This window comes from Simochromis diagramma, unplaced genomic scaffold (assembly GCF_900408965.1).
Source record: "Simochromis diagramma unplaced genomic scaffold, fSimDia1.1 OVJJ01000344.1, whole genome shotgun sequence".
NCBI classification, from domain to species: domain Eukaryota; kingdom Metazoa; phylum Chordata; class Actinopteri; order Cichliformes; family Cichlidae; genus Simochromis; species Simochromis diagramma.
In genome coordinates, this window is record NW_024387375.1 from 6,078,462 (window position 1) to 6,195,492 (window position 117,031).

Below are 117,031 nucleotides of genomic sequence, written 5' to 3' on the forward strand. Positions count from 1 at the left end.
ACTTTTTCCTCCCACTGTTCAACCCTGTTTTCTCTTCCATCTTCAGCATCCTTTGTCCAATATATCCACTATCCCTGATCTGCACAGGTCAGCCATCAGCTATCTCAGCATTGCCTCTCTAACTTTGTCTTCTTCACTCCAGTGAAAACCACTTCAGCTCCAGTTCCTGTCTTTTTTTTGAGGGGTGCCAGAATTTAATGATTAGCATTTAAAATGAATGAAAGAGTTGAATTGTTGCCTGTGATGCTTTAATAAAAACCCTGAAGATAGAGACGCATTTACCAATTCGTTGCCTCACTTTGTATAACAGCTGAGGGTCTGGCTGTTCTTGTTATAATACTGAAAATAATGCATTCTTTCTATATACATGACTTCATCACAATATCTCAATATGTTTTTCATTTTTGGCAGGTGTGGACTGCAGACAGGCCAGTTTAGCACAGACACCGCTAATCTTAAGGAGCCATGCTGTTGATCATGGTCTCGAATTGTTTTGCTGAAACTGACATCATCTAGATGGCTGCATATATGCATATCTCTATCAGCTTATTGTATATTATACAGTTCCAGTGGTGCCTTCACAGATGTGCAGCCACATGCCCCAGTTCATCCCCATACCATCATCCATCATCATCATCACAGATTCTGGCTTTTTAACTGTGCACTGAGAACATCTTTTTTTCTTTGCATCATAGTTGCATCATGTATTTGAGGATGCACTGACACATCGTGTTCACAGATGATGGTTTTAAGCCCATTCAGGAATTTCTACTAATGAACAGTGTCTTTTTTCAAAAAAAATCTAGTGCTGCCATATTATTTTGAGCACAACTCCACAGAATCAAGTGTACAACTGCACCTGCAGTGGACGATACTGCTTCAGTGATTTAATGCAGATGTGGATGTGCATGTTGTGTTGTGTTGTTCTGCCAAATCAGCCAGGACAAAATGAAACAGCATTTTAAAGAGCAGGTTACAAACAAGCTGGACTTTAACAATATTCTGCATTTCTGTCATTCGGGTATTGTGTCAATACTATATAACGGATGTCATTTTTAATGGATTAGCTGTATATTTGTGATTAAGTTTGATGCTGTAGAGATGGAAGTCATAACTAAAACTGACAGTATGTTGTACAAGTTATTTGAAGCAAAGCTAGCAGTACAGCTAGCAGTACAGTTGGTCCTCCAGTTCTCCCGATTTACATCTTCACCAGCCTCTTTCACTCTCTGTCCTCTTCTACCCTCGCCCCTTGCTCTCATTTCCCAATTTTTTATTTTAAAAGCCATATTCATATTTTAATCATATATTCTTTTCTTTTTGGGTTAAAACCCTTTTTGTTCTCAGTTTATTGTTTTGTTTGTTTGTTTGTTTGTTTTATTATGACATATTCTTTTTTGTGTGTTTGGAAATATTTGTCTTTCATTAGCTTCCCATTTCAGACCAGCTCATCACTTTGTCTTCTAGCATCCATTTACTAAATTTCCACCTTTGTGTAGTCTTCTACAATATTCCCTACTCTCTCTGAACAAATATAACAGAAATTGTCTGACACTCAAGTCCTGCTGGCTATTTTTAGAGTTAGTGTACATTTCACTGGACTAGCATGACCTTCATCATTTGCGCTGTCACGCGTCCAGCAGCATTTGGCTCTCCTTTTTCAGTTTTGCTGGTCTGGACAAGTGAAACAAACACTTAAAGAGTTTAACTGTGTGTAGGACTGACCATGCAGCAAAGCTACTGCACTAAATAATAAACCCAAAACAAAGCTGTGTGGCTATCTGCCAAGGCCTGATTGTGTTTGTTGTGTTCGTGCCTTTGAGAGCATGTGGCTTCCTTGGTCATATTATTATATTTTCTACTGTCAGAACATCCAAGAGGTCTGTGTTCAGTTTTTCCAGGTGACTGAAATTATAGTGATAGAAAAAAAAGTATAATTTATACTTATGTTAATTTTAGCAAATTTCTGTGTTTGTGTGATGCATATATACAAATCTATGAATGCAACTTGCTAAATAACTTCACCCATTGATCCAACAACTGTCTGTTGTTGTTCCAAAATAAAAGCCATGATGCCTAACTCGAGGTTTTAAATGTAGGTCACAAAGCAATAAGTGACGTCCATTTTTATCTAGTTTAGTTTTGACACACATAGCAACATAAAAAAAGTAAAGAAAAAACATAATATTGTTACAGACTAAAAAATCTGGTGTAGTTTAAGTTTGCATTTAGAGCAGAATTGGTGAAAAGTTGCATCAGATTTTTTGCTTTTCAAGCATGGAAAGAACATCAAAACCAAGACAAAAAGCTTAGATGGTGCAGGTCTCAGCTGTGCGCTAACTCTTTGCTTTTCTCCTTGCTTTCTCCCTGTAGCAAAGATGATAGCAAAAAGGAAATAAAGGGACAGATAGATGGACGGAGGAACAGGAAAGGGGGAGATGTGTATACGTGCGGAGCTGCACTAGTCTGCGTTACATAGTCTGGGGGATTCCAGCCAGCTGCACTGGGAGCACTGACCTTGGCAGCTATTGCTCTGTTTTTCAATCGGCAGGACAAACCAGCGTTAGATGTAAGTGTCAGCTGGTCAGACAAATGATTTACTGACATTTACTGACACAGACTGGAGCTTAACAAGTCAGCGCACGTGTGACCGGTGCAGAAAAATAAATCAAACGTGTTTTCTGAATGTACTAATGTGCTGTTTTCAGCCCGATCATTCACTTCTACCTCACTTCGTTATGCAAGCACTGCAATACAAGTTATAAAATTCTCTGTGCCACTGCTACAGGATACAGGATGGGAAGCTGTCGGGGTTATTTAACGGTGCAGGTGTGTGAATGTGTTTGTTTCCATTCTTGTTTTTTCCTTCCATTTTGGAGCTGCTTTGCTTTTGATCTCCTGGGAGTCCAGATTTTATTTTTGAGGCGAGTTGTTTTCGCTGACAATAACTTTTGCACTGATTTATGGAGCCTGCATGCGAGGTTAACCATTTATGCACTTGTTATATCACCATCCTCTGTATGTCCTGCAAAGTCTGGGCTAACTGTTCAGACTCTAGGAGCAAAGCAGGAACTTGCTTACCCTTTACCCTTTATAGTCAAAGCCAGACAATGAATCATCCTGCATCTATCACTGCTATTAAAGCTGTAAGCTGACTGCTCTGGTTGCTTGCCAGCAGCAAATCTTGGAGGGCCCGTGTTATTTTGGTGTCAACTCTGCTTACCATGTAGGCTGTAAGATTTGAAAATCACCTAATTAAGACGGATGCTGAATTGTTAAGTCCCATTAAGCACATGTCTATAAGATTAGAGTTAACCTCACGGAAAGTCACACGCTTCCAATGATATCTTGTTTTTCCAACACTGATAAAAATGTCCCACAACTCCATGATGAGCAACAGCAAAACATATTGATGGGCTGGTCAATACGACGACCTTTCACCCTTACTTTGTGACAACTGTGTGAACAAAAACATGATCGACAGACAACAACTGGAACATTTCCTAAATGGTTTTCATGTTGAGCCTAAAAATATTGGTTCTTATTAAATATAGTGAGGCATCTTTTTATAGTTTTACATTAGCCTGTGAGCTTTTAACAGCCAGTTAGATTAATGTCATGGAATATTTCAGACTTTAAAGGTATTCCATTACTCGAAATATCGTACATCAGGTGTTTTTTATTTATTCTGCCTGTTTGATTTTACATAATCATATGATGTACATGTATTGTGTTGTGCTGCATGTTTTCAGCTATGAATAGAGCAAATTTCCCTGCTGTTATATAAGCTGGTTATGACCTGAGTCTTCGACAAAGGATGCTCTTTTCGCCTACACTTATGCAGTAACAACAAAATCTGGAATTCAGTTTTGATCTCTGACTGCGAAGTGTTCTTTGCTCAGCCGAGTTCAACGACTCGGTAAATATGTGCCCAGACGCAGTTGATCAAAAGCGTCACGGGTCGCGTTGTAACCTTAACCTGTTTAACTTCATCAGTCCTTCATCATCCGTCGCAGCGTGTGTGCTCTTCCCCATGAAGAGTGCTTAAATAAATCTATTTTTTTTATTTTGTTTTTCTTTCAAAGAAGTAGACAAGAAGCCCAATATTGATGTCATGTTTGCACACTGACGAGATTATCTCCGTCTGAATTTTATCTTAAAAGACTTTACACAGGAGGCGACAACAAGACTGACTCTGTCTACAGGTAACAAAATCCACCCGTCCATCATCTTCAGATCCCACTAATCAAGCGTTTTTTTGCTGTTTTAGAAATTTTGTGTGATTAATGTGGACACAATCAAAGCACTGAAACAGGTTTTAGGTGGGTTTTGTGGTTTGCTTAAATCTCATCTGCCTGCCTAAGAACCTTGGAGTGAAACCAAGTCTTCAGTAAACACAGAGAGCAGTTAATTTAATCTAAGCTTATCCAGCTTTTGATAAGAAAGGAACTGGTTGTATTTCCCACAAACTTAAAGCTAAGATGCTAAAACTCACAGTAATTGACTTTGTTTATAGTAAACACACACACACACACACACACACACACACACACACGTATACAATGGACACTGTTTTGCATAAACACAGGTATACGCTCATGTGAAAAAGAACATTTTTATAGGGCTCTGCACAATCCTTGGACAACTAAGAACAACGCATTACTCTTATTTATACTTAATTAACTCTGTCTCTCATTCCTTGCTTTTGCACATTTTGCTCTGTTTGCATTCTTATTCTTGTTGGCTACAAATTTCATTTCACCCCATGAATGCATGGAATGGCAATAAAACCCACGAATCATTATTCACTTTCTTGCAGAGCCACCTTTAGCAGCATTAACTTGGTAAAATCACTTTCTGTATGACTTTATCAGTCTCTCACATCATTGTGGGAACATTTTCTTCTTACTCTTCTTTACAAACTTCAGTGTTTCAGCTCATTGTGATTTGTTGCCTTTCATTTATGCACAACTCTTTTAAGATCCCGCCACAGAATTTCAATCATGTTGAGGTCTGGACTTTCTCTGTGCCCTTGAAGCACCTTGATTCTTTTTTCAGCCCTTCTGTTGTAGATTTGCTACTGTGCTTGGGTTCATTGTCCTATTGCATGACCCAATCTTGGCCAAGCTTCAGCTTTCAGACAAATAGCCTCGCATCTGACACTAGAATATGTTGTAATTACATAGGAGTTCATTGTCGAGTGATTGTAAGGTGCCCAGGTCCAGTGGCTGCAAAGCAAGCCCAAATCATCACCGAGGCTTGTAGAGACTGTGATGTAGCTCTGCAGTTGTTTTTTGTTTGTTTTGAGCATCGCAGGATCTGACCTTAGAGGGAATTTGCTGGGATGTTCACTCCTGAAAATATTCTGACATTCTGCAAACAGGCACCAGAATCTTCCAGACTAGTAAACTGTCAAAATGTCTGCTTTTATAGAGGTGCTAACACTTGCTGATGATCAATACATTGACTGCATTTGATTAGCAGCATCTGGCTGCTACTTACAATCTTATTTCATATTGAAGACATAGGGGTGTTTTTCACAGGACTGCAAATCCTGTAAATACTCCTGTAAAAACTGCAACTACTCTACTGCATAAAGTTGCATCATTTTAGATGCATACGTTCCAGCAGCTGTAAATGTGCTATTAATAGTCTGTTATGGCATCTTAAGACTCAGTATGGGTCCATTAAAAAGCCATTACACGTCTTTGTATGTGCATTTACATAAAATGCATAGCTGCTGATATTATCACGAGCATTTCACATGGCTGCTCTCCAAGTCCATACGATTATATAGGGCTGCACTTGAAACACAGGATGCATGCGGCATGCCAATGCTGTGTCAATATGCCCTGCCCCTAATCCCTCAGGGTGAGGTGTTAATCCAGTGCCCTTACCCTTGACCTGACCTCATAACAGAACATTACCTAATTTCCTTTTGCTCTGCGATTAAATGAACTATAAAAAGTCAAATTAAATGCAAATTAGATTAAATTCAGGCAACCCCCCACCCCCACCCCCCACCAAAGTGTCTAACCAAACCCATGATGACTACAGATTGAGAACACTTTGTTCAGACTTTGCACTTCTGACTTTTGCACATCAGCCTCTGTGTCATGTGTACAGATGTGTGCCTAAACGTATGCAGACTTACAGTGATGTGAAAAAGTTTTTGCACCGTCCCTGATTTCTTCGTTTTTTGGCATATTTGTCCCACTTACATGTTTCACATCATCAAACCATGTTAATGATAGACCAAAATAACCTGAGTAAATACAAAATTTGTTTTTTGAATAATAACTTCATTATTTAAGGGAAAACCTCTATCCAAACCTGCCTCTCGCTAACAACTGGTTTTGAGTGTGTTTGACTGTGGAATGGTATGATGTTCGTGAAATATTGTGTTCATTTTATGCCAGACAAGACAAGACTCAAACCTTCCAAAAAGTTCTATCTTTGTCTCATCAGCCCACAGAAGATTTTCCCCAAAGCCCTTGGGGATCGAGAAGGCATTGGCAAATGCAAGATGAGCCTTTTGTGTTCATTTTGGTCTGCAGTGGTTTTCTCCTTAGAACTCTTCCACAGATGCTGTTTTTGCTCAGCCTCTTTCTTATTTTTGACTCGTGAACATTGATCTTTACCGAGAGAAGTGAGGCCTTTACATGTTGTTTTGGGTTATTCTGTGACCTTCTGTATGGTAGGCTGGCCACTCCCAGGAAAGTTCACCACTATTCCAACTTTTTGAAAATAATGTGCTGTGCTGTGGTTCACTGAAGCCTTAGAAAAGACTCTGTAACCTTTTCCAGAATGAGAGATGTCAATGACTAGGTTTCACAGGTTTTTGTTTCGATTGTGGCATGATGTGTCATTTTTTGACATCTTTTAGGCTACTCAGCTTTGTCAGACAGCTTCTATTTAAGTGATTTCTTGATTCACCATGTCTGGTGGGAATCGGGCTTGATGAGGCTATTAAAATTGAAATCAGATTCTCATTAATGGGCCTAATCACAGTTAATCAATGATTTAACAAGAAGGTAGTTATGTTTTTACACAGAGCCAGGTAGGTTTGGATAGTTGTTTTTTTTTCTTTCCCTTAACATCTTAAATTTCCAAATTATTATAAACTCTATAGCAGGGATGTCACATCATTTGACTTCTATCTTAGGAGGGCTGAACCAGTGAAACTTCTCTTTCTCTCAGTGTAAAGACGTTTAACCACACGTTTAGCAGTATGATATCTAAACATAAGCAAAAGAAGTGCAGTTTCAACATGCAGTCTCTGTTTTTGTACATGATAATGCTGCTGTAATAAATAAATGAAATCTGGCAGCATAACCCTTCAGTCTCTTCAATGATCTGGGCTTAGATTGTAAGAAATAAATGTTATTTATGTTATTGCCCAGACTTCCAGTTGTTATTTATTTATTTATTCATTTATTTATGTTACCAACTGTAAAACAATAATGATAATTATAAAATGTTATATTAATGTTTAACTATTAAGTGTGTTAGTGTACTATGAATAGCCATGGAGGAGGTCTTTATCTGTAGAATTAGTTTTGAAACTTTCCCAAAGCTGTCCAGAGGACTCGGTTCAAATGTGTGCCGGCCTTGGCCTTGTGTTGACACCCCTGCTGCTGAGCTGCTGCGGCATCAGCTGAGCTTATATTGATGTTTTTATGATGTTTTATATCAGTATATAAGACGTGGGAATTTGCAGAAAACTATAAAGCCAGCATCTGTGTAATATGCATAGTATCTATCTAGGTACTTGATTTACAAATTGCATGCATTTTGATTCTTCTGCTTCAAACGCATGCAGGTTATCATTTTAATAATTATGTAAACCAGAAAAATCACGTATTGATAGACGGATATTCAGTTTTGCAGATTAAATATTCCAGCGTTATTTTGTGAATATTTGCCCGCGACCAGTACAGTGTAAAGACAATACGTCTGATATTTATCCTACGTTTTTATACTTTCGAGTCAACTTTTCTACATTCTGGTATTGTTTAAATAAATATTAAAATCTTTGAATAACATAAACGCATTATTTTCTATAGTATTTTTCTTTCCTCTCACGGGCGGTTTATGTTATTGCTGCTGTAGGTCGGCTATAGTAGCAAGTAGTCACATGGCCGGCTGCATGCATGTAAACGGCAGTTGGAGCGAGACACACAGAGAGAGAGAGCTGTGGGAGGAGGCGAAAGAGAGTAGGGGTGGGGGGAGGCAGACACAAACTGGGGGCGCTCACCGACACAACGGGGAGCGCTTTTTTTGGGTGTTTTGAGGGCGCCTGGCGGATCTCCGGGCTCCTCTTTTCGCCCCTCCGCCCGGTTTAATGTGTCAGGCCGCCGTTGGCTGCCCTCGCCACCTGGATATTATTTATAACCGACAAGAAAATTGGATGGGACGGACGCACGAGCTAGACAATCCCGGAAATAACATGCGTACTCTCAGCCTGTCACGTACGCTCGCCGAGGATTTGCATTGCTGTAGGCTGCCGTAGGTAAGCAGTGGATTGTGCTTTCCCGGCGAGAAATTTCAACGCTTTTAGACCCCATAACCTGCATATTTAACTTATTTAATACTCTGTGGGACGTTTTTCTTTTTTAATGGCGTTCAATAAACCGGTTTAGTCTTTCACTCTTTTTTTTCAAGGGGCACTTAACAATAGTGGTGCTGCTAAGTTGGTAATGAATGGCAGACAAAGACGAAATATAAATAATTTAATTGGGGTTTCGTCAAAATTTAATACACTTCACGATGTCGAAGCTTATATTGAAAGCTCCTTTTATAGTGCTCATTTTATCCTATATTATATTTTTATTATTTTCGTGTCCATTGTCAAGGTGGTATAGCCCAACTGTGTGTAAAAGTGACTTGTTTTGACCTTCCTTCTTTGTAATGACTAAAATTGGGTATAAAGCTGCAGTAAATATTAGCCTGCACATTTTTTCATTTTCTTTACACTGATAGCATATGCTTAGGATTATATTTTTATAAATGTATAGGCTGCACTGTTTTCTTGCTCCCACTTAAAAATACTACGAGTAGGCCTATAGAAATACCGCATATAGCCCAAACTAGGAGTTTGTTGCACCACATAAATATTAGGAATTATTTACCTCAGCTCGCTGTGACAGGTGGTCTGCACTGTGCTATTAATAGGTCTAAAGTGTATCGTTTTGCTCTTCACAGAAATGCCCAACACACTCCCGGAATGTATATAAGACACGGAGACAAACAAACACGCTGCTTCAGAGTATTTAAACCGGAGAAATGGGAGGAATCAAAGGCAGCAGAGGAGGACTTAGTCATGAAACTTCCATCGGTTGCGCCAGGGATCTTCTCCCCCAGAGAGAGCAGCAGCGGCTCAGCTAGAAAATGAGTCGAGGACGTGAAGTACGTGCGCATCCAGCAGATGACGAGATGAAATGGAGAGTTTGGAACAGACGGACCTTGTAAACCCAGCCCGCGGATCCGTCGCAGTTTCACACTCGCAGGACAGAGGAGCGAACAGCAGGCAGTTTGTCAGCGGACCGACAGAGATTCACCACACGCACCGGACGGACATGGGGCTTAATGGCTTATGTGCGGCGCCGGTCGGCAGTCCAACCGCGGAGGAGTTGCTCGCGGATCTAGCCTCTCAGACTGACTCCCCGGGAATCACCACCCCAACGAAGCAATGCAAAACCGGCGTGCCGCTCTACAACGGCGGGGTGGTGTCGCCTTCTGCAACTGTAGAGGGCAACCACTCAGGCGTTTTGGCTCAGACGCCAAATGGTTACCCTGCCCAAGTAACGGGGGTGGAGGGGCAAACGGAGGGCCCCGGGTACCCCCTCACCAGCAGAGCCTGCCTGATGGAGAACGGGGACTGGACTGCTCATGAGAAGCACCCGTCAGTAATGCGGAGACTCAATGGTGACTTAAAAACCAGACAGGCACAACAGCAGAAAAAGAGATGTGGGGAGAATCGGGAGATTGGGCCAGAGACTGTTAACAGCCAGAGCGTGGGGTCACCTGGACCAGGAGGTTCTATGGACCCAGTATTCGCTTCAGGGGACTCGGACTGGAAGCGGAGAAGGTTGGTAGATGGAGGCGTTGCAAGCAAATCCACAGAAACCAGCAGAGTGGCTCGAGCAGTCGCCCCTCTCTCAGTTGCTGTCAACTGTGGCAACAGTTCCCATTCCAACCAGTTGGCTTCCTTAACCCACGCTGCCCCTCATAATAATCAGCACAGTGGGCACAGTAAGGTGGCTTCTTCAGGCCTTTCAGCTGCACCTGGGGTACATGCTGCCCGTAACCCACCACTTCCTGCAGGGACTGGCTGGTCAGCAGAACGCATAGCCAAGCAGTACATCGTCCCTTGCATGAGGTATTATGGGATTTGTGTAAAGGACAACTTCCTGGGCTCCCAGCTGGGCGACAGAGTCCTGGAAGAGGTGGAGACTCTAAATCAGAATGGGAAGTTTCGCGGTGGGCAGCTGGTGAGCCAGAAGAACATTCCCTCCCTTAACATCAGGGGCGACCAGATCGCCTGGGTGGAGGGGAAAGAGCCCGGGTGCGAGAACATTGGAGTGCTGATGGCTCACATAGATGAGGCCGTCATGTACAGCTCTGCCAATGGACAGCTTGGGAACTGTGTCATCAACGGACGCACTAAGGTGAGAGGAGTGGGGGAGGGGGGTGCGGGTGAGAGGTTTTAAAAGAAACGTGCCAGAGAAAACTGAGGACAATAAAGGATGCCAGAGTAGAGCGTCAGTCTGACCTCATTCAAGTTGTGCTAGGCTGTCTTGTCTGCCCTGCTTTACCTTCTGTGATGCCGACATGTGGGTAGGCAAACACATACCATCGCACCACATGGGGAGAGTGCGCAGGGCTCCTGCTGATAGGATGTCAAGATGAGTCCTGTGTTTGTGGCACAGGGAGGGGCGAGAGGGAGGGGCTGCAGTCCTACTCGCACTAGGTTTAGGCCTGCTGAAGTTTATCTCCCCGTCCTAGTCCCTGCCTTCATACCTCTGGCACCCTAAAGAAGAAGAAAACAAACTCGGGGGCTGTATCTCCTCTGCCATCGCTTTATCTCTGCCAGAATTTTCTATCATCACTTTGACCCACACAAACATGGCACTGGCATGGCAGAGGAGTGTTTGTTTTCATTTCCCTTATCTTATATCTCATGCCACGTGAGCAGCATATTTTTTCCCCTTATTTTACTTTAGCATCACTACGTGACCCAGTTTTTCCATTGATATTTTTCAGACACAGTGCACAATTATCAGAGTGCGGCCCTTAGGAATGAGCCCCAAAATTACAAAATACTTCCCCAATAGTTTGGGAAAAACATTGTAGAAGAGCAAAGAAAAAAAAAGAATTGAACTTTGTTAGTCTTTTTCCATGTGTTTATCTCTTTGTATATCTGTTAGGGGCACTGTATGCTCTCCCCCCTGTCTGTGTTTTACACGCCAGTCTAGGCTGGGTTTTTTTCCATTTGTTTTTTTTTTTTTTTACTCCTGTTGAAATGCGCAACCTGTTTTATGTGGAAAAGACGTCCAGGATGGCTCTTGATGTTGACCAAATGTGATGTGGTCTGAAAAAATAGACACATTAGTGCTCCGCATTGGAAAGCTGTTGCCTGCAAGCTGGCAACCACACAAGTCTTTGCAGCGGTGTAGCAAATTAGCCAGCATTTATCTTTATGTCTATGCAAAATACAACACACAGATGTAAAAAGTTGCTTGAAACCATGTCAAACAACTGTTTTGTTGTTTGACATAATAAAACATGGATGGCTGGATATTCTTTTTTTCACCTCTATTTCCATAGTGCTTCCTCCACAACCTTGCTAACTCTGCTCAACTGCACATAGCACCCTGCCCTAAATGCACGTCTTACCATTTACGTCAGTTTGAGACGGTGTTTAAACGAGGTCTGTTGTGCTTATCTCACTGCAGCCGCCTTTGCTCACTTAGACTTGGGCCGACAGCGCTGCTTCAGTAAAGTGAAGCCACTTTAACATAATGCCTGAGCAGAGCTGTGTAAGGGTAACACATGCCCAGTTTTCCACAATTACCCCCATCCCTGCACTTCAGAGTGCAAAAACAATAAACGGTAAGGTCTTGTGCATTGCTGTTGAATGGCATTCTGCCGTGTAGCCTGTCTCACATTAGAAAACACTCTTTATCTTTTGACACTTTAAGCTGCAGCTTACTTTCATGACATAAGTGGATTTATCTTTGAAGTCAATAATGCATCGAAGGTGTTACTTCGATCTTGAAAACAACAACAACAACAAAAAAAGAGCAAGCACTTAACCCTGGAAACAGTATGCAAATCTTCAATGCAGAACTTTAACGCTGTAAATGTAAAATGTGCTGATTCCAGTTTCTGCAGTGCCATGAAATTAGGAGGACAGTGAGTCCATCTTGGTTGATCATTAGATCCCACTGTTTTATTGTGAAGGATAATACATCCTTCACAATGTATTGTGTTAACTTTTACCTACTTGGTCATTTATTCTCTCTTAGATGGGATAACAAACCGAGTGACCCCTTGGTGAAAATGTTCGAGACCTAAACGGCAGTTGTTCCCAGGCCAAAATCACATTGTGCGCTCTTGGTGCATAAAAATAAAAGGAAAAGGTCTGTGCCGCATAGTACAAAATGTCCTGACGGGGTGTTTGTGTGGATTAGTGCGAGAGACAGCATTGCAATAGGTGCAATTGTGGAGTGAGCATGAAAGAAAGAGGAAGTGATAAGGAAAGGAAAAGAGGCAGTACAGATACATGGAAGGGGCACCGTGTGGGTACTGTGGGGTACGTCCTCTCGTCTCATTGTCCAGAGTGGACTTGTATTTTTTCCTTCTTCTTGGTGTTCTGCTCTTCTTCTCGTCTTTTCCTTTTCTCCACATTTTCATTTCCCATGTCCTTTACTCCCTTTCTCCTTTCCCGTCTTATCAAGCCCCTTATTTGCTACTTGGGCAAAATATTTCCCTGCCGTTACCTTGGTAACAGGCCCATACAGAGTAGAGCTGCGCATTGTGTATGAAAGAGATGAGGAGAGGAAAAAGAGGGCCTGGCAATGCCCAAAATAATGCCGCACCAGCAGTAAGTAGCACTTTTTTCCCCCCAAGCCTGTCTACTGTTAGTCAGCAGAAGGCCGGTTTCGCTGCCTGTGAGAACGTAGGGGGGGGAGGGCAAGGATTATAGTGTTAACAAAAGGAATAGTAATGTAGTTTACATGACCCAAGGTGATACTGGGAAAGTCTCAAAGATAAGGGATGGGTTAGAGGAGATGTGAACGTGCAGTGGATCAGGGGGTAAAGGGAAGACAGTGATGAGTAAGCGAGAAAGGGCGATGCAGCAGAAGCTTGGCATATTAGGACTGTCTGTCTTCTGCAGTAAAGTGTCCTTAGATGCCCCTCCTAGAGCTCAGCAGTGCCACCGTGCAGGCAGGAGCCAGAAGTCATATACTAACACGCAGGCTAGTCACGCAGGCTAGTTCCTAGCATGGATGGATGAATGGTTGGATTTTTAGTTTTTAAATCAATTTAATTTCCTTTCAGATAATCTATGGTAAATAGAACCAGATTTTAGGTTTAACAGTTAACATTTGGTTTCCCTTTGATGACAAGTTGGTGTTTATAAGGACGCTCGCCTATCATTTTGAATGCATCTTAATGTGATGTTATGCAAGGTCCACTACTCTAAAGGACACAGGCTTGGTGCATAATATGTGGACACTGCAAGTGGAGCTGCTAATTTTTTATTAAAAAAAAAAAGAAATAGTGTATCGTGTACATGCAAATGCTAACACCTACAGAAATAGTCGTTTGACTGTGTTGCTTAGGCTAATATTCAGGGATGACTCATACATAATGAGTGCAACTGTGGCTATAGTGTGACTGACTCATAAGGGCACAGCCTATGATCTCACCTTTTTTTTTTTTTTTTTTTTTTTTTTTTTTTTTGTTTCCTTTGTGTTATGTTCACACAACCCCCAGTAATATACTGTTAACACTAGAGGCTGTTTATTATATTTGAATTTGATTGTGTTTCTAACCATTTATATCTTGTCATGCGGCAATGTCTCCAAATGCAATAGTGCTGTGTTGATGTGATTCAGCTTTAGAGGCTCACATTTTGTAACCTTTATGACAAATTTGTTTTGTTTTTTTTAATTAGGCGAGGGAAAGAGGGGTCTACCGCCTCTTTCAAAACACTCACAGAGTTACAGTGAATTCAGAGCCTGGGCATGTTAGCAGATATTGGCTATTCTTGAATGGGAGAGTGACGCTCATTTGGATCACAGTATTGCTGGTTACGATATGCTGCTAGGGAACAATTATAGAGTTATTGTTTGAACTCACCTAGTCCAGGTCACGCCATTTCTCACACACTCTAAAACCATCCTTCAGCTTATATGAGCAGCAAACTAGATGTGAATCTGGCTAAGCAGCGGGCCGTGACATCAAACTGGAAGGACGGCAGAGATATGAGCTGGGAGTGGCAGAGCAGTTCAGCCTTATTCCGTTTTATTCACCCGGGCTCTTATCTCATTCTCAATTTGGAAGAAATTAATAATCTCTTTTTCTGCCTTATATGAAATCTCCTGATCTCCCGGCTGCTTCTGAGTAATCAGTTTTGAAAATGGAGCAAAAATACTGTGCTGCTTGACAGTTAGTGACTCAGCAGGTCTCAACTGTAGAATTGAAAAACATTTGTTTTACCGAAGAGTCCTTGAGCAGCTCCAAACATTCACCATCAAGGACTTGTTGACTTTGATTCACGCTTTCCATTCATCCGAAAGGGCTCAGGGCTGCCACACGGCAAAATGTGGTGGAGCTTGAGGACTTCTTTTGGCCTGCTAACACACTTCTCTTATGTTTTCATAGCATAGAGTTTGGGAGACATGCACAAGGCTTGTGGGATCCGCAAGGGACTTTAAAATAGTAATGTTTGCAATCGTAAGGAGTAACCGATCTGTGCAGTCTATATCTGTTGCAGCAGATGAGTAATATGACTCAAAGAGGATTTTAAAACAGTTTACTTGAAGGTTAACGAATCCTGAAATGTTTATAGAAACATAACTACCACCAAAACCCAGACTGAAAACTTTTTGTTTCTGAAATTCTCCTTAGCGTTTGGAGTCATCACAGTCAACTTGCAACATTTTCGCTGCTGTGCGTCACACGCATAAAAATGCCTTCCCTCTCTTTTACTCGATCACCTTGGCAAACGGCAATGCCTGTATTTGTTCAGCCATCCCCTCACTCAGCCCCACCCCCACCTCCACCATAATTCTCTTTATCTGAATATGCATGTGGCATTGGAGTTTATTTTTGTTCTCCTCCAGAACAGCTTGTTCTGCCTGCCTGCCCGTCACCTGGGTATCTACCCAGAGCTGCCATTAGAGCAGTAATGCTGGTCCCGGGCAGGCATGTGGTTGGTGCCAGTTAAGACTTGAACTTACTGAGGGCAGAGATGAGGAGGTGAGGAGGGCCAGAAATGACAGATAGGATCAATTTGTGCTGTTTAGCTGACCGAGTATTGTGTGTCTGTGGGTGTCTATGCAACTGACAGGTGTAGACTGATGCAATGTGGATGTATATGAAACTTATTTGAATACTATCGTTGTGTTAGAAAACTTTTTTTTTTCACCTCAGGTGGGTTTAAAGTAAAAAAAATAATAAAATAAAATAAACCAATAACTCATCTTCTAATTTATATACCCTTCTTGTGTACGCTTTGATAGCCACAGTGTATCAGTGTGTGTTTAATGTGTTTATGCTTCAGGGCTAGGCCTGAGGTGCCTGATGTGGCATATCGCATGTTAATTGTGGTTAATTACAGCTGTTAAGACAGTTTGTGGGCATTTATGGGGGAAACCATACTTCCTCGAATACATGCACACCCAAAATATTTACACTCATTGTTAAAAAAAATCAAATTTGTCATTGAGTATCAAAATGTCTGGTATGCCATTTTCCCGTTCTCAATAGCTGCGATTCAGATGATCACAAACTGCCTACCAGAATCCACTCTGCTTCAAAGATAGCTGCCATTAAAATAAAACTACTTATAAAAATTATACTCATAAGTATTCTAAACCTGAATAGTTTCCTTTTTGAATTAAGTCAAAACCAAAGTATACCTTTATACAGTTTGCTGTCTGTTTAATGACAGAGTGCATATTTATCCTTTGCACAACAGAGCAGCTTCTTGTCTGCACAAAAGGGCACGTACCCCCACAAGACCGATCAGCTGTTATCACTGTGGTACAAGGTCAGCAGCAGAAGGTAATATGTGAACTTGACAGTGACAGCAGGGTGCTAAAAGTAGACTCCTGTCTGGTATTTTCTTCTTCTTGTCACTGTTTGGCATGAAGATGTTGCCAAGTCAACAAGTAGAGGTCCTAAGGGTTAGCACATCAAAACAAACGATCAGTTGTTCAAAAAAAGCCGAAAATGACCAATTATAAGGCAAACTTTTTTTTTTTTTACTCCTCAGCCGTAAAAGGCTGACGGGCTATTGTCACTTCACTGGATGGGTGGCTTGGACAACTTAGTTTATGACTGCGATAGAATTCAGAGAATTAGAGGCGTCATAGGAGCTTGAAATGATGCCATAAGTATGTCTACTGCACGTCATGGATAAGTTTGAATATCAGTGACCTCAACCCCAAAGAGTCAGAGGTCATATTTTTCTGAAAAGCTTGTAAATGCAATAACTAAAAAAGGAAGTCACCTAAGATTTTCAAATAGATACTTTAGGTCTATCTACTAAAAATCTCGGACAGGTTTGAATCTCACTGATCTCGATCTCAAGGTCAGAGGTCAGGTTTTCTTAAAAAAGTAAAATAAAAATATCTTGTGAATGCAATAACTCACGAACAAGGCGACGTATGGTTTTGAAAACAATGCCATTGGTACATCTAATAGAAATCTCAAGACGAGTTCTAATCCTGGTGACCTTGAGATCAAAGTCAAAATAACCCAAGAGAGTGCCTGGTTCTCCTGGAAATTTGTAAAAGGGTGTTGTTGTTGTTGTTGTTGTTGTTGTTGTTGTTTTTTTCTCTTCCCACTGTCATCGAGTACTTGCTCATAGGGGTCATTTGATTGTTGGGAGCTTTTTCTGTATTATTGTAGGGACTTTGTTGAAATAAATTCTAAGTAAAGCGACACTTCTGATGATCATAAGCAACACACCCAAATATCCGTTTTTCATTTTGTACAATTAGTCTGCTCATTTTGACACGGACACCGTTTGGCAGTCTGAGTCGAGAAGAAGAGGTCTAGAGGTTAATGAGCGCTAACTCTGAGCACTGGTCAGTAATGAGAGCAGACAATTGTTGCCAAGCAGAGTCACACAATCAAGCTCACTTTTCCATGAAGCCCAGCAAGAGGAGCAGGAAAGCATGCATCAAAGCTCTCCTCCACAAAGTGTTACAGTCACTTTTGAGTTTCACAAACAACACTAGGGCAGGTGTGTTTGTCTTAGAAATCTATGTGAGCAGGCTTTCATTTCCTAAGGGTACAAGTTACACACTGTAGTACAAGAACTTAAACGATAGCATCAGCTGAGTTAAATCGATACTGCGGCATTGCAGAAGCTGTTAGCAATGAATAATAGTATTGCTCAGCTGAGCTGAAGTGATGCGCTGACTCGTATTGTAAGCTTTGCTTCCCATGCAGAACAGTATAAGTCAAGACAATGACAGTATCTTCTTCTGTTGTCAACCTGGAGAGATAATAATGAAATCGTTACTTTACACGCTGCCAAATGCATCAGCCACAATCTCCGCTAGCAAAAGCTGATGTCAGTGAGTAAGTGAATCAGCTATAGATTTTTCATATATTGAGGAGACTTAAAGCCAGAGGAGACAGTTTGGAAAGTTACTGAAGCACAAATATGCCCCAGTTAATCTGAAGAATATGTCACACAGCCTTGTATGTATCATATTTTGGCACAGCTCTATTTTTTTTAGCCTACAGCCACGTGGCCCTATAGTGGCCCTCGTCTGGAATGCGCATTGAACGAAGGACTTTTCACGCAGGTCTCAGTTCCCTCTGTCTCCCCAGAGAAAGCAGTGCTCTCCTGCTTCACAGCCTCCAACTCTCAGACGTCAAGCAGGGGAAATACCAGCGTGAAACCATTGTTTGCAGATCGTTTCTTTGCTGAACTCTGACATATTTCTTTGCTTTACTGCGCTGCCCACTTAATAACACTATGGAAAATATTAAATATTTAAATAGTTTTCGTGTGTGTGTGTGTGTGTGTAGATAGATAGATAGATAGATATGGTGGTGTGGTTTACTGCAGAGGGTTCGAAAAGCCAAATGTAAGAGATGATTAGAGCAGGAGATGAGGAGGAGGGTAGCTGCATCATTCCTGCACTGCATCACTCGTATCTTCTTCTGCTAGTGGCCGACCTTTCAAACAGTCCTGCCTCTACGTCGCAAATATGGCTGAAGAATAAAAATCAAAAGTTAACTCTGTGTTTTTTATTATAATGGTGTATCAAGTTATAACTAATGATCCCATTTCTTCTGTTTTTAGGCCATGGTTGCCTGTTACCCAGGTAACGGGGCAGGGTACGTGCGCCACATTGACAACCCTAACGGTGATGGACGGTGCATCACCTGTATCTACTATCTTAACAAGAACTGGGATGCCAAGGTACATTTTTTCCACTATTTGTTTCACTCAGTTGAAATGAGAAAAACAAGTTAATCATCATTAGTTCATATGTGCATCTAATGTTATTGCATTATTATTATTATAATTTTGTATTTGGTAACCCGGGTAAACCCTCAGGGATTCACATTATGTACTTTGGAAATAAGTTTTTCTGTTTCTGTTATGCATTTGTCTTGTTTGTAGAAACAAGGTGGGTTGCTGCAGATCTATCCTGAAGGCAAAAATGTGGTAGCCAAAGTTGAACCTCTCTTCGACCGGCTGCTCATCTTCTGGTCTGACCGCAGGAACCCACATGAAGTTAGGCCAGCCTACTCAACTCGGTTAGTAACACGTGCACATTAATTCATGTAAAATCATGCAATGGGTTATTGGCAGCTAACTGTCTTCTGTTGCTCAGTTCTATAAGTACATCATAATTAACATACAGTTTAGGCTTTTTGTGCAGAAACCAATATATGTTTTTATCAAAACTATTCCAGCAGGTTAAAAAAAGATTAATTTATATTTTCCCTTCGCTCCCCTCTCTCTATTCTCATTTTACTTCAGCGTGGTCATTGTTGGTGTCTTTCTACAGTTGATTACGTGTGTATAGAAAACTGGGTTTCACATGGGTTGAAGTTTCCTTGATGCTCACACGAGATAATTCGGACCCACTTTACAGACCGACGTAAGCGTTTGCATGTTTACAAGGTCACGTGGCACGTAGCCTTTTACTCTCCCATCTCCTCTCCTCTGCGTCTTGACTGCTGGGGGGCAAGGTGGGGCCGGAGGCAGGAAATATGTGTTTCCTGAGGAGGTCGGTGGGAGGGAGTGGGGAGGAAGGTTCGATTGCAGGACTCGTGCTGGAAAGGCAAAGACATGAGAGACAGGAATAAACAATGCAGCCCCACAGGAGAGATGAGAAACAGCAGGAATTAACCCTATGCTGCCTGTGACGTCTGCGGCCTGGTTGACTTTAGTTTTTATTTGTTTCTTTTGTGACATTGTGACTGTTACGACCATTGTGTTCCTGCTTTATCAATTTATAAAATTCACAGACAATGTCTCTTTTTCTTCTTCTTTTTTTCCCCCCTTTTTGAGCCATAGTTCTTTGTCCATAAAAAGATGAGCTTTTATTCTTATTTCAGCCTTTTTGTCTCTTGCAGCTATGCCATCACAGTCTGGTACTTTGATGCCAAAGAGAGAGCAGAGGCTAAAGAGAAATACCGATTGGGTGAGTTTTCTTTTTAGTTAAATGCCTGTTTTTACTCTTCTTGGTTGTGAGCAGCGTTACTTCTTGTTTCATTTGGTGTAATTTGTTGCTGCATGACGATTAATATGCCTTTTCTGTTCTTGCATCCATAGCAACAGGACAGAAAGGTGTTCAAGTGCCTGTCACTCAAAACAGCAGGACATAAATCTCATCTAGTGACTGGAGAGCACTCTCAGAGCATTACGTGCCTTCCTTAACTGTTAATGGACGTTGTGATCATTAAGAGAGATCCCGTTAAGCTATTCATCACCGCAGCTCTTCAAGTGTCAGCTGTCAGAGTCACATCACAGTCCGTGATGTAATATTTTTGCTGCCCTATGACCGGGCTGCTGAAACGTAGAGCACAGCGAGCAGGATTGTATGGCAAAGGTCGTATTTGCACGTCGTGGCAGAAGAAGAAGGAAAATTACTCGAGCTTCTCACTGAATCGCCTATGAACACAGCAAGCTGAAAAACATTATTGCAGTTTTTGCCTGTTCAGTTATCAGCGGTGTATTGAGATATCAACGTTTTTACTCTGCTCTCGTGTATTTTTTTCCCAAGCGAAACACAAAGAGCAAAAGTGGTAAATCAATGGAAGCACAGTAGAAATCAATGCCATGAGATTCTTTGCTCCCTCTCAACTGTAAGACAGTGCCCTTGTCTCATGATGTGGGCAAGACAAAAGAAATGGGCCATGACAACGCAAAGAGTGGCTGTCAGCCACGATGCAGTGGACAGTCGTGCCGTGGCACTCATTCGGTCCTGGCTGAAGGACTAAGTCTCGCATGAGGACAGCTCTACGCCGTAGTTTGACACTGTATAGCACACTATGTAGGGTTCATAACGTGTGGGCTCTTTTGCAACAGCCTCTCAAAATGTTAGTGCAGTAAAAACACAAATCCAGCATGAACCTTTTTTTTTTTTTTTTTTTTTTTAATCTTTAGTAGATACAATGTGTGTGTAACAGATTTTCAAGAAGTAAAGCTGTTCTACATACTTGATGGAGAGTCCTCTGTAAATGACTGAAATTCACAGCTCACATATGAGACAAGAGGCAAGATGTTCACTGACAGTGGACAATACAGGGTTTGAAGAAACAGACTGTGGTGTGTGCGTGTGTGTGTGTGTGTGTGTGTGTGCAGATCCAGCTTGATTCTTAATTGTTCTTAACAAAATGGAAACAACAAGTTACCGTCAGTGTGGATGCTGTTGAACAAATCTACCCACCCCCTTAAAAAAAAGAGGCACACAAAAACAAAAGATGGATAGCAAAAAGAATCGGATGACTAAGTTAAACTTAGCAGTAATTAACAGAACGATTAATCTCAGTCAGTCTGTGTGCTCGAGACCTTTTCATATACAAAGCACAGAGTAAACATACACTGTATAAATGAACAAACAGCCAGGTGAAAATATTGCCTACTCGTGTGTGGGATTGAGTATTTGTGTGTAAATGTGCACGTGTCCGTCAGATTCCACTGTCTTGAAGAGGGCTGCAGGTATTCTCTGTGTATCTTAGATTGATTGAAGAGAAGGTTGGTTTTTTTTTTTTTAATTTAAAAAAAAAAGCACTTTATTGTTTAAAATTGCCATGTGTGAATGATAGAGGGGAAAAACATGATTACAAATGTAGATTAATGACTTTATGCTGTGTATAATATGATTCATTCAAATGCAATAGAAACTAAAACGATGAGAAAGAATGGAAGCTGTCTTTTTAAAAAAAAAAAAAAAGTATTTAATTAAAATGTTTCTGTTTTGTACACAAAAATTGTAATTGATCTACTGGGCGGGGGAGAAAAAAAATTCTAACCTGAATTGTAGTTTAACTTGCTTTCTCTTCATCTTAGATGAGAGAGCAACTTCCAGTACATTTTTAAATAAACATGTTTTCCAATGCAGTAATCTCATGTGAACTTTGTAAAGCATTGTGACTATAACAAGTGACTTGTTCTCCAAATATCGTATAAATGTGTGCTTATATTAAAATAAAATGTCAAGCTCTTTTTTCAATGTTGCACACAATGTTCCAAGGCCAGTTCACCAAAGTGAGTATCTGTCTTTACACAGAGAGCATCAGGAAACCGATAACGTGTCGGTCCTTATGATTCATAATAAAAAATCCTAACTAGCAGGCTCAGTGTTGCAGATTTAAATGTTCATAGGCAAGTTGTTAAGGGTACGCCTGATCCAACAAGCGTCTCTAATTAAAGTTTATTATAAAGCGTCTTTTACAAAGTGCCTGACACCAAAAGAACCTTAAATAGAAGAAAAACGGCTAAACTGATGCTCAAATGGTACAAGGCCAGAGATATGATTACCCAAAGTGTCTTTAGCTAGAGTTTTTTTGTTTATTTGTTTTTAAAACATTCTGAAGCAAAATTAAGGGAACAATTAGTCAAAAGGTTTGGGAGCCTCCACCCCAAAACCCCAACCTCCATGTGTTTTAAGTGACTATATGGGACCAGCAGTAGCAAACAAAGGCCTAAGGGACCAGTTGGAAGAGTGGGTCGATAAAAGCTGTGCGATGTACTGGGGTGTGTTACAATTCAAAGCTTTAATAGTTAATATGAAACTGACAGGAAGCCAGTGAATAGATTTTAGAATTTGGGAGATATGAGGCCTTCCCCTTGAATCGGTTAAAAGATGTGCAGCTGCATTTTGGGCAGTTGGCAGTATAAAGATGATTTGTTGAGACGGTTAAATTGGGAGTTTAAATAATTTGAGTAAGAAAAGATAAAAGCATGAACAATTTGATCCAACTCTGCCTTGGAAATAACACACATTAACTTATCAGTGTTCCTTGGATGAAAAAGTGACAGATGAATTATCTTCCTGGCATAACAGTTTGAAGACAGGGAATTGTCCAAGACAACCCCAAAGTTACGTGCAGCACTGTGCGCTCACTTGTTACCTTATTTATAGTTTGGACTTGACCAATACAGCTCTCCAGTATTTCCGAGGATCTTTCAGGTTTTTTTTCTTCAAACCTTAGGACATGTTTTTCTAAAAGTCTGTCACAAAACACATTTGTTCCCAATTCCTCAGTTGAATCTAATGATAAAACAGTTTAAGTTAACAGAAAAGGAGTAATTCCTTGTATAATTCCAAACAACTTTTTGCCAAAACCTAGAGATATCTCGGTATGGTGTGCAGTATCTGACACAGGACATAGAGATGCATCTGGCACATCAGGTAATCCTTGTACTGCTAATTGAGGGAATCAGAATAAAAAAAACCTAAGATCTGCCAAATTACACAGAAAATCAGTGGCAACAGGTCTAATGGAGAGATGAATCCAAATTTGAAGATTCTGGTTCAAATCCTTGTCAATATATGTATATATATGGAGGAGGTCAGTAGAAAACATGGTGCATTTTTAGCCCATGGTGTTAGGGATCTTATCACAACTGATGACATTGATTGGCATTTTAATGCCAAATACTGTGCTGCCAATATAGTAAAAACGTACCATGATAGAAAAACACTATCAGCCATGGACTGACCTCCTCAGAGCCTGATCTCAACTTTACTGAAGGAGTTCAACATCAATAATTTTTTTTTTCAAATCCTTGAAATTTGAGAACAAAGAAGTGTCTCTATGATGTAGTGGCTAAGACATTCACCAAAATCCCCAGTTTAAGGCTGGGAGGAAACAAATTTAACCTCAGGGGGTCACAAGCTAAGGTACTCCTATTTCCAGTCCAAGCCTGGATAAATGGAAGGGTTGGATGAGGAACTGTGCTGTATGAAATGTGTGGATCCATTTGCTGCGGTGAACCCTTTGGGAAATAAGGGAGCAGCGATGAGGTTGGTATCACAATGTTGTTATAAATTAGAACTTTCATGTGCCATAATATGTTCAGACCAGATATCTACCCCACATGGGGATATGACCCATGAAAACTTACCCCATCCACTTTTTAAAGTTTCTCAGAAAACAGATGTAAGAAAATCCAAGCCTAACCCTAACCCTAACAAAAGCTTGTTTTTGTTACTCAGGATTCAAAGCTGTCAAATTTCTGCGTCGTTTCTAATGAAACTATTGATAATGATGCTCAAAGTTGATTACAGGGGAAAAAAACAATGATACAGCTATAAATGTTCTTGAGCTATTGTGCATAATAATCTTTACATCTTATACCGACTATCTCTACATTCACACTAGTGAAATTGTGCATTCAGGGTCACAGTCATTTATACATTACGAGATAAATAAGTGTTTTTTTTACAAGGATTAAGTAAATTTTTGTAAAAACTTACGTGTAAAAACCAAAGAAGTGACATTTCCTTAAATATTTTGTTAAAAATATTCATATGAATGTTCAAGCTCATCTTGAATCCAATCTGTTTTTTAAATCAGACAGAACCTTTGTCAGCCTGTACTTTCAAGTACAGTGATGACTGATAACTACCTTAACCTTTTTTATTTTCTCATTGTTATGAGATTCATTATCGTTGTTCAATGCAATAGCTTCTGTTAACACCCCGAGTACCCTTCACAGAGCTGGAACACACTGTTGCCGGAACATTAGGGAATACTAATCCCTTTAGATTTTGATATCCTTTGATGTTTAAGTGAGTTTTCATGTAAAAAGCCCAAACATGTGAGAATATCATTTTGAATTTAATACCCTTAGAATCTAAGCTGTGTCAAACAGACCAAACGGCAGCAAGTTGTCAGATTCTGTTGCACGTATTGTGGTGTATGATTAAAAGAGTTGGATTTTATTTGATGACATTTCAGCTCCATTAGCTCATCATAGTCACGTGTAAAACACATGACAGATTTTAGGGCTTCACTATTGACATGATACCTGATAGGATCACGGATAACTCAATTTGTTTAATGTAGAAACACAATGAAGGCAAGGAAACAATAGCAACATTTTACACAGGTCATCTCGACCGTTTCGGTTATCGCCCTCACGACAGTGTAACCACGTGATCTGAATAGACTGCCGGCATAACTACCTCCTGCTGTTGGCAGAGAAACCCTCCACGGTGCTTATCAATGTTTTTACATAAAAATATTTTATGAATGTAGTACAATCTCACAATCTCTGCCATTATGATCCTAGTTTCTTCCAAATTATCTTGAACAAATGTCAAAAATGAATAGTAAAATGTAACCAAACACTTGCTCAGACAATGCACTTTTATGGCTCTTGTTTCTGTTTGGAAGCACTGTTACAATTTCCTCTTTCCTCCTGCACAGTCCTGGAGGCTCACCTAAACTATGATTTGTACTTTTGTCGTTTTTAATTTTTAAATTCACTGTTGTACAGTGTCCCTTCTGAATGTGTGTGATACTGGATAAGGAAAGATTTAAACCCTACCCCTAATTATCTGATTAATTGCAACAAAATGTGCTTTATACTATATAACCACATGTCCACACTGTCCTTGCCAGCACCTTATTGTTGGATGTAGATGATTGGTTGTTTTTAATATTCTTACTCATTGCACATTTAGAGAGTAGAGGTTGCAGAGATTTCAAGGATTTCAAGGGGTTTGTGCATCAGTCTTCAGCTCTGTGTGACTGGGACTTAAGATTTTGCATTTGATAACGTATGTCAGAGGGAAAACTAACCAATGACGCACATATAAGTATATGAAAAAGTTTCTGCAGCACTGAACATTCCCAAGGTGGGGATGCTGCCAAATAAAAGTTGCTTTTATGGTAAACTGACCAGATGGACATTCAGTCACTTAATGACTCACAGAGAGCCATTATAGAGCAAGTAATGTAAAGATTTATAGCAGTCCTGAGTCAAAACCTTTCTTGTCGTGTCTAGAATCTCAGGTTACAAAGCATACCATTGGAAACATTTCTGAAGTGACTTTGGAAAAACTCTGTTAAAATCTTGCAGCGTATCAAGTCCTGAAGCCAGATAAGCACCTCCTCATGCAGTGATTGAGCTTAGATATCTATGTCATCTATATGCACCCAATTACTTCTGGGGGGGGGAGCAACACCTATGAACTAAGATCTATGAACTAATGGAACTATTTTGCTTGTTCACAGAGTTTTGTATTTTCTGTTGTTTATTTGCTAAATCTTCAAATTAGCACAGACAGCTTTCCTTGCAGCACTGCCACAGTATTTGTATCTGCTGGTGGGGTTGCTCATGGGTTAAAACAAAACAAAAATAAACCAGAGTAACTTTTTAAGCGTATATTTTCCAATGTGACAGCATGTGTTTCAACAGCTTTGTGGCAAACACGTTTATTGCTGTCACATTGTGCCACCTTGTGGTTTATTTCCCTTCACAGACGAACCGTCTACTTGGTTGTAATGTAATGTGTAACCACTAGGTGTCAGCACTAACTATTCAAAGTTTTCATGATGCCAACCTCTCCCTGTAAATGGCGCACTGTGGAGTTTGGCCTGATGTAATATTCTCTCACAATTTCGCCTTTCCTCTGCCACCTTTGTTTGATGGAGTGTATTGGCTGTGATCAAACACACCCAGATATATGTAGTACTGATTAAAACAAACCTGGGCCTTTGTGATGACACTGTAAAAGTGTGTAAAAGTGGATTTATAGTAACGATCTGTGCCATGGGTGAGGGATAATTCATAGTAGTACCTTGTAACTGATCACTTTATAGTAAAAACATTGCACATGTGCTACATTATTTGACAGTTTTGACAAATTTAAGCGTTTTCTGTCGGGTTTACCAACACTTCGCATGTTCAGTCTAGTAACAGATGTACAATCTGCACAGGCAGGGCAGCATATGGTATTAAATATGCACATTTTTTGGGTTCTTGTACTTTATTTTTGTGCTTTGGTTGATGACGTGATTCTCCCAAGCTATTCGTCCTCAACTGTTTGAAAGTTACTGCTGACTCAAAGTGGTCCCTCTCACTGCTTTTATCAGCTGGGATCTCCAGTGCAGGTTTAAGGTAATGACAGCAGTGTTTTGCACTTTGACCCTTTCAAAAGCACGTGTTTTTCTTTCACTTTTGCAAGCTTCAAAATCACTTCATTTGACCCATTACTGTTGTTGTTGTAATGTGATGTTCCACTACTCTGAGAAACTACTTTCCCTTTAATTGTTTTTCTTTACTTTTGCTGGGTTTCACGGTGTCACATTGCACGTCCATGCAAATGTTTTATTAGTGTCCAGCTGTGTCTTAGCAACCGTATCCCCATATCTCACAAAAATGACTCTTACTTTGAAGTGAATACAGTTCCTGTCAGATATCGTGTATTTTGTTCTTTATCCTTTGAAATACTATAAGTATCAAGAAAACATGGCACATGATTAGAGATCGGACTTCTTATAGTGAGTACACAGTTAACATTTCTGTAGTCTTATGTTCAGTAAAAGCACATGGCTGTGACAAAGCTGTTGGTGGTATCATAAACAGGAAGGTGGCAGTTTCCACGCCATGTAAACTGTTCAAATCGTGCTATTTTAAGTGCATGGTGTATTGCCTGCTTTATCTTAATGCTAAGATGTTCCTTTGTCCCTCAGTTTCAAATTAATATATTATAAATATTCCAATCTGATATTTTAAAAAAGGGAATTCGCAAGACACAGCAAGAGGAAAATGGGGCGCGACGAAAGCTGGCACTTCACTTGATAAGAAGAGCGAGTACCATTTATGGTGATGATTTACTATACAGTGAATCATTTTTTGTGAGAAGGAGAAAGAAGGAAGTTCAGTTCTGAAACGGTTTGTGAGCCGGCACACCAAACATAAAAATACTTTGCTCTAAATAGCTTTTCTCCTGACGTGCTTCTTCTTCTTCTTCTTCTATGTATTTGTGTCTGTGTATGTGGTTGATTTTATAATAATAATAATAATAATGGATTGGATTTATATAGCGCTTTTCAAGGCACCCAAAGCGCTTTATAATACCACTATACCATTTTAAGTGATCATTGAACACTATTGTCTTTATTGAGGAAGTCAGGACCATATTAAATTATCAAAGCAAAGGCACCAGGAATGCTGTTATCAAGTATATAACAACATGCTTTCCCCCCCTGCAGTCTCTTTCCCGCCTCTCATTTGACCTTGGAATGTAGGCGCAGGTGGAAAATAATAAATGGAAAATTTTATGGGATATTGCAGAGCGTCCAGTCGATCCAGCCAAGATGGCCTTTCTGTGATAAACAAACAAACAGCAAAGTTTTTCCCATAAATTGTGTTAAAGAATGAGAAAAGTTGGTAGCCTGATTTTTTTTAGATAACAAATATCAATTCATTAAAAGCAAGCAAGCTGGTCATGGTGGTCCACTTATGCCTCTTAACTTAATGTAGGAGTCCACTGAGATAGTTTTCACTATTAAGACTTGGATCTGACTTTTAAACTTTAGCCTGATTTTTGATTTGTAATGTCACCCAGTGAAACTTTCTTGTACAGCGATTAAAGCTACTTGAAAAATTGCAAACGTGATGAAATTACGTGATTATGCACCAAAAAAAGAAAGCAAAGCTCAGTGGAGATTGAATGTTGGATTATTACTGGCACATCGGTGTGGCTCAGGGATGGGGAGCACGAGGCCATACTGACAGATAAAATGAGCAAAGAACTGTACTTTGAGCACTAATTTATGATGCACTAGCATTAATTATTCTAAACCACACACAGTTTAGTAATAACATGTAAGGACAGGGTCAGGTTCTTGTTTCAAAAACTAAGAACCTTATTTTGAGTGCAGAAGATGACTGTAAAATCTTTCAAAGTGGATACAAAGTATCAAAATTCATGTGTTTGTCCCTGTGGAGCCTTTGATTTCAACAATCCCATTATAGCCACTTTCCTTTTCAAATTGGTCACCAATTTGACCATTTTGACCAATTCCAGACACAGGATTGATTTTAGACTTTTTACTCTTGATTTATATTTTTTGAAAATGGGGAAACCAAATTGAAATCTTAAAATTGTTACAATTTGAAACACATAAAAATGTAATTAGAAGAAAACTTTTTTTATGACAATCTAGGAATACGTATCAAACTTTAAAACTATTTCCATATTTTATAAATACACAGTTGATAAAAACGTGGTTTATCATGTCATCCTTAGACTATGATGACCTGGATGACTGAGAACCTTCACAGACACATGCTTTATCTGTATTCATTTTGCCATATGCAAAAACAGCACTGGAAACTTGCAATCTGTCAAATTCAGTGAATCATATGTGACTCATATTACAATTATGAGAGAGCACTGAAGCAGCATTTCTTAAGGTCTCTTCAATTGAAGTGTGAATTCTTGGTATGATGTTCCCCTTTCACATTTTCCTCTGTTCGAACATCCCCACCCAGTCTTGCAGCTGAACGCATCAACAGTTCATGGCGGTCACAGCATTGAAAAACACTTTCTGAGGAATAATATGTGTTCAGCAAAGCTTCTGTTTCAACAACATTGAAAGTAAATGTTAGTCTGGGCAGCACACAAGTCAACATCAACCAATTTACTGTTAACCATTATCTAGCGGAACATTAGCCATCTGTCATCGTTTACGTTAATGTGGGAGATAGGAAGAAAATGTTATCAGTCCTGTCCGTCTCTAACGTTCATAGATGGTGTAAATTTAAAAGGATAAAAAATTTATTTGGTCTAAAAAGTGTTACATTCTTCTGAAAGTCCCAAATTAAAGCTGAGAAAGTGCCAGGAACTACACAGAAACAGTGGCAGCATACCTTATCAACTCAATATGATAGGGGTTGCTACAGTGGATCATATCTCTAGGATCCTTTTCTGACACACCAATCCTCTGCATGTGCTTCTTCATTTCATCCATGAACCTCCTCTCAGATCTGCCTCCTTTCTCCTGCCTCAAAACACCATCTTTAACATCCTTTGTCCAATATTCACTATCCCTCCTCTGCACATGTCCAAACCATCTCCGTCTTGCCTGCCAAATTTTGTCTCCAAACCATTCAGCCTGAGTTGTCCCTTTGGTGTGCTCATGTCTAATCCAGGCCTTCCTGATCTTAACATCATCAACTCTTCACACTGGCTTGTGTTCCCCTGAACCCATAAGAAGAACACAAGTCAGTGTAACGTTGTGCCGGGCAAATAGGAAGGGTTGAATCAGGAAGTGCATCTGGTGAAAAATCTTGGCCAAATCAAACATGAGGATCATAATAATCGAGACCTGTATTGTACTCTTGCCCTAGTTTGTCCCAGGTGTGGCCACTGCTGTGGACAAGCAGCTTTAAAAGCCATAGGCAAGAGTTTATTAAGAATTGGAAACTAGAGCCAGACGTCCCTGCAGTCATTGTGGCTGAAACACAAGCAGCACTGAAATTTCAAATGGCTAATGGGCTTTATCGAAAAGATTAGTTGTAAATTAGATTTTACTCCATATTGACATGACAACATCACACAGATTTGTTGACTGGAAAGTGGTAATGCAAATCTTCCATTCTACCACATCCCAAAGTTTCTATTTCAGTAAGATCTGTGGGCTGTGGAGGCCGTTTTAGTACTGTGAACTCATTTTAATGTTAAGAAACATGTTTGAGCACTAATGACGCATGTCTGCATTTCAATGACAGCAGATGTGAACTACAAGAGGGACCTGTTTGTATCACGATGGAAGAAATGGATGAACTATATTAAAAAACGCAGGCCAGTTTTTGATTTTGACGATGTTAACTACTAGAAGACTAGAGGAAATATTAGTTATATTAATAGAAACAAAAACACACTCCCTACATGCCTTTTTGTATTTTTTTTCTTCTTTCTTGCTTTCTTTCTTTCTTTCTTTCTTTCTTTCTTTTCTTTTCTTTTTTTGTCTTCTTTCATTCCTTTTGTATGGATATTTTAGTTGTTTAAATACAGAAAAAAGAAAAATACATGTAGTGGCAAATTGTTGGAGTTGATGGTATTGTACAGTGATTCCTAAATGCCAATTAAAAAAAAAAAAAAAAAAACAAGTTTAAGGCCCCCAAAACGGTGCAACTACTAGCGAGTCTACACCTCCTTACCTCAACATGAATCAGGGAAAATAGTTGTTGACAGCTCGTTAAACCCTGAAACACAAGAGTGTTTGGAATGCATTATCTTATTTTAGTCTTATGGCTCTTGGTCAAACCCTAGACACTTTGTGTTATACTGAGTGATGAAGGACGCACACAAACAGACACGCACACATGAAAGCAAGTCCTTGCTCAGGAAATTTGATGTCTGGCTCCTATTTTACTTTGATAATCTTGGTGTATGAGTGCGTGCCATTGCTGAGATCCCCACTCCGTCTGTATCTGTCCGGCCTCACTCACCTCGTCACCATTCTGCTTTGTTTCTTTCAGTCATTTTCCTCTTTACCTTTATCATTGTCTGAAGGTTGCACGTTAAGGTTTATTAAGTGAGTGTTCACTTATATATTTAATAATTGAAATACATTTTATTGAAAGTAAAAATGGCAAGATAATTGAAGAAAATGAGATTGATTATATAACCATGAAAACCCACTGCAAGTGTTAAACACTGTCCTCTCTTCTGTATCATAAGAAGAATATTATCAAATATTGTAAGGTAAAAATATTGTATGATAAAGACCCTACAATAACACGGGGAATGCATTTTCCACACTCACTGAAATGGGTGCTCAGGATACTTCATGGCCTTTTCTGCCTTTATAACTTTTGATTAATCCTTGTTTTTCTTTGCTGAGCCTTGGTGAACAAGCCAAAAAGAAACCTCTCCTTTTAACAAAACCTGCTCCTTAAGCTGACTTTTTTCTGATTCACTGCCCCTCATATACATGGCTTTAAACAACCGGTGAGTGGGGCTTCTGTGTTTGTGTAGACTCAAGTTTTAACTCACAGGAATTACTTGCCACTGACCACATAATGTGAATATTTGGTTATGTTTAGTATGAGCAACCACCACTCTTAACAGTGTGTACATACTATCAGATCCTCCCCAACACTGGATACTTTTAAAAGTCGTCTAAAGACCCATTTTTATTCTCTGGCTTTTGATTCATCGTGAGTTTGTTACTATTATTCTTTTTTATGATTTTATTCTCTTTTTAATGATTTTATTCCCTTTTTTATGTTTTTATTCTCTTCTAAAACACTATTTTGTTTTTTATGTTTATTTCCTTGTCCATTTTATAGTACAGTACTTTGGTCAACACTGGTTGTTTTAAAAGTGCTATATAAAGAAATCTGAACTTGAACTACATACACCAGAAAATGAGGAAAAGCATAGGCTGACTTTAAAATTATGGATTAATTTACTTGTACTTGCAAAGCAAAGAGTCCTTCTTAAAATACAAGATATACATCTGTCACAATGTTTCAGTTTCAGTGCGAGGAGCTGCAGGATGTAATGAGGCATGTAAGACAGAGACTCACCATTTTAGTGCACAATTTAAGCAGCCAAATCATGCATAGACCATCAATTCCAAGAGTCTTGCAGGGTTAGAGCAGGTGGCATAATGAGCTGCTATTGATGTGACTTTCTTATGTTCGGTTACCTTCTTTCGTAACAATGGCACAAGAATTCCCACAGTTACCAAAGTATTTTTACATAACTAACTGAGTATGTGTTCTCTACTCTGTCTAAAAACAACTTTCTTCCACTCATGGAGGTCATGTTTAATGTAAATTAAATATAAACTATACCATATTAACATATTATAAAGCATACTCTGACCAGTATGGCCAATATAACTCAATTTTGAATCATTAATAAATCATTGATAATTAAGCAAGCAGAACATCTGTCCTGGTCTGTAATGCATTGGTGCACCATTGTTTTGAACCTAGTTCCAAGTTAAACCGCCATTAATCTGATCGGTCTTTGCCTTGTGCCTTGCCTTTATTTTTTTTCAATGCCACTTTTAGACTGGTTACCCAAGTATTTAGTATTTCCACTCTTCTTCTGTGAAATGTATTGAGTAGTTAGGTTTCATACTGACACACTGTTGACAGTAAATGTGAAACAGTTGAGGTTCCTTCCTTATATTTGCATATGACCTAAAAGCCTGTCACTTTGTTCTTTAGGAATCAAAAAAGGTAAAGAATCGTTCGAGGTACTTCTTACCAAAAACGATTTGTTTCTAAGGCAGGAACACAGTCACACCCTCTGGTGAAGGACTGTATTAGAATTGGTAGATTAATATAATCCAGCACTAGCATAGTACTGGATTATTATAGCACAGAGTACTATGCATTTCTTTATATCTTGCTTCCAATGAGCTAGAAATTTCCTTTTTCATTTTTTATGTGCGCGTGCGTGTGTGCATTTTATCAAAACACTGCACACCTTGGCAAGGTGTAGAGTGTTGCGCAGTGTGGTTTTTTGTTGTTGTTCTTTTTTTAAAAGAGGAAATTGGACAAATGTGAAGTGCAAAAGAAGCAGTGATCATAAAGCAGATGAACAGCATGTGAAATTCATGTCCTTAAGAAATAGTAAGAAATCCAGCAAAGACCTGACACAGGTGCTGAGAGCTGCATTTAGGCTTTTAGTTTACTGAAACCTCATCAGAAATGGTCTCGGTGTAAGGGTGATTGTACAATAGATACAACAGTGAATGCCTCTGGAGAAGGGCTCTCAAGTAGTTTGGGTACAGACTTCAGCCAGTGGTTTTGAGGATCTCATGAAAACTGATGGAACTATAAATACAGAAGCGTATCATTAAATTTTAATCCATTATGCAATACCATCTGAGTTACCACAGAGAGATATTCACTCTCTATGGCCAATTTTGACTCACTAGTTAACATTGGAGGGAGCAGGCTGGAGTGCCTTGACAGAATCCACAGAGAGAACAGGGGAGAGACTCTGCACAGAAAGGTCCCGGCCAGCTTGTACATACCAACCCAGGACCCTGTTTCTGTGAGGCAACAGAGCTAGACAGTGACAGGCAAACAAAACAACGATAAAATGCAATTATTCAGGTCAGTCTGTATGCTGATTTTCTTCTTATTTACTATAACGTAACTAATTTCAGCTCTCTATTATGTGCACATTAGAACTTTAATAATAATGTAAGGTCAGAGTAAGTTTCATGATGCTGTGTTGTAAAGAGACCCAGTCCAAACCTTCCTAAAAAAGGAAATAGATCATATCTGTTAGTGGTGTAAACTCAGTGTTTCTAGGTGCAACTGAAGCAAATTCTTTCAAATCATTCCTGCATCAAAGAAAAATCTTGTTGGGATCACAATATTTATCACAAAGGAAAAACTACAACTACAATCAGCATTCTCTCTTCACTTTCCAAAAGTAATGTTGGGTTTTTGTTTTGTTTTTTTGCATTTTGGCTTCATTCTGAGACGCGACAGATTATTGACAGAAGCTTGTTTTTTTTTCCTTTTGGACTTTTATGCCAAGGGAACACGGTGTCCCTCTGTTCACAGAGCAATAACATATCATTATGGCTTGGAGGAAAACCCATTACTGTGATCTACTGGGACACACAACCAGAGTTGACAAACAATGAAGGTCCAAAAGAAAAGAAAATATCCAGTGCGTGGCAGCAGTTTGCCCATAGAACGAGATAAAAGAAAGGGCCAAAACAGTCAAATGACCTCTTGTTAAAAGTTAATGTTAAAGCTTGAAGCAGATGGGCTACAGCAGTAGAAGAACACACCTGGTGCCCCTCCAGTCAGCTAAGAACAGGAAACTGAGGTTATATCAACAGTTCAGGCTGCTGGTGGTGTAGGTGTGGGGGTATTTTCTCGGCACACTCTAGGCCCCTTAGTAACAGATGAGGATTGCTTAAACACCACACCCTCCCGGAGTATTGTTGCTGACCATGCCCATCCCTTTGAACATAGTTTAGCCATCTGCTAAGAAAAGGGAAACTGGGCCTTATAATTAGCATGGGCCCATGAAAACTGGACAATAGAAGATTGGAAAAATGTTGCCTGGCCTGATGAGCCTCATTTTCTGCCCTCGACATTTAGTTGTTACAGTCAGAATTTTGTCTCATACAGTCTCATTGTACCAACTTAATAATATCATTTAAACGCCAGAGCCTGCTTGATTATCATTGCTGATCATGCCCATCCCTTTATGACCACAGTGTACCCATCTTCTGATGGCTGCTTCCAGAACAATAACAACAAGCTGAAATCATCTTAAACCAGTTTCTTGGACATTGCAATGAGTTCATTGTACTTAAATGGCCTCCACAGATTTTCATTTAATAGAGCACCTTTGGGATGTAGTGAAGCAGGAGATTCACAGGGATGTGCAACAACTGTGTGATGTAATCATGTCAACTGGAGCAAAATCTCTGAGGATTCAACATCTTGTTGAATCAACATAAAGATGAAACAAAGAATAACGGCTGTTCTGAAGGCAAAATCAGAACTGTCTGTAGTGTGGCTGTAGCTCAGGAGATATGAAGTGTGTGAATGTCAGATAGAAAGCAGTTACATAGAAAGTGGTTGCCTAAATGGGTGTGAATGAGGCAATTGTATAAAGCCCTTTTTGTGATCAGGTAAACTAGAAAAGCGCTATATAAGAACCAGTCCAATGTGGGATGAAACGCTAGAGTACTAGAAGGGTATCCCTAATAAAGTTCCAGTAGCGATGGATATTACCATTCAACTAAAAATGAATAAGGGATTTTTTGTGGTTGTTAGTATCGTTTTCAGGCTGTGTACCAAAAACGTCTTTAAGTTTGAAGGACTTATAATTTTTTTTCTATTTCTTTTCAAAAACTGTTGTTGGTATTAAAGTAAGTTTATAACACAAAAAGACTGATTGTTCATTGGGCGCAACATTTTCTAATTATGTTTGCACAGCCAAAAACTGCTGTGTTGTTAGATTTGGCTAATTGAGTAACAGTGCATCAGCCATCTTGGTTGTGCCTGTTTTTATCTGACATTTGTCAGCGTAATCATGTTCTTCGGAATAAAGGCTAATCCATACAGGAAATTGACAAAGAAATGCTAAAGATTTCATGCAGTTTGCAACAGCACAAACTGATCTAACAAGAATGGAAACACAAGTGGGAGGATTGGTGGACAATTGAGCAAGAGGACAGATGTATCAGATTGTGGTTTTAGATGCCCGACAGTTTCCTCATCTCTCAGCTTCAGTATCTGGGATACACAGAAACAACTATCAACAAGAGTGAAGAGCCAAGTTGTGAATAATGATCCAATCCAATCCAATTTTATTTATAAAGCACTTTAAAATACCCAGCACAGGAACAAAGTGCTGTACAGAAAGTTAAAACAATAGAATAACAGAAAACAGCAAAAATAAATAAATAAAACACATAATACATAAAATTAAAACAGCCCTATATTAAAACAAAAACAAGATAAAACAGCATCGAATCACCTAAAAACAACTGAAATAAAAATAAAAACCAACATCTCACGTGGTGTCAAAGGCCAGGGTAAAGAGGTGGGTTTTCAAGAGTGACTTAAAAACAGATAACGAACTGGCCTGTCTAATCTCTAAAGGAAGCTCGTGCCACAGTTTTGGAGCTGCTACAGCAAAAGCACGATCTCCTCTAAGTTTACGCCCAGTCCTGGGTACATTCAGGAGCAGCTGATCAGCTGACCCCATATGGAAAAGATATATATAAATCTTATAAAGTTTTTATCTGTCTTGTATGAAACTTGTATATGAAGAGTGAAAACACATATAAGATCCCTTGAAAAATTATATAATGAAACTTGTATGTTTTGTATACTTACTAAAAAAATATATGAAAGTAATGAGAAAGTGGCCACTTTCATGAGTAAATCATGTAAGCCTTATATGATTTATATATGATTTACTCATGAAAGTGGCCACTTTCATGAGTAAATCATATATGTTTTTACTATTTCTTTTCCATATGGGACCTGAGAGAGCGGGTGGGTGTGTCAGGCTGTAGCAGCTCAGAGAGATAAGATGGGGCTAGGCCACGGAGAGCTTTAAAAGCATTTTAAGAAGAAAGAATTTTAAAATGAATCCTAAAAGAAATGGGCAGCCAGTGAAGTGAAGCTAAAACAGGGGAAATGTGCTCAAACTTTCGAGTGCCAGTTAAAAGATGAGCTACGGCATTTTGCAACCTCTGTAGATGACTAATATATGATGTGCTTACCCCAATATAGAGTGCATTAATATAGAGTGCATTACAGTAATCCAGCTGAGTGCTAACAAAGGCGTGAATCACAGTCTCAAAGTGACGTGAAAGAATTGGCTTTATTTTTGCCAGCTGTCTGAGGTGAAAGAAGCTAGATTTTACCACTGCTTGATTATTAAACTTCAGATCACAGTCCACTTTGACCCCCAGGTTTGTGAGAGTTGGCTTAACATACTGGGCCAGGGAATCTACATACACATTGGGGATCTCAGTGGGGCTACCAAAAACCATCACTTCTGTCTTTTTATCATTGAATTTTAAAAAGTTAACGGACATCTAAGCCTTAATGTCATCGAGACCCTGAAGTAATGGCTGTGTAAGGTATCTGCCTTTTTTCTTTAGAGGGACATAGATCTGACAGTCATCAGCATAAAAGTGGAAAGCAATGCTGTGCTTTCTCAGTACAGAACCAAGAGGAAGCAGATATAAAGAGAAGAGGAGGGGGCCTAGAACTGAGCCCTGTGGGACACCACACAAAAGGGGAGCGGAGGACGACACATAGTCACCGAGACTGACACAAAAAGTTCGCCCCGCCAAGTAGGACCTGAACCACTCCAGTGCTGTGCCCCTAATGCCCACCCAGTCCTCCAAACGAGAGAATAAAATGGCACAATCCACAGTATCAAGCACAAGAACAACACAGTCCCCAACATCAGTCGCTAAAAATATGTCATTAAAAACTTTTAAAAGGGCTGATTCAGTGCTATGAAATGGTTTAAAACCAGATTGGAAAACCTCTAACACATTTGTGTTAGATGATCTTCTAACCAGATGAAAGAAAAAGTAAATTAATCAATGAAACACATGGTTTCTAAGACTTCTCTTTATTCTTGGATCTGTATGATGTCAGAGGGCGGATATCCTTAATTTGGTCATGTTACCTTCTATTCAAACCTACTATTTCTAAAGTGCAGCCAGTCAAAAGAAAGCCAGCTTAAAGGGAAAAATGGATTATGAGGGAGAGAAGCTGAAACAGTTTGTTTCAGACAGCTCGATAAACTGATGGGGCTGCACCAAAGCCCAGTATAAGATTAAAAAAAGGGGGGAACAGTGTATGCATACAAAAATGTATGTCTATAGAACGACAGATATAGTTAAGAATGGTTGGCTGACCAAGGCAATATACTCTGATGTGTTTGCATGTCCCAAGGGATCCATGCCGTGTGATTGTTCACACGGGATGGGGTGTGCCCAAGCACCTATCTCAGGAACATCTCCAACACTGAGGGAGATTTAGCCTGTCTGACCCCTCTGTCTGACCTCTGAATGGTCTTCCACCGGGCCCCACAAACCTCCTGTCTGCTGGCGTCTGAATATAAGCCCCTGAGCAAGATTCTTTCAGGTCTGGTTTATAAAAAAGCCGTGGGAGATAGTTATGTCACATGTACACAAACCTCTGTAAGATTGCAATATTAACCAAACAATACAGTAAAGCTATCCGAATAGTCCAAGCTAAATCCAAATGGGTGTAGTCTAAGACAGATGTAAAACACGGCTCCGCACGTCACGACCTGTAAACTCACAATAACTCTGGGCGTGCCACATAACTGATGTTCTACCTATGAAACAAAAAGACAAAATAAACATGGTAAACATGTCCAGCTTAGCATCTGCATGTTAGCACTGTCTACAAGCCAACATTAGCATGTAGCTCAAAGCTTGGTGGTGGATTACTAAAGTCTTGCTATCATGCCTTAGACCTTTTCTTTTTTTTTTGGACTGCACCCTACTCATTTACCAAATTTTCTTTTTTTTCTTGGGGGGGGGGGCAGCTTTTCAAATCAAGCAAAAATACATTTTGTGAGGCAAGACAAGGAAATCATGTTAGTGGTAGCAGGAGCAGTTTTATTAACCCTCATGGCAGTGATTTTCATCCAGTCTACTACTGCAGCTAATAGCTCAGGCCAAGTGGCATTATCGGCTACAGTAAGGGGATTAGGCCGCCATGTTGGTTCACACACACTGAGGGGGGAGAAGGGGTAAGGAAAAGCACGAAGGGGTGGGTGAATTGCTGGTGGATCTGGAGATTGGGATTGTAGAGATTAAGAGATTTTCTTTTTCATTCATGTTTTTACATTTTACGTGCTCACACCACACAGTGAACTGCCAGCGAAAACAAGCATGGAGTGACCTCCAGCTGTGTTTTAATTTAGAGCACAATCTTTTTAATAGTGCTGACTACTGAATTTATATTAAACTGACTCTACATTTGCCATCACGAATTTACAGCCCCCCTTTTCAATTTTGTAGGATTAAGATAGCGTTGCTCTTTATGAGAAATGTATCTCTGTGGATATACTGAAGGGTTATGAAAGAAACAGTCAAGGATACGAAAATATTCAATTTATTAGCATTCAGGAGGAGAGGAGCTGACGAGCCTCTACCATACCTTACCCATAGACTGTGCATAAAAGACGGCGCTAGCTTCTGGGTCTAAAAAATGATGCCAGTGTTGAAGTCCCTTGAAACTTGGTTTCAAAAAGAGGTCAATTTGTATAGAAGTTTTATTAGAACGTTAACATCTTGACCTGTAACCTTAGCCCTTCCCTGATGAAATTATGCCTTAATCATCAGTTTCAGTTGTCAGTGATTAGAACATGATGCTTATTTTGTATATAATGGCCCCCATTAGCGTCAGAAAGAGTAATAAGGCAGGCCCATCCCACAGATAATGATTTGGGATGGGCCTACTTTGTGACTCACCTAATGTGTTAGTTCTTGTCTCAGTCCGATTAACCTCTCACTGGTCACATTAGGTTTCAGAACACGAGTTACAATGAGACTTCACTAATCAGTGAGAGATGTCACCATGGCTATGTCCATCTTTTATTGCCTATGTGTTTACCAGATGCAATCCAGTCAAAGAGAACAAAACAGATTTCCAGGCTAATGTAATCAACACACCTAGCAGCCTTAGTCTTTCTGACTGTATTGAACATCTTCCTTGCCACTAGCATTTTCCCATGAGTAGATGGCATCATTATCACCTTGGAAGCACTGCTACTATTGCCCTGGGGTTAGGCAGGTCTCCAAGCAAAGGTCTTCTTTTTACTTTGTTCGTGCATTGCTAATTATGTTGATTAAATCTACTAGGCTTGCACTGTCATCAGTGTTTTTGTCTGCGAAGTATTTGAACAGTCTGTTTTTCAAGGCCGTGTGAAGGACACATACCTAGCCAAACAAGGCAGCAATCAAACCCTTGAGAAGGGAACAATAAACAAGGTGGTCACACCTCCAACTTCCTTTCATATCTAGTGTAAACTTGCTTACAGGTCTGAGTGACCTCTGCTCTGGTGCAGAGCAGTTAGAGCCAGCATGTAAACAGGACTATTAATATACACATCTTGCTTACATAATGCACTTATATATAGATGGAGAGCTTTCATACAGCACACATACATACATGTATGTCCAACAGCTGTACATTTTGCATTGTGTTGTCTAGTTTTATGTTCCCATGTTTTCTGAGTAAACTATGTGGCAACAACCTCGACAAAACTGTGATTAGATAATCACTTATTACAATATTGTGCAGAACTATTTTCCTCTGACGCAGTTAACCCTAATCTTCAGATTGATTTCAGTATTTGAACTGATCTGTATTACTACTGGTGAACAGTCATTGTCACTTAAAGACTTAAATGACTTAAAATGACTAACTGCATTAGGTAAATCAGTTTAATATGCGACATGAATCTAAATTGCAGCCGGTTTGACCCCTTTGGTTTCTTTTTCCCAGACAGAGTATATATATATATTAGGGGTGCAACGATATTCGTATCGATATTGAACCGTTTGATACAGTGCTTTCGGTTCGGTACGCATATGTATCGAGCAATACAACATTTGTAATTTATTTTATCAACTTTCCTTCTGACGATGCTGTCTGTGTGGAGCGCTCAGTGAATCTGCGTTCGACTACTCCGCCTAGGCTGCACTGTCGAGCGCAGATCCACTGAGCGCTCCACAAAGACAGCATCGTCAGAAGGAAGAGCGCAGGGCAAGCTAGCAGACAGAAGTTAAGCTCTCCTTGCAACATGGCAAATTGAACCTCCCCCACCCTCATTCAGATCTGGCGTTTGGAATTATTTTGGTTTTCATGTGACGTATGACCCTGAAGGTAAGCGCTTCATGGACTAAAGTAAAACAGTATGTTGGATGTGCCACGCAATGCTTAATTACATGGGTGGGAGCTAGTGTGTTAGTGCAGATAGCTCGTTAATGTGTTGGCTGTCTAGCCCCATGCACGGGGCTATCAGGGGTAGCTCGTTAACGGAGATTTGCCGTGTTGTGGTGTTAAGGTCATTTTAACGAGGTTAACCTGAAAGCACTAGTGGGAACACAACGAATATGACTGCACATTTACGCCAACATCATCCTAGTGCAAAGACAAAAACAACAAGCATGCATGCTACAAACTTTACCTGAGTCATTTAGACAGCCGTTAGCACATGATTCTCCTTATGGGGACCTGATATGTTTAATATGCTGCTGAGAATATAGCCCAGAAGAAGCGGATAGTATAGCTTTTATTTTGGAAAGAGACATTTCTCTGTAATAAACTCTCTTTTCCAAAGATGAGTGATTCCTCAATCAGATACAGGGCTCGCAAAATCGCTAGCCCGACGTCCTGGGGCTAGCGATTTTTCCAGTCGGGCTACCAAAATCTATCTCTGCCCTGCCCATCCGGCTATTGTAGGAAGGAAAAATATATGTCAATGCTTTTGCATTCTTTCGGAAATGTAGCTGGGTAATTATGTCATTGGCATCGGTGAGCCACTGTCAATATGTGACATATTGAAATCGCGTTTGAATTTGCGCTTGTTATTTGCTTTCACTTTGCAATTGCGCGAACTGTGTATAGAGAGCGACAGCACTGATTGGTGAGTAATGATAATTTGCGCACCAATTCCTCTGACATCGTCTTATTAATCGTTAGCTTACTACGCAAACATGACAAGTGAAATCTCCCGCAGCAAGCTTAAACATGTGAGAGGTTGATTGCGCAGAGAATCGTTGAGCTTATGTGAGTGCGTGTGTAAAAGCAGCAGCATATATATTTCAGTTCTGCTGAGCCAAATAAGACAGGTCAGGGTGAAGAAGTGACAGCCAAAGAAAAGCTTACCACAAAGCGGAAAAGTTATGACAAATCAGACTATAAGGCAAAAAGAAAGTGCAGCTTTATGGTTTCATGGACAAAATAATTTCTGTGGCTGCGATATGATGAACTAAATAACCAGGGGTGCACATAAGTGGTCCGCAGGTGCGCATTCGCTGTCAAAATAAAAAACACGCACAAGGGTTAGGGTTAAATTTAAAAACTGTACTTTTGAGTTAAAATATATATTTATAATTTTAATCAATGACAAATTAAAAAGGAATGAACATTTTATTTTGTATCGAAAAGATATCGAACCGTGACACCAAAGTATCGAACCGAACCGTGAATTTTGTGTATCGTTGCACCCCTAATATATATATATATATATATATTAGGGGTGCAACGATATTCGTATCGATATTGAACCGTTCGATACAGTGCTTTCGGTTCGGTACGCATATGTATCGAACAATACAAAATTTGTAATTTATTTTATCAACTTTCCTTCTGACGATGCTGTCTGTGTTGAGCGCTCAGTGAATCTGCGTTCGACTACTCCGCCTAGGCTCGACAGTGCAGCCTAGGCGGAGTAGTCGAATGCAGATTCACTGAGCGCTCAACACATACAGCATCGTCAGAAGGAAGAGCGCAGGGCAAGCTAGCGAGACAGAAGTTAAGCTCTCCTTGTAACATGGACCTCCCCCACCCTCATTCAGATCTGGCGTTTGGAATTATTTTGGTTTTCATGTGACGTATGACCCTGAAGGTAAGCGAGTCATGGACTAAAGTAAAACAGTATGTTGGATGTGCCACGCAATGCTCAATTACATGGGTGGGAACTAGTGTGTTAGCGCAGATAGCTCGTTAACGTGTTGGCCGTCTAGCCCCATGCACGGGGCGATCGGCGGTAGCTCGTTAACGGAGATTTGCCGTGTTGTGGCGTTAAGGTCATTTCAACGAGATTAACCTGAAAGCACTAGTGGGAACACAACGAATATGACTGCACATGCGATATGATGAGCTAAATAACCAGGGCTGCACATAAGTGGTCCGCAGGTGCGCATTCGCTGTCAAAATAAAAAACACGCACAAGGGTTAGGGTTAAATTTAAAAACTGTACTTTTGAGTTAAAATATATATTTATAATTTTAATAAATGACAAATTAAAAAGGCATGAACATTTTTTTTGTATCGAAAAAATATCGAACCGTGACACCAAAGTATCGAACCGAACCGAACCGTGAATTTTGTGTATCGTTGCACCCCTAATATATATATATATATATATATATATATATATATATATATAACAAACACCCAGCACGCCCCTGCGGGCGGTTTATCCTTCAAGCTCGGGTCCTCTACCAGAGGCCTGGGAGCTTGAGGGTCCTGCGCAGTATCTTAGCTGTTCCCAGGACTGCGCTCTTCTGGACAGAGATCTCCGATGTTGTTCCTGGGATCTGCTGGAGCCACTCGCCTAGCTTGGGAGTCACCGCACCTAGTGCTCTGATTACCACGGGGACCACCGTTACCTTCACCCTCCACATCCTCTCGAGCTCTTCTCTGAGCCCTTGGTATTTCTCCAGCTTCTCGTGTTCCTTCTTCCTGATGTTGCTGTCATTCGGAACCGCTACATCGATCACTACGGCCGTCTTCTTCTGTTTGTCTACCACCACTATGTCCGGTTGGTTAGCCACCACCATCTTGTCCGTCTGTATCTGGAAGTCCCACAGGATCTTAGCTCGGTCATTCTCCACCACCCTTGGGGGCATACTACGCAAGTAACCCCGGCGGAAGGGGCTACATGAATAGGATGAGGGACCTATGGATATATATATATATATATATATATATATATATATATATATATATATATATATATATATATATATAACATCAGGAAATTACATTTGGTAAATAAAGAACTGAGTAGCTGAATCCTTCAATTTTGGGACAAGGTTAACAAGTTCTTTAGGCATGTGTGAGATTTAGTGCCTTTCTATATGCAGTCTATATGCAGACATTTAAAATTAAAGTTCACCAATGATGCTAAATAACAACCCAAATAAATGTGTAGTGGTGAGATTTTCTTCTAGAAGTACAATGCATTTGCCATTCTTTATTCTTATGTGAGATTATAAACATATTTTTACCATTACACTAATATAAAAACACTCCACTTAAAATACTCCACATGGTCAGTGGAGGCGGTCTTGGGTTTCCAGAGTGTATGCTGCACATAGCGAGTGCAGAGAGCAGATATATGTGTAATAATGACTCAGCAATATGTAGAGACATTGCACACAGCTGTTTATTCTTTAGGCCCATGTCATTGTCTACACAAAAGAGCTAGTGAACAAGCATGGAGTAGGAGGTAGAAAACGAGACACGGAGAGAGGGTGGGCTGGTGAAAGAGAAAATTCTGAACGCTGTGCCATACAGTATCGTATGACTTCTAAAGCAAGACTGTGCAAAGGAGCTGGGAAAGGGAGGCGTTACAAGAAGGGAGTGTTGATCTCAGCAAATCAGACCTCTCACTTGTTCAGTCTGGTTTGTACTGCCCAGACCTGGATGTTCCCTGCAAATGTCCTGTGGGAAGATTGGATTCTGCCTATGTTTTTAGTCTACAGGTTGGCTGCCCTTCTAGGACCTCGTATCTCATCCAGCTCTCTAACTTGAACCCCACTGTGACATTCTGACCAATGGTTAGAGAGACTCTGTCCCCTAAATGGAGTGCTGCAGAGGAAAATCATCTATTTATACTTGTTCTTTTTAAAAATATAAGACACAACAGACCTATTAAAGCCCTGATTTTTTTTTAAATGTACATGAGAAAGAAATTTGCTTATGATGGTTACATTTTAATAAGCTGTACAAGGTCAGAAATATTCTATGACATCAACCTCCAGTCAGGACATTCTAACTGGCTGATCTAAATGACTTTGTATAACCTTATGTGTCTCTAAACGAATTAACTTGACTTATTCATTTACAGACTTAGCCTTGTTTATGTATGAGAAGAATGTTCCTTCAGAGCTTTCCTGCTCATGATGTCCGGCACAGGAAAAATGATATGGGAGCTTGACTTGATCTGCTGTTTTCTGTGCCTTATTCTGATATGTGTGAGGTCTGATCCCTGGGGGTGACCTTCAGTGCAGCCATCTGTAAGGGTAAGCATTGTGTAAATAGTCTTAATGTGTCTTCATTTCTCTTTTTTCCTGTTTGAAAACATCAGAATTGCCTCTAATGAGTTCTCAGAATGATTAAAGAGTGAAAAGACTGCAAGCTGTCTTTGTTGCAGCAGAGCAGTGGTTCTCAAACTTTTCACAGTGAGTACCACCTCATAAAATATATGGCTCTTGAAGTACCACCCTTATGAGTAGTACAGTAGTATTTCTTATTTGAATGTTATTTATTTTAACTGTCATAAAAGGATGTAACGAGTGATAATAATAACAACTGTACTGGCATCCAGGCGACAGTTCCCGACTCACCGACGGCATCTCCCACACCTCCACCGATTCTCCCGGGGGCCTTCGACTCATCGATGGTGGCTGGGATCATGGCACAGCGGCACCGCGGAAAAGGGCTGTGTTTTTACCATCAGTGTGACAGTGCCGTGCCACCTTTGCAGTTTTAAGGCCCAGGGAAACGAGCCCGCCAGTGCTCTGTAGCGGCGATAAGGAAAGGCTGCTCTTCATAGAGGACTCACGCTCGGGGAGCCGTTTTCTGGTTGACTCCGGTTCCCAGAAGAGCCTCGGGAACTCTCATGTCATCTTTGCATACTTCCATGATAGTATATAGTATAGTAGTATATTATTTAATCTTAAAAAAAATTGGAGATTTCCCGCGTACCACCAGAGAGAGCCCAAGTACTACTAGTGGTACGCGTACCACAGTTTGAGAACCACTGCAGTAGAGGAGCACTGCTGCGGTGGCAAAAACAGCTGCACTGTTCTCTGTGCAATATTGATTGATCTCAGCTCAATGTGGGTCATTTATTTAAATACTCATGGTGAAACAAACTTAAATGGGCACAATGTGGTTATACTATGTATGCACATGACCTATGTAGTATAATTTGTTCTTGAACATTGGCTAAAAGGAATGCTTGTGACTGTGGGTGTGAACAAACAACTATGACCTTCCTCAGGTAACTCAGTGCACCTAAAACCAACTGACAGACGCAGGGAGAGAGACAGGGCATGCAGATAGATTAGATTACCAATCTGTGAAGAGAGACAGTGCCAGAAAGCGTGCTACTGTATTCTTATCAGACGATAAAAAAAGCACGCAAGTTTGAAGAAGCACAGGTTGTCGAAAGGTACTTATGTAAGCAATGGTTAACAAGAACTTGCACTAGCACAGTGTTGAAATCTCCTTGTTGGCTGCCACAATCTACAGTTTTAAAAATACATCATCAATTAACTCAGCAAAACCTGTCAGACTCAGCTAAAATACCTCACTTGCTAACAGCAATTCAAAGTCTGCTTATTCTTCAAAACAAGTCTTAGTTTATCCTGAGACTAAGGCAGGCAAAAGGGGAAAAGAGCCCAGGGAAGAGGAGTACGTGGTTAAACACTTAAAGCTAAAACACATGGAGTAAGACAACAGCTTTCCAGCACATGGTGCATTTAAGTACAGCCCATGTGTGGATGCACACACTGTGTGGGTAATTAACTCAGAATGTAGCTTTATCTTATATAGAGGAACAACAAAATACAAGCACGGCTATGTAATGAAATGCAGATGTGATGAAAGAGCACCTTGGCCATTCAGCTTTGTAAAAAAAAAAGAAACGTTAAAAGGAAAATCTGGTGCAGCGTATTTTTTTCACAGGTGACAGAAAGTCAGACATAGTTTACTCACTGAGGACAAACTTGATCTCTGAAACTACTGATGTTAAAAGAAAGTGATTGGACTTCTACTGTTAGAAATATTTGTTGTCCCTTTAACATCAAAGATAAGCAACTTTTCATCAATGCATCTGTGAGGACCAAAGAACTTTTAAATCATAAAAATCCCTCAGAAATTCTCGTTGGTCTGTTCTCACATTCATTTTGCAGCAGCGACAACAAATGTCTGCAGTGACCAGCTGTCCACAGAACCCCGATCACGGTGAAAGTAGAAAAGCAGCAGATTTTAATCAAACACCTTTTAATCAAAAATTCTTTATTGATAAACCAGGTTATGTTAAAAGGTTAAATTATTTAACAGCACAATATTTCCAAAATTACATCAAGATAATAATATTTTTATGAAAGATTATTTTTGTCCCTCAGGAAATGTCATAGACTAACTGTCGGTCTAGAGAGTGACACCACAAAAGGCTAAAAAAGGAAAAAGACGAGTTCTTTATTTGGTGTTAAAGAGCTGATGAGCTCTTTGAGTTCTCTTTTCATTCGTAATGACTAACTGGCTCCCTTTGTCTATGTTTTGTCCTGCTACCTTTTCTTTTCTTTTTCCTTTCCCCTCACCCCCCTACTGTTCACAGCAGATGGCTGCCCCCCTCGAGCCTGGTTCTGCCGTAGGCTTCTTCCTGTAAAAGCAAGCACTTTCCCACTGTTGCGACGTGTTTGCTCACAGGGGTCGCTTGATTGCTGAGGTTTTCTCCAAAGTATAATATGGTCTTTACCTTACAGTATAAAGTCGAGGCACTTTAATGACTGTCATTGTGATTTGGCAATATCGAAATAAATCATCTCTTATGCTGAATCCATTCAACCATTCATTCATTTTCTTCAACTTATCCAACCATCCAAAGCCGAGAGGTAGGATACACCCTGAACCGTTCACCGATCTACTGCAAGGCTTTTGTCCTGAATGCTTTTCAAGTATATCATTTAGGATTAAATGTTAAGCAGTACACTCTTGTTGAATAATTGAAAGTATTTCACATTCAAATGGAAGTTCATATGTCATACATGGAGGATGGCTCTAGGCACGGCATGTGAGTCTGACTGCACAGCGCAAATCTGTAAATAAGTTCGGGAGGCCCCTTCTGATCACAGAAGGCTTTAAGAGATCAGATAGGCTTTAGGGGGCCCTCTCATCACTTTTGGGCTGCAGGGACAGTAGTGACAGCGAATCTACACATGGCACATGCATAAGGAGCTTTTTTGTAATGAAGTTTGCTTTGCAGTACTGTGAGGCTGGGCTTTGTGAAAGCAGTGCTTTGAGCCAAAATCTAATGTAGAACATGCACGCTGTTGAAAGTGTACAATCCTGAGGGTGACGGTCGAGATAATGTTTCACTAAAAACCACAACTTCAGTTTTCTTTGACATTTGCGTATAAAATGCACACTTCACTTTTTTTTCTCACATAATACTAAATGTAGAACTGTTCAGGAGTCAGGATCAAAGTGCCATTTCAAGAGTGTTTTGTATCGCTGCGCACACAGTGTATGATTGAACAGCACACCTCACTTATCACAAAGCAAGAAGCGTAAATGTTTGCTTCATAAACATTATGTTCTAGCAAACAGAGTTCGAGCATAATGGCCTAATGGTATGGCTTTCCCCATCTCACTCTCTTCTTGGTTCCTTTTTTCAAGTTTACCATAGTTTGCATGAGTATCATTCCTCAGCCTCTTTGAATATTCAGTCATGAAATTTCCCCTCAAGGGGTCTTAGTGGGGAAAAAAAGATATTATTTCCAGACTTTTCCTCTGTCCAACATTCCTTCTAGATAAACATCCTGGAATATATTTTCATCTTGACTCTGCACCTTATCATAACTCAGTACCGCAGTACAGCACCATGAGTCAGCACTTTGTCGATTATTTAGTTTGTGGACAACTACTCTTAATTTTGTATTTATTTATTTATCTTGTTTGAAAAACAGCGTGGAATGAGTGGAAGTGTTTTCATACTTCACCCTGATCCTGCTCGATGACCGCAGCAGACCAGGATAAAAGATAGGGCATTGCTGCACTGGCACATTCAGGTGGAGGGGTATCAAGTTTCCTTTCAGCCTTTCTCATTTCTTTTCTCCCAGTCTCTCACTTGCTCTGCTCACGATACTTGAGACAGCAACGTTTTGTTGTTCATGTCCCCATTTCATAGGTCACATGAATTGCCCCTGTTTGTGCGCCGTGTCCTTATTCATGCTTGATTATCAAGCATCAAACTGTAGAAAAAGAGGGAACTAAACCTCCGGCCAGATGCCACGTGATGATAAATGCTAATGTTTACAGCTGAGGTGGTGCTGAATTTGCCATGTTCACTGCCTTGGTTTAACGTGTCAGTGTTAAAGACATTTAGATTCAGCTGAGGTTTTCTGGACATATCATAACATATTTCTTCCAATTTCTTTTAAAAAATGAATAAAACCTCATCTCCAAGTTAAGTCAGTTACAACTACAAAAACATAAAGTAAACACTCTTGGGCTCAGTGAATATAAAAAAAAACACTTAGTGCAATTTTAAAATGCCAAAGGAAGCCTTATCCTTATCACAAGGCTGACCGAGATCCATAAAAAAACCCTCTCCAACAAATATTTACTAACGTAAGTGCTGCCTAATAAAAGTCTTATATAAGACTTATAACAACGAGCCAAGGACATCGGTGTTATTGAACCTGTTCGAAGAACAGTACAACTTTACTGACACACAGATGTACAACAAAATGCTACATCCACCCACCAAATTTCGGTCTTCTTTGAAGACTTTCTCTACTTTCTTTATGTGGTCGGAGGGTAGTGAGTCAGTTAAAAACTCCAACCTTCACATTTAACTAAAGTTGAACTAATAACTCTCACCCATACATGTGTTATCATAGCATTGCTGTTGTTTTTGCTCTGAAATATGTGCATTTAGAAGTCAGACACTTAAGTTTTAATATATTAAATAACAGCAGAAACTCATCTTCACAGCGTGTGCATTGTGTGTTATTATAGATGGGGCCTTCTCAGCTCTTGTGCGCTAGCTGGCTTAGCCATTGAAGTTGTCCTTTCTCACAGGGTAATGCACTTTTCACAGAATCACGGTGATTCCTTCAATCATTCACACAGTCAGGGGGAACAAAGCCTAAGCTTTAGATAACAAACTTGGCTTGTAGAGCACAGCTTCCTGCCAGTCTGAGATCTGGTCCTGTGGGCATTATTTGGTGTTAAAGGTGTTTTTCCCACAAATTTCAGCCAGTGGGAGTCTTTAAAAAAAAAGCACTTGAATTGTAGTTTGACTGTAAGCTATCCTCAGTATGTCCTGAACACTGACACATAAATTATAAGCAATCGGACTGTAGGCCTCTGTGGCCCAGACAATGAGTCTGTCTCTTATTACATCTTTGTGCACACCTAGCCAATGATTGGAAGTCAGGATACTAACATTTCATGGATATTTTAAGCCTTTATTTTCATCTGAAAGTTGCTTTCTTACTCAACACTGTATTACTCACTTTCATTCTTAACTGCTGTCAACACATTTCCAAGAAAAACACACGGCCCGTTGCTTCACAGTCATTCACTCATCACTACAACTGGGTGAGAAACAGTTAGCAAAGAACATACTGCTCCTCAGTGGCCATTCTTTGCCATCCAGACACGCCAGATGTCAGATTAATGTTATTACTGCACTTGTCGTTCCACGTGCGTTACCCTTTCATGATCTAAGAGGTTTCTTCTTCGTTGATTTGTGACTTGGGGAGAAAGCAAATAAACCCGCAGAGGAGGGAGGGCACATCAAAGCCCCGGTGGCTTCCTCCACAGTTGTAGAGACGAATCCTGGTGGCTTCCTCCACAGCTGTAGAGACGAACCCTGGTGGCTTCCTCCACAGCTGTAGAGACGAACCCTGTACCTCTCCTCCGCTAATGTGCCCTAGTTCAACTGCTGTTCTAATGAAAAGAGGTAATCTGGGAAGGGATTAAAGCTGACAGATATTCCAGTGGATCTGCATCATTTTTAAATGTGCCACACCCTTATTTAAGAGCCCCAATACAAAGTAAATGTAAATAGTTGTATTCACTGAAAGTTGGAGACTTAAAACTGTATCGTCACACGTGGTTGCCACTTTCAGCCCTCAATGGAAGTGTTGTGATGTCACTGCATGATGCAATATATGTTGCTTGTTTCAATCTAGTGAACACCACACATCATAAAAGCATCTCATTATATAATATGAAAGTGCTGTTAATATCTACAGACTTTCTCTGTGCTGTAACTGATGTTAAATTAACCAACTTTCCCTTTTTTTAAAGGTAAAAGGTCTAAAACGTCTCCTTACAGAAACACTTGTTTTTTTCCCCAATCATCCAGCCAGAGGCTCATTCATAAGGCTCTTACCATATTCTTTATTCTTTCTTTCTTTTATTAATGTCATGGAACATGTCCCTGTTAAAACATGCCAAAATCTACGTCAATATAAAAAAGCAAGAACATTTTCTTTGTTGATGTGTGACTTGATGAATGCAGTAGCAGGCTCCACACCCTGTACCTCTTGTCAACTCATGTGATCTAGTTGTTTAACTGATGAAAGGTAGTAATCTAGGAAGAGATTAGAGCTGGCAAATATTCCTGTAGCACTGCATCATTTTGAGTGTACCACACCTTTAATTAAGAAACCCATTATAAAGTTAATTTAGACCTTTTTTATTTATTTGATAAAAGTTGGACACTTTTCAAAGACTTTTCAACGTCTTTTGCACGTAGCTGTAACTTTCAGTTCAGGTGGTATGGGGAAATTTTTATGCTGTCTTGCTTTTAACAATGCGTGACGCAACGATCGCCTCTTGTTTCAGGGTAGTGAAGACATCAAGCATAAAAGGCGTTGCTGTTACATCAGCGACTTTTTTTTTATATGTTTCCATCCAAAAACGCTGTTTTTATAATGAATGTTGCAGCCTTGGTTAGACACGCCCAGATTACTAAGAGGAGGGCGTGGAATACTTCCCGGTAGATAAGAACCCACGCGGTCCTCAAGCAACGTTCACTAATCGCAGGAGGAAATTTGTATGCAGTTGCCTTAATTTTAGAAAGGTCTCCTGCCACGTTGCTGCTAGTTTTCAGACACGTTTTCCTTCGTTAAGTTTTAGGGGAAGTTTAAACGCGCGTCATGGCCTCGACGGTAGACATGATAGAGAACAGGAATGAATCCAACGGTGAGGCTCACCTCGACGAGCCCATGCCCAACGGGCTGGACAGCCCCAAGAAGAGCACCCCGGAGACGTTGTCTCAGCGCGTGCTGAGGATCGTCAAGGCCAACCTGCTGGTGATTCTCACCGTGGCCGGGGTTATCGTTGGTGTTTTTATTGGACTTGGTGTGCGTAATGTAACACTAACGAGAACCCAGGTGATTTACATCGGCTTCCCAGGTGAGATTCTCATCCGGTTGCTGAAGATGATCATCATTCCTCTGGTGGTCTGCAGCCTGGTGTCCGGAGCGGCCAGCATCGACCCCAAAGCCCTGGGCAAACTCGGCGGCTTGGCTATGCTCTTTTTCCTGATCACCACCTTGATTGCGTCCTCGATTGGGGTCGTGATGGCTTTCATCATATCGCCGGGGTCTGTGTCCGTCAACAAGCCGGCCTACTTGGAAGAAGACGTGCCTGCACATAAAGAAATTATAGACTCCTTCTTAGATTTGATAAGGTAAGCGAAACCCTAACTCTTGCTCACACACAGTCAGTCTACATACTCTTAAAAAAGTCGTTAAACCTTCACATGTAATTAGTCCTGTATGTAATGACGCGCGTAGGACGCTCCAAAGATCTAATAATAGTAGCCAAGTTACAGAGTAACCTGTTGTACGTGTAGCAGTACTTGTAAGAACCCGATCGGGCACATGTCGTCTTAGTTGTCCACTACAGCCGGACAATGCAGTGCTGTAATGCCAACAAACGGTTGCATCAGCTGTGTCCTCGCTGAGGGTTAACTCCCCGGCACAGTCCTGTTGTCCCTTCTCGGGTGCTTTATAAAAAAATGAAAAGATTTTATTTTGTGTTAGTGTTTTTTTTTTGTTTTTGTTTTTTCAGGACCACTAAACCCATACACTGACTTATTTGGTAATATTCCACGTCTTGTCCAGTGTGACGTTTTCACGTGGAATCAGAAGACGTGCGTGAAACTTGTTCCTAATCGCAACTGTGGTTCAAACACTTCCTGCTAGGGGCTCACTTGTACTGCTGCTACACGTGTTTTATCTTTAGTCTGACTCGCTTTACGCTTACGCTCACAGGTTTTCTGTTCGCAACTTTTGTCAAAGTTTACTTTGAAACACATAACACGGAACATGGCGCAATGCCGTTTAAACTTGTTGAACTTGTTAAGTAAAAATGATTTCCGTCTGTAGGTGCCCATGCGCCCCCACCCGCCCGACATCTTTATTTTTATTTTTTAAATCAATGCGTCATGTTCACAGGGCATTCATGAAGCATGTGTCACCTCTATGGTGTGGGAGAGGGGACACCCGGAAGCATCTATGACCATTGTACACAAACAACTGCGTCAGAAGGAAATGTTCCACGTCATCTAAACAACTATTACATGTTCCTATTGATGTTGGTCCACTGTGTACGCTTCCCCTGTACCTCTGTTTTGGTCTGACACTAATTGGGGGTGAGGGCTTTTCATACATGTCAACAGCAATTCAGTGAAGCTTAGTTTTTCTATTTTTTGGAATATTTTTTTTATTCTAAAGACATAACTACACAGCATGATGCAACAGCATAGTCTGAAATAAAGTACAGTGTCAGTGTTTCCCACCACAGAGGTTAAAAACGTGTTTAGAGTGTAAACAAGAAGACTTTGGGTTTACTGTTTGGATCTGTAATCTGAACCACGAATCACGTTAAGCTTATTTGGTTTGCCTCAAGTAGACGAGATGGAACACAGACAGTATTAACACACCTGTAAGAGTCTGTTTACATCCAGTCTTAATAATGCTTGCAACTATTGCATCATTATTCCTGGTTAGTTTGACTGGTCTGTTCATGGTTTGCTCAGTCTGGCGCTCGGTGAATCATGGACTTGTGCGCTATGAAAACCAGAATATTCCACTCGCCACCCACCCCTTGCATCGTGACTTAGTCTTGGCAACACATCCATAAAACAGTCCTTGTGCCCTGATGGAGATTAACATTTTTACCTGACGTTAATTAGGACGTTACATAACGTGGGGTGGGAGGTAAAGGCAAGAGATGATAAATATGAAACAAGGGTAATGTTTGTCTTGTATTGGACACATGCCACCGTTCCACATGCACGCACATTATCCCAATAGACGACCCGTGCCTCTCATTAGCGCGAGCCTGGTCAGCCGGTGTCCTGGTTACCTTTGACAACAAAGGCAGCGTGGAACTTACTGGGTGGAACTGACTGAAGAGCTGTTCATTAAAGCGCAATAATGGCCTGGTCATTGTTTGCAGACGCACACTCATACGAAACAGAGCAGGGGAAAAAAAGACAGCACACCACTCCTACACATCCTTGTTGACATATCTTATCAGTTGCATTTTTTTTTTTTTTCCTTTTGACATACAAAACCTGTGGGTGATGGCTATCATTCCGCGAAGCTAGAACATGTTTTTGTTTTTTTGTTTTTTCTTAGCAAACTTAGTTATATGAAGATCTTCTATCTTTGTCATCCTGTCCTTAGCTGTCAGGAGCTCAACAGGCCTTTGAGATGCTGGGATTCATTCCCATTCTTTAGAACCATAATCTATTTTTCAGCTTAAGTGTTTCATCCGTTTGTCCACCTTATTAAGCGCCCGAAGTTTCTGTTGTTGGGTTTGATACTAAACGTGTACCATTTTCCCAAAGCAGCTGAGGGATGGTGTAACAGGATGGTGTCAAGACGTCAGAAGATCTGAGCACAAACAATTGTCCGTTTGACGTAGGAGACCCACCCGCCTAATAGGCATGTGATGGCCCATTATTTTCATACCAACATTCCAGTTAAACAATAAAATCAAGTTTATTTACATTCAAGTCGCAAGTTCACCTCAGAGTGAACAGTTTCGAATGAGCATGGCATCCACATGTAGACTTGATTAGGATAAGGCGGAAAAAACGAAACATTGTGTTCTTTTTTGTTTTAAATTTGATTAGTGCTGCGGTTTGTACCTGTGCCAAGAATAAGTAACCACAGCGGAGAACAAGGGAGTGGAAGTGTACGAGTGAGCCACGCTTGTACTTGGGATTGCCATCTCTGTGCAAATGTAGTGTACGTGTACATATAGTCAGGAGTCCTGCCTCCCATTAATACTATACAAGGATGTGATGGCATGTGAATTCTAACAATGCTTGAAGTCTGGATTCTCTTTAGATTCTACACACAGATTATTATGCTGATCACTTTTGTGCTGATGAAACATTAAATACTTAAGCCTCTTTCCTCTCGTCATCTTACTACACTCAGACTATGCCAATCCATTTGAATATCCAAATGGTGTGAAAGCTTAGCAGCAGTTTAGTCCCTTTTCACGGCTGTTTGTGACGCAGCCGGTTTTCTAGTTCTGCCACGTCATGCAGTCACATGATCCTTAAGCTTGAAGCATTGCAGCGCCAGTGGAAGGGACTGAATGACCGGAAAGCGGTTGAGGAGTTAATGCCTTATTACTCTAGATCTGTTGCAGACAGCTGAGCACAGGGGGAACGGGTGCACTTTGGGTTTTTCGTGTGTTCGTGGGAAATTTAATACGCAGCTGTACCTACTCTGTGGAAGCCAGTGTGTATGCATGCACTCGTTAGCAGGTGATGGATAAGGTCACAGCAACACGGGGGGGAAAAACCGAGATTAACAGTTAAATTCTCTGAGCTGTTTTTTACACGGCGAGTCTCGGACTCCTCTCTGTTTGAGCTGTCATTGATCATTTGAAGAGATGGCATTTGTGCTTTCTATGTCACAGGATCAGTAGCAGTATTGCTCTATAGTTAGCTGAAACTCAGTAATGAGTCAAAGCAGGTCAGCCTGTGGTTTTTAAATTAAATTTCCAAGCAGCACATGTGACATTACTCAGTGTTACTATTCTGTGCTTTTTAAAAAAATAAGTAAAATGTATTTTGAGAACAAACCCAAACAACCAAACCTGTTTTCTGCACTTTAGTTCCCAAACCTGTCATTTCTCTGCTCTCTATCACAGCCAGTAATCCACTTCACACTGAGCACAAGGATTTGAATGTGTTGTATTTTTTTTATCCACAGAAACATCTTTCCCTCCAACCTCGTGTCTGCTGCTTTTCAGTCTGTAAGTATTGGATTTGATTTTTTTTGGGTTGTTGTGGGGTATTTTTTTTAACATAGTCATTCCACTGAATTGTGTAACAGAACTATGACGATAAGCTGATTATGTGCTAATTAGTCTACTAAACTAGCAATTTCTTGCCTCCTGTACAGTATGCGACCTCCTATAAGCTGATGAAAAAGAATGGCACAGATGGAGTCACCAATATCACGGTGGAGAATGTGAGCAGAGTGATTGGCTGGAAAATGAACTATAAATACACTCAAACTACCTGACTGTATTCTTAAACTGAGCGCTGAATAAATGTGTTTTCTTACTCAGTTTTTTGTTTTTAACATGTGTGCTTTTCAGGTGCCTTTTGGAACAGACCAGGATGGCATGAATATTCTTGGTCTCGTAGTGTTTGCCATCGTGTTTGGGGTGGCTTTGCGGAAGCTGGGAGAGGAAGGAGAGATCCTGATCAAGTTCTTTAACGCCTTCAACGAGGCCACCATGGTGCTGGTGTCCTGGATCATGTGGTAAGGACACCTGGATGCTTTTTGGGTTGGGGAAGGAATAAAAGAACAGAAAATCTTCACGTGTGAAGAGCAAAATATTCAACTACAGCAAAGTATTTTTTAAAGAGGACCACGCTGCTGTTTTGAACCTGCTATTTGAATGAATAGAAGCGTCTTCATCCTGCAACTACTGTGCATGTGCAGTTGCATAACATTATGTCTTTATTAAAGGCTTGATTCGCAGTGTCGACAAGATCCCCGTCTCTCCTAACATTAGAGCACTCAACAATATCTTTGCTAATTATTTTTATGGATGCAGTACACAAAGACAAAATATTAAAAAAGTTTTGCTACATTTCTGGCTGGAGTTGTGTATTTAATGGACAGATATGAGAGGAATATTGTTTTTTTTTTTTTTAATCTTTAAGTGTGCTTTTATCCAGAAGTGCTCTGTATCAGAAACTTAAACTACATCACTGTCTCGTCTCTTCCCTTGCAGGTATGCCCCAATCGGTATCATGTTCCTTGTAGCTGGGAAGATTGTGGAAATGGAAGATGTTGCAAGCCTGTTTGCCAGTTTGGGAAAATATATAGCCTGCTGCCTCATTGGACATGCTATCCATGGAGCACTTGTGTTGCCAGGCATCTACTTCATCATTACAAGGAAGAACCCTTACACCTTCCTCTGGGGGATATTCACGGCTCTAGCCACAGCCTTTGGAACAAGCTCCAGGTAATAAACGTGACTCTCAGGTTGTTAAATACTGAATGACTTAGATTTCTCGCTTCTAAAGCAACAGTGTATCTATACATCCTTTCTGCACGCTCACGGCCATCGTTTCTTGCTTCTTAGCTCTGCCACACTGCCTCTCATGATGAAGTGCGTGGAGGAAAAGAACGGCGTATCCAAGCACATCAGCCGCTTCATCCTGCCCATTGGAGCGACGGTCAACATGGACGGTGCGGCTCTCTTTCAGTGCGTGGCCGCAGTTTTCATTGCACAGCTGAACAACGTTTCCCTTAACTTCATCCAAGTCATTACCATCCTGTAAGTCCCAAAGCCACCAAAACACACCTTCAGTTAGACAGTGACATGTAATACTAAATCAATTGTACCACTGGCTTATTTATCAAATAGTTACCTAATAATAGAGGTGATTTCAGTGGCTTTTATAATCATGACAATAGATTTGTGTCTAACTGCTACTGTCCATGCTTTTTGTACTTTAGTGTTACAGCTACAGCATCCAGCGTTGGAGCAGCGGGAATTCCTGCAGGCGGTGTTCTGACTTTAGCTATTATCCTGGAGGCAGTAGGACTCCCCACCAGCGACATCTCTCTTATCCTGGCTGTTGACTGGCTTGTGTGAGTATACAAACTTTGGACGATGTTGACCGTGATGCCCTAGATTTACAATAATGTAGGGCACACAGCTGGCTGTAAATACCCTGAGATTAAAATGGCGTGCCATCTGTTTTGTCTTCCTTCAGTGATCGTACCTGCACGGTGCTCAATGTGGAAGGTGACGCTTTCGGCGCGGGGATCTTGCAGTTCTTTGTGGACAGAGATGCCAAACGAAACGGAGCAGAGCTGAGCGAGGTCCGGCTGGAGGCCGCCCCCGAGAGCTCGCCGCTCATTAGTAAACGAAGCGATGCTCAGAAATCAGGGTCTGGTGAAAAAGAGTCAAGTATGTAATGTGACTGTTGACATTTTCAAGGACTCCTGGCTCAGTTCTGATACTTGTTTGATATTGTGGGGGGAAAAAAAGAAAACTGAGCATCAAGCCCCTCATTTCCGTTGTCTGCTCTGAAGAAAAGAGTACGGTATAGAGAGAGACTAGACAATGTCTCTGACTTCAACACTTTTCTGGAGGGGTAGCTGAAAACACACATGGGGCGCATTTAGCGACCTTTTTGAAGATTTTTTTTTTTTTTTTTTTTTTTTATTGTGGGTGAGACTGTATTGTACACTAGACTGGCTGCTTCAACTCCAGTCTGATGTTGCACTCGATTGGTCCTCATCAGCGTGTGTGTGTGTGGTGTGTGTGTGTGTGTTGTGTGTGTGTGTGTGTGTGTGTGTGTGTGTGTGTGTGTGTGTGTGTTGTGTGTGTGTGTGTGTGTGTGTGTGTGTGTGTGTGTGTGTGTGTGTGTGTGTGTGTGATCTGATTGGTGAGTAAGTTTGTCATGTGACCAGTGCATCCACCCACAAAAGCTGGACCAATGAACTTCAACACGTAATAGGCATGTTAAATATATAATATAATGGCGGAGCTTAAGTTACATGAATGCACTGGTCTGTCACTAATGTTTTGCCCCATTTTATTTGTATTATTGAACCTGCGTCTTAGTAAATTACCGGCAAACACTCCACGGGACAACGGAGAAAGCCTCTGACTTTATAAGTAGAGGACCTCCATACTGTTCACTGCACCCACTGTGTAATTATTGGAAGTTGTCAACTTTAAACATGTTTTGGCTACTTTCATGCAGAATTCATCCAGTGATGTTTTAAACTGCAAGTACTTTGTATTTGAGTTTAAGTGCATTCTTTATACTCTGCATGGAAGTAGCAGGGTTTTTGTTTGTTTTTTTGTGTTTATTTATATATATATTTTTTTTAAATTTGTTTTGGTGGAAGCATCTGTTAGTCTTTTAGTGTGTTTACGGTTATTATGTGAAATGACCTTCTCACCGTGAGGGGATGAAACGGCAATAAATCTGTCCTAGCGCCTCAGTTCGTCTTCTGAAACACACCAAATGAAAACACGTCCTCAGTAATCACCCAAAGTTGAATGAAGGCCTCTTTGCTCATGGACCTGCAATATGTAATAAAATGGGCGCATGTGGAGAAAAATGCTGCGATCACCAACACATCCTCAGGTTTTGACTTTGGCTACAAGACTTTCCTCTGCGTGCGCCTTAAAATACTCCAGGACCAAAAGTTAAATAGACTCTGCAACAGAATTCTAGTCACACTCTTTGGTCTGCTTTGCTCTTGTGCAGGTACAAGTGGTTTAACACACACTATGCAACAGTGACTGTTTGATGTTATATGTCATATATGAGCAACTAACTTCTTTACACTACAAGGATGTCTCTATTTTATGAGAATGAGAGGTGTACACACCTAAATAACTTTGGTAAAGGGAGAATCTCATAATCTGTCTTGGCTATCATGGGTGTAAATGTGGAGTAATAGCCAGGTGGCCTCCACCCAACCAAGAATTTCTGGTAGGCATTTGTAAATTTATTTCTTTAAGCTCCAAAGACATTTGTAGTATTTAATTTTGTAAATGCTAGTGATTCCAAACTTTATTTTTCCAGATTCAACTTTTGGCAACTTGTTGGATTTGGATATTTTTATTTATCACAATCTCTTCTATTTGGTGTGAGCTACAGTTTTAAATATATTTTATGAGATGCTTGGTTTTTTTTTTTTTTTTTTTTTTTTTTTTTATTTTTTTTTTAAAAAGATGTTTATATCAGTGGGGTAGACTTAAGGCTCTGGAGAGAAGTTGTTAGATCATAGATACTAAAGAGATACTGTCTGGGGTTGGGGTATGGTGATGTATCCAAGAGAACAATGCAAGTCCGGCTGGCCGGGAACTGAACCTCTTCCCTAATAAACACTTGGCTATTGAAGTACCCAGACACTTTTTAAATGGATGAAAGTAATATAGCACAATAGTATATCTTTTGCATCCATATCAATTGTTAATTAATATCTTATATAGACATGAGTTGGGCAAATACTGTTAAATCCAAAACCAGATATTTTTTAAGCCTGCTTTCTTAGCCTTCTCATTACAGTAGTTTTAAAGAATTTCACATGACAATCATTTAACTGCAACCTTGAGGTCTTAGCATTTCTTATGTCATAAGAAAATTCTTTTTTTTTTCTGTTCCTTTTGTGGTGCAAGATTACGTCCTGAACTCTTCCATTATGTGGCTTGATCATGGTTTTGTTTGTTTAAAGTGGACTATGGTTGTAAAATAACTTATTGTCTGAATGTACTGTCAGCAACCTTTCAGCAATAAATGTTTTTTTTTTTATACATATAAATAAGAGGATGTGGCTTTTTGTGGACAAACCCTGTTTTTAACTCTTACTGCAGAGACTAATCAGAAGCACACAGTAATACAAATCAGAAAAGACACAAAATACTTTCTTTATGTTTAGAGACTGTAAAGTAATGCAGCCTCCCACTGATACATAAGCCTGGGCACATTAACCAGGCCATATATGAATACTAGAAGCAAAAAAACAATATAAACACACCTCTAGGGACACAATATGTAGAGCAACAACATGGGAGAGGCTTAATTGTAATGCTAGTTTGCATCACACGTTGGGTTTGTGATGAACACGTGAGCCGTGTTCCTGTAGAGTTGTATTCCTGCCTCTTGTGAAACACTCCACCCCTTTGATCGTCACAACAACAGCACTTGGCGTTAATTAGTTGTGTTGCGCCATCTAGTGGCAACAGCTATTTACAAAATGCATGAAACTGTTATTCTTTTATTGTAGAAGTACATGAAATGATTTGACACCCTAGTACATTAGATACAGGAAAAACTACAGGAATCATGTGGCAACCAGGGGAACTGAGTAGTATACTGAATTAAATTTCCTTTTCATAATATTTATAAATATGTAATTATTTACTTGAATTCTAAGGCATGGTAGAGCAATCGTCCATAACAGCATGAATAACACAGGTGTGCTTCTCATTTCATTAGATGGAAGTCTGCTCAGCTGCAGTTACCAGCTGGCTCTACCACAAACTAACATTCACTCATAAACTGAGACGTGCAAAACAAGGCAACAGAGTTCAAAAATCATAAAATACCTGTTAGGCTAAAGCCACTTATTTAACACACATACGTCTGTATAATACCTTAAATCCTGCTTAAGATAAAATACATTTTAGTTTTTAAAAAATCGGTTTTTTTTCAATTATCTACCTTTTTTTTTTTTTTTTTTTTTAAATTACAGCAGTAGTAGTTCAATGTTTCTGTACAACACATACACACCACAGCCTTATGTCAGTACACCAGTGTATGGATTTAAACTTTTCAAGTGTGCCTTTCAAACAAAACGCTACCGCTCAGGCAAATAAATAACGTGTGTTCAACATTAGACTTTACATCCGAACCACAGGAAGAACAATCTAAGCATGCAATACACAGTCTTCTGATACACATGTGGTGAAGGTAACAGTAAATGCAGTCGTTTTGGCACCATATTAAATCTTTTTTCACACATGACCTCCAGAAAATGTTGAGATGATTAGATGTGGATGTCACACAGACAAGAGGTACTCGACCATTTACGGTCAGATAAGACTGTCGGACATTTGTGCTCTCCCGTGAATCTCAGTTTGGTAATGTCTCAAAGCATTCAGGGCTGCAGTGCACGTGTGTAAAAGGCTTTACTTTCCAGGCATTATCTTTCACAGACAATTATTTGAGGCAAGATTTTCTTTGTATGTATGTAAACCTAAATGGGTCTGTAGCCCTCCGGTATGACTCATAATTTGCTTCTGTCCAGTCTCTTTTTTGCAGGGTTGGGATACTGGGGGTTCTCAATCGCCCCCTCTCCAAATTTAAGTTCCAAAAAGGCTCTGTGGTTGTTAGGGCCATAGGCAGTGATGCCAGCAAAAGGCATGGGTACCAGTGGCTGCAGGAAGTGTTCTGGGAACTCGACATCTTGTTTATGTTCAGTCCACGTATCTTTGGTCATGACGCCATTACGTGGATAGAACGGCCACAGGTCAACGTGCAGGTGGTTAGCCTCACTGTACTGGACCCTGTAAAAGTCTCCTTCCACCGCACGCTCCCACACGTAGCCATTAGCATCCACCAGAGAGCCCGAGTCCAGGTTCTTTAAATGATCGCAGTTGGGTACATCCTCCAGATAGATACCAAGGTCTACATCATAGTCCCATGGGATGATATCTTGATGGCGTACGGCGCCCAACAGAGTACCTCCCTCTAGCCAGTAGCGCACACCTGAGCGCTCCAAGATATTGACGACATACTTGGTGGTTTCCCTGAGTGCTCGCAGACAGCAGGGAGGTGTCCAGCGGTCCAGATAAAGATAGTCTGGAGTGTCATCCTGCACAGTGCCAAAGCAGCGTGGTGTCTCTTTGCTGCAGCCGTACCACTGTTCCCTCCCATCAGGCAGCAGAAGACGCTTCAGACCGAAGCTCCTCATTAGCTTCCCCGTGGCCTCCTTCAGTCGAGTGTCAGCCTTCCACTGGTTGTGAGCAGAGCTGAAGAGAGGCCGATGGTTTGCAGAGAAACAGGGGCCTTCCAGGAGTTTGACCTTCCAGCCTCTCAAAGAAGTCTGGATGAAGAGTGAAGAGAAGAGAGGCCGTCCAAGAGGGACAGAGAGGTTAAAAAGATCCTCAGTCCGAATGAGTACGACTGCATCTCCCTGTAAAGCTGTACATACACTCCCACTGCTCCCTGATGCAGCTGTTGAATAGATAGCTGTCCACTCTCTGAGGTTCACCCGCAAGTGGAGACACTGCACAGCAGATCGAGCCAATACGGGTGCAGCTACTAACCTCACAGGCCCTCCACCCTCTCCTTCCAACTCTCTAATTAACCTCTCAATAGCCCTTGGTTGCTCCAGCTCCACTCCATCAGGCACTAGCAGCACAAACTCTGTTTGCACATGAAACTCGGGCCTGTGAGCTTGTGGTGGTTGGTCTGGGCTGGGGGAGAGGATAAGAAGCCGAGCACCCTCCGGAAGCACCAGTGGAGGGTACGGTGATGTGTCAGCTACAGCCAGGAATGGAAGCTCTGGCCTCTGGTGAAGGAAGGAATTAGCCACATCCCCAACATAGTTTTCAAAATGTTCAAATTCCCGAAGTAGAACAGTTACACGTGGGCCTCGACTGTGTCCCTCTACTCCAACCACTCCAGGCTCACCTCCAGCTCCTGCAAGTAACCCTCCGAGACCAGAGGCTGGTAGGGCAGCCCTTCTTGTGCCCCTGCCAAGTTCTTTCCTCTTCTCCATCATTTGCTGCTGGGCTCGGGACACATAATAGAGAATGAGGAGGTTGAGGATGATGGCAATAGTTAACAAGCCCTGACAGAAACTGATCCGCATGGCAACTAATATTTCCTTTGCAGTTTATTTCAGGAGAATAACTTAAGTTTGAATCAAGAAATCCAGTGGCTGGTCTCGGACCCCCATCAGTGTAACAGAGAGTCGCATACAACCTGTAAATGACAGAAAAATGTTGTGTTTTGGTTCCAATACCACAGGCTTACGTATAAGTATAATGTATTGATCTGCATATGAACATCACAATTTGCACACAGGATATTTAATTTAAACAAAGTAGTCAGTGAATGACCCAAGCCATAATCACATTCTTGTGGAACTAGGACATGATTGTTCCATGACAGGTTCTAGTTGCATTAGAAATTAATGAAAATAGGATAGTAGCAACTCACCTTCATCTGAATGTATCGGTTTTATTTCATATAAGACAATCGTTTGTAGGGCCATAATATCATTCAGAAGTTAAAAGAGGCTTTACCAACGTTAAGCCAATTATGCCCGTTCTGCTCGCTATATGTGGATTTCATGATGATCTTTTTGAGCTGGTAGCGTAATAGCTACCGTGGTTGAATCGGCAGCAGCAAACACAGATATTAACTTGAGTTTAGCTCATATTTGTACGGCTGTGGAAGAAATAGTCTCCAATATTTTTTGGAAGAAACTCACACCTAATGATCAAAAGAATATATCAAAAGCGCAAGGCTTAACACAATCCCAAACAAGAAACCCAGCTGCACGACTTTAGCATTAAGCTATCACATTGTTGCCCGCAGCAACAGGACAACTTCCGGTTGAAATCCGTCAGAATAAAGCTATTGTAGGGGGTGTCCAAATCTGGACCAATCTATGAATCTATTTAATGAAAGGCACATATTTTACGCAATAACCGCTTCAGAGTTATCCCAGTTACCTGGCGTCTATACCTAATCTCTTACGTTTTAAAATAATAGAAAAGCATATTGCTATAATATAAAATATGAGATATAACTGCAAATGTTATTGCAGAGGTTATAAGGATATAAGCAATACAAAAAAATATAAATATAAATATAAAGATGATATGGAGAAAAACTATAATTCACGTTAACATGTTATATATTACAAATGTGTCCCAAAGGCTTTTGTATTGCTGTTTTTGGCTATGGCTGTCTTCTTTTCACAATTTATTTTCCAAAAATAAAAAATAAAAATCAAAGATAAAATCTCGACCGGAAATAGCATTGTTGATCACTGCAGCTAACTTTTTCGTTCCCGAAACCATTCCTGCTCACAAAATGGCAGGAAATTCATTCCCCTAGCGACATGTTTATTGTCTATTATAGAAAACATGGCCCTTTATTTGTCACCCGCACTGGGCATTTCACGAGGAGGAAACTGATCTGGGATCCGGGATATACAAAATAAGAGCAGCAAAAAAACCCAAAAAAGGTTAACGTTTATTTTCAGGTGCATTACATTTAATAAACGCTGTCTGGTGTTACTTTATTTTGATGTTAGTTTTAAGACTGCACGTAAGACGTTTTGTGAAAAGGGATTTGTTACGAAATCAATGGGGCCACGATGTTACACTGCGGTTAGATTGTGTTTTGCGCTGAAGGCTTGGAAGCGGAAGTGTATTATTTTACCAACAGAATAGTAATTTTTCTCTGTGCGTGTGAGAAAGGAAGAAAGGAGGGTAGCTTATAGTGAAGTGGAGCTGGGTTTGGAAAAGGGCACGGGGTACTTTTTTTATATTTATATTCGTCCATTCTGCCCGTTCCCATCTCATTATCCTGGCGAAAGGTTGAACAGTTAAAATGGAGGCGGACAGAACCGGCGGAGGATCTAACCCGAACTCCGGAGGCGGCGGCGGCAGCAGTGGAACGGGGCGCAACCCAAACGGGCCTAAAGCAGGACCGGGCCAGGCGACATCAGCTGGTGGGACCGGGGCAATGGCAGCGGCCGCAGCAGCAGCCGCCGGGGCCGTCCCCGGACCGTTGCAGCAGTCACGGGAGCCGCAGGACGGGGAGTCGGGGATGACGCTTCCTGGGATCCTGCACTTCATCCAGTACGAGTGGGGACGCTTCCAGGCCGAGAAATACCGCTGGGAGGCTGAGAGAGACGAACTCAGGGTAAACGTATTCATCACTAACCCCGCGTTTATGTAGCTGTAACGCCAAGGAAAGGCCTGGAAGGATGTCACCGGAGCTCCTCCGGTGTTGCTTCGCGGATGTACACATGCCCTGCTATCGGTCAGTTAGAGGATGACAAAATGCTAATAGGGCTAGCATTACAGTTGACCAGGATGCGTTATTACTATACAGTAGATGACAATGTGGGAGCTGTTTGACCTCCAGTTGGAAGAAGAAACAGCCACCAGTACTCTTTTAAACATAAAATATTTTTTGTGTAAATAATAATAATAATAATAATAATAATGATATATATATATATATATATATATATATATATATATATATATATATATATATATATATAAGCCTTAGAAGCTGGGCTTCTAAGGTCGATACAGTCAATACAGATACACACCACAAGATTAGATAATAGACTTTTATGTCTGCCCGGAATAGCAAGCAGGCTGTGGTGCAAATAAAAAGGTAGGCAAACAGTTTAGGTGTGGCTACCTTGTCTTTCCATATTATTTCATGCAGGTACACATGGAACTCACGCTTGGGTCACACGTTATTTTAAGATTTCTGGCATTTTACTAGGATGTGCAAATACACGTTAGTTTGTAAGGAGACACTTATCTGATTTTTTTGTACCCCACACAGACAACTCAAGTGATCTGTGAGTCTGTTGTTGTGGTTAAAAAATGATAACAGTGTTAACCAGCTTTGATTTCCCTTCGCAGTTGCTGCATTCAAAATAATAAATGTGTAAGCATTCCTAAACTGCCCTTACTTAAGACAAGTCTCCCTAAAAACAGTAATTTGATGGCTGTGATATGTATTCATAAAATAATTTGCACAATTGATCAGTTTGACCTTTGAACTTAGGCGCACAACACAGAGATGAAGTTCATGAAGGGATAATGCGTTGTGATCTGTAGTACCAATGCCTCCATACCCATGGCACACACACAAATCAGCATTTTGAGCTAGGACCAGTTACACACACACACACACACACACACACACACACACACACACACACACACACACACACACACTCAGTCAGTTGTGTGGTGTATCTGTGTCTATGTATGGAGTAAAGCTGTATTTTCATTAGCAATGATTAATACATGAGTATTGATGAATAACAAGTGTTAGGATGAAAATTTGTAGTAGTCTATCTGCAGCCAAACTTGTGCTTGTACTTGTGTTTGTATATATTATCTTTACTATGAATAATGTGTGATTAGTGTAGATTGACCTTAAAAACAATGCATCTGCCTATAGGCTAGAGAAGTTGACTTTCATTCTTAAAGGTAAATGGTTTAAAGCTGTAAAATACCCGCCCTCCAAGAAAACGAATGTGAGCTTGTGACTCGGTGCCATAGGAAACCCCATGAGCAATACCTGTCACAGTTATTCAGATGCCAACAGCAAAAGACAGACGTTGTACTATTCACCTCAGCTGTATGCATAAAATTAAAAGGCAGAGAGCATTACTGGACAAGATTGTGCATACTCATCAGATTTTTCCAGGATTAAGAAAGGTTAGGAAAACATACAAACATATTTTACCTCTGCATTTGGACAGTTCATCTTTTGTGGTTATCCCTCAAGTAACTACAGTTTTTTTTGTAATAAGAATGAACTCTGGAGTTCATGAGTTCGACAAAACCACAGAACCCCCCCCCCCCAAAAAACCATATCATTTCCCACTCCTCTGTCACTGCGCTTCTCACATTGCCCCTAACTCAAACATACATAGTTATAAATAGTGGCTTGATAAAATATGAATGAACAATAACAAATGGGCAGTGCTTGCTGCTTTTATAAAAACGAGGGAAGAGCAGGGAATAGAAAGCAGAAACAGCCAATTGCTGTGTCCGACATGCCATTAAGTGCTTGTTATGGAACATTGTATGTGCACATTGGCTGCACATGGTCTGGCTTCACGGGTACAATTAGCACCACGCTTGTGCTGAGAGAAAGAGAAGATAACTGGAGTGCCACGCTGAAAAACTGACCTAGCTTACAGTTTAACACCCACGGGCCAAAGGCCTCTGGCTTTTGTTGCCAACATGCTTGCAGCTCTCTTCTCACTGAGCCAGTTAGTGTGCCCCCTGGTCATAACCTGCACAGTTAACATGCTGTACATGTTTCCATAGTGTAGTTTGCTCACATGTTGTCTGCACTTGGTATTTTCCACACTTTAATTTCAAAGGCTTTACTGAGTCACATGCAAAATTAACTCACAATCATTTGAGATCTGTGTGACTTTGTGTGCAACAGAGGAGATCTCTTCATGTGTGGCTTAGCATGTCTCTGCGAGATCACGACACGTGCGCCGCTAATGCGTTGGTGTGTAAAGCCACCTGTGGCGCTGTGTCTTCACTGACAGGTGGCTGTGGCTTTTGCCTGTCTATAATTCAATTACTTAAAAATCTGCTCTGTGAAAACACACACAGTAGCAGTCTTGTTTCTAACTAGGCATTGTTTTTGCATGAGAACAATCCTAATTAAATCTACAGGGTATTCCTCAGATAGTCATTTATTCTACAGGGAAAAGGGATGACCTCAACCTGTTCCTCTTTAAAGTGTTCTCATTTTCAGCCATTTCATTTTATTAAGGATGTTAGTAGACATGTAGAATAGATTACTGGTGACCCAAATTACATCACGTCCTGTTTGGTGTGAGTCTTGCAGTCCCTGGGTACGTATCTCTAATTAATAGCTCTGTGTACTCAGCCGTGACACACATATGATGTCCATGTGTATTGTGTTGTTTCACAGCACTGCTCTTGCAATTGCAGTCTTCAACATGCAGCGTTCATCCTTTATTTTCCTTATTTAAAAATTTCCATTCCCTTTCTCTTTAAAAAAAAAATAAATTATATACTGTTTGTCAGTCAAGCATGTTGTAACCTTAGTCATAAAATCCCACTAATTGGGATGTCATTATCTATCTATCTATCTAGCTACCACTCTTGGACTGCACACACAGTGTCACTAGCACACTCCAAGCACACTGTCCCAGAAAAGTTTTTTTGCTCTACTTGTTTGCTCATGGATTCTCTCACGGGGTGCGAAGGGCTAAAAAGATGGAGAATAGCCAGTGGAGGAGGAAAGCTGCCCTTGACCCTATTCTGCAGCTAGTAGAGAAGGACTGACAGAATAGGCTAAATGTGGATGCGCTCCATGCAACAGCAAACTGTGGAAAGGTCAGCGGCAGCGGGCCTCATGAAGGAAAACCCACCCACAGGAAGGCTAGATCAGATGGCGCGACAGGTTTGCTTGCCCCGTAGGCCCTTTGTACTTTAGCCTTTGTTAGTTTACCAACATATTATGAAGAAAGTAACCACAGTGTCATTGTTAGCTGGGCTATGATAAATGACACCCTAGTGGTTTTATTACTCTTTGACCTGTTTATCAGATGGAAGCAGATAGTTCTTTTGCTTTTGATATTAAAAGCAGTGATAGGTTTCGATCTGCTGCTCCACATCTGTTGTGATTGTCTCAACAGCTTCTGTTCTGACGTTAAGTGACAGTCTTGCAATAAGAGCACCTTGACTAGTGGATGAATGGACGGCCTTGTCTTAAAGCTCCTGGCCTGGATCCCTCACATGAGTGAAAACAAGAATTTGAAGCAGGCAAAGGGCAGAATGACAGAGACAAATGAAAGTGAAAAACAGTGCGGTTATTACATCCCCTTGTGTAATTACACAGTCTGCTGTAGCAGTCCCATGGTACAGCTTTTTTTTTTTCTTGTCTGTGTAGAAATTTTTAGTTTTAGGACCCTATTTTACTCACAAAGTCAGACATAGAAAGCAGCATTTGTTCTATTTTTAAAGTGAAACTGTAGAAAGGAAGAGCTGTTGGTAAGTCCTGCATAAACACTTCCATATAACAATAAACCCTTTGAACCTGTGTTTTGGTTACCTTTATGTATCAGAGAAAGGTTGCTCTTGCATTGTACTTGGGGTGTGTGTGCACAAATGCAGCCTTGTCTCCAACTTCGCCAACAAGACAGTGTCAAGGCTTTGAGGCATGAACCTGTCCTTCTAGGAGCACAGGGCGAGACTGGTACACAGGGGTGTGATGGTTATCCGTGTCCAAAGGCAAGCTGTAGCTTGTCTGTGTGTGAGTAAGAGTAGAAACGTGTGTCTTTGCCCCGCGAGGGTGAAGTAAACACATTGATTTGATGCCTTATTCTTTTACACAACTGATCAAATTTACGCCATTAAAAGAGTTAAGTCATTATTCAAGAAGAGATTTACTGTTACTGTGTCTGTCTACAGGAGGCTGCTGCTGATTTAAGCACTTTTGTTCACTGAAGTACAAGTCTGGCTTATAATTAAGTTTACAAAAATCACCTTTCTGCATCTGGTGTTATCTACAGAACTTTTAGTCACAGTCTTTTAGTAAGCTTTTAAGCAGGACTTGTGTCAAGGCTGTCAGTACACTAAAAAATCTGTCTGAACAACTTGTTTGCATACACAAAACCTTCCTGAAAATTCCTCAAATACTGACCTCTACTTAAATCATAGTACACAGAACTGCTGATGTAAAACAATTATAGCATTTAGATTTGAAGTAGGTTTTTTTCCAAGCTCGGACTGCATTCCATCTGTGCTCAGCCATTTATAGTACACAGTATACAGTGTACATGCTGTGCCCACACCATGACTTCGCCCAGCTTTGCCTATGTGGTAGTTTAGTAAGTTTATGCACATTTACATCTGATTATGTCGCTCTAAAACAAGTGTTTTTGCTTGCATGTAATGTGCAAAATACATCTTCTGCATCTTCTATTACAGAACCCAACTGCACAATTACTGCATGCATGTGTGGGAATGCAAGCCACAGAAATAGAGCAAATGAGTGAGACTGTGTCTTATGGATGGCTAAGCTAAACTGGTTTTCATTTCATCTCAGTTAATGGCTTAGATGTTATTTCAGTTAATTCATTAGTTATTCTACTTGTGAAAAGACTTTAGATAATGTACATGTACTGACCTGCTCCTCTTAGTTTAGGCCAAGAATAACCCCACAGAATCTCTGTTTTTCATGCCCCTATTAGCCCATGTCTACAGTGTTAATGTACTAGCTTTGAGAGTTCTCTCCAAAACTCTCAGATAAGCATATAAATTCACGTTGCATTAATCAGGATTACTCAGCAGCAGTAGCAGCAGTAGGAAGGTTTGCTTGGCAGATTATCCTGTGTTCCACTAGCCCTCCTAGCTGGTTACATGACTCTGTGTGTATGTGTGTCTGTGTGTGTGTGTCTGGATATATATGTGCGCTTTTTCTCAGAGATTGACTACCCTTCCGAGCAGACCAAGTGTCTGCCCCATGAGACGGCGTTTTTAGATTGTTCTAGTTTTATAGAATTGCGTATGTGTGTGGGAGCAGACTCGTGGACACAGACAGGGGCGTGCAGAGGAGAAATGGGCTGTAAAACAAGCTGTATTAATGCTTCAGCACCACTTGGCACAGAGAGAGAAAATGCCTGTTGTGCTTGCAGTCACCATCCTGGGAGTAGAGACAGGGTTAGGGCTTTTTAACCTACTTCTGACAGGGATCACTGTTTAGTTAGTTAGTTTGTTAGTTGTTTGTTTGTATTGTTTCTCCTCACTTGGGCATTTTTTTCTCCTTCTAAAAGCAGGCAGGATATTTGTTGCCTGATGTTAAATGGGTTTTGCACAAAAGTTGCATACTGTGAGCAGGCACAGCCGGGTTGAAACCTGCATTAGCAATCTTTGTCATTAAGTCTGGCAAATATTTCACATTTTTGTCAATTCTTGCATTATGATGGCTTACTCAAGGGAAACCCTGTCTCGGTGTAGTGCTTGGAAGCCGTGTCATCACTCTGTAGTCTCTTATTACCTTTCTATCTCTCAGAACTCACTGGGGAAAAGTCAGAACAGGCAGAACATTTCTTTCCTCAAGGTAAGAATTTTATCAGCAGTGAGGAAGGAAATGGACAGGAAATGAGAGAGGAAACACAGCAAAGGATGGGTCTTGAAAGAGGGTGTTTGAATTTGGCTGCTCCATGTCTTGTTTTTCCTCCTTTGCAGATGCGCAGTGAGGCCTCGGTTAGGAAAGTTAAAATAAGAGCCCTATTCCACAACCCTCTACTTATTGCTCTTGGCTTTCAGAAGTCTTTTTTTCTTTTCTTTTTTTTTTGCACTGCTAGTCACATCAAACCTTTTTGTTCAGTCTCTCATTGCGATGTTTTGTTGATGTTGAATGATTTACTTTTCACCCCAAACCGAGACGGTGCTTGCATTTTGTAACTAATTCTTTTCCAGGTCCCAATTTATCTTACTTTTGTTTATGCTTATATGGACAGATGTGGTGTGCGTGTTCCTCACCACGCTGTGTATATGTGTGTTTCAGGCTCAGGTTGCGTTTCTTCAGGGTGAGAGGAAAGGGCAGGAGAATATGAAACAGGACCTGGTGAGGCGAATCAAAATGCTGGAGTACGCCCTCAAACAAGAGAGGTAAAACGAATGCCTGGAAAGCCCCCCCTTTCTGTCCTAGTCTCCTTATGTCTGTTACTCTTTCAGTCTGTCCTGGGAGTTTGCATGCTCCAGGCATAATGATTCTTCTAGTGAAAGATGTATTTGTGGAAGCTCAAAACATTTCCCTCAAGTGTTCCTTTGTTGCGTTACAGGGCTAAGCACCAAAAGCTGAAGACAGGAAATGACCAGAGTCCTGGGGACAAGAAACCAGAGACAGAGGCAGATCAACGTATGTTTGACCAAGTCCTTATGTGCTCTGTAATTTGGACCCATTATGTTGTCTGCTTCTGTTACATTTAGATTCCTGTTTAGCGTTGAGCGCAGTTCGAAGTTTCTGCTTCTCTCTTTTTCTTCTTTTCTTCTCATGCCCTGCTGTTGCATCACTATTGAACAATCTATTTTCTGTAGTTCCCAATGGGCCGGCTGAGTCAGATTCAGAGCCAGCCAATCAGATGTCCTGGAAGGAGGGACGTCAGCTACTACGCAAGTAAGGCTTCATCATCATCCGTTCCTTTTTATCTCAGTGCCATATTAATGTGTTCCATCACAACTTCATCGTTGACATTACAATTCTGATCTAGGCTTAAATGATTCATTTATATGACCATGTGTGCATGTGTGTATGTGGATGTAGATATCTCGAGGAAGTGGGTTATTCAGACACCATTCTGGACATGCGTTCTAAGCGCGTGCGCTCCCTTCTTGGGCGGAGCAGCCCTGAAGCTAACGGGCCCCCACCCAGTGAAAGCTGTCCTGAGCCTGAGCCACGAGCAGGTGGAGAGTCCTTGTTGGTCAGACAAATAGAGGAACAGATAAAAAGGTGAGACAGTGGAAACACACGCCCCTCTTTGATCTTACACCATAGAAGAGCTCCAATGTGAACATTGATGACAGAGTAAACATTTGTTTTTTGCAGCACAAAAGCCTTTTTCTTTTCTTCTTCTCCTTCTTCTTCTCCTTTTTTTAAATAGATGTACTTGATGTAAAGCTACTCCTTAAAAACTGAACTTTTCACTGCTGCTTGTGAAAGGCTGCAACTTGTAAAAATTTGTGTCTTTCACAGAAAGCATTTACTTGCAGTCTTGTGCCAAACTTTACAGACAAGTGCGATTTTTTCATCACTTCATAATCAAACTAGTTCACTAACATGGCAGACTTGCATATGAAGCCATCCCTTAACCTTCCGACAAACACTTCTTACATTAAGTGTATCTGCGTTTGACCTCATATATCAGGATTTGACCTGTCTGACTATTTTCCAGTATGGTAGTAGTTCATGGTATCCTTTTATAAACAGTGGACAATATCCAAATTATAAATCCATTTGCTTCTTAAAAATTAATTAAGCGATGGGTTGGTGTATGAGATAACTGTCACTGTATCATGAGACTGCTTAGTGAACAAGATTCGTGTGGAATCTTTCTGCACAAGCAGAAATGTGAAGACGGCGAAACAAAAGCACAGCTTAAACTCCGAAACTGGCAAAATAACACATGACAGAAGAGGTCTAAAAGTGAGGGGATTCCTCATCATGCAAGTCAGGATTTTTAATGAGCACTGGAGGTAAAATTAAGATAGATGTCACTGAAGTGTGCAGAGAGGCTCAGAAGTAAATTTTATAGCTAAATGTGGCATGTTTCATTTTTAATTCATGATAAATAGGGAGTTAAAAGGTCTGGGGTTGATTCTAAGTATTAAATTTGCATTTGATATCTGTTCATGGGACTCTCAACCTCCACTTTGAGTTAAGGAGGCCACCATTCAGCTGAAAATAAACCATACCAAATAGCAGAGATTTTAGCACTAACCAAATCAACAAACTGGTACATTCTTCAGAAAGAATGCAGCATAAAATAGCCCACTGAAAACAACTAAAGTGGGTGATTGCAGAAATATTTCCAGCCAAGTCTGTGGAGAAGGTAATTTTCAAATCTAGAAACACCACAAAAGGGTTTACCACAAGATGCAAAGCAGTGGGAACACACAAGCACAAAAGAGCAGGCTTTGAACAGAGAAAACCAACAGAAGGAAACAACAGATCAAACGGTCTTCCGTTGAAATACTCTGATGGTGTTGTCCAGAGGCTACTGTGCTACCCATAATTCACAGGTAGCTCACAGCTGTTGCAACTATGGGTTTTGAAATAATTTAAAAACAGTAAAACAATGTAAACAATAAACATATAAATAAGCGGTCCTTCTGTTGATCTTTGAGTGAAACATGCAGTCAAGATACTCAGCTGTGCATCTCTTTGTAGGAATGCGGGCAAAGAAAGCTCTAAGGAACGTGTGGGGGGTTCAGTGCTGGATAAGATCCCCTTCCTGCATGGCTGTGAGGACGATGACGAAGACGACAGTGACGAGGAAGATGAATTCCAAGGCATGGCTACCGATTGCATCGATGGCCCGCGCAAGAACAAAAAGTCTCGTGTGAAGGTACGGCAGGCTAAATAAAGAATGACCAAGAAATGTTTTCACAAAAAAATAAATAAATAAACAACAACCTTGCTTTCTGCTGTGTTCTCAGATGGGTTCGGAACCTATGACCACAGATATGGACCCTGAAGACGAAGAGGACGAGGACGACTCGGAAGACGCCCTCAATGAGTTTGACTTCCTGGGCTCAGGGGAGGATGGGGAGGGGGCGGGAGAGGCCCGGATCTCAGGGGATGGACGGGAGTTAGGTACGCTGTTGCCTTAGCAACATCATGAGCACAAGCACTGCCAGGATCACTGCCATAAATGTATCTGTCTTTATTGCCCCTATCCTTGCTCACCTTTTTTTTCCTTTACTTCTCATTGTGTCTTGACATCTCTTCTTGTCAATAAAACCAACCTCTTTTCCCAACCACCTGTCTCTCTGTCCTGTTTCACAAGCTGTCGGTCTGTGACTCCTCAGAGCTGTGTAGCTGTCATCTTTGTCTCTAGATGTACTTTCTGTGGTCCAGGGCCATTTCAGAGGTTACCACGCATGCTGCCTTTTTTTTTTTTTATGTGTTCACATTTCATATTTAGAATCATATTTGCACTGTAGATGTGCTTTTGTAAATAAAATTGTACAAGTGTATGTTGTCATTATGCGTAAAGAATGAAGTTTGCCTTTTAGCTTCTTTCTGCCTTTGTCTCTTATCTGTCCAACTGCTGACCTCCCCGGCCTTCCTCGACCTCTCCGCATGACGGTATTGTGTCTCTCTCCTCTTGCTGGGTTCAGAAAACCGCAGGAACAAGTTACAAGGAATGATGTCAGATTTCCCCCCTAAACCTACCCCACCCCCTTCTGTATCCGGACAGGCTCGCTCCGGGGAAGGTAAGACTTCCCTACAAAATATGCCAATAAAAACATCAATTATTCTCTGCCGAGCATTGCCTTTTTAGTCTTCCCCCGTGCAGTTGTAGCTTAGTTGCTGAATCTCAAATTTAGATGTTTGCGTAGGGGTATGCTTGCAAGGTTTCTCCTGCAACTATAAATATTTCCTGTGGTACACAGTGTGGGAGTAGGGAAGTGGAATAAATGACACTGTTCTACAACTATCTAGGACTTATCACGATATTTCAAAGTGATCTCACCATCCTTTTCTAGATCCCTGACATTTGTCAAGATGAAATCATATGTCTTGTGCTTTTCCATTTACAACCTCCAGGTGGTGCCCTGGGTTTCTCCTCTGATGTCTTCATCATGGATGCTGTTGGCGGAGGTGACATGAACCTGGGAGAGCTGGCTGATCTCACTGTTGCCAATGACAATGATCTTTCCATGGATGTAATTGCATATTTTGTTCTGATCAATACAAACTATGCAATACAAGCTACATACGTACAATGAAAACATTTGAATGTTCCCTCTTTTCAAACATGTGTCCCGTCAGTTGCAGGATAACAGAGAAGAGTTTAAAAAGACATGGAACCCCCGATTCACACTACGCAGCCACTTTGACGCCATCCGGGCTTTGACCTTTCACCCGAGCCAAGCAGTGCTGCTCACAGCCTCTGAGGATGGCACACTAAAACTCTGGAACCTCAACAAGGCAATGCACTCTAAAAAGTAAGAACCCTACTGGTGACGAGGTTTTTAAATGAAGACGTGTTATTCTCTGCCACGCAAATATAAACTGAAATGCAGCAGAGGAAAAAACTCCAGATCTCATTTTAACGGTGTCTCTCCACAGGAATGCGGCTTTGGACGTTGAACCCATCTATACATTTAGAGCACACAGGTGAGTTCAGCCTGAGAACAATAAAAATGCTGCAATTTTTTTTCTGAAAATGAATGATTAATGCAATCATTTTCAAATTAAATGCTGTGTTTGAAAAAGGTATGAACACGAGGGGTTTTTTTTGTTTTTTGTTTTCTTGGGGGGAAAGGGTGATGTCATTTATACCTGCTTCTCTCTTGGTCTTGCTCTAGTGGAGCTGTTCTTTCACTGACGATGGGTGAAGATGGAGAGTCCTGCTACAGTGGAGGTCTAGATGGATCCATCAGGTGTTGGAAGATGCCGGACCTGAATGTGGATCCCTATGATAACTATGGTGAGTCATTCTTAACTGCTAATTATATAGCAGAATCACAAAGTTTAGTTTTTCTTTTTTTTTTAAATTATGTGATTCTTTATCCAGATCCTGGTATTGAAAGCAGTGTACTAGCAGGCCACGAGGACAGCGTGTGGGGTCTGACTTACTCTGCAGTTCACCATCGTCTTGCCTCATGCTCAGCAGATGGCACCATTCGTATCTGGGATCCTCAGAACTCATCCCCCTGCATGTCTGTCTTCAATAAGGAGAGAGGTAGACATTTGTCTTGACTTTGTGGGTTTGCTTTGGCGCTTTTTCTATTCAGATCCCACATCCTCATCACGTTCCATTGTTTGTTTGGTTTTTTGTGTGTGTGTGTGTGTGTGTATTTCATTTATTTATTTATTTATTTTTCCTAGAGCACGGAACACCCACCTCAGTGGCGTTTGTGGCCACTGATCCCAACCAGGTGGTGGTGTCATTTGATGGCGGTGAGACCCTCCTGTATGACCTCAACACAGAGCAGAGTGTCACTATGCTAGATACACAGACCAAAGATGGTATGTTCTGGATGCAGTCTCCAACATAATGTGCAACACTTTTTTTTTTTTGTTGCCACAAGTAATAATTTGGTGAAAAATCATTAAATTCTTCTATTAGACTGAATGTGATGTCTTCCTTTGCAGGCAGTGAGCTGATCAACCGTGTCGTCAGTCACCCTTCTGAGCCCATCTCCATCACTGCACACGAGAACCGCACCATCCGCTTCCTAGACAACAAGACAGGTATGTGCAGGAGGTGTACTGATGATTACTGAAATGTGTTTTCTCACATGCATCTGAATAAACTTTTTTTGTGCAGGTAAAGTTGTCCACTCGATGGTTGCGCACTTGGATGCGGTCACCTGTCTTACTACAGACCCTAAAGGCACTTACCTCATCTCTGGCAGTGAGTACTCGGCTTTACTGTGTGCTTACTTAGCTAAGTATCCTAGGCTTAATTTTTAAAATGCTCCTCTGTACACCGAGAAACATCTGTTTAATATCACCTGCAATCTGTATACAAGTAGCTTTTTAAATCACAAATTAATTGATAGTAATAGCAAATTTTAAACAGGGGAATTAAATGAGTTTTTTGTTTAGTTTTTATGAAGAAGTAGGAGATTATTTATGGCTTATGAGCAAAAAGTACCTTAAGAAATCCTGTAAAATCTGTAGTAACCGCAAAATATAACATATCACACTGTAGAAGAGGCGTGTGTTAAATCTAGGTTGTAAAAGGATTCCTTTACATTGTTCTCCGCAGTCATCCCTGCCCCTCGTAACACTGCTGTCTTTGCTTCCTCCCACTCCTCACCTCCTACAGGCCACGACTGCTCGGTGCGCTTATGGATGCTGGACAACAGGACGTGCGTGCAGGAGATCACTGCCCACAGGAAGAAGCATGATGAGGCCATTCATGACGTGGCCTTCCACTCTTCCCAGCCCTTCATTGCCAGCGCCGGCGCAGATGCACTTGCCAAAATCTTTGTCTGACATCACTGTCGTCGTTCTGGTGAGATGGAGGGTGCCAGGAAAGAAGCAGTGTGGGGCGAACAGGGAGCGGGTTTTTTAGGAGTTTTTTTGTGAGGAGCCATAAATAGTGAAAAACAGATGGCAATGTCCTCTTGTTATTTACTAACAAGAAAACATCCCTTTATATATTGTTGGATTTTTAAAATCCCTTTAAATACCAAATTGTGCTTCTGTTGTCCCCTTTTTTTATTGGTGTTTCGAGTAGTTCTGAAAAGCTGCTTTCTTTCCCTCCCTTTCTACTTTTAGAGTCCTACATCAATAACGGCCAAAAGAGACTGAAGACTACAGTGGATACATTTCACCTGCTCATACATACACACACACAATTAGTCCTGCACCCCACTGGCTGGGTCATCGCCACAGGACGTCAACCATCAACTTCCTCCCCCTCCGCTCCGAAAACTCCTCACAGTTCTCTAATGCCTCAGTGACTTCTTGTAATACTAATCACATCTTGTAATGCTTTTTTATAACTTTCAAACTCTGGCTGCTCTGTTTTCAAGTAATCATATTTGGAGTAACACTTTTCTACACTACAATATTCTGTTCTTTTTTTTCCTTTCCTTTTCACAAAGTACTATGTGTGTACGCTTGTGCGCTTCAAGTGCTTGCACAATGCTTGCATTTCACTGAGAGCCGAGGGGGAAACACTTGATTTTAAATTGTTTTTTTTTTTTTAACAGTTGAAACATTGCTTGTGGCTAACACACATACGTAGGCTTGACTTAAAGGAATAACAGTTCTCGGCATTGACGGAAAACACCTGACCTAACCTCTGCATTGGGAATCAATGTGTTGCATTCCAAAGACTCGGTGAGGAGGATGTGTGTGTGTGGTGTTGGAGGATGTTTGAGTTAGTCGTGTGTGCTGTGAGGAGGCACTAGAAAGCTGAATAGTGTTGATTGAACAACCTAGTTTCATTGTATGTCTGATTGCTATAGCGTCCCCATGATTCTGCCTCTACGTGTGTGTGTGTGAGATTAGATGTCACTTAGATAACTCTCACAAACTTATTTCTACAGATGTACAGTGCGTATAGAGTCTCTCACACCGCATGAACCAGCTTAGGATGGATATGACTGAGCATAGTTAAAGTCTGTAGACTAGAGAGGTGCGAGGCTGGTCTGGTGCTTTTTACTGTACAGAGGAGTGTATGTGAGTGTGTGTGTGTGTATGTTTGTATATGCACTAGTTCAACCACGGTGCTATGAAAGACTTCATCAGTCTTGAGTCAGAATCAGGGACATGTTTTGTGAGTGTTTCTCTCTCACTGGTCCACACGTGTACGTTCAGTAAAATCATCATTCGTGTGACATTTCGCTGTTGGATCATTTCATTAAATGTGGTCAAATTTCAGAATTGACAGTCCATCCTAGTTATGTTTTTCATTAGAGGGATGTGCATATGGTCGGCTTTGAGTGTCTCCGGCTCGAGCAGTGCATCGAGCTGGTAATTATTTTACAGTGGAGGAGCTCGGATGAGAGATTGTCTCTTTGAAGTCGGTGCCAGTTTTTTTGCAGGCTGCTCGCGTCTCGTGATTGTTTTTATTTATTCGGGCTTTCACAAAAGCCTGACATCACCTTTACTCGAGTGATGAGGTGAGGATTTCTTCTTCTTGAATGATGAACACAGGGAGCACATTAGCCGCAGAACTAATCTAGTGAAGCGTGTGTCCTCTTCCTGAAGAGGGATGCTGGACGGGTTAAAAAAAAAAAAAAAAATACTCCATTTTAAATTCAGCCATACAAAAAAAGTGTTGATTTAAGACGTCTGACTCAGTTTAGGAGGTAAACTGTCCTGCTAATATGTTATAGTTCTGCTATTTTGAGCAACTTTTGGCTCAGCTGGAAGCATCGTTATTTTGAGACCCATGTTTGTTGATGTCCTGCATTTGTGCTGTTGACTACAGGACAGTTTGTTTGCTTTAAGTTGCCTCTTCACAGCTGACCTCGTCCCAGATTATTTTTTTCATTACCTTTAGAAAACCTCTAAAATCTGCACTCGGTTAGGCGTCAGCTCTTCAAGATTACACACTGTGTGTCACACTGTTGGTCAGATGACAGCTTAACTCTTTACCCCTTGAAAGCCTACTAGAGGTAACCCTTGAAGCGCTTTCCTGACTGAGCGGCCTGCTTATAGAACAAAATGACTGAGTTTGCATCAGAAGTTTATGAGGGTGGTCTCTGCCTATTCAGCTACCCTTGGAAAAACCCAGAACTATTCTAAAGGTCATCAAACCACACCTGCATCCATATGTACTGAGGCGGCAAAGCTTCTTATTAAGAATACAGAGGAGGTCGTCAGATGTTGTCTTTATGGGGGAAAGAGTTAAAGTTGGCTGGAGCTAAACACTTTTAATCACTGGTGACACTAGCATTCATAGTTCATTTATATATATATGTAGTGAGAGATTTTTTTTTTCTCTCCAAACAGAGTGGAAGACTGTTGTGTGAAATTAGACAAGATGTCACACTGCTGTTCCTTTGACACAAGTCTGTCAAAGACAACAACACGGGGCAACTACATTATTATACTGCTGCTGGGCATGACGTCCTATTATCACGTATTAACTATTTGACCCCTTGTTGCACTATATCTAAAAGTGAATGCTTTACATTACAAGAGGATAGACAGGGTGCAGAAACGATGTATTCGATCTGAAGCGAATACTACAAACGTGGAACTGTTGCCGTTCACGGTTATATGACAGCGGGCGTTACTGACACTTTCTTCTCGCTCTGAGCTACTATGTCCCCTGTCTGAGAATGACGACAAATCAGTGTGACACATCAATAAGAGGAAAACAAGAGGAACTCGAAGCAGAGGTTGTAAATGATGGTTAGAGTTGCCATTATGTGCTGTAAATGTCCATCATTTCTTTGTTTTCTTTCATTTTTTTCTCTCTCCTTTGGTTATGAATATGATTATTAAGATGTAAGAATACTGTAGTATCATAAGTGAATCATTCTTCCTTGCTAGGCATAGAACTTGCTTGTGATTGATAATGGCAATGTAAAACTTGTAAAAAAGCAAAACGATTAAAAAACACGAAAAACAGACGAAAAGAAGATTTAAAAAAAACAAAATCTGTTACCAGTCGGAGGCCAAGGTAAAGAACTCTCATTTCTTTGTGTTTTTATTTTTTTATTAGCAATTTATCACTGTGTGATATTTTGTACATCATATTAAGCTGTATTCAAACAATTTCCTCCAACTACAAGGGATAAGAGACCTGCTTTTTATTAATTTTGTTTTATTATATATTTTTGAACTGCATTTTAGCTTGTATCAAATGACTTTTCTCTTTTTGTTTACGGGTCCCCTGTTGTATGTCATTAAGGAAGAAAAGACAAAAAAATGAAAATTTTGTACAGTGAATTGAGAGTTGAGTTTTTTCTTGTCTGTCTGTCTTTCTTTCTACTAAAGGATGCCGTACTTGGAAATACATGAAGATACATGAAGGTGTGATCACTTACACTGTAATCCTTACTTATGATGATCCGGTATAGAAGTAGGGTGATGAATTACTACTTTAAGGCTATTCACTAGGAATTTATTTTCCAGCTTTCACACAGTAAAGTTAAAGATTGGTCTGAAGATTTACATCGGAGACTTTCCTGACTTTCAGACCTTATGTATACAAACTCCACATGTCCTATAACATGGCTTGATGTCGTCTTTCATGGACTCTCCGTGTCTGGTAAATTTCATGACAGTCTTTTGGTGTCAAACTCTGCATACATTGTTCATACAGTGTAACCTCATAATGAGTTAACTATTCTTGAAACTAGTGTATAAAAGAAGTTAGGTTTTAGTCGTCAAATCTTGCAGTTACAAATGCACTAATTTTCACTGAGTGAGTGTGTTCATTATTACATGTTCAACTGCATAGTAACACAAATAGCTAAGCAGCCAATCACGTGGCAGCAATTTACAGCATTTAGGTATACAAACATGGTGAAGATGGCCTCGTGTCAGCAGAAGGGGGGAATAAAAGGGCTTTAAGTGACTTTGAACATTAAGTATTTCACAGATCACTGATCTGCTGGGACTTTCCAACATAACCACACAACAGGATATACACACTCACCACTTCATTAGATGCACCTCACTAGTGCTGGGTTGGACCCCAGAACGACCTTAATTCATCATGACACAGATTCAACAAGGTGCTGGAAGTATTCCTCAGATATTTTGGTTCATATTGACATGATAGCAAAACACAGTTGCTGCACATCCATGATGTGGCTAGCAACAATACTCAGCTAGACTGGTGTTTAAAAGAATAATCATTTGATACTAAGGGGCCCAAAGTGTGCCAAGAAAATGTCCTCCACACAAGGCAGGATGGACCCAAGCTTTCATATTGTTCTCACTAAATCCTGACCCTACTATTTGAATGTTCTTTTGTCCAGTTTTAGTGAACCCCTGCACGTTGTAGGCTCAGTTGTCAGCTGACAGCAGCGATACCCAGTGTGCTGCTCTGCTGCTGTAGCCCATCTTCTTCAAGTTATGATCGTGTTTAGCATTCAGAGATGCTCTTCTGGTTGTAACAAGTGATTATTTGTGTCACTGCCTTCCTATCAGCTTGAAGCAGCCTGGCCATTGTCCTTTGACCTCTGGCAAAAGCTTTTTAACATAGGGAACTGCCACTCTCTGGATATTTTCTCTTTTTCTCTTTGGACCATTATCTGTAAACCATAGAGATGGTTGTGTGGGAAGATCCCAGCAATGATGCCACTTCAAAGTCACTTAAATCGCTTTTCTTCCCCAATTCGATGCTTAGATTGAACTTGTCTTGATGTTAACCATAACCCTAAGTGTACTGAGTTGTTGTCTTGTGATTTTGCTGGTTATTTGCTTAAAAGTATTTGAGCAGGTGTGCATGTATGTAATGAAGTGGATGGTGTGTATAAAATAAATAGAAAGTATTTATTGTTTGGCTAACATGCAAACATGCAAACATGCACATATGTATTTAATGCATACTCATTGTGGGCTATAGCATGTTCTGGTACATGGTGGTTTAGTTTCATGCCTTCATTCAGTGGTTCTAAAACTTGTTCTGGCAGTTCACACTTCCTGTCCCATATGTTTAAAATAATCCGTTTAGAAAGTGAAAAAAAAGAGGATTTAAACAACATCACAGTTCCCCCTCATCAGAGAGGAGGCGGCAACTCACTGGGGAGCAATTGCCTTTTAAGGAACATCCTTTAACATCATCAAACACCTGATTATCAATTTCCCCTCATGTCCCCATGTCCCCATGTCATTTGTAACCTAAGATGTAACCTTCAGCTTAACTAATGCTTGGGAATCAAACATTTTATATCCAAATCACACAGGGGTCTGTAAGATCCGATTTTATCCAACACTGCCCCCTTGTGGTGGCAAATCGAATCAATTCAAGCGTTTTGTTTTCTATCTTGTTTCATTCAAGTCTAACTCGCCTTATTTAATTTGTATGAAATGAACATCGGGAGATGCCTTCACAGATATAAGCGCGACAGTGGCACCGAGATAAACTGCACACACTTTTTTTTTTTTGCATAACCAATCAGAGCGGTTTATTATACCTTCAACTAGGAAACCACAAATTTCACAAACATTCTTACTGTGTTAAATGATTAGATTACCAGTGAGGAGTCACAGTCACGCTGATGACTTCATTAACCAAACGTTTTTTTTTTCCTTTTAATCTGCTGCATACAGAGTGTCATTGTCCAAACCCACCCAAGTCACCACTCTCAGTCCATGAAACTTCTCAATTTTCATGAAACCTGGAGCATGGAAAGAACCTTCCATAGGTGCGGTCCTTTTTTCTGCAGTTTATGAGAGGCTTGTCTCCCCCCCCCCCAAAAAAAAATACAGAGGAAAAATAAGGCAATTTTAGGAGAGACAGAAGGTGGCTTGTGAACTTAAAGGAAGGACGAGGAAGCGGTGGGAGGGGTTTTATGCGTGAAGCAGCGCCCTGGGCCATGTATCTATGCTGTCTCCGGCTACAGGAGGGACCAAACAAGACAAATGTCCCTAAACTAAGGAAGGGAGCCAGAAGAGGAAAGGGAGGAGGGGGAAGTTTGGGAGTCAGGACTTTCTGAATGCCTATTGGCTTCAAGATGTGTCCGTCATTTCACTTCCTCCTTATTTAGCGTAAGATGCGAAGGCAGGAGGGAGGGTAGAGGGAGGTACCCTCAGACAGCGCTTTTCGCTCTCTTCTTTTTCATAAAAAAGACCGAACAGGGGTTGAAACTGAAACAGGGCAAGGTCTCGTAAAAAGGAGTGCGGTCTCTAGCTCCCCTTCATTCTCACTGTTTCCTGTTTAAAGGAGGCCATTTTGTAAGTGAGCCTGGAGAAGAGCACAACAAAGTTTGGGCATTGTTGTTGTTTTCTTTCTCTCTCTCTCTGCCCGCGGCGGAGAGTTTCACAACCAAGTTTGGACTTTCTCCTCTGCAGAGCAGCGCCTTTTGGATGCGAGAAGTGAAGGAGGGGTGGAGGAGAGAAGGCTGGAGGTGTCGTGTTCTCAGACTCTTTACTTTGTGAGTGTTTCTCTCTCACACATACACAGGCACACACCGCTCACGCCTGCCATGCCTGAACAATAAGCGAAGCCTGGAGAAAAGAAGTGCTCCTTCCTGGATAAAGATTTTCTTCCTTGAGCTGCTGAAAGGAAGCGGGTTTGACGCGGGACTCGGAGGAAAGCGGAGCCGTCCACTCAGCGTGCGTGCTTGTGCTTGTGTGTGTGTGTGTGTGTGTATCCATGTTTCAGCGTGTGTAGCCCTCCGCTTGAATGAGTGTTGCTTTTCCGAAAACTTCAGACTGCACCTGCGTGTTTGTGAGAGCCAGCGGACTCTGAATGGCTAATGCTAGCCCTTGTATGCCCTCGGGGGCGGCGATGGCTCAGGTCTTCTTCCCCCCAGGTGGCACCTTACCACCAAGCTCAGCTTTGATCCAGCAGGGGACCCCCATCGCCATACACTCTTTGCCCACACCGGGTGGCTTTCCTGTGATGGAGCTGACTCCAGGGCATGGTGGTGGTGCTGGGGCTGTGATGCCCGTGATCCCCGTAATGCCCACGATGCCCCAAACTCCAGCAGGGGTGTCCTTCATCATCCAGATTGGTCTGACCAGAGAATCTGTCCTCATGCCCCAGGCTGCTGACCTGGCCTATGTGAAACAAATGGCCTGCTCCATTGTTGACACCAAGGTAAGAAGCGGGTGGGTGTTTGTGTTTTCTCCAGATGGAGACCGTTTTAGGTGCAAGCCCTTCGTGGCATGTGTAGTTTTCATACCTGTCAGGTAAACAGTTTTTGTTACACCTTTCACTTTCAGCCTGTGTGTGTGCGCTGGTCTTGCAACAAACTCTTTGCGCGCACTCCATTGTTATCAAAGCGTAATGAAAGTGGCAGAAGTTTCTAGAATAAACAGGTCCGAGGACAGCGATTAGCATTTTTCCCTGTTTTCCCTGTTTAGTCTTCCCTTATTCAGCGTGTATGCGAATACAAAGAGGTTGATATTTGTCACTTTTATCAATTAGTTTCTTTCCCATTGCGTAAAAAGGCTGATTTAGTGCAGGTTAGTGGCATCTACATTTATACATATATAATTAGACGAGCTTCGCCCATTTACTGTGACCTAGGGTTGTAATGGTCAACGTTGCTTTCACTTCTCCTTGGCGCAGCATCGCAAGTTTTGCATGTCATGGCATACGAACACATTTGGCCAATTTTAGTTCTGTGCCGTACGCTTCAGTGATCTTTTTTATCTTCTGCTGTCAGTGATCATCAACACTTTTTTTGTCTTACTTTGCACGCACTGTTTTCACCTTAATGACCTTAATGTGTTTTTTTTTTTTTAAAGCACGTCTTTTAAAGGACTTGTAGCCTTCTCAGGTTTTACATGTTCAGTGGGAAAATTGTAGATTTCTTGCACAAAACCCCCAAAACCCCCTTTTAACTGAAAGAGAAAACCTCAAAAAACACACGTGCAGAGAAATGAATTTTTTGGGGGGGGCAGTGACATCCTCTTTATAACAGGAAGCAGCAAGTGTTATGGGAGATATTACATCTTTTTAAAAAAATTGAGAACTGTGCTGAATTGTGCTGATTTATCCAACCCTATAGTGTAGTTCCAGAGAACTGTTTTCATTTTAGTGTGTATCCACACGCATGCAGGAAATAACATTATCCATTCACTTAAGGTGGCAGTTTGAGCAGTTTATGTGTTTTTTATTTGCCAGCTAGGCTGTTGGGTGATTAGCAGATTTCAACAGCCTGCTCAGAGCCGTTCTGTAAAACTCTCCATTACTGAAAATGTTCCAGGAAGCAGTGGTAACTCTCCAGCCAGTTTACCCTCTTTGCTAATCTGTTCCTGTGCACAACAGTCTTTGTTCTCCCTGGTCATATGAGTGGCTCACCGCCATGCTCTTGGTATAATTCAGAGACACAGATAATTCAGCAGTGCATCTGTATCTGATGCTTTATTTGTATCAGACACAGTGTTAGTCCAACTAAAGAGCCATTTGATGGCAAAAGATGTGTTGAGTAATGTAAAGAGAGGCTGTTTCCTTTACTCTGCTATTTGCTGTTTTCACACTCAGTGTAGCCCTCAGGTATTTCTTCTTCTTTGTCCTGCTTTTTCCAATTTCCAAACTGTTTCCAGGTTATGTCATTTTAAAACCCCCCTGCAGCTGTTTCACGGTACATCTTTCCTTGGAGTCATTAACAGTTTTCTGTTGTTAAACCTGTTTAGTTGCTCCTCTAGCTAATTAGTCAGTTGCACAGATTATCTTGGTGTAGGACAGTTAAAATGAGTTCAGAACAGAATGCCAGTAAAAGAACGTACTGCAAGGAAAGAACGTACTGCAAGGAAAGAACGTACTGCAAGGAAAGAACGTACTGCAAGGAAAGAACGTACTGCAAGGAAAGAACGTACTGCAAGGAAAGAACGTACTGCAAGCTGAGAGTTTGTCATTTCAAGCGTGCTTGTAGCAAGGCTGAAACATCATTTATTTTTCTGTGTGAACTAGGTGGCACCTGTGTCCATTTCTATGGGATTCTTCATGCGTGTTTCCCCTTGCATGTACTTTTTCTCTAACTCCACAATGACAAGCTGGGGAAGCAGCCAGATGTGAGACAGGAAGTAGTGAGGTGGGAGTCACGAGCATAATTTGCTTATATGGTATATTTGGTTGATTAAGTTAATTGCCCTTAACTGAGCCTGGTTCTGCTGGAGGTTTCTTCCTGTTAAAAGGGAGTTTTTCCATCCCACTGTCACCCAGTTCTCGTTCCAAGGGGGTTTGATTGTTGGGCTTTTCTCCATATTATTGTAGGGCCTTAACCTTACAATATAAAGCGCTTTGAGGTGACTGCTGTTGTGATTTGGTGTTACATAAATAAAATTGAATTACTGAAGAGGCTAGCAAGGCAGAGGAGCTGCAAATGAGGTGTTCTGCAGGGCCTGTGTGAAATAAATAAATTATGAAAATAATTTATCAGAGCTACATTTCCAGAGAGCTTTTCTAATATGGCGGCTGGCAACAAGGAATCGTGTCTGCTTTTTCTGACACAGAGAGGAATGTTGTTTCCACAGCAGAATGATAAATACACATTTTGGGTACCACTTTGTGGTTCTTGCGCCACAGCATAAACTTTAGAAAAAAAAAAAAAAAGAAACAACTTGGCTTTATTTTTTGCTTTGCTTCAGTCTTGTTGTTTTCAACATCTTTGGTCAGGCTGTCTTGGCTGAAAGATGCCAAATGTTGGGAAGATGCATAAGCTTCCAAGCATCCTCCAAATGATTTGGTAAAAAGGTGCAGCCCTAGAAGGTGTTATACTTTAAATATTTTCCCTGCTGTAAATGGGACATATAATTCTTTCAACAGGGCATTGGTTGATTTCGAGCTTATAACCCAAGCTTGATAAGCATGGTTTGCTTTATTTACATATGGTAGTGATGTGTCATGTCAATTGTAATATAACTGCACCTCTGCTTAGTTTGTCCTGCGTGGGGCTTTCCTGCGTTTCCGCTGGATTTTCCATTTCTTCCTCAGTTTACTCCTTAAAAGATAAAAGGTAATGCATGAGGATGTTCCCGCCTTTCTTTTTGACCAAGGCTCCAACCTCAGCAAGCTGCTCCTTTCTTGTAAAAGTTGTAAAGATGTAGTAGCCGTGAAAGAAACTCTGCTGTTCAAATGTCAGCGTAAGGGACAGCGTGTTGTACAGTAACTGCAGGTGTTTCAGCCTCAAGTTTATATGAAAATCAATACGAATCTCTGATCGAGGGGGATTAGATGGTGTGTGCATTGTAATGTGTTATTTCTCGTCTGTGCGTGATGTTTACTGTTTATTTTTATATAAAAGGGAGGGAAAAAATGTGCAAATGTAACTGAAACAAAAGGGTCATGTAGCCTGATCTTTGTCAGACCTTATTAGTTGAGTCTTTCTCTCTCTTACACGCACGCGCACACACGCACGCACGCACATGCGCACATGCTTAGAAATCCCTGAAATCCCCTAAGCAAAAAAATTCCTGTCCCATTTGGAGCTGCAGCTTTAGGTGGGAAAGTTGGACAATGGGTGGTTTGTATTGGCTTGGCCAACACCACCAGTGCAAGACATGAGGTGGACTGCATGAATGCCTACAGTGGTGTGATTTGGGAGGTAGTGAAGGTAGTTTGGTATCCACACCGCCACCCCCACCTACGGTCATCTCTCCCATCCCAGAAAGGGTGAGTCATAGACTCTGTTTATTCACAGGATCCCTCCTTGTGTTCCATTGACACATTTTTCCATTCACTTCTGACTGGAGAAGCACGCTGCGCTTCCAACACAACACCCCATCTTAATTACAATTCTGTTGCTTTTTCAAGTCTCCAGATCGGAGCATTAACCTCAGCCAGCAACACAATTCTGCCTTTAGTCACAAGCACTATGTTGTTTCTAAACTTTTCCAAACAGTGCTATGAATCTAAGATCCTATGTAGTGCAACCCCTCTACTCCTGATGGAGGACGACCTGATAATGTGGCCTGGAAATCAGAAGTCTGTCTTCATTCAGCCATACGCTGTGGCGGCACTCATGCATTTGGTCTTGTTGGACAGGCCTCAACCACTTTCCTTTCTGATCTTTCATGATTTACTTTCCCTTTTCCGTGCAGGTTTCTGCCATCTTTTTAAAATTATAGACAGAACTCCTTTCCTTTCGTAACAACAGCTGTTTCTGCTAACTGTCTTCAGGGTACCAACCTCCTGGACTTCTTCCCTCTTTGCCTTTTGATCTTGTATTTCCTCTCTTATCCACTCGTCTTCACTCCCTGCCTTATCTTCAGCTTCCTGTCATGTTCAGCCTCCTCTTTCCCACTGCATCCCATCCACCATTCATTCACTGTAATCTCTTTGGTTCTACCTTCTGCCACTACCTCTACCTGCAGGCTGATCTTTGTATCAGGGTTTTTGTTTTGTCATGTGTTTTTATTTATTTATTTATTTATTTATTTGTTTTTAAATTTGTTTTCTCTGTTGCAGACGAAACATTCTGCTTTGTCTGCAATAAGAGAATAGTGGTTTGAACATTAATACTTTCTAGGAAATAATAAATCAAATGTCTTTGTTACCCCCCCAATGACTCCCTCATTCAGCTAGTTTGACAAAAGGCGTGCCGCAGTAGTTAAACGTGTCTTTTCTTCCAACAAAAACAATTTGTTGAATTTTGTCATTAAGTAGATGCAGTACAATCTGGCTTGACGTCACTGGGTGTGTAACAGTGTGTGAGAGTCAGCATGCGAACACAAGCGAGAACCTGTCGAGCCCCGTCAGTGTCGACTGTGTCACATTACCGGATTGTTAAACACGTCTGTGATCTAATCCGCGGTGACACACTTAACACGCACTGAACAATGTGGGATCCAGCAGTGTTTGCAAGGAGTCGCGCTGCTGTGAAATCTTTTAGATTTGTAGGAATTACTGTTTACTGTTAAAGTGCTATATATAAAAGCAGTGCATGAATGTGTTTGAGATTGGTTGAACAAGACTTGTAGAAATGGCTTTGAGTGCTTAAACTGAGTAGAAAACTGCCATTGAAGTACCAGTCCATTCCTTAAAAACAGAAGTATATGGAGCCACATACATGCACGCTTTGTGTGTCACACACAAAAAAATATACACGCATACAGCTGCGACTGAGAGCCCCAGCCCTGGCCATTGTTTCCATCTCCGTTTTGGAAGGGGCTGCTGCTTTATCTCTCTCCCTGGAGAAGAAGTTTGGCCCTGGGAATGGGATCATACACACCACCTCCTGTTTACCTCACTTACTTATACAAGTATAACACACAGAGACACACACACGCACACACCAGTGTAAAGTAACTCAACAGCTGGCCCTGATTTTCCAGATAAAGGCCCAGTGTGACAAACAAGGCCATAATACTCATATGAAATGGCACAGTTCCTTGTTGAGCGTTGCTGAAGGTGAAAGCAGTGGCCACCCTACAGTTACACTTTCATTCACTGTAGTGATCTAATGTTGTGTGGGTTTTAGCTTGCTGCTTAGATTATTAAAAAGCCTCCCGTATGTGTCTGAGCTCCTGGGCAAATACACTCTGCTTATCAGAACAAACCTTTGTTGGTCTGTGAATAAATGCCTGTCAATTAGCAAGACACTGGCAGGTGGACGTGCAGGTGAAAGAACAAACCCTGCCTTACGACATTTAATGATTGAGTGAAAATAATGCAGCAGCTCACCAGTTTAAGCAGCCTTAGCCAAATGCTCTGATCTCACTGTGACCAACATCAGCTAAACCTTTATTACTATAAAGGAGCTAGTGTTTTCAAAGGGGTTTACCTGCACATACACATGTGTATGTGTATATATATTCACCTTACCTAAACCCATCGCTCTCACCCCCCTTGATTTGCGTAATAGCGGAACAGCTTTGCATGACTGACTGTGCCTGGTGTCTCCTAGCTGTTGCTGGTGTAGGGGAAGCTTAGCCTGCACAGGAGCATTTGATTATTCAAAGCACACGCTTCTGCCTGCAGCGCAGTGAGGAGGATAGTTATCAGAGAGAGAAGATGAGAGGTGGGATGAAAGAAGGAGATTTTTTTTTCTTTTTTTTTTCTTTCGTGTGTTTGAAACCTGATTTGCTGCTGAGATTGTTCACATGAAAGAATGGATAATGGCCAAATCAAATCCCTTGAATCTCTTGGCGGGGGGGACAGCAATTTCAGATGTGTTGGTGTGATTGTGAGTGCAAATGGTTTTCTGTCTCTCTGATGTTAGCCCTCTGTCAGATTAGGGACCTGTCCAGGGTGATGGACACCAGCACCCCTACAACCCTCTTAAGAATAAGGGAAGCAATTTTCTGATTATTAGGAATATAGTTTCTTTTTGTTCTCAGTAATGAGCCCTGTCTCTAAAAGTAAATAAAATGCATTTGTATAACAATCACAAAGTGCTTCACAATAAAACACAAGAAGATATATAAAAGGTTAACATATCATGTCATTGTAAAGCAATAAAACACAAAGTTCTACTGCCAGTGCTGTTTCAAAAGAAAACTTCCTGTCTACTGGAACATGAATTTGTGAAGTTTCACAAACGCATGTTCTTCCTTTTCTGTTGTAATTCAATTTCAGGTAACAAATCATATATTAAATGGCCTTCTGGTAACCCTGAAAATGAAAGAGAAGCCTTTAACATGGTTTACTTTATGGAAGAGTCTAATTTAACCCAACCACGATGTTTGGGTTAAGTCCTGCCTCAGTAGGTAAACACATGACATCAGTACTGACGGGAATTTGGGGTTAGTGTCAGTGTAAGAAGCACACAGCTCTCAACATGAGATATATAGAGAATATATACACCAAATGCTTTATCTGTGCCTTGTATAATGATCACACCTCAATCATTAAATGGATATTTTACCGACCGTAGAAAACATTAACGATCAGTTACAGGCCTTTGTCCTTTTCATGCACACACGAGTACTATAGTGGTATAAGAACTGTTTGAAATAATAATAATCAGGATAATCATAGATTTATGAATTTGTGTATCATAGATGTCATTGCAGTCATGTAGGATGCAGAATAGCTCACTGACCCATTGCACGTGTCATGTGACAAGAGTATGCATACAGGCATGTGGGCAGAGCAAATAAGGTTTAGTATGTTTAAGCGGATTCTTGATTTGTTTTATTCATTTTCTATGAAAAACAGGCTTTGTAAGAGCAGAAGCAACACCAACTCATTTCTATAAATGTGTGGCCACACTTTTATCATATGACTGGAGTTCAGTGTTTAGCCTCTGGCTTTTTCTTTCTTCTGCTCTTTCACTTCAGTGCTAAAGCCAGGCAACACATGGGGAGAGGAAAATGGGGAAAAGAAGAGAGGAGAGGGGACAGACGAAAAAAGAGGAGGGGGATGACTCAGAGCGCAGTAATGTGGCCCATTGTGGCCCTCAGCATGCAGCTTTGTGTGTTTGTGTCCCCATGGCACTCTTGGCACATGGGGAATGTACAAACAGTCCTCACACGGGCCACTGCATGTGTGCTTTTTCTCTGGAGAACTTCTTATGGTGTATTCAGAGCAAGTTGAGTAATGATGATTAGGGAAACTGATTGTAAAGAGGAAAGAAAGGGAGAATAGAGAATCGCTGGTGTATCAAGGACAGGCACAAGGTGGTGTTCTGCATCAGTTCTGTGGGTCTCATTCCCGACATAGGGATGGTTGTAAAGGACCCCTAGCATACAGGGTTAGTGATGCAAAGGGGCTGGTTAAACCCAAACCACAATCTTTTTCTTAACCTAACCAAGTAGTTTTTGGTGCTTAAACCTAACGAGAAATGAAAGTAAAAAGGGTGACAGGAAAAAAAAAAAAAAACAAGTCGGTGAATGTAAAATAAATTAAACACAGGTCCAAGCGTTGGTTATGAAACTTATGACTTATTATACCGCTACGCCTCTAATCTCCAAATGCGGACTTTGACCCACATTAAATATGAACTGTTACGTCTCGCTGTCCAGCGCTGCTACAGCCATTGTGACAAAGCAAAAGGCAAAAGAAACCCAACCCACCTTGTGCGTGTCTCAGTGACGGTTCTGTTTGACACACTGGAGGGAGAATGCATCGTTTCTGTCAATTATGATTCACACGTTTGCTGTTGGTGTTATGTTAGAGTTGGATTTAAAGGAGTTATCTTTTCCAGAACTTTGGGGGATTGTAGCACGCAGCGAGATCCTGGAACGTCACACTGTAATTCAGAAGCAGTCATGCAGAGAAATTCCCAGCTTTCCTCCTATTCCGACATGATCATCACTGTGAATGAGTCATTTCTGTCAGTTATGTGGAGACAATATGTTACTTAAGGTATATACAAGAGCTAGCTAAGCTAGTTTTTCATGATGCAATCAGAAAGGAATCTTCAGCTCCGTCTACTTTCAGTCCAGTGATCTTCATCAGCATTATTATTAGTATTTTCATTTTTATTTATTTATCTATTTTGAAACATATTTTTTGGGGCTCTTCCTTAATGAGTTACAATTGGCTATTTGAGTCAGATGAAGCCCTGTTCCCCCCCGCCGGCTTCTTGTCATGAATCAGTAAGTTGCACGCAGAGTGGATTGGGTCCGGTGTTTCAGTCGGCTTACCTTCCCAGACCTGTGCCAAGGAAAGGGAGAGGAGGAGAAGGGTGGTGGTTGATGCAGACAGGAGCTGCTACCAACAAAAGACTGGTTCAGAAAGAGTAGTGTGCGCCTCCTTTATCCCCAGACCCCTCTCTCATGCCTGGTTACGGCTCTCAAATTACCTCTCCATCCTCCGTGATGCTTGGAGCAGAATGAGATGCTTTGTCCCTGCGCTCCTGTACACACACACAGACACACACATTACACATAACCTTTTACCATTTTCGTTTATTTTAGCTTGATCTATGTGCTGCATGCACTTTTAATATCATGCATAAGAGTGCCTAACAACAGTTTTTGTGCGTCATTAGCTTAATGATTTTTTTTGTGATGATCTTTATGATTAAGTGTTTTCCAACTTTATTGCGTGTATGTTATAATCTATGTGCTTGATGTGTGAATGTGATGATTCGCACTCCCTCCCCTTCCAGTTTCTCTGGTTTACACAGAAATCTGTGGTATTTAGAAACCAGCACGCCGGGAATGTAAACTTGATGGCTTTGCTTTCCAGGACTACACGGGTACACAAGAACACTTTACCAGAAAAGCATGAGTCAGGCAGTACCACCGAAGCTGTACTAATTCAGAGGCTTACATTAAGTTTTTGTTCAAAATCCATGCTGGGAATCAGCATCTAACCAATCACCAGTAATTTTACAATTAATCAGCAGTAAGTCATAGCTGACCAAAAAGACTGCGTGAAGACTACTACTGACTACTGTAGAAATCTCACAGATGACTTAGTTTTCTTAGTCTTTAAAAGTTAATCCAGTAAAAGTAAGAAAAGTATATGGGCATCTGTGCAGAGCAGGTTACTTGGAAGAGATTTCTTCAATCATTTGTTTGGCAAATCTCGCCCTACTTGTTTAAGCAGCCACTCAGACTGGCACAGATTCACTGCATTTTGCCTGTCTTCAATGTTCAGGCTCATGCAATAAATAAAGCAACCTTTGTTTGCCAGTAGATGTTTATTCATATTAGGTTACTCGATGCTCAAAAGGCTTTCCTAGTATCATGTTTCAAACAGGAAGCTCATCAAATCCAGGAAGAAAGAAGCTTTTGCATCTGACCTTCAGTGTGACTTTTGCAGAGATCATGATAGTAAAACGATTTTCATTATTTCCACTGATAATCTTGATGCAAAATCTCTCGACTTGCTTTGAATCTTTTACGACGTGTGTGTGTATACAGTCACATTCACACTTTAACAGTTAAACAGACGAGACTTTCTAGAAGAAGCCGGAAATTTCAGACAATTCCCCACTGTTCACAAGTGATTTACTTGGACGTAATTCTAGTGACGGCATGAGGGCATAGTTTACTTTACTGCGTTATTTACATTTCATTTCTGCTTCTTTTACTCATCCTTGTTTTGCTTTCTTTCTTTATGTCTGCCAAGCCCAGCGGTTAGCTGACGTCATGGGTTTTGCTTAATTCCTTGTAGTCCTGGCACAGAGCTGTCAGTCACTCCTGCAATTTATTATGTGACATTTGTGTTTCAGAGACAACAGCTTTCTTTTCTTTAAATCCAGCATGGTGCACTGTAAAGAGCAGGGATGATTAGCATATTTATTTATTTTTTTGTGGACTCCATCTTTTCACCAGCATGTGACCTCACTGGGGTTAAAAATAGAACAACCAGCACAGTAACGCGTTTGTTCCATCACGAACGCTGTCAGCACAAAAGGAAAAATTCCTGCGCTACACCAACTTGTTGTTAGGATCTAATGAGGGCAGAAACGTTGACGTCTTTACGTGCCCGTTACCATGGCAGCCCCTCATTAAACACCTCATCATTTTCAAAAAGGTGGGGTCCTTACAGAGTCCCGTGCCTGACATGTTAACAAGGATGGTGGGATTTATGGTGCAGCCTCAGGGGTGTGTCTGACTGAGATAAAAAGCAGAAAGTGAAGTACAGGTGTACCTCCACCCATTATCATCCTCATTCTCAAGAGTGTGGCGTCCGCGCACACGTGCACTTTTTTTTGGGGAGGGGGTTACACAGCAAGATGTGGATGCTCAAACAATGTGTGTTGTTTGAAGGGATACAACATGTTTCCTGTCTGCTATAAAACGCCTGGATCGGGTTCCTGTTGTGATAGTCAGCTTCTGCTGCAGAAACACATCACTGTGGAGGACCATGTAAGGCTATGGAGGTCACACTGTTTACAGAGCATGCGGTGTACACAGTGACGCTGACGTCCAAGTTCTTGTCACTGGAGATTGGCCCAGCTGATTCTGAAGAGCTGCGGTGTTTTTTTTTTTTTTTTGTTGTTGTGTGTGTTGCTCTTAATGCTGTTTTGAAAATTATTCAGCCGTGTTGCCAAAAGGTCACAACTGGTGTTCTTTGCATACGTAGCTAGGGAAATTCAGTGGCTTTTGTGAACTGGATGTCTAAACTACATGGTTAGTTTTTTTTTTTTAAATAAAATTGGAAACTTTTTTTTTTTTGTCTTTGACTTAACACTTTCATTTGTGTGTGCGTGTGTGTGCGTGTGTCTGTGCTTGTGTATTCAGTGACAATTCTAAGTGCCTTATTTGAACATGTCTTACTCTCCTTCCTCAGGCCCATATTTTATGTTTATACATCCTTTACACCTTCAAAAAGCTATAAACCATATGCTCATGCCAAGTTTGCAATTTCCTGTTGTGGCGATAACAACAAATTGAAATAAAAGGATAATATTTCTCTTGTTAATCCTAAAACATGGCCGCCTCTAATTCGTTTAATCCACCAAGTTAAGCTTAGTTAATAAAAGTCTGCAATAGTAATGTAAAATGATTGATGCAGAGCTTCCTGCCGTAAGGTAGTCAGAATAGTTTTTTTTTTTTTTTCTTTGTTTGTTTGTCTGAGGTTTTGCAGTTTCCCTGTATTGTCTGAAACAAAATTAACAATCATCATTTCTCGCCAAGCAGCCGACAGAGTACAAGTTACAGCCGAAGCATCATGCACATTCAGTGAATTCACAACATCTAAGCTTTGTCAAATGCAGTAAAAGTGAGGAGGATAAAGATCGAAATTTGCTGTTTGTAAGCTGCATAGCTATGGCTAGCTGGCACCGAAGAAGCGGCTGCATTCATTGTGCATGCCCGAGCATACATTCTTGCGTGTCTTGGTGGTCGATGATGGCTGGTGCAGAGCTTCAGGAGGGGAAGTGATGGGGAAGATGAAAAGCAGAAGCAACTAGCGAACTCAGCAGGACATAAAAGTCTCTGTTCTTCACACATGCAGTGCCTTTTATATAAAGAGGGTCTATATTTAGAAGCACTGTTCTGTAGCTGTTTGACATAACCTCAACTTTGAAATGGCGCTGACTGAACTGGACATCAGTGGTAATGCTTTACACGTATGCAGTGATGCTTTGGTTAGATTGTAATGACCTGTAGCCGATGTGCTTACTCAAATAAAACATGAAATAAAATCTACGTGCTGCTGCTCCTGCTGCTGTTTTAGTAGAATAAATTTTGGCTCGTCTTTCATTCATTCCTCAGAAGAACTCATCATTAGAGGAGGCGAAAGTAGCCGATGTGTACGAGGAGTATTAAGTTAAGCAAAATAAAGTTTTTCGTCCCTTCTAGAGTTTGAAAAACTTGTAGAATATTTGAAAAAAATGATCTAAACTGCCTGCACTTGTTTGATGTCAGATAAAATCGCTCTCTTTACCACTGTGCATGTGACCTGCTTTATATGACCAAAACCTGAGGTGATTGACAAGGAAATAAAGTAAGAGAGGAAATGGCAAGCATTGATGTGACCTCAAGTGTGTATGTGTCTGGGTTTTGTTTTTGTTTGTTTCCTTTTTTTTTTTTTTTTTTTTCTCTTTCTCTCCAAGCTAAAATTTCCCAAAAGCCAATACTTTGATGGTATCTGTGTGAGGGCACAAACTGAGATGTTTTGTGTATAAAGAGCACATCACTTATTGTGTTTGACTCATTTTGTGTGTGAGTCTGTGTTCTTGTGTAATCTGGTTTAAAAAAAAAAAAATATATATATATCTTGCTCTCATTAAAGTTGAAAGTTGCAACAGCACACAAAGGCCCACATCAACAAAAAAGTTGATGTGGCATTGTTTAGGGTGACAATGGTCACGTTTGCTTGGGTTATGAATTTAGATACATGGCTGTTCACGATTGCCTTCTGAAACTACTTGAACAGCTTCCTGTCAACCACATCTGTTCATGTAATGCCACCGCTTACATGAGAGCAGCAATTGATCCGTGTGAGGCTGCTTGCTGTGAGTTAGTCTTTGATTGAAAAAATGAAAACAGTTTGTTTCTTAAGACACTATTTGTTATTACAGGTTGTTATAGCAATCTACAGATGTGTATCAGTGGCATGTTTTAGATGTTTTCAGTCAGTGACAGTGTTGGACTGCACTGCAGCTTAGCACCAGACTTACCACGAAGCCATGTTTTTTTATTTTTTTATTTTTTTATTTATTTATTTATTTTTATTTCAAACATGCAGAATATGATTTGGCATTTTCTTCAGAAAGAAACCGCTGTCGTGACACCGTTTATTACTCAATAGTCCTTGTTGCTCATTATTAATGGTGCCTCCGTAGGGTTGAGTTAAGCATGTGTGCTGAAGGCTTGAACATCGCTTGAACAACAAGGCTTGATGGTCGTTATTTGTTTTTTGTCATCATTACGCATGTTCTTTGGATATTGTAACAATATCATACACTCTTTCTCTGAAGCCTGTATTGAGAAACTTTAAATTGTTATTTGTTCATTTAATTGTTACCATTGTGTAATGGAACAAGGGTTTTGCCTTCAGGGTAAAAAGGAAAGTACACCCTTATTCAGTTGTAAGTAAACCTATATTCATTTCATTAAGGGAATAGTCGCCAGGTCCTGCTAATCAAATGCTCTTGATTGACCGACCATCCATTAATGTGAGCAGCTCTATAAAAGCAGATGGGGAAAGAAGTCAGCGACGAAGCATTTGTTGTTGCACATCAGTCTGGGAAGGGTTATAACTCCATCGTTTTATAGTGAGAACGAATGCCGTTAAGAGCGGAGAGCATTCAGAATGGTTGCCAATCTTTCCAGTGGACTGCTACTCCATATTTCTGCTGCTCTAGGAATAATATAAGATGGAGGCAGTTGATCCACAGTAGCGAACTCTTCCCAGGAGTGGACATCGCAGGAAATTCATTTCAAGGTTAGACCATGCATTTACATGCAGAAGATATTGGCAAAAATCCTCAGATTCTACAGGGCTCATGAAAGTACAATTATAACAACACTGACCAGATTTGGTTTGTTTGGAAAGGTTTCCAAGAGAATATTACAGCATAGTTTCAGTTTGCAAAATTGCATTTGAAAAAACCACAAGACTTCTGGAACAATGAAGTCTTTGACCTGAGGAAGCCAAATTGGAGATATTTGGCCATAGCCATGTTTGGAAAAACCTAAACACAGCACATCAGCACAAACATCCCACACCAACTGTCAAGCACAGCGCGGAAAAGATGATGATTTGGACTTGTTTGGCAGCCACAGGACCTGGGGACCTGCGGTCATGGATTTGATCTTGAACTTCTTTGTATACCGAAGTATTGTATGATCAGATGTGGGGCGATCTGTCTGACACGTAAAGCTTGGCCTAGATTGGGTGACAAAACAAGACAATGAAGCCAAGTATGACATCAAATCTACAAGAGACTGGCTGAAACAGAAGTAACTGTGTTATAATCGCCCAGTCAAGGTCCAGACCTCAACCTGATCAAAGTCCTCTGGTGGGACATTAAGAGAGCTGTGAGTCAACAAATGCCTGAACTGAAATGATGGCATAAAGAAGAGTGGGCCAAAATCCCTCCACAGTGATGTGAGAAACTGATTAAAATAAACAGAAAATTTATTACTTCGAGTTGCTTCTGCTAAAAGTGTTCTACAAGCTATTGAACTGTAGGGTATAGTTAGATTTCCACACACTGCTTCTGCATTTTTGGCTTTGTTTTTGGTAAATAAATAAAGATATGATCTAATATGTGATTTTATTACATTTTTTTTGTTGTTTATTTCAGGTTGGTTTTACTAACTTTTAAGACCTGTTAAGGTCCAGATTATTTTTGTGTCCATAAAATCTTAGTATTGAAAATTTATTTATTTTTTACCGTAACTGTGTGCTATCATATAGTCTGTTATTTAATAATGTCCCGATTAGATCACGAATCACACCTTCTGAACAAAGTGTGTTAGTCAAGTCAGTGATGAAGTGAGAGATCTATCTTCCAACTTTACCGTGACATCACCTTGAGTGAGAGGGTGTGAACCACACTGAAGAAAATGTCGGCCTTTATTAGTTTACTTTATAAGGCAGTTGCTGTCCTGTTTCTCATCAGTGTGTAGACAGAAAAAAAGGAGGAAGGAAGACTAATCAATAAAAGAGGCCATTAAAGGACAGTTAGTATTGAAGAGGAAATTAAAGGTGATGGGAAAACAAAGGCAGGGGACATAAAGAAATCCTAGTTCATAATTCATTTCACTCATAATGGCTTCATTGACCTGAATAGTAGAGGGAACACTAGGCAACCTGATCCCTGGTACCTCAGAGAAAGCAGCTACAGATCCACCCCTTCTGCAGGCAAACCTCATCACACTATACTACACCTAACTATATACTACAATACCATCAGGTCTTTGTGCACACAATGTACACAAACAGATATATTCAGACTCCACATCTTGTAAGAATATAGCTTTTAACCTCACAGGAAAATATACAGTGTATGATTGTAAGGCAAATGTTTAAATTTCTCAGCATGCTGACATAGATGAAAATTATTTGTGGTACTTTATTCTTATTCCACCATTACAAAAAAAAGAAAATGAGTTTTTTTTTTTTCTTTTGAGGTAGCAGTGGTTTTACGGAGCTTGGATTTTGTGCTTTTCAGCCTATCTGTAAAGACTTGTGGTGTGCAGAGACGTGGCAGCTGCAGTTATGATTATTGCATTGTGTATGTTTTGGACGGTACAATGTGCAGAATAATATGACTAGCTGCCTTGATTTGCCTGCTAAGAGGCGAGCTGTGACATCAACAGCGTGAGGTTAATCGCAGAGAGGCTGGCATCAAATAGCGTCACGGGGCTCATAGAAGACGGCTGTCTGTGGATTTGGAAAGAGCTTGGAGTCTCCTCTGATCTGGGCTCTGTGGGTGTTTTGTAATTACTAATGGCTGCAGTTGGTCTTAGTTGTGGCAATCCCTGGTACCGATGCATGTAGCTATTACATGATTCACTCCCATCAGACATCAATCTGTGTGTGATTGCGGGTTTTTAAGTCTGTACTTGGGGAAAGGTTGGAGCCTCTGCTCATTTGTATCTGCAACGTCTGCTTGACTCAAAGCCAAAAACTGCTGTGCCAGAGTGTTGGGAATAAAGGGTCATTTAACTCAAATTAGAAAACTGAACAAACAAAAACCGAACCATAAAAACATTAAGATGGTTTCAATTTTGCAACAATTGCAATTCAATTGCAATTGTTGCAAAATTGAAACCATCAAATTGCAACATTCTGTTTGTAATCTGCACGATTAATAGAAGTGTTTTCACAGCAACTAATATTAAAGACTGCGTCTCCACTGTTTTCCTTTCTCATAGTAACTGAACAGACATGAGATGTAGTAGTGATAATGAGAATGCTATGCCTCACTCTTTTTACTGAACCTCACATAAAGCTATGCAGAAAGCTTCCTGCTTTCACCACTATTGTTGTTCAAATAGGGTCCCACCCTCACGCCAGCATCCACTTGGTTAGTTGACTAAAAAGAAGGACCTTTAATACGGTCCCTGGTAAAGCTACATTTGTGAGTGATGAAGCTGCTTCACTGCCTGTGAAACCCGTCTCCTGGGGTGGACATCTCTCAAAATTCTGGTGTAGGTATTTTTTTTTTTAAATCCACCGTTTCAGTGTATACATCAACACTGAAACTTTAGAAAAGGATGCCCCATAAAAACCAAAATGACAGCCATGTGAATTTTTATTTTATTTTTCTGCATCCACTCCATTGTTTCAAGCTTTATAATACTTTGGTATCAGAGAAGTTCACGGTCTGCAAGCTGTCCAGATCCTTTGGCTGCAAAACAAGCCAAAATCATCACTCCCCCACCTCCGTGCTCAACAGTTGTTTGTGCGGATATGCCGTGTTTGGTGGCACACGTGCATCACGGCAACACAGCTCCACTTTGGTCTCATCTATCCAGGGGACATTGCTCTGGAAGGTTCAGATGCACCTTTGCAAAGCTAAGTTGTGCTGCCTTGTTCTTAATAGAGAGAAGATGTTTTCTGATTGGTAACCCTTCAAAAAAAGCCATACTTGTTCAGTCTTGTTCTAACTGTACTATCTTGAACTTTATTCTGTATTTAAGGCTTGTGGCTTTTTTGTTTTAGTTCACTCTCACCACTCTTATCACAAACAAAATCTTAAAAGCTCCTTGCCCAACATAAAAAGCCAGACAGAATTACCAACTATGTTTTTTTTTTTTTTTTTTTTTTGTTTTTGTTTTTTTAAATCAAGGGTGTGTGTTCATGTCTAATGTTCAAGCCCTTATACCTGTGACTTTTCTGGTTGCAGTGGATGCTGGAGACCTTTTAAGTAAATGCCACTATATGTGCTTTTTGTGACTTTTTGTTGACTGTGTGGTCAGTAGCAGCAGGCCAATGTCGGGGCGTGGTGAACTCACTGTGTAGCTTGGCAGCAGTACAGGCCAGGCCTGGATTTCAGATGTGGTGATGTGGAGTGGCTGTTGGGGAAACAGAGGCAGACTGTCTATGTGCAGAGGAGGGGGGAAAAAAAGGGAAATGAGGGGGAGAAGAGAGGGTGTGTCTGGTGGTGGTTGTGTGTGTCATTGTGTTGTTTCAAGTTGGAGACCTGGGTTCCCTTTTCTGTAAGCGATTAGAACTTAGCCAGAAGCGGCAAAGAGTGTGTCTGTGTGTTTATTTTTTTATATATTTGTTTCTCTTCATCTTTCTGGTTTCATTTATGCTTACTTAAAAAACAAATTATTATAAAAGCACACAAAGGTCCTGCTCCCTCTCTTTCTTTGGTGTCCTGTGTGGTGTGGCCACTGAAGTGAGCCAGACTGCATTAACTATTCAAGAGAGCAGGGTTTCCCTATGACAGCCTCCCTCACTCTGCTGACTTCTGATTGACACGCTCATCCCTCATATCTCTGAAAGAACTTCATGGAAACACCTACGCGCGCTTGTGTGTGCCATTGTGCGACTGACAGGAAAAGGGGATAAAGTTTCTCCTTTGTCTTGCCTTCCATGTCAACCGACTTGCTTGATTTGTGGAAATCAGCTTGTGTTTCTTGTTTAACAGCGATAGCATCAGCATGTGTTTGCGTGTTGGCAGTTATATATCCCTGCAGCGTTACATACCAGAGCATGCGAGAATTAGTTGGAGACATACAGTAGAAGTTATGCTTGAGAACATGCATAGACATGTTCACACTTTATAATAGCGGGAGAATCTTATAACAGATCTTGTTTCTGTTAATGGCAACTGGAATGAGGTGACTTAAGTTGTAGTTTTAAGTACATAATGGACTAAATTTGCATTGCTAGCAGAAACTCTAACAGCCAACCCTTAGATACTTTATTTAGTAGCATTAAAAATAGGCTGGTGTGTTGAGTGGTCTGTGTTGGCAACAATGAGGCCTTGCTTGAAATTCAGTCGTCTGTCTTTAAAGGGGATCAAAGTGGACACAATGTTCAAGATTTGTTTTCCTTGAAGGGTCATAAAAATGCTTGTCCTTGTATATTATATTTAAAATTAAAAAAACGGAATGACTAAATAAAGTTTGTGTTGTCCTACAGCAAATGTCCATTCACCATCTAGTTTCAGGAGCTGAGTCATTTATTTGTCATTCATTATTTTGAATGAAATATGACTTAATCAGGGTTCTGCCTTGGCTGCAGTTGATTCTCCTAACCTCTGTTTTTGTATTTTCTAGTTCCCAGAGTGCGGCTTTTATGGCATTTATGACAAGATATTGCTGTTCAAGCATGACACATCTACCAACAACATACTACAACTAGTTAAAGCTGCCAGCGACATCCAGGAGGGAGATCTGGTGGAGGTAGTGCTCTCTGGTAAGCTCTTCTCTTCATTTCATAAGATAACCATATCAAAAACAAAATCATCTTTCCATTTGTCTTATCTATCTTTAATTACTTCATTGTTTTCATCCTTATCTGCTTATTTTACTACAGGTCCTACTTTACACTACCCTAATCTGTTCTTTCATTGTTTCAAGCTGTAATTTCCCTCGTGTCCACAGTCAGAAACTTGATCTATTTTTCCATCCCGCTTGTATCTCATTCATCTAATCGTTTTCCATTTTGCTCCCTTACAATACCGTGATTGTATCTTGTCCTAATGTGACGTGTTATCTATTTTAGCGGCAGCTACGTTTGAAGATTTCCAGATTCGGCCCCACGCGCTCAATGTGCACTCGTACCGGGCCCCGGCTTTCTGTGATCACTGTGGAGAAATGCTGTTTGGGCTGGTTAGACAAGGACTGAAATGTGATGGTGAGGGAAATAATGAGAAGAAGTGTGAATAGCACTAGACGCTCATATGGTGAAACAAATTTGAACACTCAGTAAATATGGTCCATCTCTTTGCTCCCCCCGTTCTTGGATGCATGCTGCCCCCTGCAGGTTGCGGGCTAAACTACCACAAACGCTGTGCATTCAGCATCCCGAACAACTGTAGTGGGGCTCGCAAACGGCGTCTGTCCACCACGTCGCTGAGCAGCAGCCAGTCCCTGCGCCTTTCGACCACTGAGTCGGTGTACAGCGTTGGGACAGCCTCCACCTGCGCAGAAGAAGCGAGTCTTATTCGCTCACACACTCAAATGGTACTGCCTCATTTATCCACATAATGCTGAAGTCACTTTTAGGATTCTTTCAAGTGCCACATTTTCTGAAACACTGAGTAGATTCCTCAGACATTCCTAATTCCCAAACACTTTTCATTAAACTTCATTAAGCAATATTTTTTTCCTTCTCTGTGTACGCTTTTGAGATATTCATCTGAAACTCTTCCTGTCTGACTGCATTCCGCTAAAGGGGCATTGCACTGCAATATCAGTGAACTTTAAGTAAATAGATTAGGTCCGTTGAGGCTATAATACTTACTGCTGCTGATTTCCCCTGTTCAGCAACTCTATTTGCAAAGAAGATGTAGAAAAACATTTAATTAGATGGGCAGTAACACTTATTACTGACTGATTTCCCCTGGTTATTGGCTCCCAATTTAAAAAGAAGTAGGAAAGGCGTGGTCTCTCTAATTGGAGAGACCACACACGCACATGCTGGCACGGGCACGCATATATATGATGTACCAGATAAAATCATAAACATATGACGAGTTAATTATCACCCAAAACTACAGCCTCCTGTGTTTTTTTTTTTTTTTTTTTTTTTTTTTTTTTTTTTTTTTTTTTTTTTAAGCCATTTTCAGCTGGAAATTTAGTTACAATAGGAAGATGTTTTCAGAGAAGGAACTGAAAACCGTGTAAACACTCCGTCCAACAACAAAGAACAGACAGATACACAGCGACTCGAGGGTGAACAAAGTTTCGCATTCAACAGCTAAGGAGTCACATATTTCCCTTGGGTGTTGTTTGAAAACAAAAACAGAGCAAAAAGAAACTCATTATAAGGGACTTTTGTGAATAGGGAGATCTCAAAAAACATAACAGTGTGGCTCTGTAATTTCTAGATGTGAGTAGCTGGGTCATCCCATATACACCTGCAGCATCTGCTGATTTATTTTCTTTTTGGGGTTGTTTTTTTTCTTTTTCATTAAATTAGTGATTACAGGTCCTCAAAGTAATTAGTGGTGGCCTGACATTTGGCACTTGTTAAGTTGCCTTTCCCCCCCCCCTAGCTATCTATATGAAATGACTGAAAACTCATTGAGGACCTCTTAAAACTGCAAACAAATCCGTTTTACAGCACAGCTTCAAGTGTCCAAATCTAGTAACCCTAACACACATTTTACTTCATGGCCACTTTAATACTATTAACTACTGTTTACATAAATAATGTGGGCTGTAGGAGGGTAGATGGGAAGCACTTGCTGATGTTCCATAGAGTCACTCAGCTGTTTGCTGACAAATTCACTGATCAAATCAACAGTTATTAAGGTTCGGAGGCTATAAGCAAAAATGAAGTAATTAATTACTTTGGCTACAGGCTGAATAGCTTCCAAAGGTTTTGATTTAAGCACCTCAACAATTGTGACTGTCGCTAAAAATTTGTTTCCTATTTATTCTGCCAGCCACGGACAGCTAGCGACGCCCGGCGTTTTTACACGGGGCGACCAGTTCATCTCGACAAGATGCTGATGAGCAAGGTAAAGGTGCCCCACACGTTCGCTGTTCACTCATACACTCGACCGACGGTGTGCCAGTACTGCAAGAGGCTTCTTAGAGGACTTTTCCGACAAGGGCTACAGTGCAAAGGTGAGCGGAGTGTCTTCTTTGTATGACCTTCAGCGGGATGCAGAATGCTCACTGGTCTTTCTGGTTTACCTGAACTGTTTCTGCAATCTTCTCAGATTGTAAGTTCAACTGCCACAAACGATGTGCATACAAAGTTCCTAATGACTGCCTTGGCGAAACCATTGGAGGTGAGTAAAGATGAATGTATTAGCTTTTGTGGTGTGTGTGTGTGTGTATTACTCTGTTAACCCTGCATGGATTTGATAGCATGTGTTTCCATTGTCAGAATGAGATTACTTGAGAGTATAACACTTTATCTAACAGCTCTGAAACTCACTATACTAATCTTTTTATCTTCTCAGAAAACAGAAGTAACTCTGGTAAGTATTCTTGGTGTTGGTTTGCAACAAAGTGAACTAGCTTCTGTAGCATTTTAGAATTAGACGAATGGTAATAGCATTTGTTTCATAGTATATTTAAGGCTAAGCTGCACTTAAACCCTTCTCTTGTTTGTTTTTTGGCTCAGACATGTTGAGTCCCACTGCGGACCCCGAGGTTCCAATGGACTTTAGCAGCGAGTATGACGGCTCTGACAAGTCTTCAATAGATGACTCGGACGAGGCCTGCAGCATCCCTGGTTCCTTTTCACCTGACAACAATCAGGACGGAACTAGTGGAGATCAAAGGTGTGAGACGTTTTGGATAAGAATATTATAGACAGACTGATAGAAATGTAATTAAACTCATATTTTACCTGCTGACTACCTTAATGCTGCCCTTTTCCTTCTAGTGTTTACATCCCTTTAATGAGGGTGGTACAGTCTGTGAGACAAACAACCCGTCGATCCAGCACAGCTATAAAGGAAGGGTGGATGGTTCACTACAGCAATAAAGACACACTGGTAAAAACACTACCCATGATTCCTGTACTGCCTTCTTTCTAAAAACTATACATGAACCACTCTGAAATTCTGCTAGTAGTGGAACACTTGGAGACTTAAATTAATTTACTGTAGATGCATGAACTCACTTTCTTCACTTTCTCTTCTATGATTTATGGCAGTAAATTCCTTCTAGACATCTATTTTTTCTGTCTAGCAGCTTGTTGTGCAGCCATTTCCACCTTGATGAGGTGCCCGCTTTCATGCACTTTATTGCTTTCTTTTCTGTAATATTTCTGTGTATGAGGCTGAAGCACTCAGCAGATATAATAATTTCAACCTAAAATCCATTTCCTGCCTTCTTTCTCTTAAGATCTAAAATCTATATTTGACTTTCTAGGGCAATTTATTTACCTTTTCATTACTTGTTTTGTTTTTTTGTCCTTGTTTTTTTTCCCCTCACTGGCTGAACTAACACTCTTCGTTCACTTTTTCTTTCTCTCGATTCCCACCTGTTCATCTGGTAGCTTAAATTCCTTTTCATCCTTCTTCTCCTTTGGCATTTGGAGACATCCCCTTTAATTCCTGAAATTTACCCCCCGCTCCATGCCCCATCCTTTATACTCTGTCCTCGCCACACCACGCTCATTTTTGTTGTCCCATCCCAACATCTCACCCTACTCCAACCCCCAACAGAGAAAGAGGCACTACTGGCGTCTGGACTGTAAGTGCATCATCCTTTTCCAGAATAACACCTCCAACAAATACTACAAGGTAACGACAGCTTTTGTCTTAACAAGCTAAGATTCATTTAAAGTCTGCAGCCCTTTTCTTTTGCTTAACCCGTTCATTCATCCACCTGCAGGAGATCCCTCTTTCTGAGATCCTGGAGTTGCGTCCTGCTTCTAACTTCAGTCTCGTCTCCCAAGGCACCAATCCCCACTGCTTTGAGCTTATCACAGCCACTATGTGCTACTTTGTAGGGGAGGATCCCAACACCCTCCCCTCTGTGACCCAAAGCCACCCCCAGACTGTCCCACAGACACCTCCCTCCCCAAGCCAGGTGGCGCCCAACAGTGGCATTGGACGTGAGGTGGCAAAAGCATGGGAGAGCGCCATTCGACAGGCCCTTATGCCAGTCATCTTTCAGGACGCACCGCCAGCTGCGGGGAACATGCCTCACAGTAAGTTGAGAAACAGGTTGATGAAATTGTTTTGTGGAAGATTGTATTGCCAAGATGAAAAGACATAATTTAGAACTGTTACACTGCATAACCTATGCTTTGTTCTTATCACTGTTTTTCTTTTCCAGGACAAGCTTCTGTCAGCATATCTGTGTCCAACAGTCAAATCCAAGAGAATGTGGTATGACTTGTGGTCTAATTAAGTAACTTCTGTCAATATTGACATCAATTATACATTAAGCATTATGCATGAAATATTGCATCCCTACAGGATATTGGCACAGTGTACCAGATTTTTGCTGATGAAGTGCTTGGATCTGGGCAATTTGGAGTAGTGTATGGAGGTATGGAGACCTACATCCGACAATGGAATTGATCAGTCCATTGATTTGATGGTTAAAGTGCTTTGCTGAAAGCAGTGGTGTCTAAAGTTTGAAGCTAACAAGAAGCAAGATTGTATTTCACAACCTCTGCATATCATGCACTGTGCTAAAATGTGTTTTTAAAGTTGACCTGATTTGACACATAATAGGCTGTTTACAGGTTTTAAGGGGTGTTTTAGTCAGTTTTCACAAGTGATGTTTCTCATGCCAGCATTAGTCCAGAGTAAGTGTTAGAAAATGGAATAAAAATCTGGGTGTGTAGAGATAGATGTATATGTATCACAAGTTAGCATTTTAATTGTTAAAGTTCATGTCAATATAGTTAGAAAAGACTGAACAAGTATGATGTGCTAGGAAGGGATGCCAGGGGAAAACTGTATAAAAAAAAAAAAAAAAAAAAAAAAGAACAAAGCACCGCCGCTTAGGTTTGCAAAGTTGCATCTAAGCAAACCACAAGAAATCTGGAACAATGTCCATTAGACGGACAAAGCCAAAGAGAAGATGTTTGGCCATAATGCTCAGCACCATGTTTGGCGATAACCAAACACGGCAACAAATTGCCACAATGATGTGCATGGAGTATATATGTATGTATATTCAGTTTACTGTCACAATGTAAACAATCTGTTACTTGCACAAACTCCCTTCAGGAAAGCACAGGAAGACTGGGAGAGACGTGGCCGTCAAAGTCATCGACAAGCTTCGTTTTCCAACCAAGCAAGAGAGCCAACTGAGGAATGAGGTGGCCATCCTGCAGGTAAACGCACGCATTTCACTGGACTTTCTCTCAGAAGAAATCATGTTAATGATTACGTCTAAAAGTGTCTGTGCAGGTTCTTAATCATTCAGATCATGGTCGTCTAAGAAGCTTGGAAAGAAAGCGACTGCACTTCTCATCCAAGAAGCATTTTGTGCTAAAACCACTATTAATCATGTGAGTCATTAAATGAGCCAAGGTGTGGAAAAAAAGGCAGAGGTCATTGCTAGCAGAGGTTTCGGGTAAACCCACTGTGAGACCTTGCCAAGAGGTCATATGTCCTATTGAGGTCACAGTCAGCCACCTAAAATACAGTTTTGACATTCTTTCCCAAGCACCTCAGCCCGCACTCACAACTTGCGTTAGGTGATCTCAACAGGTCACATGATACTGTGGTTTTACCTGAAACATCTGGTGGAAATGACCTATGCCTTTTTTTTTAATTTATCTTTTTTTACACCTTGGCTAATGTGATGACTCACATGATTAAAAGTGGGTCAAAGACTCTCTTAAGGGACGACCCCCACTAGGGTTTAAATACCTGGGACTCTCCACCGTTTGGTTTTAGAACTGAAGAAGCATTTTGGATGAAAGGTGAAATGTCTCCACAAAACTTAATCCAAATGCTTTCTTTCCAAGCTCATTATGCCTGAAAGAAAGTAAAAAACCATTTGTAATATTAAAAACTACCATTAAACACAGTGAGACAGTAATAATGTAATAGTAATCTGTGCTTTGTAGTATCACAATAACCAGATTTTAATCTACACTATTAAAAAAGGTCAGTTTTGCTTATTTAAATGATTAATTTCTAATTATTTTACCTCGCAGTCATTGACAGTATTTGAATAAGTAGTACTGTTTCTCCTTTCCTTATGTGATTGCAACTTCTGAAACGAGCAAAAATGAAAGTTTGCATATAGAATTCAACTAAATGACACGATTGTATAAAACCATTTAACATTTTCATTCATGCCAGATATGTGACAGGGAAAGACTTCACATTAACAACGTCTGTTTAAAATATATATTTTTTTTGAAAAATAACAACGTATGTTTGATTTCACCTTCTTGGGCGGCAAACTTTTTTCCCCAGCAGATGGAGGTAGTGGTGCACTAGTCAGTCTGAACTTCCCCCTTCAGCTCGGCATTTTACACAAATGCAGTTATGCAGTCATTATTATTTATGGAACATATGTCACATGTGTGACTTCTGCGGAATACTTATATTGTTTGCCAAAACCGAGTTTATAAATTTTCTGTTCTCTGCTTCCTTCTCCTGTGGTTTACTGTCTGGTTGTCACGGTCTGGTCCTTTCTGTTTATCCCCTCCTGTGACGTTCTTCCTGTTTTGCCCAATTTATATTTGCTTCTTAGATTCACACTCCATCACAGTTTATTTCTGGTATTTCATCTTTTTACACACAACATATTTTTTTCTTATCGTCCGCCTTCTCCCCACACTCCCCTCACCCTTCTGTTGTTTTTCTCAGAGTTTACGTCATCTGGGCATTGTAAACCTGGAGTGTATGTTTGAAACCCCAGAGAAAGTGTTTGTGGTCATGGAGAAACTACACGGTGACATGCTGGAGATGATTCTCTCCAGCGAAAAAGGCAGATTGCCCGAGAGGCTCACAAAGTTCCTCATCACGCAGGTGTGTATGCATTTTCAAAAAAGTCCCATAGCGGTAGAGAGTGGGTAGTAGAGGCCCACAAGACTAAAATGGCATTCTGATGCTGCAGTGTTTCGCTGCATGCTTCCTCTGCTGTCATGATGAACATTTACTGAACCTTACATTTCTGCATATTCTAAAACGAAGCTTTGCTGTGTTTGATTTTGTTTCGGATCATCTTGCTCCCGTGGTTTTGGGTATGCACATGACGTCGGTGTGCATGCAGATTCTTGCAGCTCTGAGGCACCTGCACTTTAAGAACATTGTTCACTGTGACCTAAAACCTGAAAATGTGCTACTTGCCTCTGCTGATCCCTCCCCACAGGTAAAAACACACACACACACACACACACACACACACACACACACACACACACACACACACACACACACACACACACACACACACACACAGATAGATAGATAGATAGATAGATAGATAGATAGATTTCACAAATCTGAGCTGGGGAAAGTAACAGACACTTGCTAATGGCGTTTTGGTTACATGAGTCCTGTTTCTATTTCTTTCTTAATATTCTTTCTCATAACCGTTCAGCTATCTTAGTGAGGACCTTCATTGACATAATGGTTTCCCTGGCCCCTTACCCTAACCATTAAAAATGAATGCCTAACCCTTACCCTATACCTAACCATAACCTAATTGTAACCCTGACACTAAAACTACATTTTGAGCCTCAAAAAGGCTTCAAACTTGTGAGGACCGGTTTTTGTGTCCTCACAAATGACTTTTGGTTCTCACAGGTATAGTAGAATGCAGATTTTCTCACAAAGATAGCTAGACAGGAACACACACACGCACTTGCCCAACCAGCTCGTTTGCAGCACATGTGGTTTCTGCACTTGCTCATATACATTTCCTGCCATTTTGTTATTTTACCAGATGCCTCGCAGTCATGTGTCTCTGTTCTTGACTGTTTTCTTCTCTCAGGTGAAGTTGTGTGATTTTGGCTTTGCCCGTATCATTGGAGAGAAGTCATTCCGCCGTTCAGTGGTTGGCACACCTGCCTATCTGGCTCCAGAAGTTCTGTTAAACCAGGGCTATAACCGCTCACTAGACATGTGGTCAGTCGGTGTCATTATGTACGTCAGCCTCAGCGGGACATTCCCATTCAATGAAGACGAAGATATCAATGACCAGATCCACAACGCAGCCTTTATGTATCCTCCTAATCCCTGGAAGCAGATCTCCAGTGATGGTAATCTCAGAGTGGGCATCAGCTAGAGGAGATTTCTCCTATTAAACACAACCGTGAGATGGACGTTGATGTACACTTACAATACCTGCAAAAGCTATTGGATTGGTTTTTGTAATCAATATATAAAATTGTTATTTAACATCACCTTTGCCTAGTAGTGGAGAAAAAAATAAAACGTATGAGTGCATATGAGAAAGGGCAGCAAAGAGTGACTAGTACTGAATGTTGTTTTCAGAATGCAACCAATCTGATCTGTGATAAGTTGTACTTCAGTTTTACCACAACTAAAGTCGGGTTTAGTGTCTAGACAAATAAGGTATGATAAAGAGATGACAACTGATGGTTTCTGTGTGCTTGCGTGTGTGTGTGAGTGAGAGGTGGTTTGATTTTTATTGAAAAACATGTGTTTGTGTTTCCAGCTATTGACCTGATCAACAACCTGCTGCAAGTTAAGATGAGGAAACGCTACAGTGTAGATAAAAGTCTCAGCCACGCATACTTACAGGTACTATATTAATGAACTGCTCACAGGCACACATTAGAATGAATGTTCCACTCTATCGTTCCTACAATTTTTTTTTTTTCTTCTATCCGTTATTATTTGCTATTAAACATACAAGAAAAGGCCCCCTTTTCTGTGGTAAATGCTAGTAACTGTAGTTTCTGAGCAGCAATTTAAGTCCTTAAAATTGCTTCAATAAAATTTGTTGCTTTTAAAGAAAATTGCAACAATAAAGCCGAGGTCTATGCACACAAATCCGAGCGTTGAAAGGTCAGCTCAAGGCCGGAGGTTTTTAACTTTATTGAAAACATAACAGAAAGGGGATTAGTTAAAGAAATTGTGTTTTCTTTGACTGCACAGCTCTTAAATGCCTGCTTCAAAACAAAATGTTTAGCGGTGGAAAAGCAGGCTGCTATTGCTGTTGTTTTTTTTGTTGCCAGAATGTCACCGGATTAATTAATATTCATTGTCACGGTAGCCACGAGTGGGTTGAAAACATAATTTATCATTTCAGTGTCATTCTAGTTCTTATGTACACACATGCACACGTGCCCGCGCAAACAAATGCATTTGCACATGTATCGATCAAATCTTTGCGATTCCCGACACTCACATTTCATCACCGTGTTTATTCCTGTTTGTCATTTCCCAGGACTATCAGACGTGGCTCGACCTGCGGGAACTGGAGACTAAGCTCGGGGAACGTTACATTACCCACGAGAGCGATGACAGCCGCTGGCAAATGTACGCCCGTGAACACACTCTGCCATACCCTGCTCACTTTGTGCCGCCTCCTCCGGCGCAGGCTTCCGATGACGAGGACGGCGGGGAGGATGCAGATATGCAAGGTCTCACAGAGAGGGTCAGCATACTCTGACCACAGAGAGGTGGAGGACTCACGCTCATTTAGGAAGGATGAAAGAAGCTGGGAGAAGGGGATGGTGGCCTTGTACTCTAAAAAGACACACTTGCGATGAATCATGTGGTTTTTATAAAATAAAGTGTCTGACTGATTAGAGCTGCGTGAGAGCACTCAGTTTTACAGCTATAAATCCAATTTCTCTCCTCCAGCCCGAAGAAAACCTTTAAAGCATTTACTCTGCTCGTCTTGGTCCTCTTTCATCTTTTGAATTGTTGAATTTCTTTTATGATAAAGACTGCTCAACTCTATTTCACATTCCCTGTTCATCTGTTCAGGGTGCCTTTACAGATAAAAGTTGCGGAGTGAACCGTAAATCCGAATTTGTCAGAGGAATGAAAAACAGCATGTTCTTTCCCCCTGTCAGTGTAGTGTGCATCAGAGCAAACAAGGAAATGACATTTTACCACAGGTGCAGATAAGAATCAAAGAATCAAACATTTTGCTATACAAACAGTAGTAAAACCGAAACGTTACGAAATTAAAAGCAACGCGATGCTTCTTTTTTTTCTTTAATATATTCTTTTAATGGGACTGACTGGAATTACAGAAAATTCAGTTCAATCTCTTTTCAGTGATGGAGCTCTTTACAGCAACAAAAGACTTCCTCTGTGCTGGTAATTACTGAAGTGAGTCCACTGAGAGAAGCCATCCATATTCACAAATGCATTCCCATAAATTCGTGTTCTATAGTGAAAACCAAAGGTATCGATCTGGCGACAGCAAATCCTCCAGTAATTACCACAGGTTTGTGGCCACAATGGCCTTTTAGAAAATTATATGTAATTAAAGATGCCATTATGAGTTTAAATGAACTAGCGTGGGGGCAGTTTAATACTTGCACACACCGGACAATTTTCAGTCGTGAGATTTCGTATATCGGTGACAACTCTCTGCAGCTGCTGCTGAAAATTGCTTTTTATTGTGTTATCATTCGTTGTGCGTCGTCTGAGGTCAAGCAGGTCACTGAAATGATTTGTACCGTTAATAATGAGCAGATAAATGAACGCATCTTTCAGCAAAAGCAGACATCCCCCTGTGATGTAAGTGTATGGGTGGACAGTGTGGGTCACTAAACTAGTTTGGACAACTTATCTTGTACAAGTATTGACTACCTTTCATGTCGATGTGTTACATGTTTCTGTGAAGTAGCATTATCTAGATTCATCATTGAACATACTGTAGTTACTGTTTTATGAATGTATAACCTGAAGTTTATATAGCTGTCAAATATGTGTAGACTGTGTGTAACATGTTTGAAGGATGATCCTGGCTTTTAGATAATACAAACCTCCTACAGCATTGTATTTGTCTTGGAAGTTTTATTTAACGTGACGTCCGTGCTTACTTAACTGGAACCTGCTCATTTTCACCTGCTTCCTGAGAAATTGCACACAGGCCTGAGTAGATACGGATTTAGTCCTAAAATATTTGTCAGCCATATGCAGATTATTTGCTTTTTCCCTATAAATATATTTATAAAACAAGGGCCATTACTGTGCCTTAGATTGTCTATGGAAAAAGACGTGCTTCATTTAAAGCATAACAAAAGAACAAGGACGACTTGTTCTGCACCACTAGCTTTCTACTCACAGCCTGACAGGCTGTTATTTCTTTTACTCTCAAAAGAAGAGCAGATTTTTCCGCCCAAATATGCTGCTGGGTACTTTGGTACAGACGTAGGCAACATGGACTAAAGAATTATGATGGAATTGGAACCAGAGACACACAAAAAAGTACTCCCAGCTCTCAAAGCACAGACAGTGTTTTTTTTCTTTTCTTTTTTTTTTTTCTTAACACCCCACAGTCTGAGTGGCACTCAAGAGGACCCTGTGGCAATGGAGGCAAAGACGCTGAATTTTTTTCCATTGTGAAATGAGTACTCTTCAGTCAGTTATACTGGTAGAAGTGCACCCTTGTTGCTCCTACCCTACACCCGTCGTCATTCTCAAACAATGCCAGATGATAGACTCTTTTCCTTTTTCCTCCCCTCCTTTTATTTCTTTCAAGTGTCAGTAACTTTCATTCTATCTCATCAGCTTCAATCTTCCAGCCCATTGTTTTTGCACTGTCATGTAGAGTCCTCCACTTAGTAAGCAAAAGAGACAGGCCCAAACCTCCAGAGAGACGTACCTGGCACCAGAAATTGCATTTCTATTGAGTTTTATCTGCGATGAGCAATATCAGTCTAGTTTGTTAGAGTAGGTGGAAGACGGCTTAAAATATTTCTGTTTTCACTCAACGTTTCCACTGAAAGCAAAATAGCAGTCGGGCATCCAGATTAATGACCTTGTGCTTCTTAAATGAAAGTGTTCTTTTCACCTGCAAGCACTAGGTTTAGCAGTCTATATACACACACACACACACACACACACACACACACTCTCTCTCTCTCTCTCTCACACACACCACTACACACACACACACACACACACACAACACACACACACACACACACACACACACACACACACACACACACACACACACACACACACACACACTCACTGGAATAATTGATTGGCTTATTATTTAACAGAGTTAATAATCAGATGGCAGCAATCCAGTGCATTTTGGCCCATAGACATGGTCAGCACAACCTGTCAAAAGGAACATAAAAATGGGAAAGAATGTGACATAGTTGCTGGTATCTAGCCTGAGTATTTTACACACAATTATCTCTAGTTGTTACAGAGGATGGTCTGAAAGCGAGAACATATTCAGTGAGTGTCAGTTCTCTGCGTGAAAATAGCTTGTTGACGTCACAGGAGCATTGTCAATAC

At 40.8% G+C, this 117,031-nt stretch overlaps 5 protein-coding genes across 8 annotated transcripts; 4 read left to right on the plus strand and 1 right to left on the minus strand.

Annotated features, from left to right (window-relative positions):
* Nucleotides 1-8,230: 8,230 nt before the first annotated feature.
* egln2 (egl-9 family hypoxia-inducible factor 2) lies at nt 8,231-21,835 on the plus strand. The gene is made up of 6 exons (XM_040008964.1): nt 8,231-8,512; nt 9,205-10,670; nt 18,560-18,679; nt 18,884-19,020; nt 19,846-19,913; nt 20,045-21,835. The coding sequence occupies exons 2-6, from the start codon at nt 9,441-9,443 to the stop codon at nt 20,095-20,097; spliced, it is 1,608 nt and encodes a 535-aa protein (XP_039864898.1). The 5' UTR covers nt 8,231-8,512; nt 9,205-9,440; the 3' UTR covers nt 20,098-21,835.
* A 30,195-nt stretch (nt 21,836-52,030) lies between these two features.
* Nucleotides 52,031-58,676, plus strand: slc1a5 (solute carrier family 1 member 5). The gene is made up of 8 exons (XM_040009250.1): nt 52,031-52,706; nt 56,260-56,302; nt 56,452-56,520; nt 56,651-56,817; nt 57,296-57,529; nt 57,650-57,844; nt 58,027-58,161; nt 58,287-58,676. Exons 1-8 carry the CDS (start codon nt 52,171-52,173, stop codon nt 58,489-58,491), a joined length of 1,584 nt encoding a protein of 527 aa, XP_039865184.1. The 5' UTR covers nt 52,031-52,170; the 3' UTR covers nt 58,492-58,676.
* A 193-nt stretch (nt 58,677-58,869) lies between these two features.
* On the plus strand, nt 58,870-81,968 carry strn4 (striatin, calmodulin binding protein 4). 3 transcript variants are annotated; one of them, XM_040009248.1, is made up of 18 exons: nt 58,870-62,164; nt 72,438-72,487; nt 72,661-72,737; nt 72,917-72,995; nt 73,143-73,328; nt 74,766-74,943; nt 75,035-75,191; nt 75,719-75,814; nt 76,149-76,267; nt 76,374-76,549; nt 76,674-76,721; nt 76,913-77,034; nt 77,122-77,289; nt 77,436-77,576; nt 77,703-77,801; nt 77,878-77,964; nt 78,382-78,570; nt 78,837-81,968. In XM_040009248.1, exons 1-17 carry the CDS (start codon nt 62,090-62,092, stop codon nt 78,549-78,551), a joined length of 2,028 nt encoding a protein of 675 aa, XP_039865182.1. In that variant the 5' UTR covers nt 58,870-62,089; the 3' UTR covers nt 78,552-78,570; nt 78,837-81,968. The 3 variants fall into 3 exon arrangements, with proteins under 3 accessions (XP_039865182.1, XP_039865181.1, XP_039865180.1); XM_040009247.1 differs by lacking the exon at nt 58,870-62,164 and adding an exon at nt 65,492-65,984 and having other exon boundaries at nt 72,384-72,487; nt 76,380-76,549; XM_040009246.1 differs by lacking the exon at nt 58,870-62,164 and adding an exon at nt 65,495-65,984 and having other exon boundaries at nt 72,384-72,487.
* Nucleotides 61,299-64,622, minus strand: LOC120719778 (fukutin related protein). The gene is made up of 2 exons (XM_040009249.1): nt 64,266-64,622; nt 61,299-64,028 (listed from the first exon to the last, which is right to left on the minus strand). Exon 2 carries the CDS (start codon nt 63,913-63,915, stop codon nt 62,326-62,328), a length of 1,590 nt encoding a protein of 529 aa, XP_039865183.1. The 5' UTR covers nt 63,916-64,028; nt 64,266-64,622; the 3' UTR covers nt 61,299-62,325.
* A 2,803-nt stretch (nt 81,969-84,771) lies between the features above and the next one.
* Nucleotides 84,772-115,550, plus strand: prkd2 (protein kinase D2). Of its 2 annotated transcripts, XM_040009243.1 has the most exons (20): nt 84,772-84,926; nt 85,044-85,794; nt 104,235-104,373; nt 104,683-104,814; nt 104,944-105,143; nt 106,571-106,754; nt 106,850-106,921; nt 107,096-107,113; nt 107,260-107,419; nt 107,524-107,635; nt 108,311-108,388; nt 108,480-108,798; nt 108,927-108,979; nt 109,070-109,142; nt 109,832-109,938; nt 111,431-111,592; nt 111,837-111,935; nt 112,560-112,827; nt 113,247-113,332; nt 113,982-115,550. In XM_040009243.1, the coding sequence occupies exons 2-20, from the start codon at nt 85,444-85,446 to the stop codon at nt 114,204-114,206; spliced, it is 2,838 nt and encodes a 945-aa protein (XP_039865177.1). In that variant the 5' UTR covers nt 84,772-84,926; nt 85,044-85,443; the 3' UTR covers nt 114,207-115,550. The 2 variants fall into 2 exon arrangements, with proteins under 2 accessions (XP_039865177.1, XP_039865178.1); XM_040009244.1 differs by lacking the exon at nt 107,096-107,113 and having other exon boundaries at nt 84,772-85,794.
* Nucleotides 115,551-117,031: the final 1,481 nt, after the last annotated feature.

Coding starts and splice junctions, on each gene's coding strand:
- LOC120719778 (XM_040009249.1), bottom strand. CDS start 63,915: ATGCGGATCAGTTTCTGTCAGGGCTTGTTAACTATTGCCATCATCCTC.
- prkd2 (XM_040009243.1), top strand. CDS start 85,444: ATGGCTAATGCTAGCCCTTGTATGCCCTCGGGGGCGGCGATGGCTCAG. Junction 106,755..106,849: donor ACAAGGGCTACAGTGCAAAG/GTGAGCGGAGTG, acceptor CAATCTTCTCAG/ATTGTAAGTTCAACTGCCAC. Junction 108,799..108,926: donor TGCGGGGAACATGCCTCACA/GTAAGTTGAGAA, acceptor TTTCTTTTCCAG/GACAAGCTTCTGTCAGCATA.
- egln2 (XM_040008964.1), top strand. CDS start 9,441: ATGGAGAGTTTGGAACAGACGGACCTTGTAAACCCAGCCCGCGGATCC. Junction 10,671..18,559: donor TCATCAACGGACGCACTAAG/GTGAGAGGAGTG, acceptor TTCTGTTTTTAG/GCCATGGTTGCCTGTTACCC. Junction 19,914..20,044: donor TAAAGAGAAATACCGATTGG/GTGAGTTTTCTT, acceptor TTGCATCCATAG/CAACAGGACAGAAAGGTGTT.
- strn4 (XM_040009246.1), top strand. CDS start 65,670: ATGGAGGCGGACAGAACCGGCGGAGGATCTAACCCGAACTCCGGAGGC. Junction 75,815..76,148: donor ACAGGCTCGCTCCGGGGAAG/GTAAGACTTCCC, acceptor TACAACCTCCAG/GTGGTGCCCTGGGTTTCTCC. Junction 77,290..77,435: donor TGTCTTCAATAAGGAGAGAG/GTAGACATTTGT, acceptor TATTTTTCCTAG/AGCACGGAACACCCACCTCA.
- slc1a5 (XM_040009250.1), top strand. CDS start 52,171: ATGGCCTCGACGGTAGACATGATAGAGAACAGGAATGAATCCAACGGT. Junction 57,530..57,649: donor GCCTTTGGAACAAGCTCCAG/GTAATAAACGTG, acceptor CTTGCTTCTTAG/CTCTGCCACACTGCCTCTCA. Junction 58,162..58,286: donor CTGGCTGTTGACTGGCTTGT/GTGAGTATACAA, acceptor GTCTTCCTTCAG/TGATCGTACCTGCACGGTGC.